Below are 122153 nucleotides of genomic sequence, written 5' to 3'. Positions count from 1 at the left end.
TTATTGGCTTGAGAACACTTACAATTTATTTTGAATGTAATTTACGAGAACGCTGCACAATTGAAAATTTCCGCTAAATGCTCCTATGCTCTAGTATCCTAAAACTAAAACACACTTCCTATATATAATATTGGAATAAGGGTATCAAATATTCTAAAATTTCACTCGAATTTGTAATTGAGTCCTAAAACTTATTAAATTGGTAAAATCAAGTCCTTTCATCAATTTTTTTAATTTAACTAATGAAAAATACTGGCGTAATTTTTATTACTTTTTTAAGATAGCTAATATGATGTTTATTGAGCGCTACGCTAGAAAGAACTACTCATTTTCTCCTTTCACCAAATGACAAAAGTATACCTCATTTAAAATCAGAGAAAAAATTCTTGAAATCAAATCAAATTTATCCACATAAAGAAATCAATCAGAATCTAAAAAGAATTGAGCATCATAAACAGTACAAGAAAACATCTACCAAATTTACCTTCTTATTGGCATGTCGGGAGCACTTTCTCCAAGATCCGGTGAAAAGATGGATCATCATCCCACGAGGACCCACACACTGGCCTTTCTGGCTTTCCAAGAACAATTTTTAGTCAACGTTGACATGGATCCCTCATGTCTCTCTCAGATTTATCTGACACAAAAAAAAAAAAAAAAAAAGGCTGAAACCAAAATTGAAGTCTCTATGAAACCTTCAAAACCTTGATTTTTGAGCCGGCCAAAGGTCGAGCGGCCATGGCTACGAGCTTAAAGATGTTGATGCTTGAAACCCCACAACCTCAGATAAGGTCATGCTTGTTGCGAGGCCAGAGAAGTCGGTGGTGGTGACGCCATTGTGATTCGCGCCAGGCCACATCTATAGCGGCTAGTGGTGGTGAGACCGATTAGTGGTGGCTGTAAGGCCATTGCAGAAGGGGTGGTGGCAGGGCGGCTGTGGTGGTTTCAGAATTTAAGCCTTTTCATCGTTTTAATTCTCATCATCTTTTGAATTTTTTTTATCTTTTTCTGTTTGGGAATTTTTAAGATCATTTTCTTGATGGGGCACTGTGCCACGTGTCTTAAACAAGCAATAATAAAGTCAATTTAACATATATGTTAGCTAAATTAAACGAAGTTAACACAGAAAAATGATTTGCCACTTTGCTTTTTGAAAGTTATAAGACTCAATTGTATTTTTCTGACAAGTTTTAAGACTTATGATACACTTATCCCTACAAAATTTCGATAAAAATTAGAAATCCCCCTGGAAAGTATTCAAACCTCAAGTTCTTTTTGAATTCGAAATTTTTATTTAGACAAGGTTCCTTCATGAATTCAAAATCAAGACATAATGTCAACAATTTGAACATCGGCTAGACTTTTGAGCCAAGTTAGTATCGTTTCGCAAGATAACAATGAGATGAATGACGTAACTTTGGTATGGCACTAACATGAGTGCCTTCACTTTTTTTCTCTCAGATGAGCACTCAAGTGAGCTACAAAATTTAACGAAAAGGAAGAAAACGGAAAAAAAAAAATTGAAAAAATTGATTACTTACGAGTCATTTTCTCCTTTGGCAAAACAGCAAAAGTAATAGATTGCATTTTTGAATTTTGGCTGCCATTAAGGCTCTGTTTGTCTCGGGAAAATAACTAGTTTGGAAAATCTTTTCTTAAAAATTATCATCGGTATTGCTTACAAAAATAAATGAACGAAAATGTATTTTCATCATCCATGAAAATATTTAGACGTAAATTATTATCGAAAATGAAACTAGCAATTCTTTTTTAGCTCACTCAATTCTTCTTCGAAGGAAACTCTCTTGCTAAAGAATTGAGGACTAAATGGACTAGGAAAATGATAAACTCGGACTGATTGAAAATAGATGATCAGTCATCAAACAGCACGGGCTTCTTCTGTCCTGTGCTGTTCTAATCATGGTAATCAAGGGCATTGGTCGAACCACAAAAAGATTTTACGCAAAAGTCTGCTATAATCACTTCCACATGGTAAGCCGTTCTGTTCATTTGCAGTGATATCAATGAAAACTACAGATTTGAGGATCGATATATAAGTATAATCCCGATCTTGGGAGAACTTGTCTGAGTCTGGCCGCCGATTCCTAATTTATTTTGGAGTGTGGTTCATCTGTATGCAACGCACATGACCTTATATTTAAGTTTTTTTAATAGAGATATCTCTTATATTAAATCATTTTTTGAGGTCAATTATATATGTACCGAATTAAATTACATCACTATTTAGTGAAAATGGAGAAATTGAAAGCAAAAATTGGGAATATTGTTGTTACAGTTGGGTCTCTTGACCAAGCCAAAATTAATTAGTAAGTAGATCAATTGACGTTTGTATTGTTCGGACATGTTTGGAGGCGTATACCTCATTATTATCGAGAAACACTATCCATACAATACCCCAAAAAACGACCGTGCGCAATGCCGATTATGGTCGTTTTTCCTAGATAGATCTAAAGGTGATCTGGACAAATCTCATAGACCGTGTGATTTTCCGAAGTTTTTTTTTTTTTGGTCGATAATTTTCCAAAGTTGAAAAGAATGACATTCTCGTGTTCTTCTAATACTTCATTTCTTTAGCGAAAAATGAATAATCCGAAAGACATTTTCTTAAAAATGATCGCTTGTATTACTTATAAAAATAAATTCACAAGAAATGTCTTTATCACTCACAAAAATATTTCAGACATAAATTGTTGTCAATAATAAAAATATTTTTCACCGACTAATTATTTAAAACGATTCAAGCGATTATTTTTAAGTATATAATTTTTGAATTATTCATTTTTCGCGAAATAATCGGAACGGCATCTTCTTCTGCTCATTCGTTTGACCTTTATTTCGGTCATGTGCTTGACTGTCAAAAGAAAGACAAACAGAAAAAGTCTCGAGCACATAAATCATTTCCATCGATTATTCCAGAGAAAGAAAAGCTTCTCCAATCTGAACACGAGGAAGCTACCTATCGCATGAGACGCTACCTTAAAACTGCCGTCATACTTCGCTTCCCACACAAAAACAGAACACTTGTCCTCCTAAGCACCGACTTGGGTCAACAAAGGAAAAAAGACAAGTGTGTCTTCCTGAGTGCCAAACAAACTAGTAGTCAGAAAAGAGTTTACGTTTTCATTTAAACGCTTTCTCCACTTCTTCTTTGCTCTGCCCTCGTTTGATTCACTCTCTCCGTCTCCCTCTCTCCCCCTTCGCGCGCTCACCATGCATCCGCAACTAGTGCCATGGCTTATCGCAGCAACGCTGTGTGTAACGCTGACCGGAATATGCTCAAGCTCGGCACTGAACACCACCTCAGCTGCTGATAGAATCGCCAGCTTGCCGGGACAGCCCCAGGTCAGCTTCGGCCAGTATGCAGGGTACATCACCGTGGATGAGAAGCAACAGAGAGCTCTCTTCTATTACTTCGCCGAAGCCGAAGGCAACCCGGCTGAGAAGCCTCTTGTGCTTTGGCTCAATGGAGGTAAAAGTAAAACAATCTGAACTGAAAATTTGAGTGAACGATGATGGTGAGCTATGAAATTAACACGTTGAGAAACTCTGGAGTTTGCATGTGTTGGGTTTGCACTTTGCAGGGCCTGGTTGTTCATCCGTTGGAGTTGGTGCTTTCTGTGAGCATGGACCATTTAAGCCCAGTGGAGATGTGCTCCTGAAAAATGACTATAGCTGGAATAAAGGTGAGGTTAATTCCCGCTAAACAAACGAGGGCGGAAAAGGTCAAATCCTATACTTTTAGCAGCTTAAATGCATGTTCATATTTTGCCTCTCTTTGCAAAAGCTTAAATTGATAGGAAACTGAATCGGACCTCATATCAGATATATTATTTTCGAGGGTCCATTCATTGCGATGTAGTTCCGACTTCGGAGATTCAATAATCGGCTCATTCTTGCAATTTTCAAATTATTTGCAGAAGCGAACATGTTGTACCTGGAATCTCCTGCTGGAGTTGGTTTCTCCTACTCTGTCGATATTTCCTATTATAAGTCCGTCGACGACAAGATGACAGGTTCTTTTCCTTGCAAATTGCGATATATTTTTAACAAATTAAATTGCAGCAATGATTTACAGAGGTAATGTGAAGCTGAAATCAAGTACTAATACCAGCTGAATAATGCTTCCACATTTCAGCAAGAGACAATCTCGCTTTCCTCCGCAACTGGTTCGAAAAATTCCCGGACTACAAGGAGAGAGATTTATTCATCACAGGAGAAAGCTATGCAGGTGAACTAGTAGTGATTAAGATTTTGCAAACGCCAATTTGCATGGTTGAATGAATCGGATGCTCCATGAATGCAGAATTTTAACTTCTATCTAATTGTTTATTCTTACCAGGTCACTATGTTCCACAGCTGGCATTGCTCATCGTGCAGTCCGAGTTGTTCAATTTGAAGGGAATTGCTGTGAGTTTGACTGGAAAATCTACGTACTTGAATTACCATATCACAATCATCAGACTGATACCAACTGAGATGACAAATATCATGCTCAATGTAGATAGGAAATCCGCTTCTCGAGTTCAACACTGACTTCAACTCACGGGCGGAGTTTTTTTGGTCTCACGGATTGATATCAGATGCAACCTACGAAACTTTGAACACAATATGCAATTACTCCCAAATAATCCGACAAGAACAGAGCGGCAACCTCACCCCTGTCTGCTCCCATGTCAGCAGCGAAGCATCAAGAGAAATAAGCAAATTCATTGACACGTACGATGTCACTCTTGATGTTTGTTTGTCGACAGTTTCTTCACAGTCCGCTTTTCTGAATAGGCTGGTGAGCCTCTTCATCCATTCTGATGCACTTTTTTGGTTTTTCCCTTTGCAAACTATTGAAGTTTTGTGATTATGCTGCTTCCAGCAAGAAACAGAGAAGATAGATGTATGTATAGATGATGAAACCTTCAAGTACCTGAATAGGAAAGAAGTGCAGGAGGCTCTACATGCTCGGCTGGTTGGAATCTCTACATGGACAGTTTGCAGCGGGTAAGGATCGACTTGACTTCATTTTCTAGAGGCACAAGTTTATGGCTAATTGGCATCACGAATAATCTTGATGAGTCTTGTCAAAGTATATCCATATTTCCCAATTTCCGAAAAGGTTCTCCGAGCCCGGTTGCATTAATAGGACTACATGATTGGTTCTTCCTAACATCAATCGATTTAAGTGACTCTAGATTATCTAACAGTCCATTCATGACATGGTTTCTCCAGAATTTTCAATTGACTAGTCCTAGTCCTTAATCCTTTGTTCTTTGATTTGGGTTCTTTGCCTCATGTCACGCTTCTTCATCTGAATTCCCTCATGATTCTTGTGTGCTACAGGGTTGTCAGATATGAATATCAAAATCTGGAGATACCCACCATTTCGATTTTGGGGGAGTTAGTGAAGTCAGGAATCCACGTTTTAGTTTACAGGTAAACAAAGAAATGGCATTCTTCGGAACTGTGAACATGACTTAAGAGGCTATGTGTAAGGAATGATGATGACGCCTGTTTGATCTTTCATTTGCAACTTGAAAGTGGGGATCAAGATTCTGCTATTCCATTGCTCGGATCAAGGACTCTAGTGAACAACTTAGCAAAGCAATTGGGACTGAACACAACCGTGCCTTATAGAGTCTGGTTCGAGCGAAGACAGGTCGGCTCAGTAAATAACCTTCATGAACATCAGTCCTCCCATTGAATTTAGTAGGCGATTGACGAAACTGCAGCCCTTTTCTTCATTTTTCCATAGGTTGCTGGATGGACACAAGTGTATGGAGACATATTATCATATGCGACAATCAGAGGGGCATCTCATGAAGCGCCGTTTTCATCGCCAGAGAGATCGCTGGTGTTGTTCAGCTCATTTCTGGGAGGGAGGCCATTGCCAGGGGGGCTCCTGTCCTGAGTCTGAGTCTGCTGTGGAAAAACATCTTTGATTTGACTAGCAGGAAACATCAAACTTGCCATGTTTCCGATTCACTTTTCTTGGCTTCTTCCGAAATCAAATGTTTACTTCCCTAATGCTGCTTTCTGTGGCATACATATTAGTAGCAACGCCCGTATTATCAGAATATTCTAGTTTCATTCATAACAGATATACAGACACGGGGACAACAACCCTTTTTGTAGTTCAGTTTTCATGCGGCAAAAATGTTCGACTCGTTAATGTTTCCAAGCACTAAACCTTTTAATGAGATCATAGAAACAAGGATAAATATGAGTCATTGGATTAATTGGGTATTTTCGACTTGGTGATCAATGTGATGATCATAAGATTTCGACAATTCTAGTTGATGGGAGATAGGAATATCACTATTTTTCTCCAACTCGTGGCTGCTACGTACATTCAATCCACTTAGAGCTAACTGATGAGAAGGAAAGCTCAAAACGAGCATAAGTTGCAAGGGCTCCGGTATCACAGGTCGTCAGCCGCTTGCTTTTTTCCCCACGGAGAGACTATTGTGAAACCTGGAGTTTGATACGCACCCTTAATAGGCTTTGTGAGGGCTAGGATCACAGTGGACTGTGGTATATGCTAATAAAGCCATGTGATATTTTAAATGCGAGTAGCGCGCCCATCTTGAGTGCATTGCAGTCCGGCGAGGAAGTAGATCGGTAAAGCTGGCACTTATACGGAGGTCCGTCCATGGCCTTTCAGGTATCTCATTGACTAGATTAGATGTGTGATACATGAGAGCTTGTGCTAGAAAAAGCCCGGGCAATATATACCAAACCAAGTCTCAAGTTTCGAGAGCCAAGAGACGAACCAGTTAGAGAAATCACCAACACCTGTCCTTTGTTTCGTCAGGAATTATCTCAGCCTCACAACGTCCTTATGTACCCACAACCTCCCTTAGAAATATGTTTAGCTCCTAGACAACCTTAAATATGAGAAGTCACAGCACACCTGCTTCCGCAGGCAGCGCATCGTTGTTTGGGTTGGGCTGGGCTTGAGATAGGCGTAACTCCTAGTGGCGGCTGTTGCCAAAGATAGGCCACCCAACAATAATAAACATTTCGACCAAAAAAACAATAATAAACATATTTGACCAAAAAAAAAAGAACAAGAAAATAAAATAGACATCAGATTTACGTGTTTGATCGGTATTACTTAAGGTTCCACTATAGATCCAACGATATAACAAAGGTCACAATAACGTTCAAGTTACTCGAAAACTCACACAGTATTTTGGCACAGGCTTCTTTTTTAATGCTTTGACTTTTAGTGCAAGCTCATATTAGAGATAAAATCACTCAAACATGTTTGTTTATATACATATCAATAAAAAAATCCACGGGCATCCATTTTTTTCGTTCCTCATACAATGTTTCATGCCAATCATTATCAGCTCCTTCCAAGCAATCTCAAAATCAATCACATTTAATGAGTCGTAAACTACTCTTTTTTATTACTAACTTTATGCGCTTATATTGAAGTCGACACCCTAATTTTTATAGTAACTTTTGCATCATATGGCACAAAAGGAGGGGATGATGAGCACATGGAAATACTTCGGGAATTGCATTATGCATTGCTTTACATTGGTCACAGTAATGATAGCTTGGGGGACTCACCTAGACATGCATTAAAGAAAGAGCTTGTTGCATCATTTGCAAGCAAACCAAATCCTAACAAAACCGACTGACCACGACGGTTGACACCGACAAGTGGAGCAAAAGGCATGTCTTATTTAATTGTCAAATAAGTGGTATCAAACGTGACTACATCCCCGAAGTATCCGTAAGCATCTCTTAACCATGCATCTGCCCAGAAAACATAACGCAGTCTCTATTCACCATCCAAATCAATTACCTAATAAAAATGGGAATTGTTCAACTGCATGGTCGAAAAATAATTGAAAACTTGCCCATCTCCCTCTTGCAATTTCAACCTTGTGTACTTAGCAACATTATTTGTAACATATATTTCTTCAAGATTTAAGTTCTCATGCTCTCATTCTTCAACAACCAATGCTTGAAACGATTCATTTGTTTGTTCTAACCCTGCCTTACAGTGTTACTCAAATTTTCGTTTTGTTCTGGCGTCAATATTCTTGTGTGATGTAGAGTATCTAGCGCTTTGAGAAGTTGTTAGGTGATTACAATCGAGTACAAACATTTGTTATTTCCCACTGTTAAGACTCCACTAGATCTACTCTAATTGTTATTGGACAACCGTGTCTTTTTCCCGCTCTTCACTTAAGAATTGCCAAAAGAATTTCATGAACTTATTGCATTGTCCCATTGCGCTAAACTTTTTGACGATTTGTCAATTCAGTACTACACCTTTTAATTATGTCAATTTAATCTTAAACCTTTTGACCATATGTCGGTTTAGTCCATCCGGTCGATTTTGATTAAAAATCATAGATGTGACGGTCTAGTCGGTGTCAATCGTCCTACATGACACAATCGGTGATGACGTAGTCCATTTTTTAATTCTTTAATTTTTTAAAAAGAGTTTGAATTTTTTTTTTCTTTTTTCTTTCCTTCTTTTTTCTAATTTGGGCTGACGAACTACTCTCAATAAGGGCGTGGCGGCCCTCGCCAACCTAGGGTTAGGAAAATAAGAAAAGAAAAAAACAATAAACAATTAAAAAAATTAAAAAAAAATTAAAAAAATTTCACGACAACGCCGGTCGTGTCACGTAAGATGGTCGGCACTAATTAGATCACCACATCAACGACTTTCGACCAAAATTGGTCGAACGGACTAAAATGGCAACTCATTAAAAAAGTTTATGATTAAATTGGGATAATTAAAATTTATGACTGAATTGGAAAATACTTAAAAGGTTGAGGACTAAATTGGCCAAATTAAAAGTTTTAAGACTTTTTTTGGTAATTTTCCTCTTCACTTAACTTGTTCATTTTTTTATCGTGTACCCTTGACGACTACAACATCGTACAGAACCGCATTTTTTCCTCGTGGCCCATTCTTCTATATGAGCTTAACACCCTAATGCCAAATCCCGCTTCTTTAGCATAATTGTTATAAAATGCTTAAGCCTCATCATACAGATTAAACTTCACACCTATGCAAGGTGCGAATTTCATGTTCCATGGTGTTGTGACTCTTTTATCGCTAGCATCTTCAATTGAATTGTTCATCTTTTCTTCATCACTACCATTTAATCTCATCGGTGACGTTGCTTTCAGCTAATCTATTTCTTTGGCCGGAGAATAATATCCACTTTTTGATTTGCTTCTTCAAATAAGACAAGAAAATTGTCATCATCTTATGGCTTTCTGTACAATAAAAAACATGAAATCAGCAAAGCGAGTCGCCCTTTTTCATTTTCAACATTTGTGGCTGAGGTTGGATGGTCCACTCTGTGAAACAGGAAACAAAGGGGTCAAACATTACGTCTCCACCCAAATATTCTCCACCTTCTTCGTTTTGCCGGTATTTTGTTCACTCTCTCTCGTTCCCTCGTGATGCATCTGCAACTAGTGCCATGGCTTATCGCAGCAACACTGTGTGTAACACTGACCCGAATATGCTCGAGTTCAACACTAATCACCATTGCGGAAGCTGACAAAATCTCCAGCTTGCCAGGACAGCCCAACGTTAGCGTCGGCCTGTATGCAGGGTACGTCACCGTGGATGAGAAGCAACAGAGAGCTCTCTTCTAGTACTTCGCCTAAGCCGAAGCCGACCCGGCTTCAAAGCCTCTCGTGCTTTGGCTCAATGGAGGTAAAAGTAAAACCATCTGAACTGGTTTTTGAGAGAATGATGGTGAGATATGAAATGAGCATGCTGAAAGACACTGGAGTTTTGCTTGTGTCTTGGGTTTGCACTTTGCAGGGCCAGGTTGTTCATCCATTGGAGCCGGTGCTTTCTGCGAGGATGGACCATTCAAGCCCAGTGGAGATGTACTCCTGAAAAATGACTATAGCTGGAATAAAGTTGAGCTTTATTCACCTAAACAAAGGACGGGGAAAAGGTTTAATCCTATACCTTTAGCTGCTTAAAGACGTGTTCATATGTTGTCTCTCTTTGCTAAAGCTTAAATCAATGGGAAACTGAATCGGTTCTTGTATCGGAAATATTTTTAGCCAAGGGTGAATGTGAGATTGATCCCGTTCGCTGTGATGTGGTTCCAACTTCGGAGATTCCATAATTGGCTAATTCTTGCATTTTTTTCGATTTGTTTGCAGAAGCAAACATGTTGTACCTGGAATCTCCTGCAGGAGTTGGTTTCTCCCACTCTGTCGATACTTCTTACTATAACTCCGTCGATGACAAGATGACAGGTTCTTTTTCTTCCAAATTGCATTACATTTTTACCAAATCAAAGTGCAGCGATGATCTGCAGAGGGAATGTGAAGCTGAAATTAGGTACTAATACCAGCTAAACGATGCTTCCACATTTCAGCAAAGAGACAATCTCGCATTCCTCCGCAACTGGTTCGAAAAATTCCCGGATTACAAGGAGAGAGATTTATTCATCACAGGAGAGAGCTATGCAGGTGAACTGCTAGTGATTAAACACCGATTTGCGTGGTTGAATGAATTGGAAGCTCCATGAATGCATAATTTTCGCCTCTATCTAATTTCACTCGTACCAGGTCACTATGTTCCACAATTTGCAATGCTCATCGCGCAGCCCAAGTTGTTCAATTTGAAGGGAATTGCTGTGAGAGATCGCTGTTGTTGTTTAGCTCATTTCTGGGAAGAAGGCCAATGCCGGAAGGGCTCTTGTCAGAGTCTGCCGTGGAAAATGACCAAATTATTAGTAAGTCATCCTAAGTGTACCCGAACAGGAGTTCATCAGATTCGACTGGCAGAAACATCAAACTCATGGTGTTCGCGATTCGCATTTCTTGGCTTCTTCCAAAATCGATCATTTGCTTCTCTAGTGCAGCTTTGTATATCGTATACCATAACTCCGAGAATGGGCGAAAATTTTAGTTTCTTTCATAATCGAAATCATGTCACAGGGACGACGACCCTTCTTCGTGTTAGTTCAGTTTTCAAAAGGTGAAAGAACGTTGGAAATCCCTAGCACTTTTGTTACAGAAAGTCAAGAGACAAATTAGGGTGAAGAATCACTGACACCTTTGTCCTCAGTTTCTTCAGGAATTACCACAGCTTCATAATGTCCTTATCTGCCCACGAGTGGGCAGGGCACCGTGGTTTGGGCTGGGCTGGGCTTGAGATAGGCGTAACTTTTTGTGGCGGCTGTTGCAAAAGATAGGCGACCAATCAATACAAAAGATAGAAAAATAAGGGAATAAATTAGACATCAGATTTACGTGTTCAATCGGTATTACTTAGGATTTCACTATAGATCCAACGATAGGTTACAATCACGCTCAAGTTACTCGAAAACTCACAGATGTTTAGCCTCACAATTTATCGCTTGCGAAATAAAATTGGTTGTGCTTCAACACAAGGACCTAGGTCCTTCTTGAGTAGTCAGCCACAAAAGTAAGTGTAGATCCAACATTATTTCTCGAAGGAAATCGTGATAGTCTGTAAACATCCAAGCGAATCAATTTTGCAATCTCTATGGTTTCTCTAGTAGTCATATTAAACCGCACTTTTCGTCATTCGCTTAAGTCACAATACCAGCGCACATTTATTTCATTAGCCACGTAACCATACATCATATTCATTTTCCTTAAAACATTTAGGCTTCTCTCACCAATATGCTACTGTTTCGCCGGAATTGGTCCACGAAAAAAATAATTTTCCTTCGAAATCCGTGCTTCAATTTTTAAATTGATAAAGGAGTTCTGTGATGATTTTGGACATGAGAATTCCATATAGTCAGAAGAATCAATGCACGAAGTTCATATAGAATCAATATAATTATACAAATATGGTCTCAACCAGAGCTTAACTCGATCGTGAGAATCTACAAGTACAAATCTAAAGAAATCAGTACAAATGAAATCGAAAGAAAGTGTACAAATGTAAACCAAACCAGAGTTTCACTCGATGGTATAGCCTAGCAAGCACAATTCCCTTAAAGAATAACGAACCAACGCACTCAAAATAGTATCGGGGTTTGACTCGATGACAATGCCTTAAATACGCTTCGATAATGCACTAGAATTTGACTCGATGGCAAAGTATCCGGAATAAAGATAAATGTTGGAATTTGACTCGACGACAAGAATCTAATAGCTATAGCTAAGAAAAGTAAATGCAATACGACAAATAAAGATAAGATAAATTTTTTGAGTTGTTCGGAGGAGGGCCTCTATGTGGATGTCTGGTGGTATTCATAATGGCTGGAGTGATAACTGCTCTTCAATAGTTGTAATCATATCGCGCCAACAGTTGCCGCTTTCTTTGGCCTTTTGGAATCCTTTTTGACCTAGTCTTTGAGCAGTTATTTGACTCCAGATAACTAATGATGTTGGCGCCTTTATTCATTTTTAATTGGTGTCGATCGTGCCCATGTTTTCTGTATCTCGGGGCTTTGAAGTTTGTCAATCCAAGAATCGTCGATAGCATACTTATCATTTTTCTCTCGATTGTGGGGGGTATGCTCATGTCCTCTGCATTTTGTGGACTCCTTGACTTATTCTTAGAGACCATTCAAATCTTAACCACCTCAAATCTATCCTCCCGCCATGGAATTCAAGGAGATAACTTTCGTGTTCTTTGGTGCTCCTTCTTTATTCTCTATCGAAATGTCTTCTCCTCATGTGTCAACTCTTCATGTGTCTTGCTCAAGTGTCAACTTGTCACGTGCTTAGCACATGTGTTGATTCCTCATGTGATCGACACGTGTCGATTTCTCACGTGTGCAACACGTGTTTTAGTGGATGATTTATTTTGGTACCAACAGCCACATATGCACATACAATGATTTAGATTCTCAATAGATGCATCCAATGTCACTATGGCGAAATCCCTCATTGTCTCCCGTTAAAACTAGATATGTCAATGTGGGTCTTTAACCCACTTTTTAACTCACTTTTATTCACTTGGGTCATATATAGGTTCAACAAATTTAAAAAATAGGTCAAATATGGATTTAGGCTTATAATGCTTATTCAGTGGGTCTTAACCCAACCCATTTTCGGCCTATAGCCTAAAGTTTTCTAAGGACCCACCTGTAAATGGGTCTCAACTCAAGTATATTAGTTTATATTTTACCATTTTCTATTTTTTATAAGTAAAATAAAGAAATAAAAATAAATAAATAATTTGTTCTAGAATGTTGCCGGCCGGACTGCCACCGCTGGAGAGTATAAAAAAAATTAAAATTAAAAAATTAATTTTATAAAAAAAAATGGCCCAAAAAAACAAGACGTATGTGCAGCCTGGAATGCATTCATTATCTAAAATGAAGAATATTTCCCACCAGAAGATTAGTCCAATAAGACCACTCACTAGTAAATAGCGCAATACTTTTTCCATCATCTCCCATTTCCATTTCAATCATCCATCATCTCCATCTCCCTCTCCCATTTCCATTACAATCATCCATCAGCTAAAAAAAAATTATTTTTTTAAAAAAGTAAAATTTATTTTAAAAAATCAATTGCATAAAAATGTTTTAGCAATATCATTTTTTTAACAAATTATAAAAGATAAATATTCCATGATTTAGTTAAATAAATAAACATTTTTTTTCTGGAAAGAAAACTAGCAAAAAAGCCCACTGCTATACCCCTGCTTAAATGTGAGTAGCCGAAGACAATTATTGAAACCGACACCCATTAATTTTTTAGCGGAAAGTATAAGAACACCTTTATCACCGGGTCAATTCCAAAATAGGTTATCAATTCGTATTTGGTTGGACTTTCAATTGAATATCATCATCGAACATTTGTTACCAATATGGTCTTTAACCTTTTTGGATGAACGGACTCTAATCCAAGAACAGAAGTCTCGCGTTCACTTTCCTTTGCAAAAAACACTTATTTAGAATTACTTATCTAGAAAAAGTTTTAGCTTCCATCAATTTCTTTAAAAAAGAAACATGGAATACTTGAGTGGAATTTGCATACTAAGTCTTATCAATTTCCTTTATGTAGAACAAGCCTAGAAACATGACAAATGAATTTCCATGTGTCACTGGGGGATTGCTCCTGCCCAGTGACTACTCTTCTCATTTAGGAAGAGGGGGGTGGGAATGAGTAAAGAGGGAGCAGGATTTCTCAATCTGCATATAACACATAAAGCACACAGTATGGGTGATAAAATTTTGATAGTAAAATAGAATAGAATAGAATCGTTTAAAAAAAGAATTCCATCTTTCCAGCATAAAAGGAGAGGTGGAGAAGCCATAATGTGTAATTGATAAATGAGAAATGACTACGATAAATTTTGATAAATCACGTTTCCATATTAGCTATTCTTATATAGTTATATTTCAAGCAGGTAAATCTTTTCCTAACTAAACACGGGGTAACTTCCTCTGGCAGGAGCACTACTTTACACGTCACGTCATGCCGGATTACATCAAAGACTTCATTAATCCCCACAAAAACCAAACATTTATTCTTGCAAGCATTGACTTGGTCCATTAAGAAAAGGGTAAAAACCAAATGTGTCTTCCAAAAAGCAAAGATGCGAGAAACAAAAGAGCCAAACGGCAGAATTCGACAAACAGGTCAAAACTTTACTTTTCGAACCAAATATTCTCCACTTCTTTGATTTGCCGGCATTTGTTCTCTCTCACTCTCTCTCTCTCTCTCTCTCTCTCTCGTGATGCATCTGCAACTGGTGCCATGGCTTACCGCAGCAACACTCTGTGTAACACTGACCGGGATATGCTCAAGCTCGACGCTAAGCACCGTCTCAGATGCTGACAGAATCGTCAGCTTGCCGGGACAGCCCAAGGTTTGCTTCAGTCAGTATGCAGGGTACATCACTGTGCACAAGAAGCAGCAGAGAGATCTCTTCTATTACTTCGCCGAAGCCGAAGCCGACCCGCGTTCGAAGCCTCTTGTGCTTTGGCTCAATGGAGGTAAAAGTAAAACCATCTGAACTGAAAACTTGAGAGAATGATGGTGAGAAATGAAATGAACATGTTGAAAGAGCATTGGAGTTTGCATGTGTTGGGTTTGCACTTTGCAGGGCCTGGTTGTTCATCCGTTGGAATCGGTGCTTTCAGCGAGCATGGACCGTTCAAGCCCAGTGGAGATGTGCTCCGGAAAAATGATTATAGCTGGAATAAAGGTCAGCGCAAATTCCCTAAACAAAGGAGGGGGAAAATGTTAAGCGCATACTTTTAGTTGTAGCGGCTTAAACGCATATGAACACGTTTGTCTCTCGCCGCAAAAGCTTAAGTCGATAGGAAACTGACTCGGACCTTGTATGAGATAATCCTTTTTTATGGTGAAAGCGAGTTTGATCGAATATACCATGATGTAGTTCTGACTGCGGAGGTTCTGTAATTGGTTAATTCTCGCATTTTTCAATTCATTGCAGAAGCAAACATGTTGTACCTGGAATCTCCTGCCGGAGTAGGTTTCTCCTACTCTGTCAATAACTCTTATTATATCTCTGTCGACGACAAGATGACAGGTTCTTTTCCTCGCGAATTGCCATATATTTTGAGCGAATTCAAGTGCAACTATGATTTACCGATCTAATCTGAAGCTGAAATCAAGTACTAATAACAGCTAAACAATGCTTCCACATTTCAGCAAAAGACAATCTCGCATTCCTCCGCAACTGGTTCAAAAAATTCCCGGAATACAAGAACAGAGATTTATTCATCACAGGAGAGAGCTATGCAGGTGAACAACTAGTGATTAAAGTTTTGTGTGCACCGATTTGAGCGGTTGAATGAAGCTCCGTGAATGCAGAATTTAAGTTACTATCTAATTTCGCTCTTATCAGGTCACTATGTTCCACAACTTGCAAAGCTCATCGTGCAGTCCAAGTTGTTCAATTTGAAGGGAATTGCCGTGAGTTCGACTGAAAAATCTGTAAACTTGAATTAGCATCTCACAAATCATTAGATTGATAACAACTGAGATGAACACATCTTACGCTTGCTGCAGATAGGAAATCCGCTTCTCGAGTACAATACCGATTTCAACTCACGGGCGGAGTTCTTATGGTCCCACGGATTGATATCAGATGCAACCTACAAAAGTTTCAACACAATATGCAACTTCTCCCAAATTATCAGACAAAGATGGAGCGACGCCCTCACCCCTGGCTGCTCTCATGTCCTCAGCGAAGCACTGAGAGAAATAAGCAATTTCGTTGATGGGTACGATGTCACTCTTGATGTTTGTTTGTCGACAGTTTCTTCACAATCCGCGGTTCTGAATAAGCCGGTGAGCCTCTTAATCCATTCTGATGTACTATTTTATTTATGCCTCTTGCAACCTTTTGAACTTTTCGGGTTATGCTTTTTCCAGCAAGAAACAGAGAAGATAGATGTATGTGTGCCAGAGGAAACCGTGAAGTACTTGAACAGGAAAGAAGTGCAGGAGGCTCTACATGCCCGGCTTGTCGGAATCTCTAGATGGACAACTTGCAGCAGGTAAGGATCAACTTAACTCGTCGGACCTTCATCTTCGTGAGGCCGAAGTTCACGAATAACTGGCATCGCGACTAATCTGGGGTGTTCTGTCAGACTATATCCACATTTCCCAACTTCCGGACAAGATTCCCCACGACCTTGTTCCGTTGACAGGACTATATGATTGGTTCTTCCTAACATTAATCGAGTTACGATTCTAGATTATCTAGATATTGGTTTATCACGTGGTTTTGCCTGAACTTTCGATTGAGTAGTCTGGGATCATTCGTTCTTTGAATTGTATTCATTACGTCATGCCATGCTTCTTTTCTTATCACCCTCAGTTCTTGTGCCCTACAGTGTTCTCAAATATGAAATGCAAAATCTGGAGACACCGACGGTTCCGATTCTGGGGGAGCTAGTGAAGTCAGGAATCCACGTTTTAGTTTACAGGTAAACAAAGAAATGGCATTCTTCGGAATTGGTATTTCAAGTCATGGGGGAACAACATGGGTTTGATCTTCCGTTTGCAATGTCGACAGCGGGGATCAAGATGCTGCTATTCCATTCATCGGAACGAGGACTATAGTGAACAAGTTAGCAAAGCAATTGGGACTGAACACAACCGTGCCTTATAGTGTCTGGTTCGAGGAAAGACAGGTCGGCTCAGTAATCAACCTTCATGAACGTCAATCCTCCAATTGATTTTAATAGGCGATGGACGAAACTAAGGCCCTCATATTCATTTTTCTTAGGTTGCTGGGTGGACACAAGTGTATGGAGATAAATTATCATACGCGACGATCAGAGGGGCCTCTCATGAAGCCCCATTTTCGCAGCCGGAGAGATCGCTGGTGTTGTTCAGCTCATTTCTGGGAGGGGGCCCATTGCCAGAAGGGCTCTTGTCCGAGTCTGCTGTCAGAAATAACCATATTAATATCACGTGGTCCTAAGTTTACAAAAATTGGACTGCATTGGCACTGAAGCTTTTAATGAGGTTACAGACAGACAGATAGAAATGGTTATGAATAAGTGGATGTTCTCAACATCTTTGTTGATTTGATCATCTTGAAACTTCACCAATTAGACTACAGCGAAACCTGGAGTTTGATATGCATTGGGCAAAAACCGATGCTATGCTATGCGAATGTATCCTAAAATTAGATGATAACACCCATAGTCTTTGCGTGGGCTGGGATCGCATTGGACTGTGGAATATGTTAACCAAGCCATGTGATGTCTTGGACGCAAGTAGTGCGCCGATTCAGCGTGCAAGGCGGTCTGGCAAGAAAGTAGCTCGGGAAGATGACATTTACCAAGGTCCCACCATGGCCTGATCAGATCATACGTGCGTTGCGCGGGAACATGTGCCAGAGAAGGCTCGGGCAGCATATGCCAGACCAAGTCTCGAGTACAGAGAGCCGAGAGACTGCCTTGTGTAAATAATCACCAACACCTCTCTCTCTGTTTCTTCAGGAACCATCCCAGCTTCAGAAACGTCCTTACATACCCATGACCTCGTTGAATAGGTCCAGCTCCAGCATAGCCTTAAGTATGAGAGGCCAGAGCAGACTTGCTCGTCCTGGACGGCCTGAGCTTAGAGACCCATGGACAGGTCCAGTCGAAAGAGCGGGATACCGACTCTTCTTCTGTGGCTGAAGTTCCAAAATTCTATACAAAGGTGAGGTAACCTGGCTAGGAAATGCAGTTTACTCATTCAAGATGGCATAATCTTCAAACTAAATCAAGTGGACTGACTCATGTTTGAAGCATATATATTTAGGATTGCAAGCGATTAACGAATTCTTAAGGAGTATAAACAACTTAAAGCGGGGACAACATCTTGTGTAGGGTCTTCTGTCATGTTTGGTTTGAGTAACATGTTTTGCGACATACCCATGATTTCCTACAGGGACGCTGTATGCATCTATTTGATTTGTCCTGTAGGGATCAATGTGGAGTGGAGCAGAGCAGATTTGTGACTTCTCACCTTTTAAGAGTTGATGCAAGGAGGGCACTTGAGCTTCCTCCAGATAAATAGATCTTATTGCGCTGCTCTAGGGATATCGATGGTTCGGTCCGGTTATGATTTTCAAAAACCCCAAACCGAACCGAACCGAACCGATAGGGTGAGCAGTTGAACCGAACCGAATACGAAGTCGAACAGTTTAGGTTTTCAGTTTTTGGAAGGGAGAATAGAGACGAAGATTATGGTTCAAGGCGATTTTGAGAGGGGTGAGAAAGAAAAATGATTTTAAGTTGCGTGCAGTTTTTACAGAGAATTTTGATTACGATTTGATTAACCAGACCAAATCGAAATAAGCCGAATCGGGAAAAAAAGAACATTTATCTTTTCATCATTTGAATCGAAATCCAATCGAACCGAAAATGCACGAAACTTCAGTCCGAATCGGTTCGAGTTGTTGTTTTGATTTAGGTTCGATTTTCCAGTTCGATTCTAACACACTAGCTGCTATAAGAGGAGACTAATCCCCGAGAGAGCGAAATCATTAAGAGACAGCTTGGCTAATTATGACAGATTAGACTACTTCCTCATTTTTTCCGGTTTGAAAACCCTACATTCAGATCTGACATATGATCCTCCCCAGCACCAACCCCTTTTGAACCTGTCAAACATCCACCCGAGGTGATGTGCGTACTGTAGACCTTGGACTCCCAACTACAATTCAGATGCAAGGGATTTATCAATATCAATCTGCTTATGCTTTACTATTTCCACACTTCTTCATTGCCTGTAGGACGTCACGGTGACGTCATGTCCATTGCGCTGGGCCTTTCCACAAACCTTTGGGCAATATTTTTCGCGAAAATTACCCAAGAAAATCTTAAACTTTTTGTTATCATGCAAATTCATTTTGAATTTTTTTTTCCGATTTAGTCCTAAACTTTTTGTAATTATATCAATTCAATACATCCAACTAATTTTGGCCGACCGGTAGCCGGCCAATGACATAATATTTTTTTTTCTTTTTTATTTTCTTTTTTTCCCCTTCTCTCTTCTTCCTCCAACTGGTCACCGAACCTTGGAGACCGATCGGAGGGACGATCGGCCTCGTCGTGGCTGGGCAAGGCTCGACCTCACCAAATCTAGGGCGACGAGGTAAGCCTCGTCGACGATCCCTCCGGCCTTGGTGATCGGCCGGACGAAGAAGAGGGAAGGGGAAGAAAAAAGAAAATCAAAAATTAAAATATCAAAAATGTTGGCCGGTTGACCAAAATTCGTCGGATGGACTGAATTGACAAAATTAATTTAAGATTTTTTTTGTAATTTTCCCAATATTTTCCTTCAACTATCATCGGAAGACACTCCCTTCGACCATATATCTTATTGACGAGTTGCCAGATGTGGACGTCATCCATATGAAAACTTATCCGAATTTCAAAAATGTGGACGTCATCCATATATCTTATAAGACACTCCCTTCGATCATATATCTTTTTTTTTTCCCTTTTCCTTTTTTTTTTTCAAAGTCCAGCGAGGGTCGTCGGTCGGTGGCGAGCACCGCTTGCCGCCGGCGAGGGTTAGCTAGCGACCCTCACCTGACCCCTCGGGAAAAAAAAAAAAAGAAAGCAAGAAAGAAAGAAAGAAAAAATAAAATAAAATAGTCAAAAAAATATTTTTATGACTCACTTAAGATTTTTTTTTTGTTGAACACTTAATAGTTAGCGAATTCATTTATGACCCATTTAATACTCCGTTAAAGTATTAAGTGATCCATTTATGATTCACTTAAATTTGTTAAGCAACTTATTTATGACACACACTCTTAAATATGGATTAGAATATAGATTCTTGATCTATTTTGCCATCGCTACCAATATCCACGAGACAAATGTCATATATAGTTTAATATTTTCCGAGTGTCGCTTTTCATGATGGAAAAGCGTCCATGACTTTTAGGTAGGGGTGTGCATGGTCCGGGCCGGTCCGGTCCCGGCATGGAACCGGGGACCGGACCGTAGTCCCGGTCCCCATATTTTCGGGACCAAGGACCGGACCGGGACCGCCGGTCCTGGTCCGGGCCGGTCCCGGTCCGGTCTCGGTCCCGGCCCAAGAGGACCGCTAACTATTGAAAATCTAGTCAACTTAATAAATTATGCCACGGTAAAAACATAGCGACTCGCTATGACTTTTATGATCGACGAATTTGATCAAAATGTTCGAATTCAATACCAAATCCAGCCATTACATGATAAAAACATCACCAACCGCACTAAAAAAAGCCTGCAGGGAGAAAAGATGACCAAAAACAAGATGGAAAATAAGACTAAAAAGAGAGTCTTGAGGAAGAGAGTGCGACCGTGCAAGGTTGGGAAAAAAATGGATAGTGGACTTTTATTATTCTGTTTTGTTTTCAATTTTTTTTTGCAATTGTATATATTTATATATAAATAATTATATATTATTGGCGGTCCGGTCCGGGCCGGGCCGGTCCGGTCCCAATGCAAGAAACCCGAGGACCGGACCGCCCGATCACCGGTCCCATTTATTGGGACCGGGGACCGGACCATCCACCTCAAGGACCGGACCAACCCGGCCGGTCCGGGCCGGTCCCGGGTTGGTCCGGGCCGGTCCGGTCCAGTTTGCACACCCCTACTTTTAGGGAGTCCTCTTATTTTGAAGGAAAGCATCATCATTTCTTGTGTGAAAGTGACCGTGGCCCACTACATGTTATTCACTTGCTCTCAACTTCACATATCCACAGCCACGACCCATCATCCATCCTCAGGTCCGAGTTGGGAATGATGTCATTAAACCTTTTGTAAATTATAAGTTTGTTCAGCCACATTAGTTTGGAATGATGTTGCTAATTTCTTTAATTTCTATGTCTTCCTTTTCGTCGAACCGGGAATCATGCGAGTCTTTAGGTCAAGTGCGGCCAAGGCGGCATTTATAGAAATGACTACATATTGGCCACGTCAATACTCCATCAAAAGATCAACTGTACTCTTATCAAATACATCAAACTCGGGGAAAAAAAAAACTAAACCTATTTGATGATTGAAATTGAAATTGAGCGATCCGATTGCAAAATTCACTGGACTTTTATAACATATGGATGAAAATGCATCCGAGGGTCGTCTGTGTCTCTCGTGAGTGTGGTCTTCAATTGTCTTTGCGTTTCCTAATGCTATGGAGCACTGTTTCCTTTCCTACGTCGTCGGGAAGAGGAAATGAGATGTGATATTCATTTGTTGTTATCCTCAAGGGATACGCAAGTTATTGTCCGAAAAATCATCACTTCCTTTCGCTTCTGTACGATAAAGTTGCATGTTAAATATATTATTCATGTCTTTCCACTCCTATTTCAACACAGCAATTTAGGTTTTGAGAACTGCGTCACCGGGAATCTTCTCTCTTAGATGGTGATTCAAGGCTTTAAGCCAATGAATTTAGACAATCAAATATGGTTGCAATGATCACTAGCCCTGTAGAGGGCGATCAGCACAGCTTCCTCCTTTGGGTATTATAATGGGGGCTCTTCACCCGCTACAAAATGTTCGGTTTGAGCGATAATTGCTCAATCCATCTGTAGGCGTGCGAGCCTGTTGCCGCAGCTCTATTCGGCATATGCCAGAATTCGAGAAATCCCTTCCCATGAGGTAGTATATATTAAAGTCATAAGCTGACCTAACGTTCGCTTACAACACGGCTATATCATATTGTCCCGTGGAAGAATGTGATGCCTTAACTACCAGGCTACCACGTCGGTGTCAATATTTCACTCGCCCATATATGTTGACGTAGTACATAGGTAATGTGCTTCTTTGTTTTTTTCTTTTTTTAGGGTTCGACATATAGTTAATATAAGTGGAATCCAGCTTTTCACGGTCCTCTTGTGATTAAACAGTACAATTATGGTGGGCTCACCTCTATAAAACAGTGGAGGCACAGTAAAATTTGTCCTCCTCTGCATGGAAACATTCATTACTTCACTAGGATTAGTGCATATTTCACAAATAGGAGCATCTACCTAAAAGTTCCTCCCTCTCTCACAAACAGTCAAGACAAATAAGACTTTCATGGGCATCCATTTTTTCAATTGTTTTTGTGTGTGTGTGTGTATATATATATATATATATATATATATATATAAAGCACAATTGTTAACTAACTAAATGAAGAAATTTGCTAGACCAAAATAAAAATGAAGAAAATTGACATTTTGAATGCTATGATTTTCTCGTGTTTTGTGCGATTAATCTTATGTGTATTACTCATTAGATTGTATATACTAATAAGAGAGATTCGTGCCGTCTTTATTTAAGCTGAATGTGGCGTAAACTGCACCCATCATGGTGCGTCAGGATAGGCCCCCACACCTAGCAACAAATAAGTCCGAAATGATATTCAAGGAAGGATTCGAGCTCAACACCATAAGGTAGAGACCTCCACATATGCATCAATTCATGGGGCACAAGGGAGACATGGGCCATTTGAACCGTCAGTCTCTCGAACCCATCATTGGCCATCGGGTCGAAAGCTCCGGTGGTTGAATTATTCCTTATTTGGTATGCTTAACTAATGTCATGGAGACATGGTAATAAATGTCATGGAGACACCCATTAGTACGACCCAATTTTCCATTGACTTTTCTTCTCCTTAAATTAATAAAATCAAGCAGCAAGTCCGATGCATGTTGACTCTCACTCCACATTGAATTTGCCCTCTTCTCTCCATCCCCAAACTCCAAGGCTTCTAAAGCAAAACAAAATCACCCCAAAGCCCTAAGTCACAGCACAGGTCACCCTCTCATTCTCTTCCACTGTCAAGTACCAACATCCACTTCCTCAGAGGGACCAAAGACACTCACAGAAAAAGCTCCCTTTCCAGTGAATTGTCTCCTTGGAAAAGAATGGATTGCGTCTCCTCCAACTCCAAGAAACTTGGCGGCGGCAGAAGAAGAAGAAGGAAGCTGGCTTTGGCATGCTGGTCTCTTCTCTTCCTCCTGCTCTTACACTCCTCAGAGACAGCCTCTTCTTCGGCTCAAGGTGCACACGGACACGGAAGGCCGAAGAGATCCGAAAGCGGGTCGGTCACTAACGTGTTCCCGACGACGACGACAAAGAAGAAGGGTGTTGAATCTCAAGTCGGAGGCCGTGCACGTGAAGGTGATGGGGACAAAATCTTCCGCGCTCAAGAAAGAAGAGTCCACACGGGTCCAAACCCTCTCCACAACAGGTAGCTAGGTTATTGTGGATGGTCAAGTACGTAGATGAAGCAACCAAGCAAGCTTTGGCAATTGTCGGATGTTCCTTTTTTTTTTTTTTTCCTCCTTTTTGGCCCTCTCTTTCTTGTGCATTTCAATGTTATAAGGATCACTTTTCCAATGCTGTGAGGCCATAGCGAATGATGCGCACTGTAACTGATCAGAAAGACTAACTTTTCCGAATAAGATATAATGCAGATGGCTCGACCATGAAAATTCAGCTGCATATTTGTTAGATCAGAATCGATCGATTCATACTCACTGTGGTTTTCTTCTGGGGAGCACAGTTGAGTAGTAACTGAGAACAAAGTGGTTGCATACTTGACGAGCATAATTTGAAGAGAATAGGCAGGCGCACTATCGATTGAGGGGTTGATGATTTCGAATACCAGTCTGTGCTTTTGCGCTGGTGAGTTGGGTGGTGGTTGTGGTGTGCTTATTCATCATTGATGGAGCAGAAAAGAGCTACAAGCTTCTTTTATCCTTGGTCTTTAGTGGTGAAGAGCGTGTGTCGTTGCCGTACTGCATTCATATTCCTTATAGTAATCTTTTGATTTACAATATATGGATAATTATCGTCTCCGATCTTATTTCAAGTTCAGATCAGCTTTCAAGTGCACGGCTGACCCATTCCCGAAACGAGATCAAATCAGCTCCATGAGGAGATAAGGATGCCATGAGCACTCTTAACTTTTCATACGACGTTCATTTGAAAGTCATAACTATTTTTCTCAACCACTTGAGTGCCATGATTTCTGAAAAAATGTTCAATTTGGTATCATAACTTTCAATTGATCACTTAAGTATCATACCTTCTTATAAATGCTCGCCCGAGGTGCCGAAAATCTTACAGGCTATGGTGCCCGTAGTGAACATTTTTTAAAAAACTACGGCACTCAAGCGATCAATAGAAAAATTATATGGCACTCAAACGACTGGAAAAAAAGTTATGGCACCCCACTGAACAGCGTACACAAAGTATGGCACTTAGTTGATCAAAAAAAAGTTATAGCCCTTAAGTGAGTGCCATTCGAAAGTGATGACACTTATGGGGGTCATTTTCCCGATTTATAAGTTTCAAACAGAGAGAGAGAGAGAGAGAGAGCTTAAAGTATTTTGGAGGACGTTGCCAAAAAGGATGAAATGGAGTCAAAGCTGGACGCCTGATATATAATGTTCACGGGATGAAGAAAGAACTGTACAGCAACTCTATTGAAAAAAAAAAAATAGCGAATGCGATTGAACCATCTCCAGCTGAGAGAACAGTGACCAATCATGCAGTATGAGATAACTCCCGTCTCTGCGAGTAAAGCTCCAATGGATTCCCAAGTTTCTTACGTTTGAGATAATCTCTTCTCCTCTCCTCTTCTCTTCTCCATGCATGAACAAAATCTGGGTCATTGGGGAAAAGCAGACGTTAGCCACGTATACGTTTCATAAACACGTGGTTACTCTTGGACGGTTGCGAGGACTAGAACTGAGACTCCAGCTCTGGTTATGGCAGCAGGTGAGCAGACTGTGGCTTCATATGTCATGTCTCATTTATAACGAAACCTGGACAAAAGCCCAAACCCTGCATGGCAGTGTGAATTGAATTCCAACGTTGAGTTTTCTGCCAGAGAGAACCACTGGCCTTTGCCATTTTTGAGCTTTTGGGAGAGCAATCTCTCGGCACATGACCGGTCCGGTCCGGTCCTTGACCTGTCGCGGCACTTCCTTCTTCGCAGCAGCTGTAACTGTTATGAAGAAGATGCCTATAACCAAATGTGCAAAAAACTTCCCTTGGAAGAAAGATTACTAGTGCAAGAAGTCTCCTTGCTTTACCAGAAAACCATGTTAACAAAAGTCAATCAACTACAATATCTCGAGAATCCTTCACATCAAATCATGAATGTAAGCAAACAATCTCTCTCTCTCTCTCACACACAAAAAATGCCCACAAGGTCCTTAGAAGGTACGTAACTCAAAAATGAAAAGTAGATCTAAATATGAAATTGTCTGCACTTGATGGTGTGAAAGCACTTGCTTTCCTCGTTAAGAAATGGGTATAACACCGAATAAACAGGGCTGAGCTACTTGTTCCGAGTTCTTACGAACTCCGTTAGGATAACCAGGCCTATCCACTCTCATCTTACATTGTCTCAAAATCTCCATTAAAAAAAAAAATTACGGGGTACCATCCCCAAAACTCCTGCATAAAGCAATCTTTTGCGTCCTATTCTTCCCACTTGCTTAGAAAATTAGCTCATGCAAAACATGTATAAGTTTCTCCATGTCTGATTGCACCATCTTCCCTCTCGGCCTTCAATTCTTCACCAGCTTTCTATCACCAACTCGTCGGTGACACGAGCAATCGATGCGGAGAATTCTCTTTTCGATACTAAAAGAAGCCCTAGGGAAAGAAGCCTCTGAGGACCTGGATTCTCCATTAAACAACTAGACAGACCAGACGGCAGTACACGTGAAGAAAGCTTTCCTCAAAAACTGGGTCCCAACAGCCTTCAAAAGCTTTTGCCAGAAAAGAGAGAGCTGCCTTCTGGAGTTTGGAGTTTACGACACCCCAGAATGTATCGTGAACCACTCATAACTCAAACCTGCAACGTTCTCTTCTTTCGGTGTATCAATTAGCTATCAAGAATCGATCGACAAAAATTATGCACGGCACGTTGGTGGTTTTGTTAAAGAATGCCTCAAGTCAAACTGTTTAGCAACTAATTAAGGATTTGTTTATAGTTGTCAATGTACTGTCTGTCTTGTGTTTTGCACAATCACTCCTTTGAAACTGTGAAGTTTCCCTGATTGGTTGCAAGGGCCACACTTCTATGGAAATCGTTCTTTTTTAGACTAGAAAGCGGAAGTCCTCCATTATCGCTGCTACTGCATCCTTGCATTCACCAATGGTTTTTGGCCTCCCCTGTTCCAAATGCCTCAGGGCCAACCACCTCCGAAGGACAAGTTCTCAGAACTTTAAAAGAGGTGTTTAATGCAGTCTTTGTTTCGGTCCATCTCTCATATTGCAGACCACCAACCTCTCTCCGACCCACCAACCCATCCGACATTCTCATCAATACTCCTTTCCACAAGAACGCCATTCGCTGCTTATGAAGGGTTTCCTGGGACATCTGAGGCACCAAAATGTGCATTTTCCAGGAGCTCTCTCTCTCTCTCTCCAGGGCAGAGACTAGACCGGGTATTTTAAATCATACAAGACAGAGAGGTCTTGGGGAAACAGTCCAGGCCAAGGTGGAAATTTAAATAAAACGGGGAATTTGCCCCTGCTTTATGTATTGCAGTACAGTTTTATCACAGTTTGAAACTTGAAAGTAAGCAAGAAACGCGATGGCTCTCCCAAGTACCTCAAAGCTTAGACACGTGAGCTGTGCTTGTTCTCAGGGCAGTTGCGGTCTTCGAACGTGATGGACGTCCCAGATGCTTACAGATGAAATCCCCAGCTAACATGACCTTTCCGAGGTCCACATTGGTCGTCACTCCAATTCCATCTAGCATGTAAACAACATCCTCCGTTGCAACATTACCAGATGCACCTTTAGCATATGGACAACCCCCAAGGCCAGCGACCGATGAATCTACTGTTGCAATACCCATCTGTGCATAAACAGAAAAAAGACGATCAATCTGTTCCTATATCATTTACCCATCTGTGCATAAATAGAAAAGGATGATTAATCTTTTCCTATTTCTGAAACATGCAGCGGAGTTAAAGAAAACATGTCATGTTTCTCTTAAACTGAATGCGCAATCAATTACTCAGCTTTAAGCTCTTAGACCAAAGGGCAGAGATATGATTTGTGTATTTTGAACTCTCCCACAGAAAACCAACCCCACCGGAGAAAAAAAGACCTTAAAAACCTTTACCAGAGAAAAGGCTGATAGGACAACGAATGTTAAAGCCTATCACGTCCAAACTCTAAATTGGAGTATAATAAATGCGAGTATGAGGAACCAAACACGAGGACCTCCAAACCATAACACCGTATTGAACTAAGCATGAAAGTGATTGCTCCAAAAAACGGTGAAACATAGAATAATGCCTTTGCAGGCACATACTGTGAGAAAAGGGAGGAATTGGAGCTCGACTGCTTAATTTTGCCTGCCGCAAACTAATTTCTGAATTTCAAATAATAAGCACATACAGATGCCCTCAAACATGAAGTCAAGTGACCTAAGTTGTTTAATTTTCTTGTTAATTCATAATTATTTCGTCCTAAAGTCAGTGCAATATTATTTCCTCTATGTTAGCTTACCTTTCTTTCAAGTTCCATAGTATTGAACACATTTTTGCTATAGAACAATTATCACGGCAAGGCAGAAAAAATCAGTCAGCCTGCACTCAAAAGTACTGAATTTCCTCACGTGGAAAATGAAAAGACGTGTATAGCAACTTCTTAATAAAGATACTGTATTTTACAACTCGTAAGACAATTGAATGTACATTCGAACTTATCAGTCATCAAGCTATTTTGACGTTGAATAGAGAAAAAGTGGTTTACTAATGATTTCACTGACCAGAATCCGGACAGTTAATAAATCATCACTCAACCTCCAAAGTTACTAAAAAAGATGCAAGAAGACGTCCTGAACTCAATTTCCTAAAAACGTTTGCTTACCTGTAAGGATGCTAAAATATTTGAAAGAGCCTGTCCATAAGTATCATGAAAATGAACAGCTAGCTTATCAACAGGGACGACATTCATAACAGCTTCAAGCATTGGGACCACGGAACCTAAATTATCAAAGAAGATCAAAACTACGTGAAAGGTCAAAGCAAGTAGAATATAGGAATAAGAATAATTTAAGGCCCCCATAGAGGGACTCCAGCTAATGCTCTTTTATGGAAGCATGGTGAGGGAAGAAAATGCAAAGAAGATACCCCTTATCTTAAATTCTCCCTCCTCTTATTACTCGCTCCTTCCAAATCTTCTTTTCCCCCCATTCTCATCAATTTCGCAAACATAGCATTAATAGCAATTCAACATACTAGTCGCCCAGAAGGTCTTTTTCTAAATCTAACCATCCTGCATATTAACTGTCCCTTCACCCATTGCACCCAACACAATATTAAAAAATACTATTCTAGAGTAGTATCTAACCAATGGCTCTGGTAGTTAATTTAAGAAAACAAAAAATTCCTAAAGCCATGATAAGCACAAGCTTCCAATACAGCATGTCATGTTTTTCACAAGGCCTGATAAAGTATGCAGACTTTAGCAGCGTTTCCCACAACAAAGTCCTAGAGCTGCTCCTTGAAAAATCAGACATGACAATGTCAGCCTCCAAATTTAAGAGAGAAAATAGCATGGGGGCCAGATTTAGATGGAACAAATGTTACTGATCAGTCCTTTTTCTTTTCATTCACACGTTACTAAACAAAGATTTGACCTAAGAATTCGGAAATGTTAGTAGACAATATTACAGAATATACAAACACAAGAAAGGTCATCTTTTCTTCCACTGCAAGAAAACAGAGATGATAACAACTCTGCAATGGCCAATAAAAGGTGTCACGTATGCGTTAGAACATAAGCATGTTAAAAGAAAAAAAAAAATCTGTTGCAAAAACTAGAGCAGACAAATTAAGTACTACCAGGAGTACCAACGCCGATCGTATCTCCAAGAGATATTTCAGAGCAACCCATATCATAAAGCTTTTCTGCCACATATGCGACTTTCATTGGAGGTACCTTCCCTTCCACTGGACACCCCGCAACACATGATATGTATCTGAAGATGAAATCTTAAATCAGTAACATCATGCTTGCTAAAGAAGAAACTGCACAAACAGTCTATTGGAAACCTTAAACCATATGTTTGGGAGTTAGAATTATCATTTGCGATCCTCATAATTAGACTAGGCATTCCCAACTTTAAGAAATTAGATGTTACATTATTAGTTGGCACACCAAGAAACAGTATGCAACCTCCTTCATATCTGTCAGGACAATCACTGTTCACAGCACTGGATTTTAGTACGTTGATTGCTCAAAATTGCTCTTGCAGACAGTTGGAGGCCTCACACTATCCTTCGCAACTCACTCTCTCCTCCACGCACAGCATCCATCTTTCATGACCTTACCATTCTCTCTCTTCTACATGTCTTGAGAGTCAACCAACGTTGTGAATGAGGATATTGGGTACTTGATCTCATCATTCCAAGGATGTCCAACGTGATTCTCGAAAAGTAGCTACAAAGTGTTATTTTCCATGTAATTCTCTTGAGCCAACACATTTTATCCTATACAGGTAATAGAATTGTTCTTTAGAATTTCACCTTGCCCTCATAGGAGAAATTAATTAGCCAAAATGAGAAGGTTGTTTTGTGATGCAGTATAACTGTACAAAACTATGAATTGTGATCACTAACATAGATACTGTACAGCCAAAATGGACAACAAGGAGAAGAGAAGTACTTCTGGCCACGCCTATGTGTAGGCCAAGTTCAAGACAAGCAATTACACTGTGTAGAGAAGTTCAAATATCAAATGTAACTGCTGTATATCCATAAATTTATTGGTCTCCATCTACAATATCAAAAGCAGTTCCAACAACTTTCTGAAATACCCACCGCCACCACAAGATGTGTTATTTATGTGACTAGACTTGCGCCTAAGTTACATAACAATTGCGCTATGTCCTCGAATAAACAATTGTTTCCTAAAAGCAACATGAATGAGAGCAGATCTCTGTTCAAATTCTTCCAGTCGGCTCAAACTACTTAAACTATATCAACATCCTATTTCTCTGGTTTTCAGTTCCAAAAGAGATCATTTTAATAGACAATATTCACTTGGACCAGAAAGACAAGACGACTTCTCTTCTCTGCAGATTAATACTCTAAGTCAAAAGACCTACCCACGGATAGGAACTGACGCCTTCTCAGCTGCAAGAGAAACATCATGGTAACGTTTAAGACTCTCCTCTATGCTGCAATTTATATTTGACTTGGAGAAAGATTCTGAAGCGGAAGCAAAGACGGCCACTTCCTTGGCTCCTGCTGCAACTGCAGCTTCAAATCCCTGAAAGAATGTGAAATTCTCACCATGCCGAATGATCCCATATGCTGAGACATAAACTTTGTTACTAAATACTCAACTATACTTACTTTAAGATTAGGAGTTAACACAGGAAATCTAGCACCTTCAAAATTTCGAATTGCTTCCATAACATCCTTTGCATCTCCTAGCTGTTCAATCACAATAAAGTTCATGATGGGAACACTTTATATTGGCAATATGGTTTAACCGATGAAACATAGTAAAATTTAGCTAAAAAGCCAGAAATGTTTATTGAGCATTAAAGGAATACAACAGTTCCAACTAACAGGACGACAAGAAAATTTGATTAAACTCACTCTACCTCATTAACCAAGACCAAGAAATTGAATATGATAATATGGAATGAGACGACTATTCACTCAATGTAGTTACGCATCCTCACTATTCCTAAACGTTAAGTATGTTATTATTTCTCTATCTTAAGGACGTACACAATTTTCTCATCCAATTATTCAAAAGTAGAATGACAATTAACAAATATCACAGACAGAAAATTCATTGCATGGGAAAGAGATGGAGAACAACTATCTAACCCATTAACAAAGAACGCTTCAGAATGGAAAAAGGGTCCAGATTTCTACAAGAGGGGTTGAGTACCTGTGGCACCCATTTTGGTGAGACAAAACTCGTGGCCTCAACAACAGGCAAACCTGAAGAGACTAGCATTTTTATCAACTCAACCTTTACTTTAGTAGGCACAATCTCCTTCTCATTTTGCAATCCATCCCTTGGACCAACTTCTACGATCTTCACATACCTTGGAATGCTTCCTAAAAGCTGCAATACGGAAAGATTGATGTCATGACTTAATATATCAAGGAGACGAAACAAGACACACATCAACAAAACCGTACAAACACTAAGATAACATGCATGGGCAACAAATCAAAAAGCTGAAAGATACAATTTGTTGCACGGTTGCACCTTACCAACCTCCCTTGTGTTCTTCTCAACACAATGGCTGGTATAATCACGAGTTGAGAAACACCGAGCATCACAAACATTGACGTCATTTGCAGCCTTAAGATCCCAACCGAAACTTCCACATGTTTCATTGAATAACGTACCCCGATAACGATTGTTTGCGTACCTACTCCGAGGTACTGAGTATCCTTGACTGCAGAATTGCAAGCGCCTCGTGTAAGCATGAAGATGATCGATTCATTAAACTAGCCTCATGATCTCTAAAACAACTTAAGAAAAGTGGCAACAATTAATGCCTTATCGATCAGACAGATTCATATTTTTACCAATTAAACTAACCATTTACCCAGCCAACAATCAGTCACGGTAGAAAAGCCAACTCACCCAACGCATTTGCACACCAACAAAAAAACGAACTATAACCAGAATTATGCAATGTCTAAAAGATAAAGTTCCACGGAAATAGGACAAACGAGATGTTAAAAAAAAAATCAATAAAGCAAACAAAATTCAGAGGGAATATGATTTCTTGACGTGATCTTTCCCATCGCATACACAAAGCATTTGTAAGCAAAACCAAATTATTAAGCAGCAATTTCAGGCATATAAAACAATATCCCAAATGAGACAAAGTCTACTTGTCACATACGCGCTGCTGTTCCGCGAATAGCCAATGCTACCCTCGAGAGAGCGATCTTCAGCTCCGACTTCATTGGCCGTGGATGCGCTAGAGCTGGAAGAGAACCTCTCCAGCATATCACCTTGAGTGCTCGATGCACTGACAAACGGAAAAGCCCCTCTCATGTTGGCCTTCAGCGAAACTACCTTACGACCAAAGAATGCGCCGCCCCGCGAAGTCTTATCCAAAGTCCTCTGCGTTAGCATATCGAATCCCAGTAACAATGGCCAACTCCACAAGAGGAACCTGATTCAACGAAGCACCAGTCATCTACGATCGAAGAAGATATCACCGGATGAAAATCGAACTGAATTAAACCATTAAAGATCGAACAAGGGCTCCGAATACGATGATCAGTGAAGCCTGAAGAGGCGCCCGGGTTCATTAGAGACACCAACCTGATTGATGGAGCTTCTTTCTCGAAAAAAACTGTGTCTAAACGCTATACGCGTAAATTCAATTCCCCATACGACATGTCCCGACGATCCCTTGTGAAGTTTAAACAGCGGAAATAATTCGGATGGTTCGAGGATGATGGTCGTCAAGTGATGATTTGATTTAAGCAGAGGAGACGAAGAACAGGAGTGTCGGAAGCAGCGACGATACCGCAGAAATAAAATGGGTAAGTAATGATGAAGAGAAAAGGATAAGATTGACGATTAAAAATTGAATTGGGCCGTGAATGACAGGAAAGGCCTGGCCCAATAATCGAGTGTGGGCTTTGGAACCATAAGAAGTCCCACATCGCCCTACCCGAGAAAAAGCAAACGGTTTTTATACGCAGGAAGGCGTGAAAGAGGTTGTCTCTTCGGAGACATCCGATAAAATTGGAACGATACAGAGAAGATTAGCATGGCCCCTGCGCAAGGATGACACGCACAAATCGAGAAATGGTCCAAATTTTTTTGCAATTTCGCTTCTTTTTTTTTTTGTCAAATTCAAATTTCATTTTAAAGGGCGATTTTGGCTTCCCTTTCCTTTACTTTAAACATGGTTTTATTTTATTTTTCTTTTGTCAAATTCAAATTTCATTTTAAAGGGCGATTTTGGCTTCCCTTTCCTTTACTTCTTTCTCGAATTCAGCTTCAATTTTCAATTTTAAGAGTAATTTTGGCTTCTCTTTCTTCCATGTTGATCGGGAACGCCATGGTAACATCGAAAATACTTCTCGTTAGTGTTTGGATGGCTATGACTCGCCAATAAAATTGGCGATGTTGAAAGATTAGGAGGATATTGCTTACAGTTCATCTCCTTCACATTGACCAACCATATGAGAGTCAGGTCTCTACATCTATATATCTCCATAATCGGTCTAACTCTGTTTTCATGAAGACATACCCCGTTTTCAAAAAAGTTATCATCGCATCGATTACCAAAAGAAGTCCCTTAGTACAGTGGAATTCAAATGGCTGAGGCTAGATTATTCATTATTAACACATATTAGCAACACTTAGATCCAAGCAACACAGTACATCTCTAAGAACACTGTGATCCCGCAGCAAAGCAACTCTGCTGATCTGTTCGGCATGCCTCGCCCTGTAGCTGGTTGACCTTTCATAGTGAAGAGAAAATAGGGACGCCTGGCAAGGTGGCCCCCGCGTCAACGATGAAAATGTTGCCCGTGACGTACTCCGAGGAGTCGTGAATCAAGTAGCGGATGAGCGTCGTCAAAGCCGGATCGGAGGTCCCAAATGTTCTCAGAGGGACGGTTCTCTCAGCCACATTATTCAGCCAGTCTCTCTGCATGAGACTTTCCGTGATCTCCGATTTAAAAAGTCCGGGTGAAATTGAGTTCACTCTGATTTTGTGCGCCCCAAGTTCCAAGGCCATGACCTGTTATCAATGATATCATCATTGGTCAAAACTTTGTTCTCATTATCTCATGGAATCTAGGCAACCATGTGAAACCCGCAAACCAAGCTCAAAGCAACAGAAAGTTGATACGATACAGAAAGGAGTCCTGTAACTCTATTCCAAGGAACAACTACATTTGCTAAAAGCTTAATGGAAGTTGTTGCAGCCAGTAATTGTATTATAAAAGAGAAAACTTGCCCTACATATCTATAGCAGAAGATTATTCAATCAGAAAGCGAATGACTTGACTGCCTGCCATGTTAAAGTTATCATTACCTTTGTCATGGTATTTAGGCCTGCCTTTGAAGAAGCATATGCAACGCCCCCGGGAAGTTGTCCTCGATGAAGACCAGCGATAGAGGAAATATTGATAATGGATCCTCCCTGGTGAGCATCACGCATGCGTATGCAAACATATTTTGACACCAGCCATGATCCTGTCAGGTTTGTCTTGACGATATCATTCCATTCCTCCTCAGACAAATCTAGTGGAGATTTTACAGATCCTGGGTCGCAAGAAAGAATGATCATTCCATATGCTGTTCCAGAATTTGGACAACAAATTGCCTAAAGAAGTACATCGAAAGAAAAGGGCATCTGCTTCGGAGAATGGAACAAGCAAGAGAGAGTATGCAGTGACCGTGCTGAATTGCAAGTATGTACCGGCCCAATTATAAATTACAAACAATTTTCATTCGCTTATGGATGCAACTTCAATTGGCAGAAGGAGTGTGTGAAGCATGTAAATCCCACAAAAGATGCCTGCAGAGGACTTAGGAAAAGGAAGGTGCTGAGGAGTCAAAAACAAGGAAAGAAAGGGACAACAGTCATCAACACTTATTGAGCAAAGAAGAAGCAACTATTTGGTTAACTGAATCCAGAAGCAGGTAAAAGGCCACATCTGAGCTGAACATATTCCAAATACCGGCATATTCAGTCAGAATCAAAGGCCGTTTAATTTGCACTAGGTCATAGGTGTATACCCAACATACTCCGAGGGAACATGACTCATAGTCCAGGTGGCATTTGGAAGAGTATAAGCACCAATTGCTCTGCTTTCAACATAATCTTGTGCTTGATTCGCAGCTGCTCGGTACGACATACGTTCCCCTCTAAATGCTTACTCGATGGCGTGGTGACTGAGGACTCAACAGGAGCAAGTCAATTGCACAAGGAAGTGACTTGCAGAGAGATCTTTCTAAAGGACTCTACATGATATTGTACCATACATTATCATGATAATGATATGGCAGGTAAGATGCTATTTTTCTTTTGCTTAAATATCCACCACCACGTTATTGTCATCTAAAGATCTTGAAAGCACAACCAAATGTAGTTTTCTGCTTGAACACGATGCAGAGAATTAATAGGCAGTCAGATATTTTCCGTATTCTTTCCTCGAAAATCAAATACCGATTCAGTCTAAGCTCGAATTTTGAGTACTCCGACAGCTTAAAAATCCACCGGCTCGATGTCAAATTCAACACAGTAATTCAAATTGTGGCAGAAACCAATTCAACCATCAACTAACGCAAGTAAAACCGAAAATCGTGTTCTGGTGAAATTCCTCAAACACGTAACCGGCAAGCTAGTGTTATGTCAGCCTCCTCCTCGATTTCAGCAACTATTAGCACAAAATAGATACGGAGAAACTGAAAGTCGAAACAAATAAGCAGGAATTGTTATACCTCGGACCCCAGCGTTGTTGATCAGCGCATCGATATGCCCGAACGCATCCCAAGCCCTCCTCACGGAACTCTCAACGGCGGCTCCGCCGGCCGTGATGTCGAGCTCCACGGCCACGGCTCTCCGGCCCGGGGGCGAGCCGAGGCCGTCGATCTCGTCGCAGAGGGACTTGAGCCGATCGACGCGGCGCGCGGCGGCGACGATGCGGCAGCCGGCTCTGGCCAGGTCGAGGCAGGACTCGCGGCCGAGGCCCGAGGAGGCGCCGGTGACCATCACCACCTTGTTGCGGAGGTCGCGCCAGGGTTCGAGGTGGTCGACCGCCGGAGAATCCATTTCTCGAGAGGCCTTCCTTTGCAGAATCTGTGCCGAAGAAAACGAAAACGCAGAGGAAGCTGGTCGTGATTTTATGGTTAAGATCTGGTGGGATCGGTTGACTTGTGTTTGACTGCAACTACGGGGAAGCTGCTGTTCCTTTCCTCCACAAATAGATATTAATGCATGGACGGTGGACTGGACGCCAATAACATGTTAGCTGCGTGGGAAAACGGCACAAATAATCCGTTTAAATTTGTTTAATACAGTCCGTGAATCAATATTAAATATTTTTATATGATTCAAAAACTAAATTGAGCATAAATTATAAATTTTGGATTACATTACATGTTGGGTCATAATTCATAAATCATTAGGATCATGATCCTTAGTTGTACAACACATAAATTTATCGCAAACATACAACACATAAATTTATCATCAACGGATTAAAAGTATCAATTTGTCTGTTCTATGTTTATGATCCATGTATAAACGGTTTTTATTCCCACTTAAATTTGAGTCGAACACGTTTATTTGTTGAAGAAATGGCCCGTGAGCTCATAAATCATTAGTCTCGTTATTCCTAACTGTACAACACATAAATTTATCGTAAACGGATTAAAAGTATCAGTTTTGTTGACACCTAAATTTTGATTTCCTATTTTATCATTTTTTGCATAAAAAGTAGGGATTAACCTTAATCCCTAGCAAAAACGTTCAAATCATTTTCATATAGTCTAGTTTAATTTAGCATAGATCACATTGGACGTTTACATTGGACCGGCAGCAGACATGCTTAAATGTTCGATTCATAACCTACTTAGTTTTGCTTGAGATTGATGCAGGGAATTGTTTAAAGTCCATGGGAATAAAAGGAACATGAGTTCCGAAAATCCCAATGGAGAAATAGTACTGCTACCATAGCAAAAGATTCAATATAATTCTTCCAAAATTTAATCAATTTCTTGGCCTTGCAGTGTGCTATTTGATTAACAAATGGAAGGAAAGTGTGCATGCGTCCAAGAATTAATTGAAAGAAAGCAACCGCGGGAAAAAGAAGGTTGAAAATCTGGTAAGATGGAGCATATCTTCGATATTCAAAATCAATGAGGATGTGGTTGGAGAAATATCGGCAAAAGAGCAATACTCGTGAATGGGCCAACGGTGATGAACGTAGACACATTCGTCTCAATATGAGCGAAACAGAATAGATTGCATTGAAAGAGCTCAAGTGGTCATTGTCGAAATTCTCGAAAAATCCCCACGGATCAAAACAGCTCCAACAGCTCCGTACTTTCAAAAAGATACAAAGAGAGATTTGATTTGTTTTGAAGAAGCTCAAGTCGTCTTGGTCTATAAAAGGCATTCACGTTCTTCTTCACAGGGGGCTCGACAACTACACAACACAAAGAGAGAAGGAAAGTGAGAAGCCCGAGAGGAGTCAGCCAAATGTTTTCTCCATAAACACCTCTACGGCTTCAACAGGATGTGCATTTAACGCCAAAAAGGATCCACGCCGATAAAAGTTAGAGAACCAGCATCCGTAATCTTTTTTGGTGTCATCGACGGATAGCTTCCAGTCTTTCCAAGGAGAGTGGTGGCTCTGAATTGAAAGGTTTGTTGCAGCCACGAAGCCTCTCGATTTCGCCCCGCACCGTCGCTACTTCTCTTGGCCCGGGCTTGTTCGAGTCAACAACCCGACGGATCGTCCATGGCGACCATTCAAGCACCGAGCTCCCCGTCCGAACCGATCCAATTCGCAAGTCCACTATGAGCAAGCCAAACTAAGCTGTGGTTCCAAAGCCGTACGAATCCTCACACAAACCGGTTCCATCCGCGACGTATTGCGTTTAAGCGGGAGGCCACGAATCTGAAATTGTTTCAGATCGGGTAAAAATCCAATTCATTCATATTTTATTTCTCGTTTTTGAATTGATGCAAATATTGTGTTGATATTTCAGTTAGGCAAACTTTATCCGTTGATATTGCAATATATGATAATTGCCTATTTGAATTTTATTGATAACTTGACCATATTTTTAGATTAGAAAACCGTTTCAAATTAGGGGGTTTCCCCTACGACAACGTGCAGATTCGGACTAATCTCGACCCCGAGATTTGTCTCGATAGCACGGGGATCGGAATATCTAATCTCAACCACCAGATTTGATTCCTCGATCCAATCCGTTATTCAATCTAAATCGGAAAATATTTTCATAAAAGATCATGCATGATTTGATTTGTTACGTAAAAAAAAATATAAAAAAAAAAAAAAACAAAAATATCTCATTCATATAAATTGCATATAGCTTAGAACATTTTATTCATGTAGATTGAATATGTTATTTTACATATGCATTTCGTATAGGTGTAGTCACGTGATCGTTATGTCATTTTCATGCTGCATTGATTAGCCCCGTCATATGGTTTTGCAATGTCATTAAAGTCTGTCATATCATATAGTTCGGCATGTCATTTTGTTATATTATTTTTTACGTGTCATATTATTCGTCGTGTCATGAACTTATAAGTCATTGATGTCATGTCGCGCTCATACGTCATTTAGAATGAGGCTCGTTCATTTTAAATTAGTAGATTAGTCTAGTCTAATATAACATGTCATTTAGATTAAATTCATGTCATTTGCTGCATAACATGTAGGTTAGTAGTCATGTTGTTCTGCATGTCACTAGGATTAAAAAAAAACTTAAAAAAAAAAAATTCATCATGCATTCATGTTATAATGGAACAATCGTCACTTTTTCATGTCATTAGGCTAATTGTGTTCTTACAATACAATTACATTCATGCATTGCATCATTCATTTAAATTAAAAAATTAAAGAACATTACACATTTGGAACTTTAAATCACAATCCTCAAAAGTTGCCAACTTATATAATTTTCATTGAAATGAAAGGTACCGAAAGGGCCTTAATAGATATATTAAGCGAACCAAGTTCCCGAACTCAATGAATCTCTGGTTCGTAAAAATTAAAGTATTTCTCCCGATACTTTATTTATGTGTCTAATTAGCCTACCGTGAATTGATTAGTAGCGACTCCAAGTTAAATCATTCGCATGTTAAATAGTGAACCATAAGTTGCGATTTTGTATGGACTTGGAAGAGTCCAAGTTAAGTTAATTAGATAATTAGCTTGATAATCCATTAGCCTAGAAACTTGATTTTTAGGTTGCAACAAGTTTGCTCGCTCTATATTTATAATCCATGTATAAACGGTTTTTATTCCCGCTTAAATTTGAGTCGAACACGTTTATATATTGAAGAAATGGCCCGTGAGCTCATAAATCACGAGTCTCATTATCCCTAATCGTTATCGTAAACGGATTAAAAGTATCAATTTGCCCGCTCAATGTTTATAATCCATGTATAAAACGTTTTTATTCCTACTTCAATTTGAGTCGAACACGTTTATATGTTGAAGAAACGGCCCGTGAAAGCGTTTAAATTTGAGACCCTTATGTGTTTGATTTGATCCATCATGGCCGAAGGGGTTGAGAAAATTGTCTAAAAAGTTTCAAATATATTTCAGTTTTGTCAATTCAATTTTTGAATTTTTTATTTTGTCAATTAAGTTATAAACATTTTCATGTTTTATCAATTGAAAAAAAAAACAAAATAAAAAGTAAAAATAAAAAAAATGTAAATATTAAAATATTAGCAAAAAATATCCACATCAACGATTACATAGCAATTCTTATGGCTCACTTGGCAAAATCAATAGGTTTATGACTGAATTGATAAAAATGCAATAGATTTAAGACTTCTTCGATAATTTTCCCGATCCAAACTTGAGCTAGCAATTTGTTCGCATCGGCCTACCGTAATCGCATTTGCCGTTCGTGTCGCATCGAAATATTTTGGTTCCGATTCCGCGTGCCAAATAATCGGATCACAATGAAGACCCGTTGATCGGCGTGCCGGGTCGGATGCGGATTTTCTTCCGGAAAATTCGCGTCCCATCTCAATGGCATACCGTGTCGTGAAAACGAGTTGTGTCCAGCATTACCGGCCCCGGCGCCGGTCCCCGATTCCCAAGTAACTCGAAGTGGAGTCCCAAGTGGCCGAACACTGGACCCGCAAAAGCAGCCCATGGTTTCGTGGGCCTCGGACTATTGCAACGCAGGGGGATCGGGGATCCCAACTCCAGCTCCAAAAAACATCACCATGGCGACGCCAGTAAAAACGACGACGTCGGCCTCTAAACGTCAATAAGATCTCCAAGCACCCAATAGCCACAAAAACGAAAAAAAAAAACCGTGCTGCGAATCCCACGCTCTCTGCAGATCGAAAGGACGCATCACGAGAACGAAAAGGAAAAAGAAAGAAAATCTAGGGCATCGTGCGATGAATATGCTTCGAAGAGGCGTGATTGGAGGCCAGCACAGCAAATTTCTGCTTCTTTTGCTTTGCGGGAGCAGAAAGAATATTAACGTCTGATGGAGAATTTCTCGGAATCGACCCGATTGCAGGCAGCCTTCCATGGCTTCTCTCTCTCTCTCTCTCTGCTTATGAAAAAAGCCGATGAAAAGAGAAGATGGGAGGAAGGCGATGAACAAGCAAAACAAGGAAGGGAACAGATCAGAGACATGCGCGGCAAAGAGGAGACCAGAGAATATACGAGGAAAGCCCTGCCAAATGTTCTTTTTTACCCGCCCCCCGGTTGAAAATGACGGCATTAACCTTGAACGAATATTTCATTTCAGAGTCCGTGTCAATAAGTAATTCTTATTGAAAATATTCCCGTTTTCTTTTTTTTTTAAATGTTTATCACGCACCAGGTGAGATAAGTAGAGTACATTTTCGTTTTTTTTCTTTTTTGTGTAAAATGTTTATCACGCACTGCGCGAGATAAGTCGGATGCATTCTATAAAAACAAAAAATGCAGAAATTTTGTTAATCGGTCACCAGGGCAAAGGCACGTGCTACGCACGAGCCTTCGGTTAGAAGGTTGTCCCTTAGAAATTGTTCATTTTAAGGTGAAATGAGTGGGGTCATTTGGCAAAAAAAACAGAAAGTAGTGAGGCGAAATTCAAGTCCGACTTAAATGTATAGATAGAACAAACTTAATACCAAAATCCTTCCTTTTATCTAACTAATGACTCCTCCAAAATTACCAAAAAGGCCAAAAAAGAAAGTACATGAGGGACGAAAGACGGTCATTTGCTCAAAAGTAGTGACATAAAAAAAGGGAGGTCATTTTCTTTTGAGTAAATAGAAAAAGAGGGAATGAAAACAAAGTCTAGATGCACTTTAATAGACAAACAAAAATCAGATGACAAATATAATTTAGGAAAAATTCTAAATAAGGATCTGAAATGAATTTTGTTTTAATTAATGACATGAAGTGCCATCTTTATTTCAAATAAATGTCCGACAAAGAGTATTTTCGTCATTTGCTTCTCTTTTTTTCTTCTTTTTTTCCTTCGTTTTTATCCTTTGCTTTCGCCGGCTGCCTAGCCCTCGCCGATGGCCTAGCCAATCGGCAAAACCAATGGAAAAAAAGAAGAAAAGAAAAAATAAATAAATGACGAAAATGCCATTTATCAAGCCATCTTAGAAACAAACATGGTACATTAGTCTCTTATTTTAAAACAATATCCACTACATGTCCTTATTTGAGAAAAATTATGACATTGCATATTTTTATTTGAAATTTTCCCTCTAATCTATATCCACAAAACAAGTTACAAGGAAAGGTCCTGGGTTGAATATATCATCGAATGGATAATCTTGGGCATTAATTAACCACATCTATCGAAGAAACATTCCATTTTCTATACGCGGATTGCTCATAACATGAGATAGATATTGCATTAAAAATAAGAAACTTTTCTATTTTATATTTTTTGGCCAGTTGGGTCAGGTTGGGACCAATAAATTTTTCTTGAAAGATAAACAAGTTTGGTCGAGTTGTTCTCTTCTTCTTCGACGTGACATACCCATGTGCAATCAACGTAAGTTTCCCAATTCTTTCATCATACTCGAGCATGAGCAAGTGCCCCGAGGATCGATTCCATATTAGCTCAACTATGAAGTTGCAACATTTTTGGCACCACCTGCCATTAATGAGTAGAACCAACTGCGTTAAGTCATCTTCCGACTACCATAGCTAGGTCTAACGACGGTCGCATTACCACTATAATTTAAGTTTTAATCAATGGATAAATTGTTTTGTTAATGCAAAATTAAATTTAGATGGGTTCTAAATATAGTCAACATCTTGTTGAACCACCAATTTAAGTCCCCATTGCGATTGCAATCGCTACCTTTGCTCGAAGCGGGAAATGGCGACGGGTCGGCAACTCGGGCTTTTAACGTCGCAGTTACCTTTTAGAAAAATGAGTTTTAAGGACGAGATGAGACGCGGAGTGCATGCAACGTCCCTCCGAGAACGATTGGCTCCAAAAATGTCATCACCTTTTCGGCAAATGACAACCACAAATCATGAGGAATTAGAGAGCAAAAATCTCGTTAGAACCGATCGGAATTAGTTGTTTGTCACCTCAACCTAGAACTCCGAATCTTGCTGCGGATTCAATCGTCCGGACAAATAATGAAAGGTGTCAAAAGGTCGGAAATGATGCAATTGAATTCGCGTATCGGAGTCGGCTCAACGCTCAAGCCGGTGGTGCTGGCAATTTAGGAGACAAATAGGCGAACCTTTGCACGCCATCATTTATCACGCTCTCCCCACCCCCTTCCTCGGTTCCAGCGAAAATGATAAAAAAAGAAAAAGAAAAATATTAATAAAAATTTTATACTATGTTTATTGTGATATAATTACCTTGCATTTTTTTTCTGTCACTTAAAATGCTAAATTTTTCCACTATGATATAAATACCTCCGAACTTTTTTTTTATTGTCATGAAAAGATCAAAGTTCATGTAAGATTTATTTGTCGCATTGATATAAATTTAGAATTTCTCACGACGGGAGATTTTTTTTTTTTTTTGGGTATTTGTTCTATAATGGATAAATTTAAAGTTTTACGTTGGGAATATTTTGGATATTTATGTCGCAACGAATACAGTTTGCAAAAGTTGGAGTATTAACTCGTCTCCCTCTCTTTTAGAAAAGAAAAATCAAAAAGAAAGATCAGCTCTCTCTCTCTCTGTTTTCTCGATGGCGTGTCGTGGTCCCGAGCTCGACATGCTCTGTTTTCAGCAGCAGAAAGGCAATCGCCGAGAACGTCGAAGTTCCCGCCGACCGGGGGTACGAGATCGTTGGACACTCGCGGCGGAAGCCGTCGATTGGGGTGCTCCCAATGACGTCATGACGAATCGGGCCGCGAGTGTGGGGCGACGGCGGAGGGGGCGCGAGTGGGGAGACAGGGGTTTTTAAATGTTTTTTTCACACACAAAACTCGCGCGCGCGCGCTGTCTCTCTCTCTTCGCTGCTGCGACTTAACTTTTTCGACAGCGGCGCGGCCTGTTTGACAGCGAGAATTTATAGAAAAGTTAGCATTAAATAATCTGGTTTTTCCCCGGTTCCCCCTCTCTTTTTCCTTTTTTTTTTTTTAACTCTCTTTCGGAAGAAAATTCGCCGCACGCAGCATCTGGGAAGGACGACGACGGACCACGCGCTGCGAATGATGGCGTCGCGTCACGCGACCTTGAGCCATTCGTACGGGGGTTGGTCCCGGTCCCCACCCCCACCCCCATCTTCCTTCTCCCCATGTTCTAATGTCTGAATATTCGCGTTCCCCTTTTCGGTAATATAAAACAAATCTACTTATTCTGGACCGATATTTAATTGTGCTCCTTAAATTCAAGTTTTGCTCAATTCGATCCTCTTCGTCGATTAAATTTCGACAAAGCTTTTCATGTTATCGGGATTTATCGTCGATTAAATTATGTTGAAGTATGCTTATTCCTTGTGCTCCATTGATAGGATATTTGCTCGAATCGCCACGTAATCCGTCTCCTCGTACCAAAAATAGATGAATGAATTTCGACAAAAGATATCTCGTCGTCATCCCAATTTCAGCATAACAAATCAGAATTGACATCCTTCGATATAGGGTATTCGACCATAGGAAGATGTGAATCACCACGATTGGCTCCTCGAAAAGTACATCATAAGCTCTACGACGAGGCGACCAAATTCACATAGGTCAAGCCCAGAAAAGATCGCTAATGATTCAATTCATTCGAGCTCCATTCATCGGTCGTCAGAGGTCACACGCAAAGTGAGTCCTCTTGTGTAGCCGACCACTCCTTGTCGAGGCTTCTAGTCTAGTCCGTCCTCAAACAACCTCTTTGCCGAGGAAAAAACTTTCAACGCTCCATAATATACCAAAATTTTTCAAGTATAGTTACGAATGTTTTTTTTTTTTTTTGGGTTATGTATATAGAAGTACATGCGGAACTACCACGAGAAAACATTCGGTAGAGTTTGTAGGAAAGGAATTATTGAAAATAAACATGTTGTACCAACAAAGAATTCTGAAGATATTTCATTCTTACTGAGTCGGTTCAAAGCCTTGTCTGAATTTTAGTTAGATCGTCCTGTATAGTGGGCCAATCCAAGTGCTCGTGGCTCGGATCCCCCCTGGCAAAAACGGTACATGTTAGTATAGAATTAGGCTGCATTCAAGCCAGATGAAGCAAAGGGAAGCTCCGTCAAAGTCTCCATCTGACGTGGGATGGCCAGCACCAGCAGCCTTAAGGTGAGGTGCTTAAGGTGTTTGGTGAAAATATTCCCATATGCGTTTTCGGATGGGTGCAGAGCTTTGCATCTCATGGAAAATGATTTTTGCTGATATTGGAATTCGATATAAGAATAGAGATGCGTTAGTTTAAAGCAATCCAGCTTGCATGCCCTCCAATGTGTTCATGCGACATCTTCCTAGTAGTTTCTCACTTATTAAACTCCACACGCGTCAAGATTATGTTAATGCCTGTCTACTCCTTAACTGGGTAATTAAGGAAAATTTCTAAATTTATAACAACATTTTTTTCGTCAATTCAATCCCTTTTCGTTTGAAATTTTCTTAAATCTTTTGCGCCCGTCGAATCCCGAATCCATCGTCCAATAAGGGTGCGAATTCGATCCGCCCCACTTCGAAAACCCGATCGTTTTAGCATACCAGGTTGCTCGCTTTACAAAGCTCTACGGCATGCATGAAAACGACACCATTCACTGCGAACACGACCGCAAAGCATGGTGGCGCGAGACGGGCCGCTTTCACACGCATGTACGTAGAAAAAACCAAGCTCAAAAGGGCACGAGATTGCTAGAGCCAAAAAACACGAAGAGAAAGCGATCGACAAAAATCTACGTGCCGCATTACAAAACTCGCCTTCTTTGAATTTGACTCTCTCTGTCTCTCTCTTTATCAGAATCAGTGGGAAGGCAATATAAAGGGGGGGTGCATTTGATGTTTCCCAATGATTTGAAGCTGAAGTTGGTGGCGAGACAAATACCTGTGAGGTTCCACTTTGACTCGCTTGCATAGGTTGCTTTCAAATGCGTTTTTGTCGTCCCCGACTCGGGAAAAGAACAAAAGAGGAAGAGGGGTCGCTGTCCTTTTTGTAGCCACGGCATTTCATTCGCTGCGCTTGGCGACCCTATGGATCCTTCGTTCCTTTTGCCCTTACTCGCGTGATCTCGTGCTGAGACATATTTAGGTTTAGGTCTATTTGCGGAGATTCGATTCGAGGGGTTGAGGAGTTTGAAGCTTCGAGCGAATGAGTCGGGGCCAGCATCAGGGCTAGGACTGTTCTCCAAGGGATTGCCTGTATCTGGAAATCCTTGAGGGGGAAGGAATGGCGATGCCGCGTCGATGAAATGGAAAGTTCGAGCTGCGACACGGATTCAGATTTGACATAGAGATTGACCTGCCATTAACCTATAAACTTTGTTTCGAGGACGAAAATGACTTGCTAAGGTGATCTTTCCAAGTCTAGATGCCCTTCTTTTGATGGGATGTAGTGATCCATTTGGTAAAGCCCGGGCACCGAACTCTCTTGTGGCGATGTGTTTGGTTTGCCCCCGAGAAGGAAAGGGAATGAAATTGGTTTTTCGGGTACTACTATTCGGGGCTAACGTCGTTAAAGAGAACGACTCGTTCATTTCGTAAAGGCAAATGAATATATTTTCCGATACTCCAACCTCATCATTTCTAACCTTATATAATATGAGCTATTTTCACACACGTTTTTCTTATGGTATCGCCATGATATTGTAGCATTTTTAGTTGCACTAAGCACATTTTTTTTAATTTCATGATTCTCTAATTACTCAAACGTTTCGAACGCTTTCTCAAATTGATTTCTGTTACAAATTCGTGCATTTGCTTCAATATTTGTGTGTGTGTGTCTATATATAAAATTTCGACCAAAAGAAAAATTTATCTGCAAATCACTCCATCAGTCCAAAACAACCCCGAATAAAAATTATGTCATGCATGTGGCTTTCTCCTTCTTGATACTTTAGATAATGTCTACTTGCTCGAGTGAACTAGTAATCAGTAAAAGTTGCTTTCATTGGGCTTAATACCCTAAAAAATCATCAATTTTAGCTACAGTCTCAATTCTGCTCTAATTTTTTTTTTATTTCTTAAAAAATCTCAAACTTTAGATCCAGTCTTAATTATATCTTCAGATTATTATTTTTTCAAAATTGAAAAACTCGAAATTAGTTCGTGTCCAAATTCTACCCATTGGATTGTAGAGTTTGAATATGACCTAAGTGGGGGCTTTTTTTTTTAATGGTAAAAAAAATTAAGCTAGAATTGAGATCAGACTAAAATTGAAATTTTTTATGGGATAAAAATTCGAGTAAAATTAGGATTCAACCTAAAATTGAGGTTTTTTTTTTTTTTAAGGATATTAGGCCGTTCTCACTGCCATAACGTGCCCTAAATCCGAAGGGTGGAGAGGGGCCCCACCTCCACATAAGCATGATGGTCAATGATGAGCGGGGGAATACGTGACACGTGGTGGGTAGTGTTACGCGTGATATCGTGGATTTGTATTCCCTGATATGCCGCAATCATTCCTGCATCTGAGGATTCTTTTGATCCCTTCCCCTTCAAAAAAGAAAAAGAAAAATGAAAAAGAAATAAAATAAAACAATATAAACGAAGTGTTCTTGTCCTCCAAGGTTTCGGACTCTATTTCCCCGGTCGGTCCAAAATTCCCTTTCATTTCGTGGACAAATTGAAATTTTATCGGCCCAATCAAGCAAGCATATAATGTATAGTCAAGGCCCCCATATGTTCCGAGGAAGACATATTTTGCAGTGAGAACATACGATTTGACGACAAATCACGTAAAAGAGATGATGACTAAAATGGATATCGAGTTAAGAGATGTTGGGGTAGACGCCTTTTCCACTTTACAATTATCGGTAATTTCATAGTAACGCGAGCTACCGCTACTAATGCGACAAATGCACGGACTGACTTATCGGATAAGTTAATAGCCCATCTCGAACGAGAATAGATTAGGATTATTTGAAGAATGCCCTGTTATTGCTCAGCGATCTTTCTCGACCGTTCTCCGTGTCGTTCCGTACAACGGACTTTCATATCCACGGTAAAATTGACATTACTCTTTCCCGATAAAACAACAGCCAGGGAAATCAAAGGCGAAATGCCGACCTTACTTGGATAAGTCAACACCTAGAGTGGAGGAACGATAGATCAAAAAACGGGAGGTCGTTTTAATTACCTGCCCTAGTAATGTCTCTGACCCTAAGCAAGCTCTGCCCAAAAGAGGCGGCTGCCAACAAAATAATTAACATTATCTTTTCTTCTTATTATGTCCGCAATGAATTGTAGAGTCGAAATTTTAAAAAAATTATTTTCAGTCTTGGATTTGGAAAATCCTCTCACATTATGCCCATTTTTTCGTCGTAAATTTTTTCGCCCATTCAATATATCAAGCTAACCGATTATATTTAAAGTCACTAAAATAGTAGCTACTCTAATACCGTCCATTTGACCCCAGAAAAAAAAAATATATTCCCGTCCGTACTCGGCGTTTTTTCCCCCCCTATAAATCCGTAACTAAACTTTAATTTATATTATCGTATGAGAACATTGCAATATTTTGTGTTGTTCTATAAATGAAAAGTAAGTTATTTATCTACATCTAGCAACCAAAGCACAATAATTCGATCCGAGTTATGTGAACGAGGTTCATCATGCATGCTTCTCGTAGTGCCATACAAATTTCAATATTTAGGTATTCAATTATAGTCAAATTATGTCCTAAGTGTTGCTCCATAACAAAATGGGATAATATCATCATAAACGGTCCTCCGACTTTGGTCCAATACACAACGTGGTCCTTAAACTCGACCCAACGTGCAATACCGTCTTTAGATATACAATTTGTTCGGCGTTGGTTTTTGACTCATTTGTAAGCGTTCAATGCAGTCTATGGATTTTAACTCATTTATATAAGTCGGGAATCGTATTGAACACTGGACATCGTGTTGAACTGATTAAAAGTTCAGAGGCGACGCTGTACATTTGTATCATTTTGTTGCATAAAATTTATGTTCACGTTAAAGAAAATGAAGATTCTCTTTGGAGGCTCTACCTGGTTTTCCTGTCAATACTGTCTGTGTTTGGTCTTTGTCCGTCTCATTGGTCATTGACCACACGAACGACCGTCTTTCTTTTTTGGCCTTTAAATTCCGATTCGACCATAGTTCATCTCCCCCCACCCCCACACTCTCTCTGTAAGTGCGACGACGTTCATTTCGTCCCGTCTTTCTCTTTTCTCTTGTGCAGCAGAACAGAGCTCGGTCTCTCTCTCTCTCTCTCTCTCTGCTGCTTTTCTATTTCTGTTGTCTGCCACCCAGAAACTCATAAAGCCTTTAATATTCACTCGCTCTGCCCACTCCTCACATTCCTCTCTCTCTCTGAGAACCCCACCTTGAAGCTGAAAGTTCCGGACCAAGCCACAGCTCTCAGGGTGTCTCTCCAGTAATGGGTTGATTCTTGACCCTCACTCCCTTCAAGCATTGATCTTTCCCTCTTCTTCCCAAGTCCTCCTTTTTCCCTGAGAACCAGCTGTGCAAGCTTCATCGGCATTTACTCACTCCCTTGAACAGAGGAAGGGGGGAAAAAACAGAGCTTCCGAGATGATAACGGCGACGGACCTGTACCACGTGCTGACGGCGGTGGTGCCTCTGTACGTGGCGATGATCCTGGCCTACGGCTCCGTCAAGTGGTGGAAGATCTTCAGCCCCGACCAGTGCTCGGGGATCAACCGTTTCGTCGCCCTGTTCGCCGTCCCCCTCCTCTCCTTCCACTTCATCTCCACCAACAACCCGTTCGCCATGAACTACCGCTTCATCGCCGCGGACACCCTCCAGAAGCTCATCGTCCTCGCCGTCCTTACTGTCTGGTCCCGCGCCAGCCGCCGTGGCTCCCTGGAGTGGTCCATCACCCTCTTCTCCCTCTCCACCCTCCCCAACACCCTCGTCATGGGTATCCCCTTGCTCAAGGGCATGTACGGCGCCGCCTCCGGCAGCCTCATGGTCCAGATCGTCGTCCTCCAGTGCATCATCTGGTACACCCTCATGCTCTTCCTCTTCGAGTACAGAGGCGCTAGGCTCCTCATCGCCGAGCAATTCCCCGACACCGCCGCCTCCATCATCTCCTTCCGCGTCGACTCCGACATCCTCTCCCTCGACGGCAAGGAGCCCCTTCAGACGGAGGCCGAGGTCGGGGACGACGGCAAGCTCCACGTCACCGTCCGCAAGTCCACCAGCTCCCGCTCCGAGGTCTTCTCCCGCCGCTCGCATGGCCCCAACTCGGGCCTCTCCCTCACCCCGAGGCCGTCGAACCTGACCAATGCCGAGATTTACTCCCTCCAGTCGTCGCGGAACCCGACGCCGAGGGAGTCGAGCTTCAACCACACCGACTTCTACTCCATGGTGAACGGCAAGGGCATGAGCGGCGTGAGCCCGAGGCAGTCCAACTTCGGCGGCATGGGCTTCGACGAGGAGAGCGGGGTCGCTCCGGTGTACGGGAACGTGCCAAGGGCCAATGGCGGTGGAGCGTACCCGGCGCCGCCGAATGCCGGGATTTTCTCACCTGTGGCGGCGGCTGCGAAGAAGAAGGGAGGCGATGGGAAGGACCTGCATATGTTCGTTTGGAGCTCCAGCGCCTCGCCAGTGTCGGAGGGCGGCCTTCACGTCTTCCGAGGCGGGGGCGATTACGGGAATGAGCTCGGCGTTGGTGGTGGTGGTGGGGTGGCTCACCAGAAAGGTTTGGGCTTTGTTTGACCCCTTTTTACTGCAGAAATAGCAATTCTATAGTCGTGTGTTGTGGCTTTGTCTTTGGTTGATTTGAAAATATGTCGATGTGAGCGTGGAATGCAACATTTCACTGTGCACTGTCGTTGGAGTTTTGTGTTTTATGGGGTCGTGGTGGCAACTGTATTTGTCCCTTCGAGCCCTTGAATGAGGTCATTGTTCAATTCTCTACTTTTCTCTGTTTTCGCTCTGCTTTTATGCGTTTGTGTGGGGTTGGTTTGGTTCCTCTTTTTTGTTTCTTTCCTCTGTTTTTGTCCCTGCAAGTTGGGCGTGCCTGCTCTGGTTTTCGTGGTTAGATTTTCTTGCTTTCGTATTGGTTTGTCTCGGTCTGCATCATTCAAATCTCAAGCTTCGGATGCTTTTCTGAAACATTTTGTCATTTTCCACCGTCTCGTGTTGAGAAAATAAGAACCGCCCATGTTGTTTCTGCCCTGGCTCAGATTACGACGAGTTTGGGAGGGACGAGTTCAGTTTTGGGAACAGGCAGGTCCCAAATGGGGTCGACCGTGATGGGCCGGTGCTGTCCAAACTGGGGTCGAGCTCCACAGCGGAGCTCCATCCCAAGGCGGCCGTGGACGGTGAGGCCAAGCCGACTTCCATGCTGCCAGCTAGCGTGATGACCAGGCTCATCCTCATTATGGTGTGGAGGAAACTCATCAGGAACCCCAACACATACTCCAGTCTCATTGGCCTCACTTGGTCCTTGGTTTCGTTCAGGTATGTCAAATGACAGCATTAAAGCTACCTGAAGACACAGTGTCCATCGCAGCTATCCTCGTTCAGCTAATGAAATCTTTGATGGCATTTCTTTGCAGGTGGAATTTGGTTATGCCGGCCATAATTGCAAAGTCGATTTCTATATTGTCCGATGCAGGTCTTGGGATGGCAATGTTCAGTCTTGGTACGTAGTTTCCTAGCGCTTAGTAAAGACTTTTTACTTTGAAATCTCGCTGTGTTTAATAATCACACTTTAATTTTGCCTGAACCAAAAAAGCGATTGAGATGGTCTTGCAGGTTTGTTCATGGCATTGCAACCGAGGATGATCGCTTGTGGGAACTCGATAGCGGCCTTTTCCATGGCTGTGCGGTTTCTTACTGGTCCGGCTGTCATGGCAGCCGCATCAATTGCTGTTGGTCTACGAGGTGTCCTGTTACACATTGCCATCGTGCAGGTGAAATTAATCACCGTTACCAAGCTCAATGATTCGAAAAATTGCTCTTCAATTTCTTTGGATGACATTTTGGACTCTCCATCTTCCAGGCTGCTCTTCCCCAAGGGATCGTGCCCTTCGTATTTGCTAAGGAGTATAACGTCCATCCGGACATTCTAAGCACGGGGTCTGTTCTCATTTTCTCCCATTGATCAGTTCTGATTCCAGTCATCCAGCTAGTTGAACTCCTCTCCAACCTTACGTGTGTATGCAATTTCTACTTTGCCAAATCTTTGAATGAACTCTTTCAATGTTTCGTTTTGCAGGGTTATATTTGGAATGCTAATTGCTCTTCCCATCACTCTGGTCTACTACATCTTGCTGGGACTGTGAAAAAAACACTGAAGCAAAAAGCTCCCCCAAATTGAAATGGACTGGAGCTTAAACAGAAGTGCCTCCATTTCGACTGGGTTTTCAATTTCCCTTTTTTTTTTTTTTTTGGCTTGCTGCCCTTCTTCTCATCTAAACCAGAAGAAAGAAAACTCGGAGAAAAGAATCCAAGGAGAGGGAGAAAGACAGTTGACAGAGTTAAAGGAGGTGGTCTTTTTGCAGAGCAAAGAGGGATATTGATCAGTTCGTTGGACATCATTAGGCCTAGGACTAATTTTCTTTTTGGGGTCCTCTTTTTTGTTGATCTTGACTTGAAATCTCGCTCTCTCTCTCTCTCTCTCTCTGATCTTTTGGTGAACTTGGGCTGTGGTTCTTTTTGATGAAGAAACGTGAAGATTGTTCATGGGTCGGGGCTTAACTTTCTGCACTCTTCCCGTTGGTATAATGAATGATCCTGAGCTGTGAGTTGGGACCAGCTAATGGCCATAATTGCTTCGGCTGGTCTAATGATAAGAGCTATGAAGCTTTAGGGGTATACTTTCGCAACTGTTAAAAGGCGGCGAATCCTGACACTTGCTGGCTCTTTCCCGAGCAGAGCCAGACGCATCAATGAAAGCACCAAGCTTTGCAGAAATTCTCTGAAATCGCCGCATCCCATGTTTCGGTTTTTTGAAAATGAACGGCCACTTTAAATATCGTTGTGATTTTTTTTTTAAATTTAATAAATTGCCGTAGTCTTCTAAAGAAGGCTTGTTTTTCTGGAGTAGCGGTAATGTCTCTGTGTGATCATTCAGAGAGATACGACGCCGTTCCGACAGTGGTCCTGAAGTATCAAAGTTAGGTTTAGACGAGGAACGAGGTTACAAAGACAACGCAAGAAAGAAACATTAATGAACGAATTGACGGGACGTGGGCAAAATGCAAAGCCAGCCAAAAGGAAAAAGATGATTATGCTCCATCATTTCAGACCCCATCAAAAGGCGTATTGTCCGCCAAACCCTGCTGAATATCGGGGGCAATGATCATAGTGTACGACATTAAAAATACTAAATTTTCCAGAAATATACCTGCGGAATTTGTCAACATGTCCCACACACAAAAAACCAAGTTGCCCAATGCCCAAATCTTTCATGAGCAAAGCGCCACTCTTCTCAATCAAAGCAGACAAATGGCCTCTGTCCCTTCCTTCCCCTTTAAGTTTAATCCTGGTTCACAGAGCACACCCTGTCTGAACATTTTTATAAGGTAGAAAACAGTGCCGGAAAGCATGAAGTGACTGAATAAAAATTGGTGGTTATTACCCGCTTTTGTGTCCGCAAACTCAAAGAACAAAATGTGCTGCACATGAACCACTTATAAGTCACTAACCAGTGAGGATAAAGGGTTTGTACTTGCTTCTCGGGCGTGACCCGAATGGAAAAAAAAAAAGGTGTACTCACTCCTGGTCGGGTGACCCATGTGACCTGGATTAGCATTGAGGGTCTCTATTTGTTTAATCCCATCACTGGTTGTAAAGGTATGATGAGAGCACTTCTAATGCCCTTCTAAGATGATTAAAAGACGTGACTCAATGCGATCTCAGGTCGAGGAATGAACTTGCAAAGCCATTAATGAATATGTGGTATTCCATTAGAGACGATGTTGGCATGAGTTGTAATTCCCTGATTCGCAGGAAATTTTATTTTTATTTTCCTTCTAATTTGTAGAGGATTCTTTTTCCTAATTTGTAGAGACTTGACTTTTAGAAGAAGTCCATCTGATTATATATCTATGGGTCTGTGCATACTTGATGAAAAAACGAAGATGAAAAGAAAAAAAGAGTGGGCGAGGTATTTGGGCCCTGTTTGGTTCAGCATTTGGCCAAGGGACTTTGAGAAAATGCAAACACCTTTGGACTAAAGCCTTTTTCAAAATGCAAGTGATGTTTGGTAAAGTGTATTTTAAAAACACATTTGGAAAGCAACTTTAACGTAAATGTTATTTGGTGAAAAATGAACTTTGTAAAGTATTTTTTCTTTTTGAAAAAAAAGGCGGTGGCGGCGACTAACGATGGCGGTGGCGACGGCAACGGCGGCTATGATCGGCGAACGGGACCCAATGGGCGTTGGCGGTGGGCGGCGATGGCAAGCGAATGTGATAAAATTAAAATAATAAAAAAATTAGTTGCATTTCGCAAAAGTCCTTTAGTTCAAAGTACCTAAGCTAAAGGATTTTAGAGAGCATTTGAGATGCAATTGCATCTCCCCAAAGTGAACAAAAAAATGAACCAAACACCATTTGTATTTGGTCAAGGAACTTTAGAGCCCCAATACTCATTTGGAATGCTGAACCAAACGGGGCCTTGATCGAGGACGTAGGCATATCACCGAACCTCGTTAAATCGTGTGTTCTTTATATTCTTTATTTGCTTTTCAACAGGCGATGCTCCTCCTACTCATGTATCCATACGGGATTGACAACATACAATATTGATTGATTACTCGAGACTCCCTATGTCAAACATCGGTCCCTCTCGATTACAATCAAACCAAAGTTAGTATTAGCACCATCTAAAACGATTGGCGCTAAGACACAAGAGGTCTAACGCATAATGGGATTGTCGAACGACGTTATCCTTCGCATCATATAACATTTTTTTTCTTTTTTGGTCATATCGAATCATATAACTGGAAAAGTGGGAAAACACACAGTACATATGAGGCAAATTAAGGATTATATATGAACCAAGACCTGAAATGTTACAATTGGGCCTGGGACAATCCACTGGTCACCACATGAAAAGACAATAGTCTCAATGGGCCTTGCAGCCCCATTTAGACCTTTAAGGATGCTTCGGCCCGGATCCACATTTGCATTTAACCCACCCGGTTAAACCTTTAGCTAAATGGGACGTAGTAGCAAACGGAGTAGATAAACAGGTGGCAAACATGTCTATTTTGAGAAGTACTACATGCGCCGAGGGAACGCGAACCAGGTGAATTTCAATCGCTGGGGAACCCATGTCTTGCAATGACTGAGATCCACTGGACCCATACATGCCCGGCTTATGCCACAAACTGAATCCGAATAGTCACGGTGACTAGAAGCCCTTAGCTAGGGATGGGCATGAGGCGCGATGGCCGGCCACCCGCCGGACACCAGCTCTAAAAGAGGCAAATTTTCGCTGTAAAAGATGGAGGACGGGGCAAAAATCAGGGATTGCCCCCGCCTATGTCGACCCAGTTATATGCGTAAATGTGTATCATTTATATCCATTACGTATTTCAATTTTGATTTAATGGCTTAAGACTCGCACTTTAAGAGGTGAAGAGGAGAAGTTTCATCTTATAAACTCGTAAGGCCATTTTCTTTTTTTAAATTTACCAGTGAGGTCATTCTTTGTTGTGAAAAGTCGTCTAGTCAAATGGCTAACAAGAAAGAAGTATCAATAAATAACCACCCCGTCCAGCGTCCGCACGGGATGCGTCGGTGACGGGGCATGTAATGATCCAGTCCCACAAAGTCAGAGAGTGGTCACCGGGGCAGGACGGCGTAGACAAACAACGGCTCTTAACGAGCATCTAGAATGGAGAAAGGGTCAGGGATGTAGCCGAACTATGCACCAAATAGAAAAGAAGGTGTAAAAACTATAATTAACTTACGGAGGCTCCTTTTGACGTAATGATAATACTTAACTTTGAAGCTCCAAAACGAAGCATGCTTATGTAGAAGCACTACCAAGATGAGTGATATCTTGGGAAAGTGTCCACATACATGCCAAGAGACAAAACCATAAGACTTGAAATGGGATAGGTCAAAGTGGACAATACATAAAGTGAGTCAATCCGGGAATGTCGTATCGGAGCGGGACCCCCTCCAATAGGTGTATGTTTTAGGGATAAACCATACAAAAGCTGGCGGGCCTATAACGACCCCGATCCTACGAGGATGGGGAGTAATCGTCGGGGCCAGAGGACCTGGATAAGGAGCAAGTCTTGGCGGACATCTAATGGTGAATGGGGTAGGAATGAACTTAATTATGCACCGAATAATGGTAGAGTGTTCCGAGTATATAAATTAAAATTGAAATTAACTCATCGAGACTCCTTTTGACGTGACGACAATGCTTAATTTTGGAACTACAAAGTTAAGTGTCATTATGCGGAAGCACCGCCGAGATGGGTGACCACCTAGGAAAATCCCATATATACGCAGAAAAACAAAACCGCAAGACTCGAAATGGGACGGTTCAAAGCGGACAACATTTCGAGTGAGTTAGTCCAAGGATGTCACGAGGCATGTTTGCATTTCACGGGGCGGGAGACGAGGGCCATGATCCTCGGGTAAGAAAGGTATATCATTAGATCATGCGAACATGGTAGTGTGATAGTATAACAGTGGAATGCTATATATAAGATTAGAGATGACTCTCGTCTTGATTGGAAAATATTTTTTTGCCATTCGTAGCGGGAGTGAGCAAATCGGACTACCCGGACCGGGATCGGTGGTCCGGTTCCCGGTTCTAGAGGGAGCGGTCCGATTCCCGGTTCTAGGGTCCTAGGATCGGACGGCCCGGATTGGACCGATCGATTTTTTTTAAAAAAAGTTGTCCTCTCTTTACTCGTTAAAGCTGTCCAAGAAATTTTACCAAATTGAGAAGCTATTGGCACTCTATTTTGTAGGAGTCTTTTTAATTACACTCTGTCTTATTTTTTTGAAAGTAACCAAGTTCATGTGCTCCACGTTAGAAATGGTGCATATTTTTTTTTTGCATGTGTTCGGTCCAATGGAATCGCTTGGGAATAGGACCGGACCGGTGGTCCTATTCCTGGTTTCGGAAAATTGAGAACCGAGACCACCGGTTCAATTCTCGGTTATTGAGGAGAATCGGATCGGATCGGAAATTGATCACCCATAATTTGTAGCATTTGTGATTGAGATTGCATCACTATACCGTGATACTGTCAGCGTCTCAAATTTATATATTATTGTAAGGGGACATTAGTGGATCATTTCCGAATACTTGGGTCACGGAGGGCGAAACCAGCCAACTCCACGTGTCGAGTGAGACTGACACCCGATTAGACGTTTTCCCATCCGATTCCGACGTTATTGCTTATCGCTTTGGGTCATGCATGTTTTGATCGTGTTTGGTGTGAATATAGTTATGTCTTGGCGTTACCATTAGGAGAAGTAAAACGTTCATAAAGCGTGTAATGTTTCTTTTCGTTTCGTTGGTTTGTGTCGTCTGAGTTCGTGCCTTCATTCCAATCTCATTCGTGGACGGTGTAGCGTCATCCTAGGGTCGTTGAGCTGCGCTTCGGATTGTCTCCCACACAGTTCACGGGGTCTTATCCAAGAAGGCTTTTTAATGAGGTCCGTGTGTTAGTATCGGCCCAATTTTTCATTTTTCATTTTCATTCGAGAAACCGACGGCATAGCAATATAACAATACAATCTCGATCGTAAGTGTGATGAATGACAGACAACATTGAATGAATTAGTGGCGACTCTAATATCACTAGATTAGAATAATACACGAGAAACAAAAACGCGGTTGATAGTGATTTTAGAGAGGGTGTTCGAAGCTTAAGTATCGTGCAAAAAAATTTCATCCTTCCTAGCAATATGTTGAATTCATCTCGAGGTTCGGGTCGCGACATCGGGAGTGCCGCGACAATTAATATCATGTAAAAAAAATTTACTCCTGAGTCAACGGGGCGCGATAACACAATTCAAATATTGATTTCGATTAACTCTTGAGAAAATTGAAAGCACTTTTATCTGTGGAAATCTTTATTTGAAAACGACGTAATCAATACAAAAAGAAAAAAGAAAAAAAAAAAGAATGAGGGTAAATTAGATATTCGCAAACAAATAAATAAAACCCTTGCAGACAAAAAGAAAGGCCAACCACCGAAAGCACTTTGCAACACCACTTTCACTTCCCCATCATTCACACTCTCTCCTCTATCCTCCTCCTCCTCCTCCTTCAGTCAAACACACATCAAACCACAGCCGCCCCCACCACCACTCGACGACGTCATGCAGCCGGAGAGCTCGCCGGAGAGCCCGTCCCTCTACCAGCTCCTCGCCGGAGCCGGCCTGATCAACGTCGCCTCCTACGGCGGCTTCCCGGTGAGCTGCGAGCAGCATCAGCTCCTCCCCACCGGGCTCGTCCAGCAGAGCTTCTGCAGCAGCTCCTCGAATTTCAGCTACGGCGGCCCTTTCGAGGCCTCCGCGAACTTCCTCTCGGACGCCGCGGCCCCGGAGGACCGGACGATCGCCGCGCTGAAGAACCACAAGGAGGCCGAGAAGAGGCGGAGGGCTCGGATCAACTCTCATCTCGATAAGCTCAGGAGCCTCCTCCCTTGCAACTCCAAGGTATAATAATTCACTGATAAGCATCGGAATGCTATGTTTGTTAGGGACACCATACGTTTTTCCACCTCATTCAGCTGAACTTACAATCGCGAATGAGATGTTTTAGTGTCGTCCGGTGAACTCGCGACGACCCTCGAGTGTTCTTGTCCAATTGGCTCTGTCCATCGTTCGACGCGAACCGTGAATTCGAGTCTGTACCACGCCATGAGAAGTGAGAGCGCTCCAAACTTTACTCCCCAGGAGGGCAAGTGTGAAAACCCCCACCAGTTGACCGGCGTACATGCTTTGCCTGACGCGCAGCGAATTCAAATTCCTCTCGTTTGATCACGCTGAGTCAAAGAAAGCATCCTTTGGAAAGAAAGCATCCTTTGGAACAGTTTTGTCTGTCATCTTTCTTCTTTGTTTTTAGTTGTTCTCTTCCTCAATTTGTTTGTCGAGTCAAGTTCCTAAGCTAGCAACCTCTTTTGCACATTTTGATTCCAAAACTTTGGACCTGCGTGCGTGCGTCCCTTTTCAGCTTTTTTGAATATTCAACCTCTTTGGACAAACTCTGTCTGAGGAAAAAAAAAAGGGGATTGCAAAGACTTCTGTGTGTTAGGGTTACTGTATGCTCGGCCGGTCAGCTAAAGCTTTTTAGCCCGTAGGGTTTTTCCAAGCATGCACATTGGCCTCACTTCGATAATTTCTTTCTTTCTTTCTCCAGACTGATAAAGCCACACTGCTTGCAATGGTAGTCCAACGCGTGAGGGAACTGAAACAGCAGGCGTCCGACATAACCGCTCTCGACATGTTCCCTTCGGAGTCCGACGAGATCTCGGTCCTCTCGACTGACTGCTCGAGCGACGGCGAGCTCGTGTTCAAGGCATCTTTGTGCTGCGAGGACCGGTCCGATCTCCTGCCCGACCTGATCGAGATCCTGAAATCCCTCCACCTGAAGGTGCAGAAAGCGGAGATGGCAACCCTGGGAGGGAGGGTCCGCAACATCCTCGTCGTGGCCGCCGACAAGGATCACAGTGTCGAGTCGATCCATTTCCTGCAAAATGCACTGAAGTCGCTGCTTGAGCGATCGAGCTCGGCCGAAAGGTCGAAGAGGAGACGCGTGTTGGACCGTAAAATTACCATGTCATGATAATTAACGGAACATGAACGGCATCGAAACTCGCATCATGTGCGTGTGCAATATAATCCTAGTCTTTGGTTGTAATTCTATTTGAAATATATGTATGTTGAGTGAGAGAGAGCTTGCTACATTTTTCTCTTTTTTGCTTCTGGGTGTGTCCAAACGTTGATAGCCACAAGAGGAATGTAGGTATTGATTTGAGTACGAGTATTATTACATCTTTCTTGATCAAGATTCAAGTGTTCTAGGGTTCATCTTTTTTCCTGCATGAGATCTCTCTTTTCTTGCATGTCCGGATGAAAATTCTCAAAAGACTGTGAGCTTGTGCGAATAAGGAAGGTGTCGCCATTGGCATGTCTGCGAAAAGCAAAACTCAGTTTGCGGGTTTCCAAAGCTCAAGATGGTACAGCATCGGCATCGCCTGTTTTTTCTTCTGTGTACATAGATATATCGAATCTGCGAAGCATGTACACTGATTTTGATGATGCGTGATGCAGGAACGAGAGCTGATTGTTGCTCGAGGCGCGAAGAAGACAGAGTTCTGGTTGAGAACAGCAACGGACAGCGGAGATCCGGACACAGCACAAGAATCGAAAGCTTTTCGTTCATTCTGAGCTCTCGTTTCCCAGCTCTTGCCTCGAGCAGATTTCACCCCGACTGATAAGATATTGTCTGCATCATTCCACTGAAATATACCTTTTTTTTCAAATTTTGTAATCCTTTCGAGCTCTGATCTGCGAGCGAAAAAGATTACGAGTGTCTATCGCAATTATCCAAAACAAGAAAGAATCTCACAGAGCTCGTTTCACGAGGAAGAGAAGTGGTTCAAGAAACGGGCCTTTCAGGTTGAATCTTTGACCTTTGGATAGAATGACAAGAGATCTGAGCCATCCATTCTTCTACCTGATGAGCCGGTTGCCTGTTTGCCAAGGTTCGGTCAACAGAGCTGCACTCTCAGTCTCAGTCAGTCGATCTTGTCATAGAACAATCTTTTTACTTGGTAAAAGAATCTAATATACAGTAAATATGACTCTTTTTTTTGCCCAGGTAGAAAAACACAGCAATGGTAGAACAACTTATCTGTAGTAAAAAAATAATAAGTGATGGTAATGATTACTCTCTCTTCATTGACCACATTGAGAGTCCCGTTTATGAGGAACGACTTGCGTTTACTGAGAACGACTTGTACTTATTAGAGCAGGTTATGTTCACGATCAATAGTGGTAAACCTTCTTCATTCTTTTCGCATGGTTGTTTTACTGGGAATAAGTAATTTTCACCTCAAACAAATTATATTCACGAAGAATGAATAGCATTTACTTAGATCAAGGGTGCGCATGATAATAGTTATATTTCCCTGTTTTTCTATTTTTTTTTTAATTCTGGAGAGCATGTTTGGAACTGTAATTCATTTGGTGGCATAATTTCATTTTTATATTTTTAGGAAAAAATTTTTGGCACAGAAATAGGTTTGAAATAAAAACAATAAGTAAAAATTTTCTACGTTTCTATTTCTAGAACAGAAACATAAGTAAAATTTATTCTCATTTCTCACTCCCTCTCTTGCGTCCCTACCGCCGGTTGCCGTCCACCAGCCATCGATCGCCGGTTGCCCTGTCGCTGTTTGCATGTCCCTGGTCCCCAGTCCCCAACTGCCATTTACTCTTTGCCATCCACTGATCTCTATTTGCTCGTCGCCATCCACCAACCTCTGGTTCGTTGGTTGCATGCCGAGGCCTAGTGACTGGCAATTATAAAAATTTTATGCTGTTATTAAACGAATTTCCGTTTGAGAAATAGAAAATTTGTGTTATTATCAAACTCAAGTCTCTGCTCGGAAACTTGTCTAGGGAATAGAAATAGAAAAATCTATTTCCGACCAGAAATAGATCCCGGGAAGAGGATGGTTGTCATTTGCGGCCCCAATTTGCATCTACAAGCTAATTATACTTTTATTAAAACCTGCCGTTACCATCGACAACTTGTATTTACCAAGAACAGCTTCTATATACCTAGAACGGCTCACGTATTCCAAAAACAAATTGTCTTTACAGACAACAAATCTCATACCACAACGGACAATTTGTATTTATGAAGAATACATAGCGTTTACCAAGATCAAGTTACATTTACTAGAAACAGAACAAGCTTTTATGAAAACTTGCAATTATTACAAACAACTTATTGATCAATAACAACTTCCTTTTTTTTTTCCTCTAAAACAATTTGCATTCAGGAGTTACATTTAAGATTGGTAGTGGTATATCAAACAAATAAAGTTTACCACGAACAAGTAGTTTTTACGGACAAATAGACTCACTTTACTCTTAAAAATCTTAAAAATGAATGTGGTAATATATTATGTCTGCGGTAATAACTCCACCTTAGTATAAAAGAAATTTTATTTTCCTTTCGAAAATTGAGGATTTACTAAAAATGAGGTCCCATTTACTTTCAAGGAATACAATTTACTACGAATAAGCTTTTGACCTATACTTGGAGTAAATGACTTCGCATTTCAAGGCCCTTAGCGAACTTTCTCGGCTTAGATCTAATTACTTTCTTTTCATTGTAAAATAACAAGTTGATTACCAATTTATCATGAGTAGTAGCTTGCCATTAATAGGAGCCGGTTTTGTTCAGCCGACAAATAAACGATTTGAAAAATATTTGATTACCAGGAATCATTTAGATCGCATTTTTCGTGGGCGTTAGAAATAATTTTCGTTAGTCCGTTTTTTTATAAGCTATATAAGCGATTATTTTCAAAAAGAATATTTTTCAAATAATTCATTTTTCGGGAGAAAAAATGCGCCCAAAATATATTGGCGAGAGCCTCTTACAAGGTTTCCTTGTGTTTTGGAATTAAATCAGTTCAAAATGTCGATTAGCTAGACAAGTTTGGAGAGGCGGAAATACATCGCTCGCAAAGGATATAACTTTCGCTTCAATTCAGTGATGATTAATGAAGGTTGACCTAAAATCAAGGGTGGTTCCTTGTTCCTAAACTAACCTACCAACCGAGCTGAATTGAACCGAAGCAAAACTCGAACAATCGCTGTTTTGAGATACATTTGCCCCTCAAAAGTTCGCCGGTCTAATTGACCCTAATCTGCGTGTCGCAGTTGATAACCAAGATTTATAATCGAGCAGAGGGGGCATTTGACCCTTGGAACAAAGGAGGGCGCTCTTTTCTTGTGGCCCTTCCCACTTAAGGACGGAGTGCATAAGCATGACGCAATGCGCACGTCATGAAACTCATGGTCCAAGCTGCCCACTTTTGCTCGGGCGAAAAGACAATGGGGAACTATTGACCTTGAAAAAGTAGTAGCTGCACCGAATCACATAAATTTAGCGCACATAATATGTTTAATCGTATGAATCTTAAGTGAAATTCACAAAATTCAATTATATATCGAATCGAACCGAGTTGGATAGTTATTATAATATTTCAATGCACCATAGATTTGGCAATTTGGAATGTGGTCGAGAGAGAGGGAGGAAGCGCGTGCAAAAAGGTGGCTGACAAAAGGGCTTTTTTTTTTGTGTGGGGGGGGGGAGGAATGATGGGCATTTATAGGAAAAGCAAGAGACGAGACGATAGCCAGAGTTTAAAATATGGTAGGGTCGGACGATCAAATAAAAAGATTCTTTTTAACTAGAACTGACAAACAATAAAACACGAGCTTTCCTTTACGAGTCGTTAAGTAATAAGTTTCATGAAGCATCTAGCCAATGCCTAGCCAATGGTGTTAGACATTCATTAGTATTCTCCGCTTGGGGCTAATGATAGATCTGAATAGACCGGTTTCACACACACATATATGGTCCGCAATGCCGATCAGAATTTTTCATAATAGACATATTTCGGGATGAATCCGAACAAAAGTACGTGAATCACACGACGAGCAACGTGGGTCGTGTACTGTCTCCCGGACATAATGCTCAAATCCGCATCCCGGGCCAGACCATAGTTGTCCAAAACTATTGTAACGATGAACGTGAATCGGTAAAGCAACGGAATTAGCGCGTGGGCAAAGGAGCTTTGCGGTGGTGAACGCTCGTCCACTCCGCCCCCGACAACTGCATCGGTGGAAGCGCCGGCGTGTCGGAGGGGCGTGGATGCGGGTTCGCTCTCAAACATATGGGGGACTGTCTGTTTGTCTGTCTGTCCGTCCGTGTGCCTTTTTGACTCTGCAGCGGGCTCTGCCGCTTCTCGCTGCAGCAGGCGTGAACGGCGACCTCCCCCACCCCTGTTTCAACAGATGCTTCGCCTTTTGGCGCCTGCCCCCCATCTTTAATCCTTTGATCGAGAGAGAGAGAAGAGAGAGAGAGAGAAACATATTCCGTCGCTTTTTGCTCTTTCCACGCCCTCTTTTTCCTCCTCCGCAATCATTACTCTCCCCTTCCGCTCTTCCGTCGCTCTTCTCCCCCCTCCTCCTCCTCCTCTGTCGTCGATTTGATGCTGCGTGGGACACTATCATTGCACCTGTCCACTGTTTTCGAATCTTTGTTTTTTTATCTCTTTGGAAACTAGCCTCGTGACGTGCGTTCTCGCGCGAGAGCCTGATCCATGTGTGAATTCGCAATGTTTAATCAAAGGAACTTACCCTTGGAGGGATGATTGCCCTCTTTACATCTATAGCTGCATGGTAGAAAGGGCGATGCTAGCGTGACCGTTCATTGTCAAATGACAGGAGGATACGATGCTTTACCAGATAACAAAAAGAAAATTATAAAAAAAAAATTATGACAAACATAACACGATCAGGGCTGTGTGACTGTCAGGTGAAACTTTTCCAAGTAGAAAAAGCCAGCTATTATCAACTACTCGGGCTTCTTCCACTAATTGCTCTCTTCTATGTTGGCTAGCTTAAGGCAAGCAAGTCTCGTTTCCGGCACATTTCGAAACTTCAAGGTACCAAACATCGCCCGGCGGCGTCGCGCACGCCAGGTCCACAGCCTCTTATCCCTATAACAGAGCAAAGGTCGACGGAATAAGTTCTCCGGCGAGAACGGCTTCAAATTAGAGAGGACCATGGTTTTTAGACCCGTGATTCGATCTCGAGTCTCCTCCAACATGTTTCCCTCCAAGGCCACTGGGCCGTTGCTCGGAGGCCTCATAGAGAAAATTAGTTGGTGATAGAGGCCTTGCTGGATCCAAATTACTAAACTTTTTGTGGATTTTTATTCAAATGGGTCGAGAGCCCATCTAGCTCCTCGACTAGAAAAGCCAACTCCAACTCTTTTTTTTGTCCATCGAAGCTGTGGCACTATTTCGTTAACGGGCCTTGCTAGCACAATAGTATTTGGGTGATTTCAAGAGTAATGAAATATTATGCACCACAAATTCTCGAATGAGTGAGCTCTACAGGAATTTATAATTATTTAAAATTTATTTTTTTGCCCAGGGCATGATGTTAATCTCATATCGGATTAAAGACGACCACACAATTGTTACTTTTCGATCATTCCTCAGCCTAGATGGATTGGGGAAATTGCTATAATTGAAAGAGGATTAACAAAGTGTTCAAATGCGCGCAATGCGAAACTCCTAATAATGTCCCCAAGAAAGATCGTCGACACGTGTCGCGCTCCCCATTTTCTTTATTACTAATGAAGACCCTCAAATGATAGTCGTTGACCACCTTTAGTTCCACGGATCCGCATCGAAATCTTGCCGAGGTAACATATACTTTCATGTCTTGAATTTAGATATTGCTCAAAGTATATGGCCTACTACATAAAATTGTTGTACTCAAATCTATATAACTTGCTTAAATATGCATAAATGGATAGCACCGACACAAATAGGGCGGCGATCTACTTAACCAAAAAATATAAAAGTCCAAGGATCACAATAAATAAATTTAAAGATCACGAATTACATTACATATTGAGCCAAAATTCTAAGATTATATCGAATAAATTTAAAATTTAGGGATCATATTACTTATTTCGCATTGAGATATGTACGTATCTCAAAGATTTTTGAAGGCATAAAAGAATCTAATGAGTAATGACAAGCATAAGTTCGATGTTTTTGTCAGAGAAAACATAAAATATCCTAAAGGGCGCCAAGTCATAAAAGCATGTAAAGCAAAAAGAATAGAAGAGCAATCCCATGATCATGAACCCCACGGTGGACAAAACGCACCTTAAACGGTCCTGATTTCACCACGTCATGACCCGGGCCCCACCTTAACCGAAAGCCGTTGGTGGACCCACGTGCTACCATCCGACGGGCAAAAGCGGTCGCCTCCCCTGGGACTTGGAAATGGCATCTACTACTCGAGCGAACAACGAGTCGAAGCATAGCTTGAACGAGTTTTGGACAAATGACTTTCTTCTCTTATCCAGCTAATCTGATCCGCTCGCATCGGCTCACTTGGATCTGCTCTGACTTGCCAGCCCCGTTTAGATCTAAGCGAGGCTGACAGCCCTCACTAGCGGCCGATGAGGGTTCGCTGGTCCTTGCTCAAGGGTCAATAGCCTCCTGCCGGCCCAATCATAAAAAAGAAGAGAAAAGAAAGATAGAAAAATATTAAAAAATAAAAAGTAAATAAAATCGATAAATATTATTAAAATTATGTCATGTCAGCTAATTAGCAAATTGATTGAATTGATATAATTGCAAAATATTTAGGATTCAATTGGTAAAAATTAAAAATTTATGACTGAATTGACACAATTATAATAGATTTATGAATTTTTTAGTAATTTTCTCAAAATACATTTGAACGACCGACTCTACCAATGTAAATGCGATAAAGTGGTCTTTAATTCAAATACCATACCGTACTTTGTTTTAACATGACAGGGTACACATATATACACATACAAAAGATGTACCAACCGTGCATGCTATAGAAGAATGTGAAAAACTACGCAAATAATTATTGAATTTGGGCCTAATTTACAATATCGCCTTTAAATTTATTTAATGTGGTCTATGCACTTTTTATAAAATATTCAATATGGTTCCCAAATTATGTGATATATCCAACATTATCTTTCAATTAATTCATATTCGGGACAACATTAAATATTTTTTGGGATTAGAAGATCGGTGATCACGCTAAATAAATTAAAAGTTTAAAGACAATGTTACAAATCAGATTAAAATTTAAGGATCGTAGTGAGTAAATTCATGGACGAAATTGCACGTGGAATCCAAGTTTCATGAACTATTTGGGTTATTTTCCCAAGAATAATTTAACGAAAAAGGGAAACATTTTGCGGCAATCGCACGTGTGGTGACCCTGTATCATACGTGTGTCGAGCAATACGGCATCCGAATTACAATATACAACGTGAGGACGAGTATCAGCAGCGGAGAGAGAGAGAGAGAGAGAGAGCAGAGTGTCGCTTCCCTCGCCGGAATATTCCAACTCTTCAGGTCCGTCCTCTACGTTCTCTGTCTCTGTTGTTAATCCAACCATCTGACATATGGCGACGATCAAGTGCTTCATTCGTCTGGTTTTAGGTCGCATAGGTTGATGCGCCGCTCATCGCATCGAGGGGAAGAATTTGAGTTTGTTGCATAAACGAGAGCACCGAGAAGAGATTTTGTATTTTTTTTTTCTCGGGAGCTCGAAATTTGAATTTTCCCGCTGCGATGATGTTCTTGTTTCGTTGATTGATGACGCTGTTCTGCTGCTGAAGTGAGAAGTAATACTGCCCCGTACGGATCCAAGCTCGGTCAATCTAAAATTACGTGGAGATCTTTTGGTTATAGATGATTTATGAATATACAAGGGCGAGGTGCGGTGGTGCGGCGCGGCTTTAGCTAGCGAGAGTCTATCTTACCGGGTGTCAATGCTACTCCCTGATGAACTAAAACTGATCTGGTTGTGGACATTGATTTCGCGTTCTTGCGCCTTCTCCACCGTTGGGGCAGTATTTTTTTGTACCCATGTACCGTATGTGCTTAATTTCTAGATTAGATGGCTGTTGATATGGAAATTTCTCGTGTTAATGTTGATCAGAAGGACTAATGCATTTAATCTCCTTGCAGGTGAGAGAAAGTCTTGGCTTTTGGGGGAGAAAACCGACTTTGTTCAGCTGTGATGCACCTTGTTCGTGAAAATTTGTTCATTGGGAATATCTCAGATGCGGCAGAAGTCCTCCAAAACGGCAGCACTGAAGTTACTCATATTCTGTCAGTACTGAGCTCTGCCTCCATATCGTTTTTCACTGAGTGGCGTAGCAGTTTAACAATACCCAGTAAAGAAATCAAGAAGGTCTATGTTGGAGGTTCAGGTGGCGCTGTGAACTCTGAAGATGTTGGGGGTGATGGGTCCAAGAGTTGTTTGTCGCCTGAGAAGCTCTTGTATTCACTGGAGCATGCAGGGAAGGATTTGAAGTTCGTGAGAATGGCTGTGCCGATTAAGGACACAGAGAGTGAGGTCTTGTTGGACTACTTAGATCCATGCTTGGAATTCATTGAAAAGAGTCGGAAAGAGGGGTCTGTCTTGGTACATTGCTTTGCCGGAGTGTCTAGAAGGTGTAGCTTTTTACTAGTGTTTAATTTACCATTATTCTATATCCTGGAGTGGTATTCACATGAATGATGTTTGCAGACAATTAGTTTATTTTTCTCTCACCTCTTAATTAAGTTGCATGGCTCCCTTTTGTCCTTGAGTCACAGCACACGTGCCAGAATCCACGTCTTTTTGCCATTTTGAGACTTCGTGCATGGGTTATAGCTATGTTTGGGAGTGATGTATGTCAATCATGTAATGGTAAAGGAGCGTATTTGTATCGCTACCTGAGACTAGCCATACGTTATCTTCTATCAAACTGTGTATTAGCTTAATTTCATAGTAATAGTTGCCTGTGGCTGTATGCATCAGGCCCTTGCCTTGTCGTTCAATATTCAGAGCATGGTCAATCTTAAATGAGTCAATGAAAACTGGTGTATAAATTATTAATGGCATGGCAATAAATTTCGTCATAATTTAAACACAGAAAAAATGTCAACAGCTTGCGGTCTTTCAGTCTAAGTTTTATGAAATGTATGTATGAATCCTCCTATGACAGAATCAGATGCACTGTAGCATCCATTTTCTCCTATCATGGTATGAGGTCAATTAAAGTTGGTTAGTGTGTCAAGATTACTTTTCCTCCCATCAGAACCAATCTGATGTGGGAAGATAGCATTTGAGGATGAAGATTGACCTTGAGCATCAAGGGAGCTACTTGAAAAATGTTCTGCTTCTATAAAGTTTGCCAATGCCATCTGACGATTGCCTCATAGTTGAGGCATATGTTTGGACGATGATAGTCAATTGACATGTGACATTGGTACTTAAGTTGATTAGTTACGGTTGGTGTTGAAGCAGCATCTCTGAGCTGAATGAATTTTCCTCTAACTCTGATTATCTTTTTTAAGGTCACAGGAACCGGTCCTATTTAATTGCTGATATTGGCTTTACCAGTTGGTTTGCTTGTCTACTGATGATTGCCTCATAGTCGAGGCATATGTTTGGATGATGATAGTCAATTGACATGTGACATTGGTACATAAGTTGATTAGTTACGCTTGGTGTTGAAGCAGCATCTCGGAGCTCAATGAATTTTCCTCTAACTCTGATTATCTTTCATAAGGTCACAGTAACCAGTCCTATTTAATTGCGGATATTGGCTTTACCAGTTGGTCTACTTGTCTATTGATGAACAGATGTTTTGAGTACTCTACTAATATATTTTTAGTCACAAATCCTCATCACTCATGCATGTAGCATTTTTTTCCCTTTTTTCTTTCTCAAACTCCTATATTTTGAATAAGTATGTTGTTGTTGTATTAACTTAATCCTTTGCAATTTCTTTTGTCTGGGTTGTATCATTTGTCTTGGTTGCCATTTGTGGCAATTCTAGCCTCAAAAGCGCCCTCATTTGGGATGCACATCTTTCGATTGTATATCCCAGCTCAAGGCAAGGTTGGAGTGGTTCAGATGTGTGTGCCACAGCAAATCATGACTTTTAATGTGCATATTTATGTGTTTTAATATCTTTTGTAAGAAATTTTCTGAATTTCTTTTTCCACGAGGTTCCTAATGCGTGTAAGAATTATTCCGGGGGTGACGAATATTGTGTTGTAGCTTCTCCACTATCTGTTTAATCAAGTCCTAAGGAGTTTTTCCCTTCTTTCCATGTGTCCGTTGCAGTGCAGCTATTATTACTGCATATCTGATGAGATCAGAGCAACTATCTGCAGAAGGTAAAACTTATTTCCTTCTTTATTTGGATTGAAACATTCTGAAAGTCTCATTTCAATGTCGATGGCTCATTCTCATGTTATGAATATGTGAGTGTAATCTTTTTGCCCAATCCTGCAGACGCACATGAATCACTGCGGCAAAGTTGTGATTTTGTTTGCCCAAATGATGGTTTTATAGAGCAGGTGATGTGCTGTCAAAACTCTGATAACTCTTGAGACATGATTGGAGGACAAAACAGTATTTCTTTTGTTTCTCCAGTGATCGATTCCTAAATACATTTGCATTGCAGTTACAAATGTTTGAGGAAATGGGCTTCAAAGTCAATCGAGACAGCCCCATCTACAAGAAATTTCGACTGAGAGTTCTGGGTAATTTCATTTTTCTTCCCTAGATTCTGGTGGGGATTATAGTAACAAGAAAAGATTCCTTTGATTTTTTTTTTCTTGTATGGAAGAGATACATTTTATTTTGCTTCACGGACCTAGAAGCCAAGAAGTTGTTCAAGGAAAATCTGCTACTGTGACTTCTATCGAGCTGAATAGATATGGTTATGTAAGGTCTGTCAAGTTTATCTTCGATTAATGTTGTATGGTGAGTGACGTTCCTCGTAGCCTAATGATTGGGCTTCCAGGGTTGAATGTTGTTCGTGAGGCACACTCAGTTATTACTTGTTACTTATGTAAAGTATCAACAGATGTCTTGAAGTTGAAAGTTTCCATAGATTCTCTTGATAGTTTCAATTGACCATCTCAAATAGGTAATAATCTAGTGAACCATGGACTTGTACATTTGGCTGGGCTGGATTTTATTGGGGTTTGGTCAATTGGTAGTAGAATCCATAAAGCTGGCAAGGCATTTCATGTAACTGTACGTGGAGAAGGTCTTTTAGTGGCAGTGTACCAAATTACGTAGTAATAGGTTTTTATCATCAACCATCAAGTTTTCTTGGTGCTTAAGGAGTCCATCTTTTGACTAGAATAAAATGTGTTCATATTGACCTACTCAAATTGAAGGCAGTACTATTTTCTACTCAAAGAAACATTTTAGATAGCTTTTTTCTCCTCTCATTCGTTGTTTCCACCATCTGTCCCTTTCTGTATCCAACACTACCTCCATGGTAACTTTTATTAGAAGTGAGCCAGAAATGTCCGTATGATATGCTTGCTTTTCCAAGCTTTTGTATGGATTATGAGAAAAACTGTTGGTATGATGATATATTGGAATGCTTGCTTTACCAAGCTTTTGTAGGGGTTATGACGAAAGAGTGCTGGTTTGATGGTATCATGCAATTTCTTTTTGGATGTATTTACTGAATCGAATTCGGTTCCATGGGTTAGGCGATTCTTACAACCGTGGGGAGAAAATAGACAGTTCCAAGTTTGCGGCAGATCCTGGCTTGCCAACAGAACCTCCGTCTGAAGCCAGAGCATCTCCAAATGGACCAGTTGATCGTAAGATTGCCTACCGCTGCAAGAAGTGCAGAAGGATTGTGGCTTCGCAAGAGAATGTTGTGGATCATCTTCCAGGAGAGGGCGAATCATCCTTTGGGTGGAACAAGAGAAGAGGCGGCAACCCTTTTGACAAATCTGATGAGTTTGAGTGCTCTTCTATATTTATCGAGCCTTTGCGGTGGATGACAGCTGGTAAACTATGTCCTGCAACTTTTTCTTCTAAAATATCTTCCTTTAAGGAATTAATGAATCCGCATATGAAAATGAAACACTTCAAATTAAGTATGTCTGAAGTTTTCTTCCTTCACTCCTTGGAGTCGACCAAGGAGGAAATGATCATTTGATTACAAGTAAAACTTTTAAACTTTTCTCTTTTTACATTTTGAACCAAGAAAATCAGGCTCCATAGATTTCACTAGAAGTATGACAGCATGTGGCATGCCTTTTCTCCACGTTTGACATCGTTGTAAGCTGCGGACAATGGTTCCAAAAGCAAAACCTTTTGCCTTTGCCTGGGAACCTGTGGAGTTACCAAGCATTTTGTGCATCTGAGACCCAGAATTAGGTTAAATGCAAACATGTTAAACTAGCTCTTGCGTGTCTCGATATTAGTGCTTAGCGAGACAGTTGATCTCTCCTTTTGCTGGTGCTGGGGGAATTTATGTTATTTCTTCCCTGCAGCGGCACATGGGGTGCATGTATTTGAAATTCTTGATGTTCTTGTACCATGCAGTTGAAGAAGGGGCATTGGAGGGCAAGTTATCTTGTGCACATTGCGATGCTCGCCTTGGTTACTTCAATTGGTCGGGCATCCAGTGCAGTTGTGGGAGCTGGATCACTCCTGCTTTTCAGCTCCATAGGAGCCGAGTCGATATCAGCACCGTGTAATGCTAAGAGGTCAACAGAGGGAGGTCATCCTGCTCGTACTTCCAGTGTCAAATATACTGCCAATAATAAATCGAGACCTCAATTAGGCAGCTCGAAGTACAGTACACCATGTCAATACCCATTCATGGTTGGTGAGAAACCGTTTTGTGTCTGAACTCCTTTAGAACTGGCACGATCCCGTTTCTATGTGTGATGGCCTGGTTTTTCCGAGTCAGTGGCGAAATAGAAACGAGTATAAAACGAGAGTAGGACGTGCATCGGCAATTCCTTTTCGGGCCTTTGGCCCTTGGAGAGTTGATGGTCATCACTTGTATTCGTGATTCTTTTTGACAACTCGAGCCATCGAGCATTCCAGAGGAAACTGTTGCAGAGAGTCCTTGATGCGTAGTTAATCTATACTGGTACTTGGAGAAACGTACTTTTCATTATTCATGTATTGTGGCTTGGCTTAAGCCGCTTAAGAAAACAGTGATTTTAATGAAGGGTTTTCGCTTTTATATGTTGCCTATAATTACTCGTCATTTCATAAGCTTGGCATTCATATTACTAGCAAAGTGAGGGGGAAATTCAGACCAAAAATGGAAAAGTAGGGGGCAGAAAACTTCTATTGGATCTTATGCTCCCCTGCTTTGTTTTGGTTTTCTAATATTTCATTATAATTACACGAAAAGAGAAATGCATTTGCAAACTTCTGTTATTTGATTCAATAAGTGAATGCTCTCATAGCACCGTGACAATTTCGTATGACAGCATCCCTCAGCCACGTTCACCTAAACATCCCGCATTTGTTGGGGTGCCGTCTGGCATATGTGTAAGGAGAGAAACTCAAGAACGATGGTATAAGCCCATCGCTGGGCCAACTAAATAAGCTCAGTACACTAGTATGACTAAGAGTAACCTTCGCCATGTCACAAGGAACTCTCCAAAGCTGTTCACTGGGATTGAGATTCAAGAAGGATGTTCGTCGCCACATTGACATCATTTCTTGCTTGGATGAGTGCTTGTCTGGCGGAGCTCCGGTCAAATCCCATCGAAACAAGTGCCGCAATCGACGCCTCTGATGGCTCTGGGGTGGAAGGCACTGGAGCGGGATAGTTTGGCTAAACACAAAAAAAATGGATCAGATGCCGTGTTATTACTATTAGAGTCGAACTAGGTAGAAACAAAAAAAAAAAAAGGTTAACCCTACTCACTGCTATGAGAGAGAAGTATATGTCTACCTGCCCCAAGAGGGAGGAGGAGGGAAGTGAAAGGTACAATACGATTTTCAAGCTCTTCCACTAACATTCACTGCCTCCTACATACTAAGAGCTTCTTCGGGTTTTACGGAGTTATGATTTACTTCGCATCCTGTTTCATCAGCTTTATGGAAGCCGCGACTTCTAAACTTCCTGTAAGTACGGTTTTATCCTAAAGGTAATTTAAAATCTTGAGCTGAAATATCAAAAATGAGAAACTTCACTCGCACAAACCTAGCTGAAGCTTCCCCATCCTCGTTTTTGGGTTTTTATAGCTGGCTTTTGAATGCACCAAGATAAAACAAAGAGGCAAAATGCCATAAAAGCCATGCCCAAAAGTACCCCTAAGCAGGAACACAAAAGCATACTCTAATTCTGCCACTTTACATTGGAAAATGGCAATTCCATCCAGTCATCATTTAAGAAAGCCACTGTTGTTTTCAAAGAACTATAGAAGGCACTTGGAAACTACAATAACTAAATGAGATGGCCGTATGAGTGTCACAGTGGAAATGGTAATACAGTAAAAAAACATTTAACTTGACTGACCTCTACTGGGCGAACTGCATAGGATGGCATACTTCCCAGGACATTCCTAGTAGATGTTGCAGGCATGCGTCCAATAGACGGCCATGAAAGCCGTGCAAAGAATGAAGAAATGAACTCTGGAAACTGAGAAATTTACAAGACAGGCACCAACAAAAGTCAGTATAATAAGGAGCAAATGGCTAGGCCATATGAGCTTCATAAAGTTGACAACCGTGAATTTTCACTAAAAAACCAAAGTTTAGTAAGCAATGGCACATACTGGGCTATAGAGCTAACAAAAGACATTAACATCACTGTACATGAATGGAGAAAATATGCCCCAATGATTCCCACCCATGACATCCACAAGATTGGTACATCAAAGAACATATACTGAGTCCTTTTCGTCCACATGCCATGACAAAGCCAAAGAATGTGCTGCCAGCAGAATCTTTTGCAATAACATTTATCCGCTGATTTAAAGATTCTTTTGAAAAACTGCACAGTTACATGTAGTTCAGTTCAGGCAGTCTGCAACTTAGCCCACCAATTGTTACGAGAAGTCTGAGTGGCAAAAAGAGACAGGCAGAGACAATACTGAAAGAGCGAGGATATAATATATCTTTCACAAGCCTGACGTTCTGCTTATAGCTTACGATCCTCACCTCACCCTTTATCTCACAAGAAAGAGAAGATAGGGAACTGAGCTTTCTTTTCCCTTTTGCCTTTTTCATCTTCTTTTAAAAGACTGCTTGTGTAAAGATGACTTGGGCGTGAGGACAGGGGAGGAGGTTGTTCATCTTTTGTTAGCACAGAACTCCATCAGGGTCAGTACTACTACAAAGTATATGGAGAATATAGGCGAGGATATTGCTAAATTATCATGCATACATTGGACAGAGCTTCTCGCCTCCAACTCTATAACAAAGAATAGAAGGAACACTATATCTATCAAGCATCCCAAAAACTAAGATGATGCATTTACAAGCTCACAGTTCATTGATATAATCTAGAAGATCTGAAACTAGCTTACTTCTCAATCTCCTAATTTCAGAGATGCATAGTAAATAAATGTTCACCAACGATGATAGAGCAGAACCTTTGCCTTTCTGATGTAAAAGAAGTTCAAGCGATACAATGAACCAGCTACAAAGCCACAAATCCCTGGGAAGATAGATCTTCTCCAAGATGATAGCAGAAGCTGAAATACACAAACTCTTCAGATGTTTGCAGCAGAAAAAAAGAGGCATATAGAGCAAGATAAAAGGGGATTAAAAAGATGCGGCAAAGGCCAAACTTACCTGCAGACCAGCTAGATAAATGAACGATTTATCTGAGAATTGGACACCAAAGACCCGAATTTTCGTCGATACCGGAATGTCCAAGTAAAAGGGTATGAATGATGCAAATATAAGACCATAAGGTCCAGGAGTAAATTTTAATGAGGTATCTGCGAGGAAAATTGGGAATAAGTACTTCAACCCAAAATTGACAGCAATATAACAACAGATATTGCAAACTTCTTCTGAATAATGGCCCATGAGTGCAACTGTCTAAAAGTAACAGTGTAACATGAGTAAAGATCCAGTGTTGCATATTAATTCTCAGAAGATGGTTAGAGAATTAGTTATAACACCTTCAGCACTTTAAACAAGAAATGGGGAGTAGCACTGCACTAAAACCTCTTCAAGAGAATGACGCCTTTAACATGTTATCACTCCAAAAGAATTCTCCTCCTATGCTCTTCAAACAACCTGGTTATTCAAGCAGCATTTTCCAGATTACATTTTCATTGATCATATGTGCGCACATGATTTCATTGTTTAAATCCATCACGTCCAGAATATGCCGAAATGAGAAGAAGAATGGCAATCAGTTCCAATTAAATGCTTCAAACATTATTTTTTGAAAATTGGTATTGAAAGCACCTGTTAAACAAAGAATATGCATGTCGATAAAAAAACAAAGAAAAAGTGCAACAAGTAACGTTCCTTGACCATTCTTCCAAACGTCTATAAGCACCTTAAATGCCTGGGGGATAAAGCACCTTAAATGCCTGGGGGATAAAACAGACTGAAAAGAAGATTGGAATAAAGTTGACCTTGATATATTTTGTGCATACCTTTAAGGAGTGCAAGTGCAAGGACTTCACACAAAATCGATGTTATGGAGGAGAACACGATAAAGACCTGCAATATGACAGGTTAAAGGTAAGACATCTACTTGATGACACACACAGAGTAGTCAAGGTCATCAAAGTTAGCAAATCTTAGCAGAAGTGTCCATCCCAATATTCTTCCAAAAAAAGGAAAGGAACTTGTCTTCTATGACTTAAGCCTTCCAAAACTACCTTACGAAAGTAGGTAAGATATCCAAAAAGCATACTTTGATTCATTTTTCCCTCCCATAACTCACTAATGTTGTGATTCCAATAAGCCTACCACACTCTTCACAAAATACTCTTATTGCAACAACAATGCAAGCTCAATGGTCTAGCTTTCCCCTTACAAGAGAGGAGTTGTCTCGTGTTGGGTTGTATAAGCACTCTCTTTCTCTATGTTTGTTGTCTATTTCTTAGAAAGATATTACCTCAATGGGAGGCATTACATCACATTAACACAAAATTAGACTTTCTCTAACTATAGCAAAAAATGAGTACTCAATGGAATCTAATAAAAAAGCACATGGCCAAGAAAAAAAGGCAAGCCAATTTATGAATTCGACAGGCACTTCAGTTCCTCTCTTAATAGAGCATGTCCTCGAAACTCTCTTTTTATTTTTTGACTGAAATGCACTTAGTTGAAGATCATGTATATCTCATAATACGTCTCAAAGTGCACTTTTAGTATGTTGCTTAGATTTTCATAATGTACATAGGAAATGAGATATCTGTTTCCAGTAACAGTTTCAACTTTCCTGCTAACCTTCAGTGGAAAACAGACACGTAACATACTTTTCACAAGGGCAAAAATCAAGCAAAGTTGACTCACCGAGTACTTATTTGAACCAATTTGTCTTTCAAAGACTCGAAAGTAGTATAGCATGTAGAGTCCAAACATTAGCTCCGGGGTAGATGAGAAGGCGAATGCCGACTCTACTATCTTCCAGAAATTAACTTTTTGGTATACATCCTGCCATTGAGATGAGAAAGAACAGAAAAAAAAAAAAAAAAAAAATTAAAGCGAGACACACCCTATGCTAGTAGTACAAGCAGTATGAATATCTAATATGCAATCGGTAAGTCCCCCTTCCTAGGCAAAGTTTTCATCCACTAGAATGTAAGACAGACAGTCCCAATATTAACATCAGGTTTCCACTTCCACTTCAACTAGCATGCTCATTAAACAGTTCCCGGCAACTCTGCATATAAATACAGTCATTCTGCTACTCAACCCCCGATCCTGCTTCAAACTAAGCAAAATCATGTAAATAAGCAGAAAAACACCAGCTTTCTGACATCAAGTGGTGTTACAGGAGATTGAAGTCTCAATTGAACGAAAAACGAAAAAAAGAAGGCGGAAAGGAACCACTCCAATCGAGACGTAGGAGAGAAAAAAAACTTGAGGCACCTGGTAAGACAATCCGAGCTTGTGCGAACGACCCTGGATGCCGGAGAAGACGGTGAAGATCGCGGAAGCAACAACGAACGATCTGGTGACCGGAGCATTATCTACAGCACAAAATGCCAGATTACGAGCTCCAATCGACGGATTACATCGAGTGCACACAATACGAAAGGCAGAGTGATGCTAGAGGAGTGCGTACTGAAACCAGAAGGGCCGCCATTCATCTTCCCGGTGGTGTTCGGGGAACGTCGGTTGGGTGTTCTACTTCGATCGGTTCTCTTCCCGGAGTCGACCTCCCGCGATGAGCATTGACGGTAGCGTAATTCGTTCTCAACGCGCTCGCCAGTGGCGATGCCCAGACTTGCTCCAGAGGTCTCTCGTCTCCGCGATTCACACACCCACTAGCTCTGATCAGGCGGAAAGCGAAGAAAGAAAGAGAGAAAGAAACTGGACTTCTAACGCTCAACGCCAAAAAGAAGATTTCGTTGTAATTCGCAAGTAGGAAAAACATACGACATGTCTACTTTGTGTTCAGTGACAGCCTTGGTGTCTAAATTTCGATACGATTTATGTTTATGGTGGGACCTAAATTGATCTGTCCATGTTACAGACCGCCATGAACGTGATCATCTACTCGAATACCAGATTTAACACATCTCGATCATTCATAACATATTCGCTTCGTTAGTTTTCTCGAAAATTAATTTTCATAAAAATATTTTTTGAATTTTTCGAGTTTGGTTAACGAGTCACGAAAAAATATTTTTCACCCATGTAAAGAATACTTTCAAAAATGAGAAGAATGATTTCTTTTTCTGGAGAGAGGAAAATATTTTCTCTCATCTTTCTTCTCTCCACTCATCGCGTTCATTTTCTTGTTAATTTTTTTTTTTCTTTTTATTTTCTTTTTATTTTTTTCAAAAAATTAGTAATTTTTATTTTCTTATTTTATTTTATTTTTTAAAAATTTCCTGTTTTCTTCGGTTGGTCACTGGCCAACGCAACGGCCGGCACCTCACTTGCCCAAGGCCGACGGAAGGCAACTAAAAGAAATAGGAAAAAAAAAAAAAATAAAAATTTCAAATTTTCTAAAAATATATAAAAAAATAAAAAATAAAAGAAACTAAAATTAAAAATAAATAAAAGGACTGCACGGAGGAAAATCAAATATGATTTTATATATCAAACGGCGGAAAATATTTTTCGATTCATTTTCAAGTTTTAGTCAAATGCCAGAAAATATAATTGTTCAACCGAAATCCGAAAATGATTTTGAAAAATATTTTTCATCATTTGATATGGAAAATCAATTCATTTCCCTCATAGCACTCCTTTTAATATTTTTTCCTTTTGTAAATTTTTTTTTTGATTTTCCCCTCTTGTTCAGCTAATCGTTGGCCATTGCAATGATCGGCGACTAACCGCATGAGCTCGAGCCGCCCGCCGGATTGGGCAATGCCTAGCCTCACCTCGCCATAGAGCTCGCTGGCCTTGGGGCGAGGCCAAGTTGAGCCGTAGCCGGTCACCGGCGACCGGTAAAGGAAGAAAGAAATGAAAAGAACAAATAAAAAATTCAAAAATAAAAAGAAGGGAAGAAAATAAAATAAAAAATAATTAGAAAGAAAATGAATGTGAAGAAGTTGAGGGAGGAAAGATGAGAGAAAAAGTTTTTCTCTTTTCTGCCTTTGAAGGTGTTTTTTCAATGGGTAGAAAATATTTTCTTTGACCCATTTATCTTCCGTGAACTAAATATCGAAAAATTCAAAAAACTTTTTCCTAATTTTTTTTTTTTTTGCGAAATGAGCAGAGCCTTATGTATTAAAACTTTTTTCTCACGCTTTGTCTTGACATCTCATATATTGTATATTGATGGTGAAAGCAAAGAAATTTACTCTCTTTTGGTTTAAAATCATTCTTGGCAAAAATTTGGCATCCTATTTTGTTTTTCCATGACTATGATACTTAAGGATAATCGGTTTCAGGATAGACCATCGTGAAATCTGAAACCAGATCAGGTAAAGTCTGCTTCCTAATTTGTGGAATGGGAACCAATCCTGCCCGGTTACATCAGGCCCAAGGTCCCCAAAGAAGAGCAAAGACCCCAGTCAATCAACATTTGATCTGGGGCAACAAAATGCACCGAAAGACGGACGCATTTGTCCATGTGCAACGTATGTTTGCTGAGTTCTGTGCCTCGGAGACGGATGCTACTCCCATATAGTAGCGAAACAAGTTCTCTTTTCTTGGCCAACTCTTTCCTACAGGCTATCGGTGTCCGCTCGCGCTGGCAAACAGCAGGAAAATGTGTGATTAACGGTGTCAGGCCATTTTGAGGCGATCACAAGATCGTAAACATGGCTAGAATGTGCTCTTCCTTCAACTGTCATCTGCGACGAAACTGGCGATATCATCATTTATGGTGTTAATTTCCCCAGTTGTAAGTCTTGATGTTCTAATGGTAATTGCATATGTCAAAGGCATTTCTGTTTGAATGAGATTTCAGTGAATGCCAATGCACCAAAAGAAGCACCGAACAATACCAGAATGCTTTTCGGCTCATTGATTCAAGCGGAAGTTTTTCTTCAACTATTCATTTACATCCCCTAGCTCAAATGCTAGACATGGACATTCGTCGTATGAGGCCTCTACATGCTAAAGAAAAATGAAGCCCGATGTCAATCTTCTCACCGTACAAATCCTACACTCGAAAAACCAATCATGTTTCCGACTGGTGGAGTCGAGCAAAAAGGCAGAGATGGTTTATGTACAGATTTGTTGAGTGCTAGGACTCATTGCTGCCAAGGACTATTCCATTACATGAGCTGGCCAGAGCCTCTTCCACGTTGAGATTTCCTCGTTCGTGCTAAGCTTTCTGATCCCTCCATAAAAGCCATTACCTTCAGTTCCTGCTTCTCGGTGTTCCCTTCGGTTTATGACGGTTCTTCTCCATCTCGAGTCGGCTGGGTACTGGTTGAACTCTAGTATCACATTATCTGTCAAAAAGGGCTTTATCGTGAGATTCTGGTAGTACTACACATCAAGCACTGACTCAAACTGTGGCGAAACTATATAATTAGGAGGATAATGAAGAATGCGGGAGAACGATTAATGCCGTTCCTAGAAAAGAGGTCCAAATAATAACTTCAGCCTGGAGATCTTGACCATCTTTTTGCTCAATACTCAGAATGTAGCGACATCAGTAATCATTTGTATTATGCTAATCATCTGTATCATAAACCCAAAGCCGAAGTCGGCCCTGGTTTCTTACCGCTATAATGGCATCGACAACGATCCTCATTCCCATCACACGACTCCAGATGGCCAACAACGCCATACCACCAACCTACAATCCACATTGAATAGATGATATCAATTGACAGCTGACGAAAGGTGAATTTCCTTGAGCACATGAATATGGTGTTGCCGAATTTGCAGGCACTCACCATAGGGAAACTCTTTGGATTTTCTCCATTGGATTTCGATATGGTTGCCAGGTCTCAGGTCATTTATACAATCCGAGTTATGAAGGTCGTGCGGTGGAGTACTAATAGGGGGTGCTCTGAGTCTATCCCACGGTATGTTCTCTTCCACAGTTCGCCGTCCATGCGACAAATACCTGTAACCAAAACCAACATTACATTATTAGGATTTAGGACTGAAAAAGATTCGAACAAGCATTTAGAAAGCAAAATGCAATTTTCTTAATCAATTTGCAGATTGTAGAGAATCCAGTGCAAAATTATTAACGAAATGAAACGATTTCCAGGTTGGTATTTATATCACCAGAGCACAGGATGTAGAGCAGGTGTTGATTAATTGGATCATTGGGAGATCATAGATCTGAGCTCAGAAAAGTGGAGTCTGTCTACTTGGTGAAGCAGATACCCAAAAAAGAATAGGAAAGAAACCTCTTGTCCTAAAGATTCTTTTGTTCCAGAATGGAAAGACAGAAAGAAAGAAAGAAAGATTGAAGAAGTTCCATAGGAGGTCACTGTGTGCATACCTTGCTTGAAAAGTGTCTGTTTGAGAATCATAGCTGACATGAGCATCGTAGCATGAAAGCATGAACCCAGAATGCCCATTCTGCAATCGAGAAAAGCAATGAAATTCAGTGTACAATTCCACAATTTCAGGACAAGAAAGTGCAGTTCATTTGAAACCAATCAAGGCAACTCAAAAGGATCTAAGCCACCTGCGCAATGAGTTTCAATTTCCTAAACCAGAAATTAGAAGGAAAAAAAAAACAAAAAAGTGATAGTGTACCTCACGATTGTACACCTGAGCTGGGAACCAAAACTTGCCATTCTCAAGCGACAGATACAAACCCATTATGGAATCAACAGGAAAAGCACTTCTTGGCTGATTACTGCGACCTTCCAAATTTGGCCTCATCCAAGTAAAGGGCCAAACACTAAAAAGCAAGTCTTTGTCGAACCCTTTTCTCCTGTCCAGGCCATAGAGGCTAGGCCTCTTTCTTGAGGCGAGCTGGCATTGCCATTCTCTTGTAGCAGCATCACCAATCAATCTGTTCCATTTTTGCTTCATGTGTTTTTCCCACAGATGGTCACTCCTGCACTTTTCCCTCATTGAGCTACAAACCTCAGCCATACTACAGAGCCCAGCCGGTGAGAGCCTCTCCAGTATGTAGTCCAAGGTCAGTTCAGGCAAGTCCAACAGGGAAACCTTCGCCTCCCCAGGAAAGTCTTCAACTTGCAAGACTTGAGATGGACCGGTCGTCATCTTCTTGAGTGGCTTCATCACGAGGACCTGGTTCAGCTTGATTCTGCGAAAGAAAGACATGAGGAAGCTTGAAAACTGTCCCCAAGGGAAGGGAGACAATAGGGTCAACTGGTTTCTCAAGGGCAAGAGTGGCTTGCAAGACATGGATCTAGAGATTAGGATGAATGAGAAGCATGAGACAAAGAACAGAAGCATTTGAAAGTTCTGGAAATGACTAAAATTGCAGGGTTGGCAATAATTGAAGCTGAAACAGATGGGAGCGATGGGATTTATTTATACTACGTGAAGGATCGACGGAAAAGTTTGACAAGCGAGTCCTGTTTTAAATGGTGACAAAAGAAAGATGGGCCAAGGTCTGTGCTCATTGGCAAAATCGAGGTTGTGGAGAAGTGAGAGCGAGGGCTTTCATAACAACCCAAGGGACATGCACAGACACTGCAACCGACAAGCTTTGATTGCTAGGTGGTTGGAATACCACAGAAAAAACAGAGGAAGGTGAGCAAACAAGGAGGAACAAGGCAATGCTTTCTTTCTCAGACAGGTTAGAGATATGGGACATACGCATATGTGATTGTATCCATTGCATCGAATACGCTGAATTTAATTCCTCCCTACCTGTTGTGGTCCAAACTGTGAGGAGTTTGAGGCGACATCTGTCAATTCGTGATTGGCAGAACTGGAGAGAGAAAGAAGAGTAATGTTGAAAAATACCAGTAGATAAAATGATGTGATAAATAAACAGCAAACATATTTCAAACAAGAGACGTATTCAATATTCAAATCACAGTATTTCATGTTCTCAGTTTCCCCAATTAATGTCAGTAAACTTAGCATTATTAAAGACAAAAGTATTAAGAGAATAGAATCCAAAGATCAGCTTCTGTCAGATTGCAGTTGGGAGATTTCAACAAGTCACCGGCAGAGCCACCGGGAAGAATGGAGTAAACACGTGTATAGACCCCACCTCAAAATGTGAGAACTTTCTATGGAAAAGCAAATAGTTTTGAGAGAGAGAGAGAGAGAGCGCATTGGTCAAGGTCTACAAGACTTCAGTAAGGAGAAAAAAAATCGTGCCTTCGATTCATTCTCTCTCCATGACAAGAAGGAACATTAATTAACAGGGGAATGCCTGTGAATTTGCTGTTGTTAATGATAGGTTGGACGGTTTCAATGTTTGCTCTCACCAAGCTACAGAATTTTGGAGCAGAAACAAAATGGCAATGAACAAGAAGAAGTCGGTCCTTCTCAGTTCATGAAAATGCATGATTTGTCAAAAACACACTCACTCCAAAGCAAAAAGAAAAGGACAGCTATCTGATTGATGGGTTTTTGGGGTTTTAAAGCATTTTGAAAGAGACCCGTCTTTAAATTTTCTTTAGGTGGGGGCAGAAATTGATCTGTCACAACGCCATCAAAACACCTCCTGATATTTGGCCTAACTCCCACCAAACTCCAACACCACTTGTCCTATTTCTTCACCACAACCATGAAACTTGCTCCCTTTATCAATCTTTCCCCCCACCAATGTGAAAATGGGATCGTGACATCCTCTCAAATCTTGAATCCAAGTAATGCCATTGGTCATCACAAAGATGTATTGGGAACTCCCTGTCTTTGGCCTCGTTGCATATGATGTTTCCTACGTTACCCTAAGTTGCCCCGTTCAACCGCTAGGACCAGCCTATAGATCCATTTCAATCCCTTTTCTTGTTTACTTTCTTTATCTTTGGATTATATTAAAGACCCATGACCTCTTTCGTGGGGGACACAAGTCTTTATGGACAGAGCCACCATTACCGTTTTGTTCACCTTTCCTATGCATCTTCCTGTTTTCTCCTCAACTTTTTGCCCTTCTCTCTCTTACCCCTTTTCACATCATGAGCTTTTGTCCCCCAATTATTAGTCAAGAGGGATTTGAAGAAGAGAGAGAACAACGAGGATGCATAATTAACAAACCAATAACCATACATGAAGCTTGGATGTTCAAAGCGTAAGGATGCATCTTGCGTTATGCTTGTGGACATTCCCAAGTCCAGTGACAAAAATGATACCTTGCCAAATGAACAGTGTCGAGGGCAAAATACTTAGCTAATGAAGCTAAGCGATTGATCGGGTTAACGGGGGTATCCACTTCTTCATTGAATGGTCGAAATGAGATTACTCTGGTGAAAATATCTTAGATGAACAGGATTGAAAAGTTAGCGTAAACCAAAAGCCGAACGTGATAAACTTAACTGGAAAAGATAAGTTTTTATGATTGTGAAACCACGTGGAAAGATCCTTTCGGTTTCCCACAAGTTATCTCCCTTTGACTAGTTAGCCCAGCCCTATTCACCAGTGATGCTTGTAGAGATGTACAGTTGAACTACATAACGTCAGAATTACTGATAAGTATGTACCTGTAGCGGGCCACTTCATCACCTACCCATAGTAAAGGGTCTTAAATTATGTAGTTGGCCAACCTTTTTGGTCTAAAGATGGTTTAACCCAAGAGACACAACAGCTGGATATGTTCGCCTAATCTTATGTTAGTTTTCACTAGAAATTCACAGTTTTGGTCAGTCTCTCCAACCTCTTCCCATAATATGGCATGGAAGGAAAAATTAACACGGAAAGGAGATCTTATCCTAAGACAAAAAAGGTCGAAACTCAAATTGGAAATCATTTTTATCGATCCGAGATTTTATACATGGACAGGAAGAAAAGTTAATTTCCTTTAGAGTTTCGAATCATCCCTTTTAATATGTACTTCATTCTTCTTTGTGATTTGGTAAATCTTTAGGATTGACCAGTCCCATTTTCAATTCTCAAAACCAAATATGCAATTTCAATAATTCGATGGTTATCTCGCTCCTAGATAATGGATTTTAAAGTAATATTTTCTTGGAATGAGTGGGTGAGCGGTTGGACAAGAAAATGGCCATGTGATGCCCCTGTCATACTAAATGTTTTTTCGTTTACAAAGAGGAAGCTTTCATAGGATCCACCAAATTAGAGCCATAAAAACAAATTGTGTGAACCAGATCTAGAGACATGGTCTGTGCGCGACCAGATGTTCTCCAATTTAGGAAGGCCTAGATGGGTTGTAAAGTTATGCACATTATGCGATTCCCTCTCGACTAGTGCACGTGGTATCGGCGTTCCATGCCTAGATTTTCCGCAATAATGCTTGACATGTGAAACTTCACATCTTTATAATAATCCTTTTATAAAATTAATTTCCGTGAGAAACCATTCTTTCTTTTGCTAATCGTTCATATCTTAGCTCATCCGGGTGTTATCGAATACACCGAACAATCGTTTACGAAAAGATAAAGATGATCCAAGATTTGTCTCGAAATTGAAACGACCCACGATCCAAGTTTGGTTCTAATTTAAGGCCATCGGTTGAGCTTTCCGATCGACGCCGGTTGGCACGTCTGCATCCGAGCTGCTAAATGGCTAGGAAGATGCGAAATTGACTAGCGAAAGAGGGGCTAAAAAAACAGTGAAAGAGAGCACAATGCAAGATGAGTGGGATTGGGATTGAAGATCGGGGGCCCCTCTTCTGCCAATCTCCACTATTTACAATGTTCTAAAGCATGATAAGAGTCTTTTTAGACCTTAGGCACCTAGCAAAACTGCATCGCTTTCGAATGTGCTTCGTATATTTTATTCAATTTTGGTGGTGGGTGGCGTGTGATATGCCACATCCATGAAGCAACGATAGAATCCAGATCTTAGCCCGAAAGTGTTGAGGGAATATATCATCCAAATCTTTTTTGACACACTGCTTGCTTTGTGTATTGGCAAATTTTTCTGATTTAACAACTCCTTGGCGCATCTCATGTGCAGGAATCAAAAGGGCTTCTGCTGTTTGGGCAGACGGGAAAAGGGAATCGCGTCAGATTCAGTCCAATTCAATCCCGGACCTATTATGCGGCTGTCGATTCAGTCCTAACTTTATTTTTTTGCCGGTCCTAAATTTTTTTACAAAATTTTAATATAGTCCTCCTACCCAAATTTCGCCGGAGATCGTTGATGGTGAAAATTAGCTTGAAAAACTTGCGCAAAAATTTATAACTAAATCGGCAATTCGAGACTAAAATGATGTTCTTTTTTTTTTTTTTTGGTCGGAAGAAAACTTTTCATTTCATTCCAAAGAGAAGTGCATAAGATGCAAATCAAATAAATCGAGTAAATTTGAAAGATAAATTAAAACAGTATGGTTTGCAGAGACTAGCTCATTCCATAAAGAAGCGTTAGAGCATAATTGGCAAATGATCCTCGAAACCGACACGTATATACCGGTTTGGAGATTTTCGTGATCAAAAAAATTAATTTAGGGTAAATTTGTCGTAGTTGCACCAGTCTAGGAGTTTTGGTAGTTAAAAAAAATAATATATGGTATATTTGTCACAAATGTATCAATTTAAAATTTTTCGTGATAAAAAAAATAATTTGAGGTAATTTTATCACAGGTGTGCTAATTTGAGATTTTTTGTGATGTTAACTTTTTTTTGTATATAGCTTAGACAAATTAGGGCCTGATGAATGTCGCGGGGCCTATTGCTTAGCTTGCATTGCCTGTACTATGGGAGACTGGTTTATTAACTGACTCGCCTGGTTCTCAGTACCAGATGGGAAGTGGGGGACTCTCTTGTGATGCCTCGGGCCGACCGTGGTCCATGGCCGTGGTTCAGCATTGGTCTAAGCTCGATCAGTCAACCGCCCCCCCTAAACTTTACCGATCTGAAAGATCTGACAAGCCAAAGGATCTCGAAGAGGACGCAAGCGAAAAACTTTTAAAGTTGACAGATGCCGAAGTGCGTGTGAAATTACCACTTATGATCACAAAAGCACCTTCGAAATACAAAGAGTACTAACTGCACGACGCATCGGCAATTTGACTCGTGCCTATTGCCAGTAATTTGTGACGTGAACAATCGATGTAGTCGTATCATGCACGAGAAAATTTGAAGGAAATAGATGGACGTATTCGTACGGATCGCAGGCGTCTTTGTTTGCCGGAACATCATGAGCAAGCTCGGTTTAGACTTTGTTATGGGATGAGCAAGTTGTTGATATCGTGGATGGTCACTGGCATGGCCTCTAACGTGACCACAATGACATATATATGGAGAGCACCGCCCGACATCTGTTTATTCCAATGGTCCTTGATGTTGAGAGACATCACCTAACAGGACATTGTAGTATACATTCAATGACTAGAAAATGATATGTGTAAAAGGATTTGAACCAAAAACAAATCATGCAAAGATGCATTCCATCAGTTTCTAAATTTTCCTCTTCCTCAACTTTTCTTTCCCAAATTGAAATTCAGTACGATTTTTTTTTATTTCTAAAATTAGATGGAGTTGTTGGGTAATCAAAAACTCCACCTTGGCTTTATATTAATTCTTGTATATTTAGTCAGTATTAATATGCCAATTCTCAATCTTCCCTTGATTTGTGATTTCAAAAGCAAATTTAATTACTTCTGATCTTAAAGTTTATTGTTAAAAAAAAAAAAAAACGATTCCACGTCCATAATTCATTCATTTGACAAAAAACGACAATTGCTTGGTACGTTGTATATGTTGCTACTACCATACAATAGTTATATGCTTAGATTCAGACATTTACCTCGTTAGTAAAATAACAAAATTGATCATTATTTGTTGTGTTCACATTTTTTGAATAAGGAGCTTGCATGACAACGATTATGATTCAAAAAAGTAATTATGATTAGAATTGTTTTTTTTTTTGATTTTGTTTCCCGGATGAGTTTTAGAGAATCGGAACGTGTTTGGTAACCGCATTAAATAGAAACGTGTTTGGTAGCTGCACCAAATTTTTATGTTTCCGAAAATAATTTTTCTTCCCAATTTTTATAATTTAAGTCAAATAATTACGTAGTTACTTTTTGAAATTTCATCATACATTTCGAATTAATTGAAAATTAATTCATATTGATTCTCTTATATTACACATATAACATTTTTTTTCATGTTATTCCGTTTGATTGTTGTGTCATAATGAGTCAATGTAGGCTAAAGGGATGGATCATGTTGGGTTAGTGTGTGATTTCATATTAGCTTGGGCCCTTGTCGACCTATACCAAATCGCAACGAAGGAATATCAATTTTGATATTAGTATGATCGATGGCATGTGTATGTGTACATACAAATGTATTTGCTACCAGTTTTTTGAGAAGGTAGATTGGGAACCTTATCAAACAGTCAGAAGAAACCGTTTGATTCTACACAACTAGAGAAATTTAAGGTCTTTAGACTTGGTTACATTGGTGTTTCCACCGACACCCGTTCGGCACCAAAGTTGAGTATTTTTTAAATGTGTTTCATGCAAATTTTTAATATAGTTTTAAACCTACGAGGTAATCCAATGGTAAGTGTTCACGTAGGTTGGTTTTGTCTTTTTCCAAATTTTCTAAAACTAGACTAAGTCTAACATATTTAAACCTAGGAAAATCACGACCAACGAAATCAAATGCGCAATCAAGGAATCATGACATTGATAAATTATTTTAGAAAACCCTAATGAAGTCCTAAGGGCTTAGAGAAATGTGGTTTGGGTTTAATTTCAAAAGTGTTTATGATTTTCTCAAAAAAGAAGAAATCTATAAAATCTAAGGAATGTAGGCCCAAATTTATGAAAATGAGGTCAAACTAGCCTAATCTAAGCTTATTCTATTCTTAGGGATTTTCTCAAAATTTTAGAATTTTTTTTTACTTTTTTTATTTTTATTTTGTTTTTTATTATCTTACATATTTTTCTTTGAAAATGAGACCTTGTTATGTTTTGGGTCGAGTGAAAAAGTGATGAGAGAAAAGGAAAAAATGAGAGATGTAAGACTTCATTCTGTTTTATGATTTTGAAAAATGATTCTTTTTTCGTAACCATTTTTTTTTTTGTTCTTCTTTTTGCTCCAAAACTATTCCCGGGAACATAATCATAAACAGAATCATTTACGTTACCAAACACGATTCTCATCATTTTTGATTTTAGAGAACAGAGTCAGAGAACCGTAATCGTTACCATATAGGCCCTAAGTTATCCTATGTGAATTCGTATAAGTTATGTAATCGATCATTGAATCCTTAAGTCTCCAAAAATCTCTTGAATTTTTTTAAATAAGGACACTAATTTGATGTATTGGAGATGTTAATGCAATAACAAAGTTTCGATTTATTAATTTTTCTTTTTTGGCCCATGAAATAGTAGAAATTGGATTATTGTATCTGGATCCGAGTCAGCAAATAACAGCATATCAATAACACCGATGAGATGGGCTGGGCCCAATCCACTTCCACCCATATTTGCTGGAAATTTTTGCAGGTCAAAAGAAATTGCATAAATGGTTTGACTTTTTGAGGATTCGACCAGATTTGATGCAATCAAGGAATCATGACATTGATAAATTATATCATAAAACCCTAATGAAGCCCTAAGGACTACGAGAAATGTGGTTCGGGTTTAATTTCAAAGGTGTTTATGATTTTTCAAAAAAAGAATAAATATTTGAAATCCAAGGAATATAGCCCAATTTTATGAAAATGAGGTCAAACTAGCCTAATCTAAGCTTCTTCTATTCTTAGGGATTTTCTCAAAATTTTTAGATTTTTTTATATTATTATTTTTATTATCTTATATATTTTTCTTTGAAAAAAAAGACCTTGTTATGGTTTAGGTCGAGTGAAAAGGTGATGAGAGAAAAGAAAAAAAAAGTGAGAGATATGAGACTTCATTCTGTTTTGTGATTCTAAAAAATGATTCTTTTTCCATAACCAACTTTTTTTTATTCTTATTTTTGCTCCAAAACTATTTTTGGGAACAGAATCGGAATCAAAGTAATTTACGTTACCAAATATGATTCAGAATCAGAGAACCAGAATCGTTGACATGCAAGCCCTAAGTTATCCTATGTGAATTTGTATAAGTTATGTAATTGATCATTGAATCCTTAAGTCTTCAAAAATCTCTTGAATTTTTTTTTAAATAAGGACACTAATTTGATGTATTAGAGATGTTTATGCAATAACAAAATTTCGATTTATTAATTTTTCTTTTTTGGCCCATGAAATAGTAGAAATTGGATTATTGTATCTGGATCCGAGTCAACAAATAACACCATATCAATAACACCGATGAGATGGGCTGGGCCCAACCACTTCCACCCATATTTGCTGGAAATTTTTGCAGGTCAAAAGAAATTGCATATATAAAATGGTTGACTTTTGAGGATTCGACCAGATTTGACGGTCCACATTGATCTTAACACACGCTCACCTCATAATTTCTTCGTTTACAGCGGAGACCCACTATACTTAATTCAACCGATATACCACATGATTTATATTATGAAATAATAGGTATGGGTAATTATATATCTTTAGGACACTATGCATATTATGAGATGACAAGTATGGCCTTAGCTAAGGATATTTGGATCTTCTCAGTTTAGGGATTTACAAAAATTTGATGATGGAAGTTGATCTTACCATTTCGAAAAATGTTATCTAATAAGTATGAAAATAATTTTCTCGATTTAATATCTATAAACTTTACATCCGTTTGGAATTCAAAAGTCACTAACCTCAATCTCGCGCCATAGATTTGTCTATTATTTTTTTTCGCTAGTACAAGTTTCAATAGAATAGGTGCTATCACTTAAAAGGTTTTAGATTCTTCATATGCCAAAGGGAAAATCTTGAAGAGTTATGGCTGACTCCTAAAAATAAGCCACCAAAACAGGAGCAGTTTCTTCATTGTTTGTAGATAATTTTGATCGGACTTGGTGAAAGGAACAAATTAATCATAAATTCCAAAATTTATCTTGTTTTCGTGTATTGCAACCGGAAAAAACACCCCCCAAAAAGGAGCGAAAACGAAAAGGGTTTAGGGTTTAAGACCTTCCCTGCGGAATGCATTGCTGATCGCCAAATGCTAGCAGCTATACTCCTCCACGTTTGATCGGTTCGGTTCCTCATTGCTCGGTTCAAGAGACCCTCCTTCGATTCCGGGGGACATGATCTAGTTGACGACCGGCGAGAGAGCTTCGAGGTCACCATGTGGGGGCTTCGCCGAGCCTCCGGTCCTCTCAAGTAACCACCTTTCTCTCATCTCATTGCTTCTCTGTTGTGTTCTGTTTGATCCATGTCCGTTTGTTTATAGTCCCATCCGATGTGAGGGGTCATTTGCTGAAGCTATGGACTGAGTGAGCTTGCTGCAATTTGGCTTGGTTGGGTTTGAGGGTTAGCTTCTTTCTACTCGTGAGCTGGCGAGACGATGATTTTCTCTGTTTTTGGAGATTGTCCGAGCGATCAAAGAGAGCCCTTTTCATTGCGTGTCGTTAGGATGCTGGTTGCTCAGGATCAAAGAGTGGAAATATCATCTGGGGTTGACGTCTTTCGAGGTGTAAATTAGGCGTGCTTGCCAAAAATGGACTATAACTACGGAAATGGACGATAGGAAGGCGTTTTAAGTCGAGTCACATGGTCGCCCTAGTTGTTTCAGTACTTGCCCCCGTGGATTGGAGGCCATGTTTGTTGTGTACATCCCCATTCACGTGCCATCTTTTCAAGCTTGGGCAATGAAGTTATTGTTAGAACTGTGGTCCGAAATTTTTTTCAAATCTTAAACTTGCTCCTATTCAGAAGTTTTTCTCTGGAGAGTTTTTGTATCTACTATGCACTCTGGAATGAGTGTGTAATTTGCTCCTCGCACATGCAGAAACTGCAGTTTTGGGGTGGCACTAGCGCGATCCGGTTCTCTTAAATCAGAAAGCCACGTGGATAATGTCACAGGCATTATCAGGCTCGCCATGCTAGAGAGTTTCTACCAAGCAGGCGATATTTTTTCACGACCGTGCATGGCGGTTTTCAGTTTTTCTTCAAATGCTCGTGGAAGAACCTGTGTGGAGGAAGATGACTATAAAGCTGAACTTGGAGCATCAATTAGCACCAAGTCCATTTCGGAGAGCAAAGAAGACGTTGATGATGAGTTAATTTCAGAGCTGGAGGCTTCTGACAATGATGATGAAGAGTCTTCTGGAAGTAGTTTGGAAAAGCTGGAAAGAGAGACTCGTACTAACAAGAGAACATCATCAAGAAGGGCTTCTTTAGCACTCTTCAAGGACATCATTGGCACTTCAAGTCATTCCTTGCAGACTGTCCTTGATAAGTGGTTAGAAGAAGGGAAAGATTTGGGCAGGGATGATATATCATTGACCATGAGTCAGCTTCGGTCCCGTCGAATGTATGGGAGGGCCTTGCAGGTGGTTTGATTTGCTCTGCTTTTCTTCTAAGGGTTATTTGTTTTTTATTTCCACATTGTAGTTCGGCAGGCAGTTTTCTAAGTCATTAGTGCCCCCCCCTCTTTCTTTCCGTATTCCCGAATCTCTTTGCTGGTATATTTTGAATTTGCTGCTCATTAGATACCTGTTAACACAATGTCGGTTTGCAGCTTTCAGAGTGGTTCAAGAACCATTTCTCTTGTTCTGAGAGAGATTATGCATCTCAAGTTGATTTAATTGCCAAGGTGCATGGATTAGAGGAGGCAGAGAACTACGTTGAGAATATTCCAGAATCCTTCAGGGAAGAAATAGTCTACAGGACATTGTTGGCAAACTGTGTCGTGGCGAACAACATCAGAAAAGCAGAGGAAATTTTCAATAAAATGAGGGATCTAGAATTTGCTCTGACGTCATTTGCTTGCAACCAGTTGCTCCTGCTTTACAGTAGGCATGACAAGAAGAAGATCTCTGATGTATTGTTGTTGATGGAAAAGGAAAATGTTAAGCCCTCTCCCTTCACCTACAGGCTCTTAATAAATGTCAAAGGCCTAGCAAATGATCTGAAAGGCATGGATCAAATTGTTGAGATGATGAAGGCTGAAGGCATGGAAATTGACCTCAAAACAGAAGCTAGCTTGGCTCGACATTATTTATCAGGTGGAATGAAGGAGAAAGCGGAGGCTATTGTGAAGGAGATGGAAGGTGGAGATTTGAAAAGACACAGGCCTGCTTGCAAATTCGTGCTTCCTATTTATGCAGGGCTTGGAAAAGCGGATGAAGTGAGAAGAGTTTGGGCAATTTGCATGCCAAAGCCAACGCTATTAGAGTCTGGTGCCGCAATGGAAGCTTGGGGCAAATTAAACGATATCAAAGAAGCAGAAGCAATTTTCAATTTAATGATGGAAACAGGATATAGGATCCGCTGGAATACTTACTTAGTCCTCCTAAAGATGTATGTGGACAATAAGATGCCGAACAAAGCAAAGGATCTGGTTAGACGCATGTCAGATAGTGGGTGTGATATTGGGCCGTTGATTTGGGATGCTCTTGTGAGGCTCTACGTAGAAGCGGGTGAAGTTGAAAAGGCCGACTCCTTTTTGCAGAGGGCGGTTACGAAGAACCCGCAAAAGCCAATGTACTCATCTATGATGGCCATCATGGAGGAGTATGCAAAAAGGGGCGACGTCCACAAGTCTGAGAAGATCTTTCACCAAATAAGGCAGGCTGGTTATACTGGTCGAGCACGGCTTTTTAGATTGCTAATTGTGGCTTATATAAATGCAAAAGCTCCAGCTTATGGGCTTCGGGAGAGGATGGAAGCGGATGATATATTTCCGGATAAAGACTTGGCGAGGCAGTTGGCTGGGGTTAATCCATTTAAGCGCACGAGTGGCTTGAATTTGTTAGACTAATGTTTCCTGGGCTACCTATTTATATCCATTTAACTTCTGCATCTTACTCGGTTGAGAAGAACAAACTAACGAGTTGTATCTGGAGATGAGCCTCTTCTGCCTCTCCGATTTTCTATTTTGGTTTCCTTCACTTGATGGAGCACACGGCATGTTGAATCTAAGCATACTTTTGGAGCTGTTTGTTTTCAAGATGAACTGTAAGAGCGAGACAAAGCAGACTAGTCTTTGTGCTCGGACCGGACTCGATAACGTTCTTCAACCATCATCTCCGTGAGAAAAGGCTGGTCCTGCTTTTGACAACAGCCTCACGCACCTCCTTATTCTGCCATATCCTCTGCACTGAGGTTCAAGCGATGTGTGACTCATTCAAGATGCGTGAAGATGCCAGTATAGTGTAGTATTCTTTCGGTTTGAAAATGCGAAACTTTAGATCTCTGTCACATTTTTGTAATGTATCAAACTTTAGCCTTGATAACAGGATGGAAAGAAACATCTACTCGGTGCATTAGTTGGAAAAACAAAGGGCCGATGACTGTGCACAGATGAGATTTCCCTTTGAACTATCAAGCTCTTTGCCTGATGAAAGCATGTGAAGAAACTTCAAAGAAAAGAACTCTGCAATCATTTGCCAATCTGAGGTGAGATTACAGTAAATATGTTGACTAAACCGCTTAAGGCATTGCTTGTACACACTGCAACAAAATAGCTTTGAGTGCAGAGCAACTTGCTGTGGCGGCTTCGTGGAAATGCAGTTAAAGCATAAACAAGCTTATTGTCGTGTAAAACCAAAATCCAGTTCATTGAAGACTGCGTTTGGTTGTCTAAATATGGATAGGTGAGATTAAAAAAAAAAAGTCGCATTGTGAAATATCTCATCATATATTTGATCGACCTAGGAAAGGATGGAAAACCCCATCTCGAGCCTATCGCGGTGTCCAATAAATCCGTCAGAACCCGGGCTTCCGACACCTTCCGGAAGAGATTGATATCGCCGCTGTTTCTTCACTAGTATCTTAACATTATTGGATTCTGCTGAAGTTTTGCTAGTTTTTCCTCTGAGTTCTGAATCCTGATGCTTCCACTTCGTCGAATTATTTGTATGAATTTGGCGAAAAACAAAAGAGTCTGTCAAAGTCTCTTCAGGTGTAATGAAAAAGTTCAGATGTCCATCCAGCTTGTCTATACTTTGATTGAGAGGCTCATAAATTGTAATAACGATATTCATGGCTTTGGTCATTCAGATATGGAGCTGTTCATGAGCATCTCCTGATGAATTTTCCAATTGTGATTTCGACAGATGATCGAGGAAGTCTATTACCACACTTTACGAAATGAAAGGTTTGAGCCATTCCGCAATTGCCAAATACATGGGAGACAAGCACCAACGTTGGTGCTAATGCGAAATCTTTTCGAAGTAACTCTTTTTCGTAAAAATGATATGGAGGCAGCAGTTGGAATTTGTTGTGGAACGACTTATATCGAGGCCTAATTCACTAAAAAACCTCCAATTTTAGGTCCAATTCCAAAGCTGTCCCAAACTTTTTTTGTCTCAAAAAAAGCCCTCAACTTTATATCCAGTCCCAATTTTACCCCGAACTTTTTTTTGTCTAAAAAAAAACCCCAACTTTCAATCTAGTTCCAAAGCTATCCCGAACATTTTTTTTGGTCTCAGAAAATACCTCAAACTTTAGGTTTAGTCCCAAATCTATCCCGAACATGTCTTTTTCTAAGAGTAAATTCATCAATTTTTACTCTAATTTCAAATAGACCCGCATTAGCCCTATGTTAAAAAATCGTCGTTAGTCATCCTTAACTTTAACATCTAAGAATGGTTTCATTTTGGAGAATTTCATGAATTTTTATTAGGGTGAATTTGTTATTCACGTGGAAATGCCACGTTGGTTCGTACATATAGCTTCATTACTTTGTCGATGTGGATTTTTTATTGAAGTGGAAATGCCACGTCAAGTTGGAACTGGACCACGGGGTAAATTTCAGAATAAATTGAAATTTTGTGAATTTGTTTAGACAAATTTGGGCCGATTTGGGGTTGGACCTAAAGTTTGGGGCGGATTTGGGACTGGACCTAAAGTTTGAGGTTTTTTTCTGAGACAAAACAATATTTGGGGCAGATTTGGGATTGGACTGAAAGTTGAGAGTTTTTTCTAAGACAAAAAAAAGTTCGGGGTAGATCTGGGACTGAATATAAAGTTGAGGGTTTTTGAGGGAATTGGCCCCTTATATCAATCCCAAGAATAAATAAACAAGGAAATAATTTTATACTCTACAAAAATTCTGATTATAAATTATTATCAATAATAAAGATATCCTAATCATTTTAATCCACACAAGCAATATTTTTGGAATAATATTTATCCATTTTTTCCAAAACAAACGAAGCCTTATTGATTGATTTCTTCCTTTCTTTTCCCATCGGTGCATTTCGTTTTTTTTTTCCCGTCTTTGCGGCGAATCAAATATTCAAAAAAAAGGAGACCTTTTTTTTATTTTTTCAATGTGAACTAAAATAATACTTCATTTGTTTTTTCGACTTTTTGTATTGCTTCATTCAGATTTGCTCCTGAGAATATTAAGGCTCCATTTATTTCGGGAACAATAAATGCCAAAAAATTCTCCTTAATACGATTACTTGTATTGCTTAGAATAATTAATCAATGAAAAATGTTTTCATTACAGGTAAAGAATTATGTCTAGATATTTTCATAGAAAATCAAAATATTTTTCGTTTATTCATTCTTGTAAGTAATATAAACGATAGTTTTCAGAAAAATATGATTCAAATCACTCATTTTTCGCCAAACAAACGAACCCTCATAATAAAACATATATACCATGTCACTCCGTAGCAATTTAATAATTTCTTGCTATCACGGATCACACATTAAATATTTCAATATTTCAGAGATACAATGATATAAAATCATCCCGAAAAGAAAGTTCACTCTCTATTTGACATAATCTACTTATTATTAGACAAAAATTCCTGAAATTATTACATGGTGGTCAATTTAACCCTAAACCTTTCGGTTGTATCAATTTAGTTCCAAAATTTTGAATGATTTGCCAATCTAGTCCTTTAAACCAATTTTGGCGAAAAATTGCTACGTGGGTGCCGATTGACGGGGAAAATTTTATTATTATGTTTAATTTATTTTTTGTTCTTTTCCTTTTTTTCAACTCTGGGCCGGTGAGGACCACGACACCCTCACCCAAAAAGAAAGAAAGGAAAAGAAAGAATGACAGAAAAATTCAAAAAATATAAGAATTGTCCATGTTAGGCGACATCAGCATTTTTGATTGAAATTGGCCAAAATGACTATATTGATAAATTGTTAAAAAATTTGAGACTAAATTGACGCACTTGATTTAAGACTAAATGGCCATCGTACAATATGTTCATAATTTTTTTGGTAATTTTTCCTTGACTTGAGTGGATGCGTGTCCCGATAAGCTTGTCCCTAACCAATCAACGACAGACAGAACCCAAAAAAAAAAAAAAAAAAGAAAAGGCGAAGACAGAACTTGGCTACATCCATGGACAATGTACACTCGAAATCAAAAGACATCTTCTGCACCATGTCCGCGATCACGGTCGGGTTCACGCACGAGACTTGCAAGCAATGAGGGGTTGGTGACGTAAAGGAACGGATGAATGTGGCCCGTGAACATCGCTGCGTGCAATTCAGGAAGATCGAAGCTTGACGGGAACCCCGGATAGATGCATCGCGTACACGAGAGCCCGACGCACTTTGACCGTAAATTAGTTCGACCGATGCTTATTTACGGAATTATACTAAGTGATCGCTTTTGTGCCTAAAGAAGATCAATCCGAACATGACAATCTCTTTCATGAATTATTTAGAACCCGACTCGAGGGGCCTCATCTTTGACCGGATCCTTATCGCTTTTGAGCCAATAATGGGAGGCAAGCAGAAATGGAAAGAGAATATAGCCAACCAATTTGGATTGACTAAAAGGGGAAATAGCCTCAGAATAGAATATCATGACATTGAAGTAAAAGGACAAAGTTAGCTCGAGACTGGAAGAGCCCTAGACAGACACCCACGAGAGAACAAGACCTCAAGGGATGTCCAGGTTCACTTTCAGCACGGGAGCCAGATTCAGACACCCAAAAATGAAAAATTGCATCGCCGCCCCCGCGTGAAGGTGAATGATGCCCCGAAATACGTCGAGATTCACCGGCCAATAACGTTTGAAATGTGGGATTTTTTCTGGCAAAATGACGAAAGAGAGGTTGGAGGATTGAAGAAGAAAATGAAAGTAAAGAAGGAAAAATAGCAACAGCGGAGAACGGAACAACCCCCCCCCCCCCACACACACACACACACACAGCGCAACAGAGTAGTGCACACAAAGGTTTTGCTAAGGATGTCCAAAGGGCACGTGTTAAATAATCCATTAAAGGAGACCCCCTCGCATGTTTTCCACGTGCCTATCTCGGAGTCTTAAGAAAGTAACTCTTCTAGAATATGGACCGAACAAAGAGGGAAAGGCCTCTTCAGTTGCTTTACGATCGGCGAGGCGACCACCTTCTGTATGGATGGACACCAAAAACCAAAAGGGATTCTTTTTTCTTTTCTTTTTCTAGTTCTTTCTACGGAGGCGGACAGAGTTGGCTACCTCCGTTTGACCTTCTAGCGAAACGCGTTCCTGCAGGGCCAGTTTGACAGTTCAACATGCCGACCCGGTCCAAGCACAATTCCAAGTCACGAGAGTCTTGCAAATTCCCGGAGAATTCTTGGTTTCCCTCCATGAACGTAAAGGACTTTTTGCAACTACTATGCCTTAAACGGAGCGTAGATTCGATTTCCGACACTGGTGGAGGTAAGATATGGTCCATATATGGAGTATCGGTGCAGGGTACGTGGCACCAAGAAAATCTAGACATGTGGACGAGAGAGAACCTTCACGCAATTCCGGCTTTTTTCCATAGGGACATCGAACGAAGGAATAACTCACGATTTCCTGATGAATATAGACGCTTTAATTCTTCCTTTCAAAACTGAAACAGATCGCGTCAACACAAAAGTTTGTTCTTCTGTTCAAAAACACCAACAGAAGCCTGCAGCGTCGTTCCTCAAAACCCCATTTAAGGCATGAGATCAACCATCCCCAATCCATTCATCCTCCACAGAGACGACGAAATCTCTCTCTCTCTCTCTCCCCCTCTCTCTCTCTCCATAACATCAAGATTCCGCTTGCTGGGGCAAAGAATGATAACAGGCAGGGCCATAATTGCAAGTAAATACGGGGCAGAGAGATCCATGGAAGAACAAAGTCAGCTGGCGCATTTACTGGCGTCCCCACCACCAGAGTCAAAATCGACTTTTCCCATTCTTCTCGAAGAACTCATCCACATCCAGAGACAGCACTTTTGTCCCCACCCTCAATCCAAGAACTGATGAAATGGGACAAATCCCAAATGAAACCCGTTCGCTCGGCAACTGAAAATACGAGTCTCCGTTGCATTTTCCTTCCCAAGTCCGTATAAATAGCACTCGAGAATCATCGATCCTATTTCCCGTTTGTTCGATTTCTCTAGAAAATGTCAAGCCTCAAAATCACCAAGAAGCACCACAGGCGCTTCAACAACCCCTTCCCTTCTGCTCCAAAGTCTCTGCCTTTCGTTCAGGGGACTCTGTTCTCTGAGTCCCTAACATTGACGACGCACCAGAGCCAGATCTTCCCAATTGGGAAAGATTTTCAGCTCACTTGGCAGTCAAGAAATGGCGGGTTCCTCTCGGTTTCTCACCGATTGCAGCCCAACAAGTTCTTATGGTCCACCATCCCCGGACAAGCCTTTGTTTCTGCGGCTCTGGCCGAAACAGAGATTCAAGAAAGCCGAGGATCATTTGTTGTCAAGGACAGGGAAGTCCGTTTGGTCTGCGATCATCAAACCGTCGAAGATATAAGGGTGATCGATCATTTGGACAGTTTGTTGGACGCCACCGGTCCTGATGTCCCTTCGGGATGTGCAGGATTTGATCAGAATGATGTGAAAAAATCAGAGTTTCCCCTTCTGATAATAAGTGGCAGGATCTTCAGTAAGAAAAAGAAGCGGCCTCAAGACTCCAGCTTGAGTAAGAACATGACGCTGGCACGGGATTTCACTTGTGCAAGATACTGGGTGTTCTTTGATCAGAAAAGCAGTAACCAAGTTGGGTTTCAGGTGAGGCTGGGCAAACCCAACTTCGGCCTCAGCGAGACGATTTCTCCTGTTGGTCTGAGAAGGCGCCGGGTCATGAGACTGAAGCTGGGCCAGCTTCGGAAGAAGAAACTTGGATGGTGTTGGTTCTTTCCGAGGCAGAGAAACTATGTTGCGGTTTCCTCTGCTGAGGACGAAATAGTTGGAATGAAGCCTCAAGAGTCCACAGAATTCAATAGGATTTGTCTCACTTATTCCAGTGAAAAAAGTGAGAAATTCTATGGTTTCGGGGAGCAGTTCTCTCACATGAATTTTAAAGGCCGAAGGGTGCCAATTTTCGTACAAGAACAGGGCATTGGACGAGGTGATCAGCCAATAACTTTCGCAGCTAATTTGGTTAGCCACAGGTTGGTAGCATTAAGCTCTGTCGTGAATTGTCTGTTCACCCCCGGAAATAATTGGAACATTTCTCTCCTGTTGCAGGGCTGGGGGTGATTGGAGTACCACTTATGCTCCTTCACCGTTCTACATGACATCAAAGATGAGATCTCTTTATCTTGAAGGATACAACTATTCCATTTTCGATCTAACAAGACCTGATAGAGTCCAGATACAGGTACCTCTTCATAACCGATCTTTGCATCTCGCTCCAGATCTTGTTGAAGGTGGGAACAGTTGAGCTCTGCTTGGACTCTTAAGGAGAATTGTTGAAGTGACAAGCGAAACATGTAGTTTAAAGCTTACATCGTAAGCTTGAAGTCCTGCACATACTAAAGCGATAAATTATCTTGTGGGTTCTTTTATAATGCTGTCTTCAAGGATTATCAACATCTTTTTATGCCAACGTCAAGATATACTAAGATTTGTTTTAGAAGATGAGATGGAAGAAAGAGAAAAAAAAATTCCGTACTTGTTTGTTTGGGTAAAAGTCACGACTTGGAATTGGTACAGGTGAATGGTCCAGTAAATTAAATATACAGTGGAGATTATACAACATCCTCAACCCGTTTAATTTCATCCTCTCTTCTACTGGGCTTGCAGATACATGACAATTCAATCCAAGGAAGCCTAGTGCACGGGAACTCACCCACTGAGCTCCTTGAGCACTTCACAGGGACTATTGGGAGGCCCCCTGTGCTGCCTGAATGGATTACATCTGGAGCTGTAGTTGGTATGCAGGGTGGCACAGATATGGTTCGCCATGTGTGGGATGAACTGAGGGCTTATGACGTTCCCATTTCTGCCTTTTGGTTGCAGGTAATGCCATGGCTGTAAAATTAGCAAAAAACAGTAAAGACTTATCCAATTTCAGTAAATCAAAGACGATGTCACAGGACTTTAGTGGTCACTTTGCATTTGATATAACAACCTAGAGGATTTTAACTGATAGTGAAGTCGAACACCGTCACTATAATGTCTGATTAAGATGATGAAGAAAACATGGACTCCAGCACCAACCATCTATCGTTTAACAGGCATAAAGCTTCATCTATCGAAATGTAATGGCTACGTTCCTCAGGATTGGGTTGGGCAGAGAGAGACATTCATCGGATCGCAACTCTGGTGGAACTGGGAAGTGGATTCAACAAGGTACTGGGGATGGCAACAATTAATTAAAGATCTAGATGCTCAGCACATTAGAGTGATGACATACTGCAACCCCTGTCTGGCTCCGGTATTTAACCCTTCACCTTCTGTTAAGCATACTTCTTCCTCTATCTCAACGGGGAATCAAGATCTTTGTTATATCACCTCCCACTCGTATCAGATCTTCAGCTTGTGGACTTAAAAAGAAGCTTTCACTCCTGCTTGCAGACCGATGAGAACCCAAACAGGAGGAAGAATATGTTCGAGGAGGCAAAAAGACTGGGCATCTTGGTAAGAGATAAGAATGGGGAACCATACATGGTTCCAAATACAGCTTTCGATGTTGGAATGCTGGATTTGACTCACCCAGATACAGAGAGTTGGTTTAAACAAATTTTACAAGATATGGTGGATGATGGAATCAGAGGATGGATGGCAGATTTTGGCGAAGGCCTTCCAGTGGATGCCAAACTCTATTCAGGTTCTTAACTGCCAGCCTTTTTTTTTCGAAAGAAATAGTCTAGATCTTTTATTGATTCCTGTGACCCCTAACTTCATTCCAAACTTCTATATTCAAACCAATATTCTTCCCATTGGGATAATTTACCAGCAAGCAACACTGTGCTTGGACAGCTGACACCAATTCTTCTCCCCCTTGAAAGTTAAATAACCTATTTTTTGGAAATGGAATTTAAGCAAGTCGCACAATTCACAGTCACTCTCCAAAATAATTTCTTCATGTAAGTCCACATATAAGATATCGCCATCAATCTCCATTCCATTCTTTCTGCCCCAAACCTCACTGTTCATGGTAAGTAATATTATTATTGAGACCATCACAAATTGACAATACTCACAATGATATGCAAGTTTTTTGAGTACTCTAATCCCCTGATTTGCACATCCTCCCTTTCACAACCTAACTGACGGAAGGGAACTAGAGTCGAAAGCCCTTGCTGCAAACATAGCGACGCATAGACATGAGGGTGAAAATGCTACTCTTACGGGATGGTATAACTAGCTATTATTTTAAATTTCCACAACACCCATGGAATTAATGTTTTCAGGTGAAGATCCAATAGTGGCTCATAATAGATATCCAGAATTATGGGCGAAAATAAACCGACAATTTGCGGACGAATGGAAGAGCAAACACGAAGAGGGAGAAGACCCAGAAGATGCATTGGTTTTCTTTATGAGGGCTGGATTCAGAGATAGTCCTAAATGGGGAATGCTGTTTTGGGAAGGAGACCAAATGGTCAGCTGGCAAGTTAATGATGGTATCAAGAGTTCAGTTGTCGGTCTACTGAGTGGTGGACTCTCTGGTTATGCTTTTAATCATAGTGATATCGGAGGCTATTGTGCAGTAACCTTGCCCCTAATCAGGTATCAAAGAAGTGAAGAGTTGCTATTGCGCTGGATGGAGGTGAATGCTTTTACCACTGTATTCCGGACCCATGAAGTAAGTATTATTTGCTTTCTGAATTCATCAATGTGATTGTGTGGATAATGCACTGCTATTTATGCACAAAGAAGAGAGAAATATGTTCTGCCGAGGAGAAGCTACAAATCAGGCAGCTTTCCACTCTCTCTTCCCCCAACCATCCAAGCATATGCAGGCACTACTTAGGAGATCACTTCCAGAAAAGAGTGATGCTCTTTTAACTTCATTGAACACATAAAGAGAATCACTTGAAAAACATGGAACTACAGTTTGTTGGGCATATAAATGCCAAAATAACCAATATTGTGTAAGTAATGGAAAGGTCTTAGTTCTTCAGATATTATCCTTTTAATGTCCCCTGGGAAGCAGGAATTAAGTTCAATCTATCTTTTGCAAGCAGGGGAACAAGCCATCCGGTAACAGCCAGTTCTACTCAAACCATAAAACCTTCTCTCATTTTGCACGATTTGCCAAAATATACAGTGCCTGGAAGTTCTACAGAATCCAACTCATCAAGGTACTATCTGGAACTCAGCTCAAAATTCACATTTTAATTGTCATGACTGGTAAATTGACAATTTAGCAAATGTTAATATGATTTCACTTCTCATAAAATAGTTTATATCCTAGTCAATGAAACATTATTAAAATAGGTTCATGCTTTACCGATATCATGTCTTCCCTTAGTTATGGACACAGAGCATACATGTCCAAAACCTCAACCCTCGCTTTTTTCTAAACCAGGAAGCAGCTCAAAAGGGCTTGCCTGTTTGCCGGCACCTGTTCCTCCACTATCCTGAGGATGACAATGTACATAAGTTAACTTATCAGCAGTTCTTGGTGGGTACAGAGATTCTTGTAGTTCCCGTGCTTGACAAAGGCAAGAATAATGTTAAAGCATACTTTCCGGTTGGAGAAAGCTGTCCATGGCAACATATCTGGTCAGGAAAGTTATATACAAATCAAGGTTCCGAAGCCTGGGTAGAATCTCCAATCGGCCAGCCTGCTGTATTTGTTAAGGCTGGCTCATTAGTTGGGGAGACCTTTCTAAAGAACCTAAGAGACTTGAACATATTTTGAGGAGACGCAAGTCAACAGCCTCTGATTCGGGGGGAGAGAGATAGGAGGAGGAGGAAGAAAAGTGACATGTTCACCTTTCTTTGCGAGTCTCTGTACATATTCATGATAAAGGCAATTTTTTTGGAAATCGTGTATGATGAAAATCATTTTTCCACTTCCATCATTGGCTGAAATAACGAAATCAGATTGTCAATTTGAGGGGTTCAAAGTGCAATAATTGGATAGTTACTACGCCTATAGCATCCTTCAAGTCAAATATCTTTTCCTTGTGATATGTTGTTAATACCTTTTCCCCCTAAAACCCACCCACAATGAATATCTGGTGTATTCTACACCCTCATGATATAATCCAGGAGAGAGGCGCGACATGGCTCGATGTTAATTTCCATCACAGAATCACAAACGGACATGGTTCAATATTGAAGAAATTGGCAAGTACTCCGACCAAAACTCTAGTTGCCTACTGCAGTTTCCTTGCCATACAAGTTTGCACTGTCCACTCGAAAGTGCCATTTGATCAAACACAGTACAGAGTCCATGAATTATTCCAAAGAAAACCGCAAACACAATCTCCATCTGCAAAACTTTCCCAAGGCACTTGCCAAGTCTGCAGGTAATCATTCACTAGTTAACTAATTGGCAAGCATTAGCAAACTGTACTCTGACTAAAAAAAATCGGGACTGCTCATAAACGGCAGAAACTAATAAGACTATGGTCGCCTACAAGGCTTACCACATGCTCTCAAGATCATAACTGGTAATCAGAATGTCATGCGCAGCCGGGGCGTTACTTAGATTGATTAGTTTCATTTTCAGACAAGACCCATAGTCCTGAACCGACTGCAAAAATTAAACAAGTAAAATGCTCCGAGGATCAAATCTCAGCTGTAAAGATCCTCACTTTAAGCTCTCGGAAATCAGTGAGAACTCAAAAGTCCGACAATCACGCACCAACACCATCCAATGATCACGACTTCTAGTCATCCAACGAATCGAACACGAACGGAAGCACAATATCAGTTGGACCAACAGCCTGGCATCAACCAGTATATGCAGATTGCCTCCAACGTCAAACGGCAAGCCGATGGACGAAAAATTTGACATGATCGTTCGTTTTCGGGGTCAATTTTCAACGAACAGATCAAGGAAAATTCGGGAGCGTGCATATGGCGGTGACTGCGTGAATGCGAAAAGCGTAATCAAATATGGACGAGGAGCTTACAGGGCAGTACCGGAGCTCCGGATGCAGAAGGAGGAGGAAGAGCTGGCGGAAGTGACCAACGGTGGGGGCTTCCCAGGCGAGATATATGCAAAGGAGACAAAGTCAGATGAAATTTTTTATGCTCTTCCTCTTTACTTGGATCCGGACACGAGTACGGAATATTCTCTCTCTCTCTTCCTTTTTATTTTTTTATTCAAATCTCTCTTCCTCTTTAACGGTTACGAAAATCATCATATATATTTTTTCGGTTGAATTAATATCATCAAAAATCTTAAATTAGTACGTTTGAAAAATTCTAAATTGATGCAATTTTTTTTTGTGGTCGAAAATTGATGCAATTTTCGCGCCAGACTCTTTGTATAAAATTGTCGAAAAATTAAAATTTTAGCAGATTTTAAAAACGGTGAGTTTCTTATTCTTCTTTTGTTAGGAATTCACGATTTGATTTCTTTTGGGTAAGCTAGATATATTAATTTTGGGGTGACGAAGTATATGAGTTATTATATGTGTGTGTATTTAATATATTTACATTTTGGCCCCTTAGTTTATTGAAAATCTTTAAAGTTAACCTTATGTGTATCGGGATACTAGACTCGTGTGTCGCCGGCATGTTCGGAGCGCTAACTATGTATCAATTGTCTGACCTCTTGACCACATGTCAAAGAGCGTTGGATGCTTATCGGTGTCCAACACAATACGGAGGCCTCCCAAAAATGTCCGTGCTTCTTAGATTATATCTAACTTTATGATGTCTTGAGAAGAAACTAAACATAAATTTTATCCTATCCTAATTTTTCTCCGGGCTACAAGGACCTAATGTAAGTATATTTCCCATTCTAAGATATTGGTAATTGGGATTGTTTGTGACAAGAAAATTAGTGTGGGGGCAAATGCGGCACCGATATATCACTTTGATAATTCTTATGATAAGAAAATTAGTTTGGGCCAAATGCGGCACCGGTATACTACTTTGATATTTTTTGTGACATGAAAATTAGTTTGGGATAATTATGGTATGGGATATACCAATCTATTTTCTATAATATTAACTAATTTTTGGTTATACATTTTTTTGGCATTTTGCTCGTGGCGTTTAGAGGGTTACAAATGTATCGGTTGAGTGCGAGAAAGTAAAATTTGTAGGGACGGTAATTAATTACCGAAAAGAAAATCACATTTTCATGGATAGGGATACAAGAATGATTAATGCGAAGGTGCAAAGTGATTTCCAAAGAAAAATCTCGGGCCACGTTGAATGATATGTCATAAATGTTCTTGGTATTTTCACCGAACACTACTCTAAAGTATTCACACTCATCGCGTGTTTTGCATAAAGCACTAAATTACCACCTAGCAGCTTCCTTTCACCAAAGGACAAGAACAAAACCCTAGAATCTCTCCTAGGATGACACTATTGAAGCTGGCCAAGGCCATTAATGACTCTTTAGGAACTTCTCCATGTAATGTGCCTCTAGCCAGGCCTCCTCAATGGCTACAAATGTTTCGCTTTGTCCTGTAAGCACTGTGTTGTAATCTTTGCCAATGCTGTCCCTCTTTGCAGAAACCGATAATGTTTACTTCGTTTTGCATCATATGCAAATACCAACATCGTTATATAGCAAGTCAACCAGACCAGGTCACACTAGAGCACAATCATAGTTTGGAATTCATCCACAGAACATCATCTAAGCTCCCTAAGGTTCGTCATACGTTTTTTGAGAGGGTAAAAAGCTTTACCCTTGACTCGATATGAGATCTGAAATCGCAACCTAATGGCTGTTGAATAACGATAATAAAATCAGCCGTGATAGCCAAGGAGCTGGAAAAATCAAACTCCCAGGCAATCCAAAGTTAAAGCATATGAAACCAATGCACATGTCACTCCGTCGAAGCACAGACAATGCTTGGAAAAATCATGACGTGCACCGACGTTTAAAGGATGCCTCGCTTTAAAAAAAAACATGTTTTCGCTGTACCTATCACATAAAACAATTAAGAATTTACACAAGAATGCAAAGCCCTACCCCCGTTCCTTAAAATACAATAAAATAGTGCTAGAGTCGAACTCTGACGATCATAAATTTGATGCCCCATTGTAATGCCAAGATACGAAAGGTGAAGCAATTAAAATTTGCTTGTTAGCCTCCCGTAAATTGTATTGGACCGAAGCAATCTGCCTTCTACCATTGAGCCTTTAAATGTCCAGCTGATCAACATCGACTATAGCTGCAGATTTCTGAATAAGTTCCTTACGGCCGTCCACCTGATACGGAAAATTACGGATTAAAACTGTCACAAATGACAAAATATTATAGCAGTGAATGAGTTTACGTATGCTTGGCCCTTCTAATTGTCCTAAGCTTCTTCACTATTCACATTGGATAGACTGCTTTTCAGCAAGGCTCCTTCATCGAAGTAAATAATATCCTAAAGCTTGGAATTTTTTATTAAGTAATTGTGAGACGATAATCTTTCAAGGATTTATGGCAAGCAATTAACTGAAGCCTTATTCTACACGTGAAAAACTATAGGCAAAATCAATATTAAGAGTAAGCAGGACCAACTACGAACGCATGACCACATACCCGGGCACCCATGAGAGAGGAGAAGACCACATTGGCTTCAGCGGCATCCTCCACCACCAACTGCTTCAGAAGCCTTTGTTCAGGATCCATTGTCGTTTCCCAAAGCTGCAAAGGCATCATCTCTCCCAATCCTGCATCAGAATCAGCGGAAGTGTGAACAAACATAGTCATCCAAGCAAGATTTAAGCCCAAGACTCACCGAGTGGAATCAGACTGAAATGCAAAGACGAAACCCAATAGTGGCTCTCATGTACATCATCATGCCCCTAATTGCAGCTTTTACCGTAAGTTTCCTCACCTTTAAATCTCTGAATGTTGTAGGATGCATTAGGAGGGAAGGAATTCTGAAGCTTCTTAAGTTCTGCCTCGTCGTAGCAATAGTGAACTTGCTTCCCCCTCTCAACCTGACATTTCAATAGAAGCAAATTAAAGCTAGCAAGAGTCCACTTTGGATATACTGTATCAAGATGTATTACAAATAACTGAAACCTTGTAAAGTGGCGGGACTCCAACATAGATGCAACCTTCATCGAAAAGAGATCTCTGCAGACGGAAAAGCCAGTTCAGTATGTTGGGAGTAAATTAACATCTCTGCAATTTGGTTTTTTGAGTGAAACAATTTTAAAGGAATAATCACCTGATATCTGAAGAAGAAGGTCAATAGCAGAGTTCTAATGTGAGCACCATCTACGTCAGCATCTGTCAGAATGATGATCTTATGATACCGTAAAGAATCCTTATTGAAGTCCTCCCCCTTTAATCACGGAAATCAAGTAGACAGAGTAAGAAAAGGAAAAGTAAAGATACATTGGGTAGAAAGAAACAAGAAAACTTATGACCTTCACTCCAAGTCCAAGAGCAAGAATCAGATTTTGTATCTCTTCATTCTTGTACATTGCTGCCTCGTCTTTTCTTTCAATATTCAGAATCTTTCCCCTTAGAGGGAGGATAGCCTGATTAATCATATTTATATAGCAAACATGAATATTCACGCGGCATTGAAGTAGACGACAGTGAGCATATTTAAACAAATTGTGTATCATCACTTAGATGCAGATTTTCCAGATAACTACAGCATCTAGCTAATGACAGGTTATAGGAAAAGAACAAAAAGAATCATGTGGCAATTCCAAAACTGATGAACTCAGAGATCAGGCTAGACCAACAGCCAGAACACAGTTCTAGTAAACACAACTTGGGTGAAAGTTTTGAACCAAACTTCACAGCTTTTGAGAGGTGACAATGCCTCAAAATACTTGGCTGCCTGTTGCAAAGACACTCCAATCACCAAGGCAATCCAAAGCCCTGCCTAAGGTGTACAATTCTCCAAAGAAAGATTCAACATTCTTGACCACACCAGGAAAATCAGCATACTGAAAGGAGAGAGAGATTATTAACCTAAAGAACACCTATTCCCATTGTGGTTGTATTTTATAATCAAGTTTCCATTAAACAACTTCTTTAATCAATTCCTTAGGAAGACAATAGAACTACACATCATGTTTATTACTGAAAAAATAGAAATTCTATGATCAAATCTTCTCAGTAAGGACAAACCATTTCACATTTTTTAAGCAAACTGCTGTTAGATCTTCGCCAACCCCAACTATCCAACAAGCAACTGTCACTCAGATTCTCTGTTTCCAACATTAATCACCAAGCTAATGCTATAGCCTAAGTAGCACCGACATCGACACGCGACACGACACGACACAACGACATGTTATTTCTAAAAAAATAGAGAATTCCAAAGCGTTAGGATACATTGTATATTAACTATATATTTCTATATATACATGAGAAATTATCGTTTTTATTATTATGTTAATCAAATTAATTTGATTCAAATCCACAAATAAATACATAAAAAAAGAGCCTAGAATGAATTTACACTAAAAACATTAATCCAACATTTGTCGATATCAACCATTGTTTCGAATTGACAAATTCAACTACATTCCATTCCAATTATCCATAAAACTAGGAGAAAAAATGGGGAAAAAAAAAAGCAATCTGAAGCGCATGTATATTAATTTCGTAGTGGCTGGGTATATGACTTAAGTACATCCTTTTTTTATAGATTTAAATTTTGACACCTAATTTATTGAAAATGTTTTAAATTGACCCCGTGAGTGTCGAAATGGCGTGTCAAAATGCTGAACTCGCACGTCCCTAGCTTGTCTAGAGCACTAACCACGTGACACCTGTTGACCACGTGTCAATCGCGTGTCGGAGTGTACCGACGTATGACACGCATCCAACATCGACGTGGAGGCCCCCGGAGAGTGTCCATGCTTCGTAGGCTATAGCACCTCTATTGAATCAGCTTCAGCATTCCAAATAAAAATCATCCAAAGTACATATCACCAGAGTTAGCCCCTATTCTTTTTTTTTTTTTTAAAGAGTTAGCCCCTATTTTAAAAGCTCAAAATGGAAAAAAATGCATAGTATCAACAAATTGTCATAAAACAAAATCCGACACAAAAGATGTCACATAAAACCAAAATTTTACCTGGAAGCGCCTATCACGGCCTTGCTTTGCACTTCCACCAGCTGAATCCCCTTCAACTATAAAAATTTCTGTAGAAAGTTGAGCATTCAGATACCAAATTTTCACATATTCAACAAAAGTTTTGAAGATGTTTTTTCAACTTCAAGTCCTCCTAGAGCATGCCAATATCCTTGTGGAGAAGTACTACAGATTCTTTGCTTTAACATGATTATTAAAGAGGAATGCAACCCCAATAAAAGAGATCAGACATGCCATAGTTGATCATGACAAGTAAAGAAATTGTAATTGCAGTAAATGGACTTCCATGGTGAAGACAGTCTGCAAACTACTTCCAATGAATGATTAAAGCATCCTCTCATAAGGAAGTACCAATATAACACTTCCATAAATGGTATCATCTACCAAATGTGGGATTCTTCAAGTACATATCTTGAGCTTCACAGAAATTGCAAAACTAATGCAAACAGCATGCTGTCTGCTACAAAGGATCTCTGATGAACTCCAACCTTTGCTTTTGCACAATCATATCTCAAGACAAACTTCTCCATCCATTGCTCCAAAAACCCAACCACTCATCACTACCCTAGGTAAATCTTTTGCAAAGGAAACAATTATAGACAAAAGATTGCCGAATGATAACATCTATGCCCTGATACATCATCCTCAGGATGCAGAGATAAGGAAAAACTAATTTATCTGCCTAAATTTAGGAAGAGCCATTATTCATTTTAATAACTCATGGAGAAATAAAACAAAGGCAGCTTGATGTGAAAGACAAAAAGAAAGAACTGGAATACCTGACATCAAATTGTCACAATTATAAGCTATGAAAAGCTTTACATGAGAAATACAATTTACCAGATTCTTCAGGATTTGTAGTCGAACAATCTGCTAGCTTCCCAGGAAGAGATGATGATCTCAGAACACTCTTTTGTCTCACCAACTCCCGTGCTCTCTTGGCTGCCAAAGCTGCCTAGACAAGAAAAGTATCACAAGGGAAATCAGAGAAACTTCAAGCTCACAGTTACTGGTAACCGTCTCCACAGTCTGCAGCACTTAATCGAGTACAACACTTAAAAAAAAAAAAAAGAGAGAACATTTTTCCAGCAAAAGAAGTGTAAGTGCACCTTGAGGGCATTCAACGACTTGGAAAGGATCAAATCAAGCACATCCGGATGCAACTCTAAGTATTCAGTAAGATACTCTTGCACAGATTGATCAACCAATTTGCGTACTTCTGGATTCCCTAACCTTGTCTGAATGAAGAAAAAGCAGTCAGCTAATTATAACTGACAATAAAAACAACTGCCACATTGAATATGAAGTTTCAAGTGAATTTCGCAGTAGACAATACCTTTGTTTGTCCTTCAAACTCCGGATTTGGAACTTTGACTGAGACAACACATGTCAGACCCTCCCTTACATGCTCACCGCTCAAATTAATGTCTTTGTCCTGAATGCAAACGAATTTGTGCATTTAGATGTGACAAATACATTTATTTTCCCCTTCCACACACATCTCATGTGCTTATTGAAAAAAAAAAAAAAACCCACAGCCAGAGAAGGCGCACACCTTGATAATCTTTGACTTCTTCCCAAGGTTATTGAGTGTTCGTGTTAATGAAGCCTTTAAACCATCAATATGAGTCCCGCCATCAACCGTCCGTATGCTGTTGGCATATCCAAGTATTGTATCGGAATATGCATCTGAACACCTAACCAACATTGCATTAAAACAACAAGGTTAACTATTGTTATTGTTCTACTCACAGTTGGAAGGAATACAAGGGGCTGTCAGTTGCTGAATATGACAACTTTACCACTCTTATGGTAATCAAAATAATCTTACGTCAAAACCATCTTATGGTAACCAAAATGTTGTTATACAGTGAAATAGTGGGAATATTTACTAGATGAAAGTTCCAAGTATAATAAATTGCACGGACAGATGGCAATAGGAAAGTCAATGATTCGTAACCCCAAATCGCATGTTTGATAATTGAATCCTTATAACAGCATAAAAAGAGGAAAAAAAGCATACCATTGAAAAGCGACGTCAACTGTGATTCCATCTATTTCTTTCCTGAAACCGACGACATCATGAAGTGGTGTCTGCATCAAAAAACTGTCAGGGACTTTTCAGTAGACACGACTTAAAAGAAATAGAGGGGCAGATATATTAACATGAAGCAAGAAGATTTCCCTGTAGGATCTTCACATGTAGGATCTTCAGTGTATCAGAGGTAAATCAGCGCTGAAGAACTTCAGATTATAAAGAAGTAAGTTGATGGTTTCAACCAAAATTAAGGAAGACCCAGACAGCTCAATAATCTTCAGCTGATCCAGACATCTACTAAGGGTTGCCAATAAACTAGCTGAAGAGCACTGGCTAGCGATGGCAATTTAACCCGCCCCATTAGACACCCGCATTGCCCTGCACCTAAAGGTTCTTACGCCACATGTGGGATGGGGTGGGCCCCATGAACCGCCCCAGCCCATACTTTAACTATTTTAAATATCAAAATTTGGTGATTTCTACTAAATGTTTTGTAAATAATAGGCCTTTTGTCGTCCTTTTTCATTGGTCTACTTATTGATAATCATTCCATTTTCATTCTTCTTTTAATTAAAGTAAGTTCAACACAAATATGGAGCAAGACAGATGGGGTGATGAAACCCGAAAGCTCTCAGGGGAAGGGATGGGGCACACAACCTTGCCCTGCTGGGGAATGGTGTGTATATGGGGTAATCTAACTTATCATGGGGCAGGCCTTAGGGGATGCAACCCCCGCACCGAGCCCCACCCTGCCCCTTGGATCACTAGAGCAGTATTTCTATTTAACTCATTCATGAAGATCCAGACAAAGGCAGAATTTTCTTCAGTAACTTTAGCGGTTGAAGTCAACCTCTTCAAGAAGACAATTTGAAAGCAAGAACAAGAAAAATAAACAATCTAGAGATTACTATCATGTCTTAGCAAGCAGAAGGGACAGTAAAAAAGGCAGGCATACCTTATCATTGTTTAGCCAGCTCACATATTCAACCAATCCTCCTGCATAGAAGTACTCATCGTGCTGAGTCTTCTCTGGATCATCAGCTTCTTTTTTGAAAGTAATCCTGAGCTGCAATGCCAAACACAGTTGAGCAAAAGACAACAGAAATCCTTAAGATTTTCATATACAGTCATGCACGCAACACAAAGAACCAGAAAAATATTGTCTACCCAAATAAATCATCTAAAAAATTGTCCGCATCTGCTGAGTAAAGGCATGCCAACATAATACACACTCAATATCATGAAGCAAAGTTTTGCAAAACCATACTTTAGGGTTTAGGAAAGCAAGCTCCCTGATGCGCCCAGCTAGAGTATTGTAATCAAATTGAATTTCTGTCGTAAACACTGTAGCAGTGAAGAAAGCAGACAAAGGAGAGTGCATCAGCACATATAAAGCATGAAAATAATCCCAACAAGGTAATCTTGTAGGCATGCGGTATTGTCAATGAAAGATTTTATGGAACCATGACCAACTGCTCTAAAAGCTTACGCTGTTAGAAAAAGGCATGGTTTAATATTTATTTATTTCAACAGTCAGGAATTACCTTCTTTGTCTGGCCAAAACTGTATGCATGTCCCCTGACGATCATTTGATTCAAGTGGAAGTACATGACAAGTTAAGGTTGTCATAGGTTTCCCACGAGAATATTTCTGTTGGTATTCCATTCCGTCACGCCAAACAGTAACTTCCAATGCCTACCACCAGCAAGTTACAGGATTTTAACTTTTAAGCTAAAACGAAAAATTGCAAACCTAAAAAGAAATGCATGTAAGAAATTGTCGAAAAGATGATTGAGATATTTTGGACAAAAATTCTTTCAATCCCACAAAACTAGAACCTTGACGATTACCATATTGTAGGCTCAAAGAGAAGTTTCTGAGCCTGTGAGTATTCTCTACTGTCTTTTGTAATACTCTTTAGAGACCGCTAAACCTGTATTTCAGAAGTACAAGACAGCCTTTATCCACATTGTTTGTGATTGTTCCTTACAGATCCTGAGGAAATTAGCCAATTCAGGGACTACATAGACCCCCCTTTCTCCTCCATTTCCCGGTCCATATTTTGAAACCTATTTGGGGAGTGGAATAGAAAAACTTATGTGATTTTCTGGAGAATTGCTCAGTTAATCAGCAAGGCTATACTTAAACCACACAGGCTATGATAGATCTCACGAACCTCCCTTTGAGCCTAGCTACCATTTTTAGAGATGACTGGCACTACCTAGGTCTAGGTGCCTGGGTCTGTTGCCCCTTAAGGCCCTTGAACTACAATTTGTTTACCAATAATTGAACCAAAATAGCATCTTAATCTTCTCTGCCAGATAACCTCATCTTTAGGAAGCATCTCCTCTATGCAACAAATAGGCAGATAAGTTGACAGAAAAGAGAAGGCTCACCTCTGACAGTGCATTAACCACTGATAAGCCAACTCCGTGCAAACCACCTGACACACTATAGCCACTACTAGAACCACCAAATTTACCCCCTGCATGTAGGACCTGCAGAATGTAATACAAGTGAGACACATTATACTCTGTTACTATTTCAATGATAAAAGATGTTAGAAATTAGAGCCCTTGCTAATGACAGATATCAGAAAATCCCAAAAGCCCTTGCTAATGACAAATACCTGAAAATTCCAAACCACCTAAAACACTGCCCATACAGATAGATACATGCCAAAAGGCTTGAATTGCAATATGAATAATCAGAGCATGAAACATAAAGCAGTTCAATAGCATGTCCCAAGCATGAAGCGTGCACACGTGTGAATTCATGTGCAAGCACAAGGGCAGGCACATGCATAAAAACAAAATTCACATAAAAATTAATCTCACAAAAGAACTTTTTTAGCATGCTAGCGTGCAAATATCTGACTATAAATCATTTGAAAAAAAAAAAACCTATTTATTGTGCTTTGATATATATATCCTTCTGAAAAATAAATTAATTCAGACATCTTCTTGCCAACCCATATCTTCTCAAACAGTTTAAGACTATATATTGGTTCATGAGAAATTACCGTCAGCACAGTCTCCAATGCAGATTTCTTGGTCACAGGATGCAAGTCTATAGGAATCTGCAAGTTTGAGAAATGCTATAAATTTAGCAGAACAAGTTCTCCAACAAAATTGAAATGACTAATTTCCTAATTCAAACTTCTGCAGCTACTTATAAGGTACACTGTGTAGGACTTAAACTATTGGTTGAGTGATCAGCCAAAGCACCTAGAGAAAGTTCATTGTACTGCACAATTTGAAAAAGATCCTGCTAAGTAGTTCCCCAGGTGCACTTGTTAAGCATACTAAATAATGAACGTTTAATTTTCAAAGAAGCGGTTACATATACACAAGACAATCAATGCATTAAAACTGCGAAGCTTCCTTAATTAATTGCTTAAGCAGTGCCCCAAGGGTACTTGTTAACATAATCCTTTTGAAAATTGTCACAACAGGAACTCAAGTTGGTCAAAGAACATGGCCTCTAACGACATCTTCAATTCAATATTAGAGGGAAGTAACATTGAGTTTCAGAGTTTCTTGCAAGAGGTTCTTAACCAGACCATAAAAACGAGGATCAAGATTATGTCAAGAAGCAAGAAACAAAGAATGTTTTAATAAAGATGCTCCCACATCCAATTAGCTTATGTATCGACAATGGAGAAGGAATTGTTCTTGTGACGGCAAGCTACTATCAAGCAGCATAATTAACGCGTCCACCGTGCCTCCTCAAGAAAGTAGACAATCTAAAAGGTCTAATTCAGATGCATGATATGAAAGGTATCCACTGAAATTACACAAATAGGATCCATACCCCGCGCCCATCATCAGTGATGCTCACAGAGCCATTCGCATATAAGACAACCTCTATGTTGGAAGCAAAGCCCGCCTGAGCTTCATCTACGGCATTATCCAGTATTTCGTAGACCTGGTGGACCGCAAAAACAAGATATGACAATTTGTATCCACTCAATTGATTCACCGGTTCTAGTACAACAGCTGCAGATGAAAAGGGAAAAATGGCCATACCAAATGATGCAAACCACGTGGTCCGGTGCTTCCAATATACATACCTGGCCTTTTTCTAACAGGGTCTAAGCCCTCCAGTACCTAAACACGTCCGCACACAATCCTTAGTTCACAATGCAAGCCTCGATGAAAAATATAACACACACTAGTTCATTCTTGACAAAAAGAACCAAGATCTAACTGTTGAAACTTATACAACTTCTAAAGCCAACTTGAAAATACTATACCGAATAGCTCAGCACATAATGTAAGTACGTGAACCAATTTGGGGAGATTTATAACGTATCAATAACCTGAATTTGCTCGGACCCATAAGTTTTTGAGCTTGCGCTCCCTTGAAAAGCTTCAGTCACAGTGCTGGTCGATAAGAACGCCCTTGCAAAACCTGCTTGTCGGCTCGTCAATTGAATGGTTACGGTCCTTATTGGATAACTATTTCTGCATCCATAACACAAGAATACAGCGATTCACAACGCCAAAAACAATTAGAGCCTACTTTCAATTCCAGACAAATTCAAAGAATAGAGAAGAGCAAAATATTTGTTCCACGGCCACGAAAAAGGAACGTCGTAAAGAAAAATAACACTTGGAAATCCAGAATAATTGGTACTCGAAGGCCAAAATGCATGGACTTTGCCGCGAGATGAGCCAATCCATCACTGAGCACTATCATACTAAGCTCCCCATCAACTACAAGCCCCAAACATCATCACGAAATGCATCACTCCGCCCAAAAGCTCGCGACTTTACTTCGTACGCAGACAAGTCTCTAGATATGAACATGCGAAAAAGGATGAAGAGGAGGACCTGGGTCTGAAGAAGACGGAGGAGCGAGACACGCGAGCATGAGAGTGAAGAGAAGAGTGAGCGAAGAAGCGAGAAGCCATGGTCCGCAAGTTGAGGTGACGAGGCGATTTCAGAAGAAGCGCCATTGGAGATTGCGAAACATAAGGAGCCTTGTCCGAGTTTTTAAACCAGCTGATGTTTGTCGTGAGGACGAAGATAAAAACCTCGTCACTCTCGTCGGTCCGAATTGTTTTATTTTCCCTCCTCCCTCGCCATAAAACCCTACCAGCTCTCCTTCGCCGGCGACAATTCCTGGTGCTCATTTTAATTTTATCATTTAATTAAATTGGGATTGCAGTTCCAGATAATTTCAGAGTTCACATTAAACAATTATAATGTTATCAGGACTGTCGACTAAAGAAAAACATATACTCGAAATTATGCTTTTGTATTAGAGCCGTTAAATGGATGGTTCGAGTCATATTTGAATTGGATCGAAAATATTTCGATCCAAACAACCTAATTAATCCTTTTAAAACCAATTTTTATTCATTGACCCAAAACAGAAAAATCAATTTTATTCGGTACTGATTTAGTGATTACTACGTGACTCGATTTACTAAAATACTTACATATTTAATCTAATCAATGAAAATTTATATCCACCTAATTAACCCACTTTAAATTCTTGCCAAAATGCAGTCAAGAAAAGATGTACTCCATAACCAACGGACGAAACTCACAAGATTTACGAAGATAAAAATTAATGAGGGAAAAAAGAAGCCTTCATGGCATTTTCAATTAAGGGTAAAGTATTCGACCCAAAAATGTAAGGGTAAAGTCGGGTCTATCTTTCGGGCCCACGATAACTTCTCTAAACTTGGAACAGTCTAATAAGTCCATTATTTTGTTATGGAGGGTGAAGGTAGAGTTATTAAAGTCGGTTGCGTTTGGGTAAATTGTTAACCCAATTAACATCCATATATATTTTTGTCTTTGACACTATATTCATCTATAACCGATTTACTGAATATAGTCAATACATGTACGATCAATTTTGATGGGTCTAACTTATATTATCTCTTAAGTTACTTCGTGGTTAGGAAACAACTTTGTACATAGTTTATGTGCACGGCATAGATTTAATTTTTCGTACCATCTAATAAATAATTCCATGTTTGGAAGGGCGGATTAATGCTTTTCGTGACGAAGGCTCTTTCCCTCTCCCTCGTTTACTTCTTAGAACTCGTGATCAATTTTAAGTAATGTTATGGCCTTGTGGGAGAATTATCAAAAAAGTTTTGAATCTATTATAATTGTGTCAATTCAGTTATAAACATTTTTCATTTGTGCCAATTCAATCCCATTCGATGGCCACTGCCGACATGCCGTTGCCAACACCGACGTGTACCTTTTTAAACAATTTTTAAATAATATATTTGAATTTCATATGATTTTTTTCTTTTTTCTTTTCCTTTCTTTAGTTTTTTTCCCTAACCTTAAGCCGGCGAAGGTCACCGGCCGACCCTCGTTGGCCACAAGTGAGGGCCAAGACACCCTCGCCGGCACCGAATGAGGGCGTTGCAATGGTCACCTAACTTAGGCAAAGGGGCTATTAGATTTGGGCAATCAAATGGACTGAATTGGCACAAATGTAAAAAGTTTAGGATTAAATTGATACAATTACAATAGGTTTAAGACTTTTTTGATAATTTTCCCGTAGCTTTCGCATTAATGTTTGCCCCATTACATATCTCAAAGAAATATATAGTTAATTGAAAATTTTAAAAATGTAATTATTATTAATAAACTATCTTTATTCTTATCTGATTTTTAAGGCATAAGCTACACTACTTCTATTTCTAAAGGTAAGTATTAATTTTTTGGAAATTTTCAAATAATGACCTAAAGTACCCTCATTTTTCTCAAATAAGGATTTGAAATAATCATGTCAGTCTCAAATAAGGGTCTAACATCACCGGTTGATCCAAAGCATTTTCTTGCTTTATTTATTTTATTTAATTTTTCTTTTTCTTTTTCTTTTTTTCTTTTTCGTTTTGTGTTTTGCAAATGGCGAGGGTTGCAACCCTCACCTAGACCCGGCAATGGCCGATCTTGCCTGTGATCGTCGAGGGTGGCCTCACTTATGGTCGGTTAGGGCAGCCCTTGCAAGGCTGGGCAAGGAATACCCTTGCCCAGCTCTCTCCCATGATTAACCCCAGACAAGAAGGAAGGGAAAAAATAAAAATAAAAATTAAAAAAATTGAAACATGTAAATGATGATAATGCCCTTGATTGCCCCAAAAAATTGGCTATTTGGAGAGTTCATGCCCTTCTTTGAGACTAACATGGCGACTTCAAACTTTTATTTGAAACAAATCCTACTTTAAGAAAACACTTCGGATCATTATTTGAAAATTTCCCTAATTTCTTTGCAATCATGAATCATAGTTGCCTCATTAAGAAGAAATTACATATACCTTTTTAGATGGGACTTTTTGTCCTAGATATAAAAATGTACATAGATTAATGTCGATTACAGACCGAAGTGCTAGCAGGGCCGAAACACTCGACACATTCTATTATTGCCTCTCTCTCTCTCTCTCTCTCTCTCTTTTTTTTTTTTCTATTTGTATCATTGAAGTTTTTGTATATCATCCCTACAAATTATGTAATCGCAACTTTTTTGTCGGCCTAATTCCATAAAAAGCTCTCAACTTTGGATCTAGTCCCAATTCGTGCTCAGGAACTACATGCGTAATTTAATTCTACACAGCAGAAAATATCAGGTAAATGTTCTGTACGCATTAAATTGGACAAACACGTCGAAAGTGGGTCTCCTAAAACTCTCCTACCCAGAAACAAACTGCTAGTTATTGTTGACTGATAGCAGATCATGAATTCCTCCATCTACTGCTTGCTGTTCTCAGCCAATGTATGTCCTCGCGCCCATCAGTTTCCCGGCACACCCGAGGGACCGGTTCCGTGGTGATTGGTACATCGAGACGGATATTTACAGTGGCTCGAGGTTGCAAAAAAAAAAAAAAAAAATTAAAGCTAACTTTGACACTAAACGGGAGCCAAAGTAAAACAGGTTCAAATATGCACAACAAATTTGCCAATTCTTCTCCTAACCCTTAATAGGAAAAACAAAAAGGACCCAATTCATGGTCTCTACACTCTGCAGAATATCTGGATCACACTACGTACAGCACCTGGGAAGAAAGCTACGAGCAGAACACAGTGGAACTTGCCGATTTCATGGGGCGTAACGGCAAAAACTGAAGAAGCTGCGCATGTCAGCATCACCGAATCTGTCCCGCCGAACATCACCGAGCGAAAGGAGGACGTGCAGGCGAGGAATAGACCGAGCGCAAACATGGACGTGGACAGGGGCGCGACGGTGCTCTGGATTAGCTCCATCGCCATCGCGTTGAACAAGACCATGAATACGTACAAGGCGTTCTTGAGATAGTAATACATCGCACGCGCTGCATAGTCGCCCTTGTTACAGCGATCGGTGTGGTCCTGGCATCGCACAGCACCAGGAGGATTTAGAACTCCGGCTCTGAAGAACGTGAGCATCGAGATCAGAGTCACGGCGACGAAAAGCAGCAGAGCGATCCGGGCTTCGGCTGGCGAGTCCCTTATGTGGTTGTAGCGGAAGAGGTTGAAGAAGGGTTTTCTGGGATTACTCGAAGTTGGGGTAGCCATTGAATTGGGTGTGCTTGGACAACTGGGAAGAAGACGATACAGTGGAAGCAAGCAGACTATTATATAGAAAGAAGCAGCACGGACGGGGTCAATTCATGCATTTGATTATGAATCAAGGAACTAGGTATTTGCATGGTAAAAGCTAGCGCTTTACGCGTTAAAGAAGCGTGAGGTGTCACGTCTAGGGTTTTGCTTCTGCTCGATACAACATCTCGCGGCCATGTTGTGGAGTACTCAATCTCAACGTAAACAAACGAGCCATATCGTGTCTCAAAAAACGTTTGAATCGGGTGGAGGAAATCCGTTACTTGGTTGTAAACTTCAAGCGCGGATGATTGCTTTTGACCGCGATAAAAATGTAACTTTTATCTGATGTGTATAATTCAGATTCGAGATAGCATCGGAACACCTGTAATCTTATCTTTTCTACTCGAATATACCTAATCGCCGGGCTACTAACCTCTTCGGTATCTTTTCCAAGTCAATTCACAAAACGCGTTTCACCTACTAAAGAAATTGGGTGGAAAGTACATGAGATGGTCTTGAATTAGTTTATTTAGATTCAAGGTCTAGGATACTTCCTAAGACATGCAGAAATAGTTAGATATGATTTTGAGTTAAGAGGGATGTTGCAACTAACTCTATTCTATTCAAAGGCCACATTTTAATATGTTCTCTAGGGACGGAGACGACACTAAGAGGAAATAGACGCCAGAAGACAACCTAAGGAACACGCCAAGGTACACATAATAGTATTGTAACAACAGAAGAGTATTACATGGTCTGATTAATCATGTGGACCAACACCATCTATTTTGATATCTACTCCCTGAAAATTTATTTTGTCAACAGATACAGATGCAGCACAACCGTCATGGTATGCAAATTTCCGATCTATCTAACGAATGATGACGGTATATAAGCTCCTTGGCTACGAAATCGGGCAGTGTTGCCGACTATCCCGGTCAATTTTGTCCATCCGACGAACTTTGACCGACCGACACTAATGTGGACTTGCCGGCCCTCGCCTCTAGTCGGCCATCGATTTAGCGATCAGCTA

The 122153-nt window shown here is 40.4% G+C and overlaps 12 protein-coding genes, 2 long non-coding RNA genes and 1 other non-coding gene across 22 annotated transcripts; 8 read left to right on the top strand and 7 right to left on the bottom strand.

Annotated features, from left to right (window-relative positions):
- The first annotated feature begins 3138 nt into the window (after positions 1-3138).
- LOC115732212 (serine carboxypeptidase-like 45) lies at positions 3139-10999 on the top strand. Its single transcript, XM_048271513.1, has 11 exons — positions 3139-3490; positions 3603-3704; positions 3939-4034; positions 4157-4249; positions 4361-4428; positions 4523-4804; positions 4889-5013; positions 5353-5445; positions 5551-5668; positions 5765-5892; positions 10699-10999. Exons 1-11 carry the CDS (start codon positions 3232-3234, stop codon positions 10766-10768), a joined length of 1434 nt encoding a protein of 477 aa, XP_048127470.1. The 5' UTR covers positions 3139-3231; the 3' UTR covers positions 10769-10999.
- Positions 11000-14392: 3393 nt separating this feature from the next.
- LOC115732196 (serine carboxypeptidase-like 45) lies at positions 14393-17491 on the top strand. Of its 2 annotated transcripts, XM_030662865.2 has the most exons (10): positions 14393-14951; positions 15062-15163; positions 15416-15511; positions 15634-15726; positions 15830-15897; positions 15994-16275; positions 16360-16484; positions 16824-16916; positions 17006-17123; positions 17219-17491. In XM_030662865.2, exons 1-10 carry the CDS (start codon positions 14693-14695, stop codon positions 17414-17416), a joined length of 1434 nt encoding a protein of 477 aa, XP_030518725.1. In that variant the 5' UTR covers positions 14393-14692; the 3' UTR covers positions 17417-17491. The 2 variants fall into 2 exon arrangements, with proteins under 2 accessions (XP_030518725.1, XP_030518719.1); XM_030662859.2 differs by having other exon boundaries at positions 15994-16484.
- A 9424-nt stretch (positions 17492-26915) lies between these two features.
- LOC115730607 (hydroxymethylglutaryl-CoA lyase, mitochondrial-like) lies at positions 26916-32993 on the bottom strand. 3 transcript variants are annotated; one of them, XM_030661217.2, is made up of 9 exons: positions 32770-32993; positions 32342-32617; positions 31693-31885; positions 31366-31545; positions 30816-30896; positions 30566-30729; positions 29301-29437; positions 28324-28439; positions 26916-27301 (listed from the first exon to the last, which is right to left on the bottom strand). In XM_030661217.2, exons 2-9 carry the CDS (start codon positions 32575-32577, stop codon positions 27053-27055), a joined length of 1356 nt encoding a protein of 451 aa, XP_030517077.1. In that variant the 5' UTR covers positions 32578-32617; positions 32770-32993; the 3' UTR covers positions 26916-27052. The 3 variants fall into 3 exon arrangements, with proteins under 3 accessions (XP_030517077.1, XP_030517085.1, XP_030517093.1); XM_030661225.2 differs by having other exon boundaries at positions 31698-31885; positions 32346-32617; XM_030661233.2 differs by lacking the exon at positions 32770-32993 and having other exon boundaries at positions 31698-31885; positions 32342-32555.
- A 180-nt stretch (positions 32994-33173) lies between these two features.
- LOC115734121 lies at positions 33174-33276 on the top strand. Its single transcript, XR_004014610.1, has one exon. It is a non-coding gene; the product is annotated as a U6 spliceosomal RNA (small nuclear RNA).
- A 443-nt stretch (positions 33277-33719) lies between these two features.
- LOC115730625 (3-oxoacyl-[acyl-carrier-protein] reductase FabG-like) lies at positions 33720-36365 on the bottom strand. Its single transcript, XM_030661243.2, has 3 exons — positions 35914-36365; positions 34502-34731; positions 33720-34204 (listed from the first exon to the last, which is right to left on the bottom strand). Exons 1-3 carry the CDS (start codon positions 36242-36244, stop codon positions 33926-33928), a joined length of 840 nt encoding a protein of 279 aa, XP_030517103.1. The 5' UTR covers positions 36245-36365; the 3' UTR covers positions 33720-33925.
- Positions 36366-48953: 12588 nt separating this feature from the next.
- Positions 48954-52474, top strand: LOC115731043 (probable auxin efflux carrier component 1b). Its single transcript, XM_030661660.2, has 6 exons — positions 48954-50480; positions 50968-51244; positions 51343-51428; positions 51542-51699; positions 51789-51865; positions 52005-52474. Exons 1-6 carry the CDS (start codon positions 49349-49351, stop codon positions 52069-52071), a joined length of 1797 nt encoding a protein of 598 aa, XP_030517520.1. The 5' UTR covers positions 48954-49348; the 3' UTR covers positions 52072-52474.
- Positions 52475-57961: 5487 nt separating this feature from the next.
- LOC115731050 (transcription factor bHLH106-like) lies at positions 57962-59819 on the top strand. Its single transcript, XM_030661673.2, has 2 exons — positions 57962-58431; positions 59135-59819. Exons 1-2 carry the CDS (start codon positions 58093-58095, stop codon positions 59558-59560), a joined length of 765 nt encoding a protein of 254 aa, XP_030517533.1. The 5' UTR covers positions 57962-58092; the 3' UTR covers positions 59561-59819.
- A 6974-nt stretch (positions 59820-66793) lies between these two features.
- On the top strand, positions 66794-72566 carry LOC115733053 (dual specificity protein phosphatase 12-like). 2 transcript variants are annotated; one of them, XM_030663725.2, is made up of 7 exons: positions 66794-66950; positions 67569-68057; positions 69721-69773; positions 69892-69956; positions 70064-70142; positions 71112-71417; positions 71959-72566. In XM_030663725.2, the coding sequence occupies exons 2-7, from the start codon at positions 67621-67623 to the stop codon at positions 72111-72113; spliced, it is 1095 nt and encodes a 364-aa protein (XP_030519585.1). In that variant the 5' UTR covers positions 66794-66950; positions 67569-67620; the 3' UTR covers positions 72114-72566. The 2 variants fall into 2 exon arrangements, with proteins under 2 accessions (XP_030519585.1, XP_048127106.1); XM_048271149.1 differs by lacking the exon at positions 66794-66950 and adding an exon at positions 67047-67252.
- A 386-nt stretch (positions 72567-72952) lies between these two features.
- Positions 72953-78000, bottom strand: LOC115733059 (rhomboid-like protein 20). Of its 2 annotated transcripts, XM_030663733.2 has the most exons (8): positions 77645-77974; positions 77449-77549; positions 76870-77010; positions 76002-76068; positions 75181-75329; positions 74979-75080; positions 73901-74023; positions 72953-73213 (listed from the first exon to the last, which is right to left on the bottom strand). In XM_030663733.2, exons 1-8 carry the CDS (start codon positions 77667-77669, stop codon positions 73046-73048), a joined length of 876 nt encoding a protein of 291 aa, XP_030519593.1. In that variant the 5' UTR covers positions 77670-77974; the 3' UTR covers positions 72953-73045. The 2 variants fall into 2 exon arrangements, with proteins under 2 accessions (XP_030519593.1, XP_048127107.1); XM_048271150.1 differs by lacking the exon at positions 73901-74023 and having other exon boundaries at positions 77645-78000.
- A 1914-nt stretch (positions 78001-79914) lies between these two features.
- LOC115733043 (F-box protein At2g26850-like) lies at positions 79915-82712 on the bottom strand. 2 transcript variants are annotated; one of them, XM_030663719.2, is made up of 5 exons: positions 81709-82708; positions 81449-81528; positions 80889-81061; positions 80714-80788; positions 79915-80438 (listed from the first exon to the last, which is right to left on the bottom strand). In XM_030663719.2, the coding sequence occupies exons 1-5, from the start codon at positions 82378-82380 to the stop codon at positions 80251-80253; spliced, it is 1188 nt and encodes a 395-aa protein (XP_030519579.2). In that variant the 5' UTR covers positions 82381-82708; the 3' UTR covers positions 79915-80250. The 2 variants fall into 2 exon arrangements, with proteins under 2 accessions (XP_030519579.2, XP_048127614.1); XM_048271657.1 differs by lacking the exons at positions 79915-80438; positions 80714-80788 and having other exon boundaries at positions 80931-81061; positions 81354-81528; positions 81709-82712.
- Positions 82713-91040: 8328 nt separating this feature from the next.
- On the top strand, positions 91041-94369 carry LOC115733035 (pentatricopeptide repeat-containing protein At1g80270, mitochondrial-like). The gene is made up of 3 exons (XM_030663713.2): positions 91041-91290; positions 91919-92462; positions 92651-94369. Exons 1-3 carry the CDS (start codon positions 91256-91258, stop codon positions 93890-93892), a joined length of 1821 nt encoding a protein of 606 aa, XP_030519573.1. The 5' UTR covers positions 91041-91255; the 3' UTR covers positions 93893-94369.
- A 4413-nt stretch (positions 94370-98782) lies between these two features.
- Positions 98783-104342, top strand: LOC115733025 (sulfoquinovosidase-like). 2 transcript variants are annotated; one of them, XM_030663702.2, is made up of 8 exons: positions 98783-100486; positions 100563-100695; positions 101121-101336; positions 101599-101754; positions 101895-102147; positions 102734-103128; positions 103511-103627; positions 103855-104342. In XM_030663702.2, exons 1-8 carry the CDS (start codon positions 99480-99482, stop codon positions 104188-104190), a joined length of 2613 nt encoding a protein of 870 aa, XP_030519562.2. In that variant the 5' UTR covers positions 98783-99479; the 3' UTR covers positions 104191-104342. The 2 variants fall into 2 exon arrangements, with proteins under 2 accessions (XP_030519562.2, XP_048141982.1); XM_048286025.1 differs by having other exon boundaries at positions 101599-101775.
- LOC115733070 lies at positions 100631-105551 on the bottom strand. Its single transcript, XR_004014452.2, has 3 exons — positions 105413-105551; positions 101167-101348; positions 100631-100840 (listed from the first exon to the last, which is right to left on the bottom strand). It is a non-coding gene; the product is annotated as an uncharacterized LOC115733070 (long non-coding RNA).
- LOC125316757 lies at positions 104776-105405 on the bottom strand. Its single transcript, XR_007199841.1, has 2 exons — positions 105142-105405; positions 104776-105030 (listed from the first exon to the last, which is right to left on the bottom strand). It is a non-coding gene; the product is annotated as an uncharacterized LOC125316757 (long non-coding RNA).
- Positions 105552-107290: 1739 nt separating the features above from the next.
- LOC115733766 (DNA gyrase subunit B, chloroplastic/mitochondrial) lies at positions 107291-117629 on the bottom strand. Its single transcript, XM_030664391.2, has 21 exons — positions 117401-117629; positions 116887-117031; positions 116594-116674; positions 116379-116492; positions 115588-115644; positions 114962-115063; positions 114110-114260; positions 113833-113909; positions 113521-113631; positions 112551-112621; positions 112083-112224; positions 111864-111962; positions 111637-111765; positions 111368-111482; positions 110510-110577; positions 108837-108950; positions 108635-108751; positions 108487-108540; positions 108296-108401; positions 107998-108128; positions 107291-107675 (listed from the first exon to the last, which is right to left on the bottom strand). Exons 1-21 carry the CDS (start codon positions 117523-117525, stop codon positions 107607-107609), a joined length of 2178 nt encoding a protein of 725 aa, XP_030520251.2. The 5' UTR covers positions 117526-117629; the 3' UTR covers positions 107291-107606.
- Positions 117630-122153: the final 4524 nt, after the last annotated feature.

This window comes from Rhodamnia argentea, chromosome 10 (assembly GCF_020921035.1).
Source record: "Rhodamnia argentea isolate NSW1041297 chromosome 10, ASM2092103v1, whole genome shotgun sequence".
Lineage (NCBI taxonomy): Eukaryota > Viridiplantae > Streptophyta > Magnoliopsida > Myrtales > Myrtaceae > Rhodamnia > Rhodamnia argentea.
Note: the sequence above shows the minus strand (reverse complement) of the source record. Positions and strands in the feature narration are given on the sequence as shown.

Bases quoted from the DNA above. Each gene is read 5' to 3' on its own strand.
- LOC115732212 (XM_048271513.1), top strand. From the start codon at position 3,232: ATGCATCCGCAACTAGTGCCATGGCTTATCGCAGCAACGCTGTGTGTA. The intron at 3,491-3,602 runs GTAAAAGTAAAA...TGCACTTTGCAG, and splicing joins TGTGCTTTGGCTCAATGGAG to GGCCTGGTTGTTCATCCGTT. The intron at 5,446-5,550 runs GTAAACAAAGAA...GCAACTTGAAAG, and splicing joins ATCCACGTTTTAGTTTACAG to TGGGGATCAAGATTCTGCTA.
- LOC115732196 (XM_030662859.2), top strand. From the start codon at position 14,693: ATGCATCTGCAACTGGTGCCATGGCTTACCGCAGCAACACTCTGTGTA. The intron at 14,952-15,061 runs GTAAAAGTAAAA...TGCACTTTGCAG, and splicing joins TGTGCTTTGGCTCAATGGAG to GGCCTGGTTGTTCATCCGTT. The intron at 16,917-17,005 runs GTAAACAAAGAA...CAATGTCGACAG, and splicing joins ATCCACGTTTTAGTTTACAG to CGGGGATCAAGATGCTGCTA.
- LOC115730607 (XM_030661217.2), bottom strand. From the start codon at position 32,577: ATGCTAACGCAGAGGACTTTGGATAAGACTTCGCGGGGCGGCGCATTC. The intron at 29,438-30,565 runs GTAGGTCTTTTG...TTTCATCTTCAG, and splicing joins GCGTCAGTTCCTATCCGTGG to ATACATATCATGTGTTGCGG. The intron at 28,440-29,300 runs GTAGTACTTAAT...TTGATAATTTAG, and splicing joins GATCGGCGTTGGTACTCCTG to GTTCCGTGGTCCCAATGCTT.
- LOC115730625 (XM_030661243.2), bottom strand. From the start codon at position 36,244: ATGGATTCTCCGGCGGTCGACCACCTCGAACCCTGGCGCGACCTCCGC. The intron at 34,732-35,913 runs GTATAACAATTC...CTTGCGACCCAG, and splicing joins CAACAACGCTGGGGTCCGAG to GATCTGTAAAATCTCCACTA. The intron at 34,205-34,501 runs GTAATGATAACT...CATTGATAACAG, and splicing joins GCCTAAATACCATGACAAAG to GTCATGGCCTTGGAACTTGG.
- LOC115731043 (XM_030661660.2), top strand. From the start codon at position 49,349: ATGATAACGGCGACGGACCTGTACCACGTGCTGACGGCGGTGGTGCCT. The intron at 50,481-50,967 runs GTTTGGGCTTTG...GCCCTGGCTCAG, and splicing joins TGGGGTGGCTCACCAGAAAG to ATTACGACGAGTTTGGGAGG. The intron at 51,245-51,342 runs GTATGTCAAATG...ATTTCTTTGCAG, and splicing joins TGGTCCTTGGTTTCGTTCAG to GTGGAATTTGGTTATGCCGG.
- LOC115731050 (XM_030661673.2), top strand. From the start codon at position 58,093: ATGCAGCCGGAGAGCTCGCCGGAGAGCCCGTCCCTCTACCAGCTCCTC. The intron at 58,432-59,134 runs GTATAATAATTC...TTCTTTCTCCAG, and splicing joins TCCTCCCTTGCAACTCCAAG to ACTGATAAAGCCACACTGCT.
- LOC115733053 (XM_030663725.2), top strand. From the start codon at position 67,621: ATGCACCTTGTTCGTGAAAATTTGTTCATTGGGAATATCTCAGATGCG. The intron at 69,774-69,891 runs GTAAAACTTATT...CCAATCCTGCAG, and splicing joins AGAGCAACTATCTGCAGAAG to ACGCACATGAATCACTGCGG. The intron at 69,957-70,063 runs GTGATGTGCTGT...TTTGCATTGCAG, and splicing joins ATGATGGTTTTATAGAGCAG to TTACAAATGTTTGAGGAAAT.
- LOC115733059 (XM_030663733.2), bottom strand. From the start codon at position 77,669: ATGAATGGCGGCCCTTCTGGTTTCA. The intron at 74,024-74,978 runs GTTCTGCTCTAT...TAAATTTCTCAG, and splicing joins TTTACATCAGAAAGGCAAAG to TTTCCAGAGTTCATTTCTTC. The intron at 73,214-73,900 runs GTCAGTCAAGTT...TTTTGTGTTTAG, and splicing joins ATGCAGTTCGCCCAGTAGAG to CCAAACTATCCCGCTCCAGT.
- LOC115733043 (XM_030663719.2), bottom strand. From the start codon at position 82,380: ATGCTTCTGTTCTTTGTCTCATGCTTCTCATTCATCCTAATCTCTAGA. The intron at 81,529-81,708 runs GTACACTATCAC...TCTCGATTGCAG, and splicing joins CTCAGGTGTACAATCGTGAG to AATGGGCATTCTGGGTTCAT. The intron at 81,062-81,448 runs GTATGCACACAG...TTTTGGTTACAG, and splicing joins ACAGACACTTTTCAAGCAAG to GTATTTGTCGCATGGACGGC.
- LOC115733035 (XM_030663713.2), top strand. From the start codon at position 91,256: ATGTGGGGGCTTCGCCGAGCCTCCGGTCCTCTCAA. The intron at 91,291-91,918 runs GTAACCACCTTT...TCGCACATGCAG, and splicing joins CGAGCCTCCGGTCCTCTCAA to AAACTGCAGTTTTGGGGTGG. The intron at 92,463-92,650 runs GTGGTTTGATTT...GTCGGTTTGCAG, and splicing joins TGTATGGGAGGGCCTTGCAG to CTTTCAGAGTGGTTCAAGAA.
- LOC115733025 (XM_048286025.1), top strand. From the start codon at position 99,480: ATGTCAAGCCTCAAAATCACCAAGAAGCACCACAGGCGCTTCAACAAC. The intron at 100,696-101,120 runs GTACCTCTTCAT...CTGGGCTTGCAG, and splicing joins CTGATAGAGTCCAGATACAG to ATACATGACAATTCAATCCA. The intron at 103,628-103,854 runs GTACTATCTGGA...TTTCTAAACCAG, and splicing joins ACAGAATCCAACTCATCAAG to GAAGCAGCTCAAAAGGGCTT.
- LOC115733766 (XM_030664391.2), bottom strand. From the start codon at position 117,525: ATGGCGCTTCTTCTGAAATCGCCTCGTCACCTCAACTTGCGGACCATG. The intron at 115,645-116,378 runs GTATGGATCCTA...TCAAACTTGCAG, and splicing joins TCACTGATGATGGGCGCGGG to ATTCCTATAGACTTGCATCC. The intron at 113,632-113,832 runs GTATGGTTTTGC...TTGGCATTGCAG, and splicing joins TTGCTTTCCTAAACCCTAAA to CTCAGGATTACTTTCAAAAA.